The sequence below is a fragment of the Leptidea sinapis genome, chromosome 14 (genome assembly GCF_905404315.1).
Source record: "Leptidea sinapis chromosome 14, ilLepSina1.1, whole genome shotgun sequence".
Lineage (NCBI taxonomy): Eukaryota > Metazoa > Arthropoda > Insecta > Lepidoptera > Pieridae > Leptidea > Leptidea sinapis.
This window is the reverse complement of record NC_066278.1, coordinates 14554374-14698552: the sequence shown is the minus strand read 5'-3', so window position 1 is coordinate 14698552 and position 144179 is coordinate 14554374. Positions and strand designations below refer to the sequence as shown.

Sequence of the window (144179 nt, the reverse complement as noted above, 5' to 3'; positions counted from 1 at the left end):
TCACAGAATTGTTCTCTGCACCCTCGAGAACCTCGGGTACGATATCCATATTGCTGAAATTCATAATTTTGTGCGGCAGCCATCTTGGATTTCAAAAATGATACCAAAATCGTTCTCTGCACCCTCGAGAACCTCGGACACGATATCCATATTGCTGAAATCATAATTTTGTGCGGCGGCCATCTTGGATTTGAAAAATGATCACAAAATCGTTCTCAGCACACTCGAGAACCTCGGATACGATACCCATAATGTAGTATTCATACTTCAGTGCGGCAGCCATCTTGGATTTAAAAAATTATCACAAAATCGTTCTCTGCACCCTCGAGAACCTCGGATACGATACCCATAATGTAGTTATCATACTTTTGAGCGGCGGCCATCTTAGATTTGAAAAATGATCACAAAATCGTTCTCTGCACCCTCGAGAACCTCGGACACGATATTCGTATTGCTGAAAACATAATTGTGTGTGGCAGCTATCTTGAATTTCAAAAATAATCACAGAATTGTTCTCTGCACCCTCGAGAACCTCGGTCACGATATCCATATTGCTGAAATCATAATTTTGTGCGGCTGCCATCTTGGATTTCAAATATAATCACAAAATCGTTTTCTGCACCCTTGAGAACCTCGGACACGATATCCATTTTGCTGAAAACATAATTGTGTGCGGCAGCCCTCTTGGATTTCAAAAATGATTACAGAATTGTTCTCTGCACCCTCGAGAACCTCGGACATTATATCCATATTGCTGAAATCATAATTTTGCGCGACAGCCATCTTGGATTATGAAATGATCCCAAAATTGTTCTCTGCACCCTCGAAAACCTCGGATACGATACCCATAATGTTGTAATCATAATTTTGTGCGGTGGCCATCTTGGATTTCAAAAATGATCACAAAATCGTTCTCTGCTCCCTCGAGAACCTCGGATACGATACCCATAATGTTGTAATCATAATTGTGTGCGGTGGCCTTCTTCGTTTTCAAAAGTGATCCCAAAATCGTTCTCTGCACCATCGAGAACCTCGGACACGATATCCATATTGCTGAAAACATAATTGTGTGTGGCAGCCATCTTGGATTTAAAAAATGATCACAGAATTGTTCTCTGCACCCTCGAGAACCTCGGACATTATATCCATATTGCTGAAATCATAATTTTGTGCGGCGGCCATCTTGGATTTCAAATATGATCACAAAATCGTTCTCTGCACCCTTGAGAACCTCGGACACGATATCCATATTGCTGAAAACATAATTGTTTGCGGCAGCCCTCTTGGATTTCAAAAATGATCACAGAATTGTTCTCTGCACCCTCGAGAACCTCGGGTACGATATCCATATTGCTGAAATTCATAATTTTGTGCGGCAGCCATCTTGGATTTCAAAAATGATACCAAAATCGTTCTCTGCACCCTCGAGATTCTCGGACACGATATTCATATTGCTGATAACATAATTGTGTGTGGCAGCCATCTTGGATTTCAAAAATGATCACAGAATTGTTCTCTGCACCCTCGAGAGCCTCGGACACGATATCCATATTTTCGTCATCAAAATTTTGCGCGGCGGCCATCGTGGATTTCAAAAATGATACCAAAATCATTCTCTGCACCCTCGAGAACCTCGGACACGATATTCGTATTGCTGAAAACATAATTGTGTGTGGCAGCCATCTTAAATTTCAAAAATAATCACAGAATTGTTCTCTGCACCCTCGAGAACCTCGGTCACGATATCCATATTGCTGAAATCATAATTTTGTGCGGCTGCCATCTTGGATTTCAAATATAATCACAAAATCGTTTTCTGCACCCTTGAGAACCTCGGACACGATATCCATTTTGCTGAAAACATAATTGTGTGCGGCAGCCTTCTTGGATTTCAAAAATGATCACAGAATTGTTCTCTGCACCCTCGAGAACCTCGGACATTATATCCATATTGCTGAAATCATAATTTTGCGCGACAGCCATCTTGGATTTAGAAATGATCCCAAAATTGTTCTCTGCACCCTCGAAAACCTCGGATACGATACCCATAATGTTGTAATCATAATTTTGTGCGGTGGCCATCTTGGATTTCAAAAATGATCACAAATCGTTCTCTGCTCCCTCGAGAACCTTGGATACGATACTCATAATGTTGTAATCATAATTGTGTGCGGTGGCCATATTCGTTTTCAAAAGTGATCCCAAAATCGTTCTCTGCACCATCGAGAACCTCGGACACGATATCCATATTGCTGAAAACATAATTGTGTGTGGCAGCCATCTTGGATTTAAAAAAATGATCACAGAATTGTTCTCTGCACCCTCGAGAACCTCGGACATTATATTCATATTGCTGAAATCATAATTTTGTGCGGCGGCCATCTTGGATTTCAAAAATGATCACAGAATTGTTCTCTGCACCCTCGAGAACCTCGGACATTATATCCATATTGCTGAAATCATAATTTTGTGCGGCGGCCATCTTGGATTTCAAAAGTGATCCCAAAATCGTTCTCTGCACCCTCGAGAACCTCGGACACGATATTCATATTGCTGATAACATAATTGTGTGTGGCAGCCATCTTGGATTTCAAAAATGATCACAGAATTGTTCTCTGCACCCTCGAGAACCTCGGACACGATATCCATATTTTCGTCATCAAAATTTTGCGCGGCGGCCATCGTGGATTTCAAAAATGATCCCAAAATCGTTCCCTGCACCCTCGAGAACCTCGGACACGATATTCATATTGCTGATAACATAATTGTGTGTGGCAGCCATCTTGGATTTAAAAAATGATCACAGAATTGTTCTCTGCACCCTCGAGAACCTCGGACATTATATCCATATTGCTGAAATCATAATTTTGTGCGGCGGCCATCTTGGATTTCAAATATGATCACAAAATCGTTCTCTGCACCCTTGAGAACCTCGGACACGATATCCATATTGCTGAAAACATAATTGTTTGCGGCAGCCCTCTTGGATTTCAAAAATGATCACAGAATTGTTCTCTGCAACCTCGAGAACCTCGGGTACGATATCCATATTGCTGAAATTCATAATTTTGTGCGGCAGCCATCTTGGATTTCAAAAATGATACCAAAATCGTTCTCTGCACCCTCGAGAATCTCGGACACGATATCCATATTGCTGAAATCATAATTTTGTGCGGCGGCCATCTTGGATTTGAAAAATTATCACAAAATCGTTCTCAGCACACTCGAGAACCTCGGATACGATACCCATAATGTAGTAATCATACTTCAGTGCGGCGGCCATCTTGGATTTGAAAAATTATCACAAAATCGTTCTCTGCACCCTCGAGTACGTCGGATACGATACCCATAATGTAGTTATCATACTTTTGAGCGGCGGCCATCTTGGATTTGAAAAATGATCACAAAATCGTTCTCTGCACCCTCGAAAACCTCGGATACGATACCCATAATGTTGTTATCATAATTTTGTGCGGTGGCCATCTTCGTTTTCAAAAATGATACCAAAATCATTCTCTGCACCCTCGAGAACCTCGGACACGATATTCGTATTGCTGAAAACATAATTGTGTGTGGCAGCCATCTTGAATTTCAAAAATAATCACAGAATTGTTCTCTGCACCCTCGAGAACCTCGGTCACGATATCCATATTGCTGAAATCATAATTTTGTGCGGCTGCCATCTTGGATTTCAAATATAATCACAAAATCGTTTTCTGCACCCATGAGAACCTCGGACACGATATCCATTTTGCTGAAAACATAATTGTGTGCGGCAACCCAATTGGAATTCAAAAATGATCACAGAATTGTTCCCTGCACCCTCGAGAACCTCGGATACGATATCCATATTGCTAAAATCATAATTTTGTGCGGCAGCTATCTTGGATTTGAAAACTGATCACCAAATCGTTCTCTGCACCTTCGAGCACCTCGGACACGTTATCCATATTGCTGAAATCATAATTTTGCGCGGCGGCCATCTTGGATTTAAAAATGATCCCAAAATTGTTGTCTAAACCCTCGAAAACCTCGGATACGATACCCACAATGTTGTAATCATAATTTTGTGCGGTTGCAAACTTGGATTTCAAAAATGATCACAAAATCGTTCTCTGCACCCTCGAGAACCTCGGATACGATACCCATAATGTTGTAATCATAATTTTGTGCGGTGGCCATCTTCGTTTTCAAAAATGATCCCAAAATCGTTCTCTGCACCCTCGAGAACCTCGGACACGATATATATCCATCCTGGATTTAAGAATAAGAGAAACAGCTGCCCTCTATGAGGCGAAAAGGGGTTTACCCATGGAGGCAATTGGGGACAGGGAAGTAGAAATGAGAGTCGCCGCAACAAGTCACCCCCATCCAGCTGAACAATTAGGCATGGAGTTCCGCACCCTGTTAGACCAACAACAGGTAGACACAAATAGCGACAACACAGTACGAATCTTCACAAATGGATGCAAGATTGGTGGCAGGGTTGGAGCTGCCCTATCCATATGGAATAGGGAGATTGAAGTCAAAGCCTTCAAACTTAGCTTGCCATCGTACTGTACAGTATACCAAGCGGAGCTCCTAGCCATATGAGAGGCAACAAAAATATCATTGCAAATGAAGGAGGACGATATTGCAGTCTACAGTGACTCAATGGCGGCATTACAATCATTGGCGAATTTGGACTCTACACATGAACTAGCCGTCCAAGCCAGAAAGAACATGCTAACATTATCACAGAAAAATAAAACTATGGCTTTATTCTGGATAAAGGCGAATGCTGGTTTGGATGGTAATGAAAGAGCCGACCAACTGGCCAAAGAAGCAGCCCAGAAAATTAAAACACGGCCAAAATATGACAAGTGCCCCATCTCCTACATTAAAAGCTGCATTAGAACTCAGTCGCTGATGCAATGGAATTATAGGTACGAACACGAAAACACAGCACGCACTACAAAAATGTTCTTACCAGACATAAAAACAGCCTACAAAGTTGCACGTAAAATTCAACCAACTTTCATACTCACCCAAGTCTTGACAGGGCATGGTGGATTTTCTGCGTACCTTTTCCGCTTTGGATGCAAGGCGAGTCCATCGTGTATATGTCAGGCCACTAGTGATGAAACTCTTATGCACGTGCTCACTGAATGTCCAGTTCATGACATTGAAAGGTTCAATATAGAACAAGAAATATGTAGTAGAATAACAGAAGATAACATAAGTAATATAATGCTAAGCAAAGATATAACATATATATAAAAAAAATTGATATAAGTAATACTTACTATAGGACAGATTTTAAATGTTATATCTGTCAGGAAAATTGTAATAACTTAATTAATTGTAAGAACATAAATGTAGTAGTATAAGATCAAAAGAAGCATATAAAATACGTGTACAAAAATTATTAACCCTATAATATAAGGCAATAAAGTCAGTAGTTAGACGACAATCCCAGTCGGAAAATGCGTAAAAGATCGATGCATAAAAGTTAAATTAGTATGCAGCATGAAAGTACGAGAGACATAACTGCGGGAACTGGTATGAAAGAGAACTATGTACATTTGCAAAGACAGCGGCATTTGACGCCGGTGGTGTAAGAATAAAAAAAAAACTCAACCTAACCTAACCTAACCCAACCTTTTTTTTTTTATACATGTGGAAACCCCCACGGGCCGTCACCCCACCGGGGTTTTTCGGTAGGGTGGTGTGTCGGAATCGAACCGACTAAAACCACACGGCGTACCATACCACACCTTGATAGGAGGAGTCCGGGAACGGCGTTATTAACACATCCGGCACTCCTCCTGGCGCGTGCCCGCATAGGTGCGGGCACCATCTTCTATATAACTCTCAATTAGGCGGCGTCCAGGTACACGCGGACGTCGCCCCTTCGCGGCTGACCATTAAGGCGGGTGGATGGGTAAGCCCGTCTCGTCCACCCGCGGCCACACTCAGGGCGGCATGAGACGTATGTAAGCGCCCCTCCGCCGCCCGGTTCGCCGGCGACGGATACGGTCCGAGTGGACATCGTCCTCCCGAGCCCGCTCCGCCACCTCCTTCTGCGAGATGATATCCTCGCAGAAGGTCGCGACCGCGGTAAAATGCCTTTCGGTGCCGGCCATGGAGCGTATGACGGCCGGCAGCGAGAGATCCTCTCCAATGACTGCAGTGAGGGCCCGGCGTTGCATTGCCTAAGCTGGGCATGCTGCCAGCGTATGCTGAGCCGAGTCCTCACAGCAGTCGCAGTGGTGACAGGCGGGGCTCGGTTCCCTCCTAGCGACCGAATGCAGGTACTTTCCGAAGCAACTCACTGCCTCTTCGGTCACAGCCCTCAGGCGCATTACAGCGTCGATCGTCGAACGCCCGGCTCGGAAGCCAAATTGGGCGTCCGACAAATCGGGGCCAACCTCGCCCAGATGTCGGACGATGCGGGTAAATATCACCCTCTCAAACAATTTACCCGCCTCGTCCAGCAACACTATGGGCCTGTAGGTTGTGACCGAGTCAACTAGTTTGTCTTGTAAAATAATAATCAATTAGTTTGTTAATTATTTTACAAGATCTTATATATTTTATGTGTCGCATGACGTAATATGCCCAAAGTCTCCAAGGTTGAAGATACTAAATTAAATATTAACATCCCCGAAGTGGACGAGGCCTCCACCAATCTATCTAAATCACCAATACATTCGCCAAGAATCACTAGAGCCATTCTCGCAGCAACAGTCATGGCTGAATTAGACCTAAATACCCTATTTAAATTTATTAAACCTTACGACGGCAGCCGAGAATCAGTCAATTCATTTATAATTAATTCTAATAACGCATTTTTTTTTTTTTTTTTTTATGGAATAGGAGGACAAACGAGCGTACGGGTCACCTGGTGTTAAGTGATCACCGCCGCCCACACTCTCCTGCAACACCAGAGGAATCACAAGAGCGTTGCCGGCCTTTAAGGAAGGTGTACGCGCTTTTCTTGAAGGTACCCATGAGCTAGCTTCCGACTCATAAAGACCAGTTCTTTTTAAATATATTCTTAGCCAGTTGCATGGAAAGGCAGAAATTGCTTGCTCCATAAAGGAATTCACATCCTGGGGTCAACTCAGAGAATTTCTTAAAACCCAGTTTTGTGAACGCAAACATTATTCACATCTTCTTACGGACTTACAAGAAAGTAGGCAAAACCCACAGGAAAACGTTAGCCAGTATTCGCTTCGAGTGGAAACTTGCCTCTCACAATTATTAACCGAAATTTCCTTGTCTAACACTAAAGCTAAAGAGTTGTCCGTATGCTCAATAGGATTAAAGAAACGTACTATTGGAAAGGTATGCGTAGTGACATCGAAACATATGTCAAGCAATGTCAATCATGTTAGGAAAATAAAGCTTTAAGGAAAATAAATAGAGCCCCAATGCAGATCACAAGCACTTCAACTGCTCCATTCCAACGCATATCTCTCGATGTCGTAGGTCCACTGCCTGAGGCTGGCACTGCAAGGTTAAAGTATATCCTCACTGTCCAAGATGACCTCACGAAGTTCTCTTCTGCATATCCCATGCGGAGTACCACAGCCGAAGAAACAAGCGAATGCTTGTTACACTTCATATCTATATTTGGTATACCCAAGATGATTCTCACTGATCAGGGTACCAATTTCACGTCAGACCTATTCAAAAGGACATGTGAGTTCCTTAAAATAAAAAATTTATGGTCTTCACCTTACCACCCTCAGACTCAAGGTGCTCTTGAACGAAGTCACTCAACCTTAAAAGAATACCTAAAATCATACATAAATAACGAACAGACAAATTGGCCCCGATACGTTTATACAGCCATGCTCGCGTACAACACATCCGTACACTCCACGACGCATTATTCACCATCTGAGTTAATGTTTGACTGTAAGCTATTCATCCCTAACACAATTTATAATGACGCCCCAGGAGCTACATACCCAGACTATGTCCGCATGCTCCAAAATCGCCTCAAGCACTCACGTGATAAAGCGTTAGAGTTTATAAGGATTTCAAAAGAGTCATCTAAAACCTACTATGACTCTCACACTCGTCCGGTCCAATATAAAAGTGGTCAATACGTCTACTTGAAAAATCACCTTAGACTCAGACGGGCACTCTCCCCGGTGTGGAAGGGCCCTTACAAAATAGTTAAAGTAAACGGAAATAACACTCTCAGATTACTCATCAACCGGCGTCATGTTACACACCATGTAGATCAAGTGAAACCGGCAAATGTCGAACTTGACCCGTAGTGTAAGGATTACAGGAGCCCGCTGGGGCCGGCACTGGTGTGCGCAACATGCCTCTCTGGCTACTTGCTACTTTAGCAGGCAGTACGCCTTGGGGCACGTCGAACTCCTCTTCCTTGGAGCGACCGCGCTTGCGGTTCTCGGCTTCCCGAATTTCGGGCTCGAGCTCCACATTTCCGCCCACGGGGTTTGATGTTAAAGGGGCTTGAGACCGTCCTCTCGAAGGAACGTCCACCTTCGATCTGTTATGAACAATTGTCATACGAGGTAAATTGCCGAGTTAACATATTAGTTTTATATAAAAGCGATAGCCGCCACGCGGTGCGGGGAGTTGGCTACACTCGGTCTTGTGAGTAAGTTCTGTATAAAATTGTGTGTGGAAATTAAAGTAATTCGGGAGTCAAAAAGTGTTTTTTTAAAAAGGCCACCAGCGCGTCCGTCCTAACAAAATTGGTGTCAGAAGTGGGATTTCGGGAAGGCCTATAGTTAGGGAAGACCCGGAGTCAAGGATAAAGAGCTACGCCTGGATCCTGTAAGAGATAGCTATTAAGTCTTAGCCTTGTAGTTGCAAGCCAGCATCTCTTAAACACCTCCTAACAGTTGATCGACGATAAGCCTCCGCTATCAAGCGTGAGCCCGCATCACCTGCTTAGTTCCACCACATCAGACCTCCGACCAGTGACCAGAAGGCCACCTGCAGCCATCCTCCCCGTGACCGTCCCACGGAGAACATCAGGTCATTGGACGAGTATGAAGATTTTATTAATTCTGTGAGTTATTTCTAATCTTTACTAAGAGTCCTAAAGTGAATAAATCACTCAGTGAATTTCAAAGTGAATGGTGAATTTATATTTTATTTTTCAAGATTTAGAACTTTATTTACTATTTTATACAGCTTATATTTCAATTTTGTATTTTCAATTTTATTGTGCGCTTATAATTTTGTCTGTGTGTTCTGATGCTCTGTACGCTTTTGTTATTTTATTAATAACTAATGCCTAAAACTATTAAACCGGAACAGTCTGTAGAAGTCGATTCAAATAGCGACTCAGACAGTTCTCTTTCAGAAGCGACACCCCAAAAGCCAAAAACTAAAATGAGTGAAAAACTCACACTCTCATTTTTGACGAAGTTCATCAAACCATACAATGGGGATCGCGAATCACTTCCTGCATTTTTAACGAATTGTGAAAATGCAATTTCTTTAGCAAGTACAGAACAACAGAACGTTCTTTTTAAATATATCGTGTCACAACTTGAGGGGAAAGCTCAATTAGCTTGTTGTCTAAAGAAATTTGGAAGTTGGCCCGAAATTAAACAGTTTTTAAAATCAACTTTCGGAGAAAAGAAACACTCAACTCATTTATTACTTGATCTGCAGAACTGCAAACAACTTCCCAATGAAGATGTGACGCAATATTCATTGAGGATTGAATCCTGTCTCACACGGCTTCAATCTGATATACATTATAGTTGTGAGAGTGATAAAGAACTCATCGGTAGAATTGCTGCAATGGAAGACTTAGCTCTCAACACATTTTTATTAGGCATGAATTCAAACTTTTCACACATTGTGCGCTGTAGAAACCCCAAGACTCTCTCCGACGCGATAACTCACGCGATAGAAGAGGAGAAGTTATTTAACTTAAATAAATTTTCACAGAAATCTTCTAAATATTGTACTATATGTAATAAAAATGGTCATTCAACATCTGAATGCTATAAAAATAAGAATAGACATACAAAGTCTCATAAAGTTAATAATTATAATTCGCATCCTTCTAATTATAATCAAAGTTATAATAACTTTTCAAACAATAATTCTTACAACGGTAACAAAGTATGCGTTTATTGTAAGAAGCGCGGTCACTTGATCGGTGAGTGTCACACGCTCAAGCATGAGAATGCCCAGCGAAATTCGAAACTTTCCCATGCACCGAATCGGACCGCATTCGCACCGAAAGGTAATAATTCCCATGTGAATATTATTGATGTAGATGGATGTAATGATAATCAAGACCATTTAAACTAAAAAGGGCTTCGGTTCCGTGTCTATCGAAGCCTTGTCATATTAAAAATGACACGAAAAAAATTATGTTCCTAAAGTTTCTACTTTTCCCCGTGTTCCTAAGTTTTATAAATCACGGTTAACATTAAATAATGGCAAAAGTCATAATAAAAGGTTTAATTGTAATACTGAGCGTTCTGATTTTGAAGGACATTTGCCCTGTGGTCAATCCATAGTTGCACAGAGTAATGTTCCTCATAGAGTAAATAATAATCGGAAATTATTTTATAAAACTCAGTCTTCTAATAGGTTTAAACAAACTGAATCTTCTGATTCTCAAGGACATCTGCCCTGTGGTCAATTCACGGTTGCACAGAGTAGTGTACCAAAGAGAAATAAATGTAATCAGAATAAATTTAATAAGATTAAACCTTCTCCCTGTGTCTCTGAGCCGTTCTTATTAGCACAGGTTAATAAAAAGGGTAAACCTATTGGAAAGAAAAATTATTATAAAAATAATAATTCCAAGCAATTAATAAATACGGATCAGTTTGTGGTTAATAGAATCGATAAAATATCATTGCCACATGTTTATTTTAAAGTTAATAATAGCGAGAAACCTCTCAGCTTTTTAATCGACACTGGTGCTTCAATATCGATTATTAAATATTCGAGTTTATCAAATCAACCAGTGCTTAATTCACATACTGTGAAAATTCAAGGTCTCAATGATAGTAATTCATACTGTGAATCACTTGGCTCTATTTTATTAAACCTTGAATATAAGTTTTCAACAAAAAGTAAGATGCGTGTTAATTATACTTTTCACTCCATCAACGACACAACAAATTTAGAATTCGATGGAATTATAGGAAGTGATTGTATTAAACACTTCAATATTGATGTTCAATATTCTACGAACTCTCTTTTAGTGCAAGGTTATTCTATACCAATAAGTTTTACAAAAAGTTCTTATGTGATACCGGCACGTTCAGAAAGCGTGATCGAGTGTCAAATTGCAAATTTAAATGAAGTGCATCATTTAAAAGAAGCTTTGGTTTTAGACCAAACTATTAGAGAAGGAGTTTATCTTGCAAACTGCATAGTCCGAATAAAGGATAATAAAAGAGTGAATGTTACTATTTTGAATAGTACTGATTCTCAAATTGAGATTAATGATTTTATGGTGACTGTTACACCTTTTGAATTTTTGAATTTGAAAAAAGAGATACCCTCCTCTTTAAATGCACAGCCCGTTGAATTAATAAATCATATTAATAATTTTAAAAAGGATAGGATCAATCAGGTTCTTGAACAAATACGCTGTTCACATTTAAATCCTCAAGAGAAGAAAAAGTTATTAAATTGCATATCAAATTATACTGATATATTTCATCTTGAAGGCGAACCTTTATCGTGTACAGATGTAATTCAGCACTCTATCAATACCGGTGATTCGGCACCGATCCATGTAAAATCCTATCGCTTTCCCGAAGTTCACAAAGATGAGGTTGAAAAACAAGTAAAGAAAATGCTTGAACAAAAAATCATCCAACCATCTACTTCCCCGTGGAATGCCCCTGTCTGGGTAGTTCCCAAAAAAATAGATGCCTCTGGTAAGCAAAAATGGCGTATTGTTATTGATTACCGTCGGTTAAACGATGTGACTGTTTCCGAGGTATATCCTCTACCCCTAATAACCGACATATTAGACCAATTAGGTCATTCCAAGTACTTTTCAACTCTTGATTTGGCGTCTGGCTTCCATCAATTAAAATTAAATCCCAGTGACGTTGCCAAAACTGGCTTCAGTGTATCAACAAATGGTATATCTGGACACTTTGAATTTACCAGAATGCCATTTGGTTTAAAAAATGCTCCATCAACGTTTCAACGTTTGATGAATATTGTCCTCACTGGTCTTCAAGGTCTTCATTGCTATATATACCTTGATGATTGTATTATCTATTCCCACGACCTTGAATCACACATAAATAAGTTAGAACTTGTATTTTCTAAGCTTAGAGAAGCCAATTTAAAACTACAGCCGGATAAGTGTGAATTCCTTAGACGTGAAGTCGCTTATCTTGGTCATGTCATTACTGACAACGGTGTTTCGCCAAATCCTGAAAAAGTTAAAGCAATTTCAAATTTTCCAGTGCCCAAAAATCCACGAGATATTAAATCGTTTCTTGGTTTAACTGGTTATTATCGCCGTTTTATTGAAAATTATTCACATATTACAAAACCTCTTACATCTCTATTAAAAAAGGATGTTATTTTCAGTTGGTCTTTTGAACAAGAACAAGCGTTTAATATACTGAAACAAAAACTTATAAGTGCACCATTACTTCAATACCCTGATTTCTCTAAAACTTTTATAGTAACCACTGACGCATCAAACTACGCAGTTGGCGCAGTTTTATCACAAGGTGAAATTGGTATGGATAAACCAATCGCTTATGCGTCTCGCACTTTAAATAAAGCAGAAGGTAATTATTCAACCACAGAAAAAGAACTTCTAGCAATTCTATTTGGTGTGAATACATTCCGTCCGTATATTTATGGTTACAAATTTAAAATTGTCACTGACCATCGTCCTTTAGTGTGGTTATTTAATGCTAAAGATCCTGGTAGTTGATTATTAAGATGGCGGTTAAAGTTAGAAGAATACGACTACGAGATTATTTATAAGCCCGGTCGAATAAATTCAAACGCTGACGCTCTGTCTCGTAACCCGGTTAACGCTGTTGTTCATTCAAATTTAAAGCATTCTACTTATGAACAATACTTTAAAGATCAATTTACTAAATCTTTTTCAAGTGATACTAAAATTGAAGAACTAAATGAAAGTCTTCATTTAACTAAACATAAAATAATAATTCGTCCGATATCTTTAGATTTTGATTACTCTATGCCACATTGTGAGCAATTGTTATCTATGTTGAGTAGTCCCGCTGATTTCTTAGAATTAGAACGTGAATCCGAGACTGTACAGTCAGTCGATACAAGTGATAGAACCATTTACTTTTTATACACTAAGGTTCATCATTATGAGGAAACGAATTATAGAACTATATACAATTTATTATTAAAATTAAGAGATTTAATTATTAGCAAAAATGCTAACGAGAGTGATATAGCTATTTCTGATTTTTCAGACCCTTTTACAAAATTAAACTATACCAAAATTTACAATATTATTTCTTATATTTTTCACGGTACTAATATAAATGTACATATTTATAAAAATAAAATATATTATCCGACACCTGCGGAAGTCCCAAATATACTTAAAGAAAATCATGGAACTACAATAGCTGGACACCCAGGTATTAAACGGATGTACAGTAGGATAAAACAATCCTTCTATTGGAAGAGTATGCGTTCAGACATAGAACGATTTGTTAAAGAATGTAAAATGTGTCAAATTAATTAACCCTTACGAGCATCAAATAAAGCTCCCATGGTTATCACTTCATCAAGTACTAAGCCCTTTGAAAGATTGGCCCTAGATATTGTTGGAATTTTACCTGAAGCAGGTTTTCAGAAATTTAAATATATTTTGACACTTCAAGATGACCTTACAAAGTTTTCATGTGCATACCCTATGGTGACGAGCACTACTGATGAGGTTGCTAGAAGCCTTATACATTTTATATCTTTGTTCGGGTTTCCTAAAATGATCCTTACGGATCAAGGCACATGTTTTACTTCAGAGTTATTTAAGCAATTAACCAACATTCTTAAAATTAAAAATTTGTATTCTTCTCCTTATCATCCCCAAACTAACGGTGCCCTTGAACGTTCTCATGCAACATTAAAGGAATACTTAAAATCGTTTGTTAACGAAAATCAAAATGATTGGCATTGCTATCTAGCGACGGCAATATTATCTTATAATACAACACCGCACTCTACAACTCTTTATACACCATTTGAACTTTTATACGGTTATAAGCCGACTATACCTAGTAGTGTTTACGAAACAAACGACAATAATACTTATGATGAGTATATACGAGCTCTTCAATATCGTATGCGATTTAGTGGAGAAAGAGCACTTGAAAATATAAATAAAAGCAAAGAAACATCAAAACGTTATTATGACTCTTCTTCTTCCTCAAAGTCGTATAAAGTAGGTGACATGGTTTATTTAAAACAGCACCATAGATTAAGAAAAGCGCTCTCCCCAGTGTGGAAAGGGCCTTATAAAATAATAAAGGTTAACGGAAAAAATAATGTTACCCTTTTAATAAATCGCAAACACATTAAACATCATATTGATGAAATAAAACCAGTATAAATTATTGTTGTTTCAGATTATTCTTCAATTCATGTTCTACGGAACCAATTCATCCAATTTCAAATAGCCCAGGAATTTATTTTGACCCCACTTCAGAAGCTTACTTTTATGATGACTTCTGGAACGTCGTTACTCATATTGATATTTTAAGGTTACGACCATATTTATTGAAAATTGAAAGGTCTATAATCAATTTAAATGATTTTTGTGAAAAGGTTCAAAACCTAGCGGTCATTAGTATAGACTGTAAGGATTCCATTAATCCCCTAGAAATTTTAATAAATGCTAGTTTTCTTAAATATGACTCTTTATCACATCTTATTTCTGAGAACCCCGAAAATCGAACAAAAAGAGCCCTCGAGTTCGGTGGTGAAGTTTTAAAATTCTTTTTCGGTACTCTAGACGCCGACGATGCGAGAAAATACGACGAAGCTATTTCAATATGTCAAGAAAGTGAGAAAGAAATCTACACTTTAATGAAAAATAACATTCACATAATGAAATCAACTATAGGAAATTTTAATGAGTCTATTATAAAATTAAATAATAACGAGATAAAATTAAATAACCGCATCGAGAAATTAAATTTTATATTTCAAGATCAAAGTAAGATAAATTCTAAGATTATTAATATAGAAAAGATTAATTCAATTTTGAATATTATTGAAGGTTCCTTATTATCTGTAACGAATATTTTAGATGCAATTTTAAACTCTATTTTGTTTGCAAAAGCGAACATTTTGCATCCTTATGTTTTATCGCCTAGCAAGCTTTATGATGAACTTTCAAACAGTAAATTTTCTTTAAAAAGAAATGTTGAATTTCCATTAATTTTAACTTTACAAAATATACATACTCTTATTGATTTGTCTGAGTTAAATTCATATTTTTATAATAATAGGTTGATATTTGTACTTAAGATACCATTGATCAGTTTGACTAAGTTTGATATTTATAAAAGCCTTCCATTGCCTACACCTCATGAAATTGAGCATTACCAAACTTATGTTCTTATTCAACCTTCTAAGTCTTACATTGCTGTAACTGATGATAGATTGTATTATGCATTATTTGATGATTTAGGTAAGTGTAAAAATGTTAATTTTGAATACATGATTTGTCCTCAGCCTGCAATCTTGTCTACTATAAATAATCCATCTTGTGAATCTAAGCTATTAAGCGAGGTGACTTTGTCGCTACCTGATATTTGTGTTTCTAAGGTAATTTATGGCAATATTAACTTATGGCAAAAGTTAAATAATGGACAATATATTTATGTACAGTCTAAGCCTAATAAATTAACTATTAAATGTAATAATAATATTAAAGATTATACTTTACAAGGTACAGGAATCCTGAAACTTGAAGAGAATTGTATTGCATATTTTCAGACTTTAACTTTTTATTCTAGCATCAACTTAAAAACAATTTTACCAAGCCAGTTATCACTGGACTTTAACATTATTGAAGATGATTGTTGTAAGCCCAATATTTACAATGAAAGTTTAAAATTATTGTCTCCAATTAGCTTAACGAATATTGATTTAGAATCTTTAAAATTTGCCTCTCATAAGTTAGATCATTTGGAGAATGATATTAATAAAGCTGAAAACCAGCCTCACATAATAAAATATGGAAATTACTATTCCATATTTACATATATTATAATTACTTTTATTTTATTATATTTAGCATACAAATTATTTAAGAAATGGTTGAAATGTAACAATAACTCGTCTGCTTGTTGCATTCAAATATATAATCAATGCAATTATAAGAAAGTCCAAAGGACAATAACGTCAACTTCCACTGCGATTGAATTGACAGACATTTCAGATGAATGTGACAAGGATTCGATTAAAAGCCTTCCTGAAATAGAAATTAAAAAGCATAAAGTTCATTTTAGATCACATAGAAACTTAGATAGTTTCTAATTCAGTTGATTTTTATTTTCATTCTATTTTAAATTTATGATAACATTTTATTTCTATTTCTAGGCTTAACCAAACATACAACTATAAGTTTGTATTAGAAGTAACTTAGTTTATAAATTTATTTTTGAGGTTTGGGTAGATTTTAATAATTTGACTACTTTGATATAGATACTAATTATTTGTAATTTTATTTTTGATTTTTAAATAAGATAATTTACTTAAATTTAAGACTCCATGAGCTTTGGTCAAAGATTAAGTTTTCAGATATAGTAATTATTCAACATTGATTTTGTTTAATGAATTTTATTTTGTTTCATGGAGACTTCGATTATCTCTTAGATATATCTCCGTCTTTTAGGGGGGAGATGTTATGAACAATTGTCATACGAGGTAAATTGCCGAGTTAACATATTAGTTTTATATAAAAGCGATAGCCGCCACGCGGTGCGGGGAGTTGGCTACACTCGGTCTTGTGAGTAAGTTCTGTATAAAATTGTGTGTGGAAATTAAAGTAATTCGGGAGTCAAAAAGTGTTTTTTTAAAAAGGCCACCAGCGCGTCCATCCTAACAGATCGAAGGCGTTCTGCTTTTCTGTTACCCTCAGCAGTCGGACCAACTACTGGAGGCTCATCCAGTATATGAATGTCGTCGTCAGACGACGAACTTGCGCTCTTTTCGATCAAGTTCTTCCTCTCCACTAATTTATTTTTGTTTTGGTTTTTGTTTTTTATTTTGTCCATTTTTGTACCCACGAGTGGGGGAGAAATAGGGGTAAACCCGGGCAGAGATCCCCCAGTACCCGGGCAAGCGTATATTTGTGCCCAACCGAGGGGTCCGCAGGTACCTCGGCTGGGAGTGCGCTTGTGACTGAACTACCCATCAGCCATGCATCCCCTGGCCACGCACCAGAGCACGGGATTCGGGGTAATTTTTTAAAGAGGTTTTCTTCCTCATCGTCCGGGCGGCTAAGCCAAGACGACTTCCTGACGGTGGCAGGAAAACAAGGCTTTCCCACCTGCTCGGAGGCAATGTAAATGCACACCGAGCCCGTCCTCGTTGCTCAGCTATGAGCAACCCCCTCAAGTCAGGCCGCATCCCACAGAGTTCTTAAAGCAAGAACTACTTGGGAGCAGCCTCCCTAAGTCCAGTTGGCTTCCCCAAGGTGCTGGGTTGCACCCCAGGTACTAAGCCCTTCCGCCACGACAAGGCCTGGACCCCGTGGGAATGGACAGCCACGGGTGGAAGGGAACCTAACCTAACGTAACCTAACGTAACCTAACCTAACCCAACCTAACCCTTTTTTTTTTTTCTTTTTTTTATACGTGTGGAAGCCCCCACGGGCCGTCACCCCACCGGGGTTTTCGGTAGGGTGGTGAAAACCACACGGTGTACCATACCACGCCTTTGTAGGAGGAGTCCGGGAACGGCGTTATTAACACTTCCGGTACTCCCTCTGGCGCGTGCCCGCAAGAGCGCGGGCACCACCTTTTAAATAAACTCTCCATTAGGCGGCGTCCAGGTACACGCGGACGTCGCTCCTTCGCGGCTGACCACTAAGGCGAGTGGATGGGTAAACCCGTCCCGTCCACCCGCGGCCACACTCAGGGCGGCATGAGGCGCATGTATGTGCCCCTCCGCCACCCGGTTCGCCGGTGACGGATCCGGTCTTAAAGAAAGAACTAGTTGGGAGCAGCCTACCTAAGTCCAGTTAGCTTCCCCAAGGTGCTGGATTGCACCCCAGGTACTGAGCCCTTCCGCCACGACAAGGCCTGGACCCTGTGGGAATGGATGCCCACAGGTGGAAGGGAACCTAACCTAACCAGTCATATCGAAATTGCCAGTGGAAGTGTCACGATTTTGAGTCACTCCAAGTTCCAAGTTGTATATCGTTGGATGCGCGCTCGGAAGTGTTAGTGAATAGTGAAAGTGTGGCGAAAATCGGTCATAATTTGGACTTTTTATTTAGAAAAAACAAAAAACTGAAACTTTTCCGTTAAATTGTGCCAAAACAAGATCGGTGACGTATTGTTTTCGAACTGCAGTTTTGTGCACCTTGTCTGCCCACACTCTTGGAAAACACGTCCAGATTTTTCTGGGGAAGAACCGAAGAAGAGGAGGAAAAAATTTATTTTGCGACTGAACTAGACTACAAATCTACTCTTTTTGATTGTAATGCTGTGCACTACATCTGCCTCCTTCGTTTAAGACCACTCCCAGATTTTTCTGGTGAGGCTACGAAGTATGAGAAGGAAAAATTTAATTTGCGCCTACAGTATCGAATCCAAAATTATTAATAACGATCCTGTGCCCCTCGTTAATACCCATCTTTTGAGATCCCTCACAGAATTTTCGGTCAAGGCCTCGAAGTAGGAGAGGCAAAAAAACAACATCCAGGTGTGAGCCATCAGCCATTCGAAGAGTCCGACGGAATCCAAGGGTACCAGAAGATCGGCCGCGACGAGCTCTTTACGAAGACACCAATCAACAGTAATTTTAATTAACTTTTAACCATAAACAAGCCTTTTTTCGTTTTGTAAGTAAAAAATTTAAATTTGTTATTAATAAAGTAATCGTAAAATTAAATCTTAAAATAATTGCGGGGTACTGCTGAAAAGAGCTCTTTATACTCTTTTCAGGCATACCAAGCAAGCTGACGTACCTTAATATACTAAGGTACAAACATCATTACCAAGGTATATTTTGCGGCTTAGTACTGCAAAATATAGGTTGGTAAAATTTTGTGTTCCGAAATACGGCTAAGGTTGACACACTTTAGTTTAAATTTAATTAATTTTTAGACAATTGATTGCCACAAGCAAACATACAAAAAATTTTCAAATAGGCATAACACCCGTCTGTTTGACTCAGACCCTTCGAGTTTGGGTTCCAACGGATCCTTTCCTCGAGGGAAACAGTTTGGATCAGGCGGATTTCCCTCCAGACACTCCCCCCCAAAATATTTTTTTGACTGTGCTCCCAGACCCCCCGAGTTTGGGCTCAAACTGCCTGTCTCCTTGAGAGGAACAGTTTGGCTCCGACGGATTTCCCCCACGACCTCCCCCCCATTTTCGACCTCACCCCCTCCAGGGCTAACTTTGGCCCCTTTTCCTCCGAGCTCCTCCCCCCCTCTAAAACCACTAAACATATTTTTCAAATAAAGCAGCTAAAAAACTAATTTTAAAAATATACAACCCCGAAATATATTGAGGACCCCCAAAAAAGCTTCCCCAGTAGGAGAGAGAGACTCCCCAAAGATGCAAGATAAGGCTGAGCCTTCACAGGGAAATAATGTCAGACAAAGCACCGGTGATAGTGAACCAGCAATACAAACAGAGACCATGAGCACCTCTCAAATAAATAAAACGTCTACAATCGACATAACACCCGACAAAACGAGAAAGCAGCAAAACTTCTGAAAGAATAAAGGAAGCAATTGCATGTGTACAAAAAGGGAAAACTGTCTTAAACAACACGGGCAACTTAAAAAGGGAATATAAAACAGACCTTCTTCAAATTTTAGAGCGCCTCCTTAAGTTAGTGAAGGAAGTAGATTCGGTGAAGATAGCCAAAAAGATCGGGAGTGAAGACGAAAACAAGGAGGAAATGAAAATACATGGAGTGCCAGTTTCCACTCTTCGCCGCAACATCTGAGGCAGGACCTTTGAGGTCTGGCAGGAGCGCTACATCGCGGGTCAAACTGCAAGTGTTACAAAGGCATTCCTGCCAGACGTCAATGTGTCATACAAGCTAATACGTGAGGAGCCTTTCTCCGCCTTGATGGCCCAGATCATCACGGGCCTTGGCGGCTTCGCTGCGTATCTCCACCGGTTTGGCCTGCGGGATAGCCCAGTGTGCATATGCGACGGTCAATCGGACGAAAGCGCATTGCACCTGGTGCTCGATTGCCCGAGGTTGGACCTCCCCTGTCGCCTCTTCCACAACCTCCCCCTCCCGCATCCTGGGCGTGATCAGGTCCACTGCGGTGGGGAAGAGCCCCGTGACCACTTCCTCCATAAGTGCTGGCTCCAAGACCTCCGTGAGTGGAGCCCCCCACCCTTCAACTTGTTTCGAGCTCCAGGCCATCGAGAAGGTCCTCATAGGCCTTCTCTTTAGCCTGCCTGATCGCAGACTGGAGGGCGCTCTTTCGGTCATAATATACCGTTCGAAGGCCCTCCATTATTTCAGGCGTATCACCTCTCCGACGCCGACTCCGCAGATAGGCCCTACGGGCCCCTATGCTTTCGGTGCGCAGGACGGCTAGCTCCTGTGACCACTAGAAAACAGCCGTCCTGCGCGGGGCCCTCTTCCAACGTGGCATCGAAGAGTCCGAGAGGGACTTCATCGCCCTCTTAAAGTCAAAAGGCGACAGGGTCTCCACATCCTCCACCACCCGCCAGCCAGTGACCCTGCACGACGCCTCAGGGGAGGCGAGGGTAATGTCAAGATAATATTTTTACAGATGTTACTATTACTAGTAAACTCATAATTAATAATCTTCAGTCCGACCATAGTGGGCAACTTATAAAAGTAAATACAAGATTGGACAATGTCAGACCAAAAAAGGTGACGATTATACTAGTTACGGGTAGCCGTCTTGAGAGGTTTAGAAATAATTTGGTAAATACGATACCATTTTTACACTGTGGTGAAACTGCTAATTTTCACTATAACGTCTTCAATTCCTTCTGTGAGGAATTTGACAGGATTTTTACTCCAGTAACGGTAACAACAAACATAGTTTTAATGATTGGGCAACAATGGGTATTCACAAAAGTCGTAAACGCTTATATGACCTTTATTATGAGAAAGATTACAATAATAGTGAAGAATTTAAAATATATGTAAAAAAATACTCCAAGCTTTTTAAAATAGTTTGTCATGAAGCGAAAACACGTTTCATTGCAGATAAAATTAAAAACAGTAATAATAAAGTAAAAGCGACTTGGAGTGTAATTAACAATGAAACTGGTAGATCGAATTGCCGTAACACCTCTATCTGTTTAAATATTAATAATCGCGTTATAAATTCGGAAATAGAAATTGCAAATGAATTTGATAAATACTTCCCCGAAATCCCGATTGTCACGACCAAATACCTTAACTCTTCGCCAAAAGCAGCATATGATATGCTTAAATTACACGTACCAGTATCTTCTACTGACTTGAAATTTAAGTATGTTACAGGTAGCGATATAATAAAAATCTTCAAATTAATTAACCTAAAAAATACAAAAGACCTATGGGGCCATTCGACTAATATTGTTAAATACATACTTGACATTATAGCACCTGAATTAGCAATAATATTTAATGAATGCATAGATGAGGGTGTGTTCCCTGACCTCATGAAATACAGCAAAGTTATATCTTTGTTTAAATCGGGCAGTTCTTTTGACCCTGCTAATTTCAGACCTATTTCAGTGCTGCCTGTTTTTAGTAAAATTTTTGAAAAACTTTTGCTTCAACAGCTACAAATGCATTTTTGTAAATTAATGAACAAAAATCAGTTTGGTTTCACTAGGGGTTTATCAACAATTAATGCGGGTACTAGACTCATTGAGCACATCTTTGACGCCTGGGAAGAGTCACAGGATGCATTGGGCATTTTTTGTGATTTGTCAAAAGCATTTGACTGCGTCCACCATGAAACTTTACTCCTAAAACTAAAGCATTATGGAGTGAAAAATAGAGCCCTAAATCTGTTAAAATCATATTTAAGCGAAAGAGTTCAGATAGTCGATGTAAATGGCAAACGGTCTTCGCGTAAACCTGTGCGAATAGGTGTTCCACAGGGTTCTATTCTCGGTCCTTTCTTGTTTCTTATATATATTAACGATCTACCGTTTGTGGTAGATGATAGCCATGAGATTGTATTGTTTGCTGATGATACTTCACTTATTTTTAAAGTGAAGCGACGTGCGGATATTGATGACGAGGTAAGCAATGCACTCTCAAAGATAGTGCGTTGGTTTGAGACGAATAATCTGCACTTAAACAGTAAAAAAACAAAGTGTTTACGGTTCATTACACCAAACACAGCGGAGGTACAAACCAACGTACTTATAAATGACCAGAGATTGGAACTTGTGGACACTACGGTCTTCCTGGGTATCACGTTAGATAAAAAGCTTCAGTGGGGTCCACATATTACCCATCTAGCAGATAGACTCAGCTCTGCGGCATATGCAGTTAGAAAGATTAGAGAGTACACGAATGTTGCGACCGCTAGATTAGTGTACTTTAGTTATTTTCACAGCATCATGACGTACGGTATATTACTATGGGGTCATGCTGCTGACATTGATATAGTGTTTGCTCTGCAAAAGAGAGCTGTTCGTGCTATATATCAGCTTGGTTATAGACAGTCTCTCAAAGAAAAATTTAAAGAAATAAATATTATGACTGTTTATTGTCAGTACATTTATGAAAATTTAATATATGTTCACAAAAATCGTCACCTTTTTGCTCTTAATAGTGATTTTCATTATTATAACACTAGAAATAAGGGATTGCTTGTAACTAATTCTAGTAGGCTTCATAAGATACATAATAGCTTTAAGGGTAAATGTATACACTTCTACAATAAAGTCCCAGCCACTGTTCAGGCATTGTCTATAAATAAATTTAAATGTTTTATAAAAAAATGGCTCTGTCGTAAATCCTATTACTCCACTGCTGAATATCTAAATGATCGGACAGCCTGGGACTAGATTGTGATTATTTTATAGCAACTGTACAATATTGTATATTTTTATTGAAAAGAGCGCAAAAAAAAAGAATGCTGGGAGAGTTTCTTGCGCCGCTTCTTCTCTCTCAGAGCGCCATTTGTTTCCGAAGCGGTAGTAGTATCTAGTAGTATAAGAAATGACATCAAAAAGAATTCTAAAGGAATCAATTTTGAGAAAATAAATGCCTTTTATGCCTTTTATGCCTTTTTACCACTACGCTAGTGTCCTCTAATTCAGCACACTGTCAGCGTCACTGCTCGGCGCCACAGATAGAAACACGAGCTGCGCTCGCCGCGGGTCTCGCGGCAATGTGACACTTCGAATCGTCTTGAAACGGCGATCTCAACCACATATAACACTTAACTGATTAATTTACACACAGTGAAGTAAAAACATAATATTTACTTCAAATTACTTACTTACGGCCGTATATGTGGTCCAATTTTGAATTTAAATGCACTCACGTGTCTACCAGAGCCTGGTGCACCTCACAAACACTAAAAACAGGGGGGTTACCGTGACTCGTCTTTTGGTATAAAGCAAGTATATACACACAAGCTATAAACAAACCAGAAGCCGTCGTGAACGCGGAGCGAAGTGAAAACGATGTTGCCACTACGACCGCACAACGACTTCCAACCTAACCTAACCTTTTTTTTTATACGTGTGGAAACCCCCACGGGCCGTCACCCCACCGGGGTTTTCGGTAGGGTGGTGTGTCGGAATCGAACCGACTAAAACCACACGGTGTACCATACCACGCCTTGGTAGGAGGAGTCCTCCTGGCGCGTGCCCGCATCAGTGCCGGCACCATCTTCCATATAAACTCTCAATTAGGTGGCGTCCAGGTACACGCGGACGTCACTCCTTCGCGGCTGACCACTAAGGCGGGTGGATGGGTAAACCCGTCTCGTCCATCCGCGGCTACACTCAGGGCGGCATGAGGCGCATGTAAGCGCCCCTCCGCCGCCCGGTTCGCCGGCGACGGATACGGTCCGAGTGGACATCGTCCTCCCGAGCCCGCTCCGCCACCTCCTTCTGCGAGATGAAATCCTCGCAGAAGTTCGCGACCGCGGTAAAATGCCTTTCGCTGCCGGCCATGGAGCGTATGACGGCCGGCAGCGAGAGATCCTCTCCAATGACTGCAGTGAGGACCCGGCGCTGAATTACCCAGGCCGGGCATACTGCCAGCGTATGCTGAGCCGAGTCCTCACTGCAGTCGCAGTGGTGACAGGCGGGACTCAGTTCCTTCCTTGCGACTGAGTGCAGGTACTTCCCGAAGCAACAGAAAGCACCTGCGTCAGTCGGAAGGAAAGAGCCCCATGCTGTCGCCCTGCCTACTCGACAATGACCGGCTGGAGCGCCTCCACGGCAGCAATCCCAGCACGTGGAACCTCCAGCCGGGACGACCATCGAACTAGGATGGCTCGGCGGGCGGCTTTTCGCCACTCGCGTACCTCTTCGGGCGGGGGCCGACTGCCACTACCCGCTCGTAACTCAGCCGTCCACCGATAAACTTCGGCGAGCACTTCCGCTTCCAACTCCCACAGCAGGGCAGCTGACCCACACTGCGCCAAGGCCCCCCTGACCAGGGCGAACCTAACCTTACCTTTTTTTTTAACGAGGAGGAAATACATTTACGTACTACCCCTGTGCACTATGTGGCACAGGGAGTGTAGAACTCAACCACTTAGACCATCTTCTACGTAGCTAGAAGTTGGCTAAGTTTGGTAATACCCACTAAAACCTCCTCGAAAGTTCCCCTTTTTGAGAGGTTCTCCGGGATCTTTGCAGGGTATTTCACCGGAGAACCTCTGGGAAGAGGCCATCAGTGGCCCTCTACTGGCTGCTAGGGGCTGGGGTTGAGAGGTCTTCTTGGACCCCTCTCCCCCTCCTGCCCCGCCCTGCTGCCCTCTGAAGGGCAACTGATGCCCTCTCTCTGTTTCTTTCGGCTTCCTCCTTCTGTAGCATTACGTGCTCGCAGAAGGAGGAAGCCACCTTCCAGGACTCCTCGCTGTACAGCATGCTCTTGACCATGCCAGGCAGCGAGAGGTCCTGGCCGATCACTGTCCTCAGGTCTTGACGCCTCGTTTCCCACGCGGCGCAATTCCGGAGGGTGTGATCGGCCGTATCCTCCTCGGTGTCATCACTGTGATGCGATACCTCCTTCCTCACAACCCGGCACAGATGTCGTCCAAAGCAGCCATGGCCCGACAACACCTGTGCCAGGCGGAAGGAGATATCTCCTTTTCGTCTTTTCTTCCAGTCGCTTAGGACTGGAAGAATGGCGCCCATAGTGCGCGCGCCCACTTGGGAGGACTCAAGTTCCTCCCGCCACTGCCGCATAATGGCAGCGTCAGCCGCGCGCCTTATAGACGCCTCGCGCTCACTCCACATTTCGCTGCCCATTTCCACCTTAAGGCGATATAGGGCGGCACTCATGCGACCCTCCAAGGCCCAGGGCTGAGTGCCCGCAATAACGCAAGCCGCATCAAATGATACCGTCCGATAGCACCTGGCTATGCGGTTCGCTATCACTCGGTGCGGCCTGCGGAGAAGTGACCCATTGCCTTTTCTGTTTAAGGCATCTGCCCAGATGGGGGCCCCATACAGAGCCATGCTCTTCAGGACCCCGCTATACAGCCTCCTGACACTTTGAGACGGCCCCCCCGCGTTTGGTAATAAACGCACGAGAGCTCCAGCCGCCCCAACCAATCTCTCTCCGAGGTGCCTGAAGTGCGCCTCAAAGCCCCAACGGCCATCCAGCACAAGGCCTAGGTACCTCAGGGGGCCACCGGGACACGCACTCCGTTCACCTCGATGAAAGCGCCAGGAGGTGGGCCCCTCCTTGGGCCCTGGAACAGGATGGCGTCCGTTTTACTTAACGCCACTCTGAGCCCCAACAGCCTGATCCGCTCGACAACAAGGGAGGTCCCGACCGAGGCCAGTAATGCTGCCTCCCCAAAGGACCCCCCCTGGACTACCACCAGGGTGTCGTCTGCATAGCAGAAACTGCGCATCTTGGGTAGAAGCGCACCTCGCAACACCCAGTCATAGACCATGTTCCAGAGGAGCGGACCCAGCACCGACCCCTGCGGGACTCCGCACTCTACGGGACGCCGCCTCATCCTCCCGTCTCCCGCTATGAAGGCCACCTGGCCACCAGGTAGTGCTTCACTATTCGGCGCAGATATTGAGGCACCTCAAAATATTCGAGGGCCTCCCTGATCACGCCGAATGGGAGACTATTGAAGGCGTTGGCAATGTCTAGGGACACCGCCAATGCTCGCTCACCATCCGCCACCACGCACTCACAATGGCCCCTCAACTCTGTGAGGGCATCAAGTGTCGAGCGGCCCTTCCTGAATCCGTACTGGTGTTCGGATAAGTCAACGAAATCACAATCACAGCCCTGGACAGCAGGCTCGAGGCTGTCCGGGACGACCCGCCGTCGCTCCTGCAAGTTATGGCAGACAACGCCAAAATATTCCGTGCCCTCACCGATATAGGGCGAAAGTATAAAAACATTCGCGATGTCTAATTACGGCTAAAGCGGACGGGTTAAACCACATACGCTCCGTATAGCGTATTTTAACGCCCAAGGCCTTAAGCCACAACTAGACTTGGTGAAGGAGTTCGCTCACGAACATCAATTAGACCTATTCTTAGTGCAAGAGACATTTCTAAAACCACGTATACGCGATCCGCGTATCGCTAATTATAACTTAGCCAGGAATGATCGCACCACCCGTATGGGCGGTACCCTCATTTATTTTAAAAGGTCTCTACACTGCATACCTATAGATCCTCCGGTCCTCACTAACATCGAAGCCTCTGCCATCCGAGTCAGTATGGCGAATCACCAGCCGATCACTGTTATTTCAGCTTATCTTCCGCCTAACAAACAAGTATTATACACAGATATAGAAGCATTACTCGGCCACGGGGCCGCAGTCATAGTGGGCGGCGATCTTAACGCCAAACACTCCAGCTGGAACAGTAGAGCCACAAATAGAAACGGAATCTTATTAGATTCGCTGACAGACACGCTGAACTTTTCAGTAATAGCACCCGACGAACCAACACATTATCCGGATAACGTCTTGCACCGACCCGACATTCTAGACGTTGCGTTACTTAAGAACGTAACGCTCAATGTAAATTCAATCGAGGTTTTTCACGAATTAGAGTCAGACCACCGGCCCGTCGTCCTAAATCTAGGCCCACCGGTTAACTTTCAACCACCGACGAAAACAGTGATCGACTGGCAACGGCTGGAAAAGGATCTCGAGTCTATCAAGTCCGACGACCTTGACCTTATACCGGACGTCATAGACTCGGTCGAGACGGCTCACAGTGCTATCTCTCATGTGACGTCACATATACAGAATATGCAACCGCATAGCCTAAACCTGCCTCCAGAGGTCAGGAACCTACTCACACAGAAGCACAGAGCCACTAGACTTTACGATAGGTATCCGTCGGTCGAGAATAGGCGCCACCTCCGCTACCTACAGCGGGTGGTACGGGAACGTATCGCGGAACTCCGCGGCGAACGTTGGGACCGCTTGCTCGGCAACCTTAAGCCATCACATGTGGCTTTCTGGAAGCTGCCTCGCGCGTTCAAACAGGAGCCGCCCACTGTCATGCCTCCTTTGGACAGACTGGGACTGCAGCCGGCGCTCGATGACGATGACAAGGCTGAATGCCTCGCCGATAGTCTCGAGAGTCAGTGCTCTCCAAATGCAGCAGACCCGACACACGTTGACGAAGTTGATCGTGAAGTTGAACGTCGCTCCGCTCTGAGCCCTTCAGGCGGTGTAATAAAACCCACCTCTTACGAAGAGGTGAAGCTAATTATTAAGGAGCTTCACTCCAAAAAGGCCGCGGGGCCCGACACTATAAGCAATAGGGTTCTTAAAATCCTACCCTCGACTCTCATTACTTTATTGGTTACCATTTTTAATATTCTATTGTCTAATAGCGCGTTCCCCGAACAATGGAAGGATTCCATTGTTATCGATATCCCAAAACCCAATAAACCTAAAGCTAATCCGAGTAGCTATAGGCCTATTAGCTTAATTAACTCGATCGGGAAACTTTACGAAAGATTAATTCTCGCGCGTCTTAATCATTACATCGCGGAGCTCAACCTGATACCCGACATACAGTTCGGATTCAGAACCGCTCACTCGTGTCCCCAGCAGGCTCACCGACTCACCGAGTACATTCTCGTACGGCGTCAACTTCACGCTACCACGGCAGCCGTGGTTTTCGATGTCGCGAAGGCATTCGACAAGGTATGGCACAACGGCTTAGTATTCAAGCTGTATCAACTGGGAGTGCCAGACAGGCTCATGCGCATCATACGAGCCTACCTTACTGATCGCTCCTTCCGATATCGAGTAGAGGGCACCCTATCCTCACCCAGACCCATCAGGTCTGGCGTGCCACAGGGTACAGGATACGGTATGCAATAGAGCCCGATTTGTCCTCAGTCGCCTTTATCCAATTGTGTGTGGGCGAAGCAAACTTCCGCTCAAACACAAAGTGACGCTGTACAAAACCATCGTACGGCTCATACTGTCATACGCAAGCGTCGTTTTCGCGTACACCCGACCGAGCTACTTACGTCGATTGCAAGTAGTTCAAAATAAATTCACGCGCATGGCAACCGGAGCCCCGTGGTTCATCCGAAACATTGACCTTCACCGCGACCTAGAGCTTCCGACGATAGCTCAACACTTTAAAGAGATCTCGCGACGCTTCTTTGACAAGGCGCCTAACCATCCCAACATCTTGGTTAGGAAGGCATGCGGGTACACCCCCCTTCACCATAGTCTCAACCCAATAAGACGTCCCAGACACGTAACGGTAGACCCGGATGACGACATCACCATCGCGAACGCGACACCCACACAAACACCGACACAGACACGCACACACCGCCTTCGCAGGCGTAGGCGCGGTCAACCACCGCAAACCACTGGCACTCGTCGCTCTGACGATGGCCAGCGGCCCGCACCCTAAATACACCACACATTGTTTTGATACCCGACGAGACGTTAATCCTCGTCCTGTAATCGCTTCACAACACTCGCTCACACACGGACTGACTGACGGACTGACAATCACCACTTACACAATCACAAACACACTCCACATACAGACACAAACAAAAACATACATGCATACTAACATTTACACTACGTTCATACATACAAACACACATACATACAATCATAAACACATACATACACACTTACATACATTACACAAAACATCACCACACTCGCTGGCGAGTGTGTTTTTATCACCTTTTCATCTTTCATCTTCATTTCATCTTCATTTTCATTCTCTCTCCTTCCCACAAGCTCACAGCCGGTCTGAGGTTCGAGTCTCCTTAGGAGACGCCCCGCGACTGTTGTTGCGTAGTCTTTGCGGCCTCCACGGCCCACGTCCTACTTCGCTGTGAAAGCCAGGGCTGCTAACAGCACAGAGGATGGTTTAGTCGGTATGGGGTGTCCGCTTGCGCGGACACTCGAGTCCGACATATTACGCCCCGTTGCGGGGCGTAAATACGTAACCGTATTTCTTCCTCTCAAAAAAAAAAAAAAGCCGATCAAGGCGACCAATCACCCATCGAGGGAAGGCCAAGTGCACATCATGTGGCAATATCCCGGGATCAGGTGACAATTGGCCGGATGCGACAACCCCTAGTCGAATATATCGGTGATCTGACAGGGTCTCCACATCCTCCATCACCCGCCAGCCAGATACTCTGCGCGCTGTCTCAGGGGAGGCGAGATTGATGTCGACTATTGACTTCCCCTGAGGCCGCACACAAGTCGCGACTCCCCCAGAGTTAAGGACAGTGAGACCCAGCTCAACCGCCCATGCCAACAAGGTGCCACTGCGCACTCCAGTCATAGTGTCACCCCAGCTGCACGAGCGACAGTTGAGGTCCCCCATGACCATTGTTATACGTGACCTGGCTCTCCTTATAGCTGGTCCCAGGTCGGCCAGGAAGCCCTCAAACTCCCGCAGTGGTCTGTTGGGGGAGAAATAAACCCCCAACACTGTTAGAGGGCCCCAGTCGACTACGAAGAAGCCGTCACCCCGTCCTTGAACTATCAGGGGTGGACCCCTTGATCGCGCCACGACGGCTACCAGACCACGAAGGTCCACCGCCCAATTGCTGCTCGCGGGGAAACTGTACGGCTCCGCCGCTATTGCCAGATCTACACCCCACTCGGCCATGGACTGTAGAAACAGGTCCTGTGCCCCAGTCGAGTGATTTAAATTCCCCTGGAGGAGCTCGAACCGTGTCGCATTGTTCATTACGACGACATATGTTCAAGCTCCCCCTGGGGAGCCGCTGTGCCCACCTGTAGGGAGGGCACACTCGGTACTTTCTCGTCCACGGATGTAGTGGAGGTCAGATTATTTCTCCCTGATTAGTGGAGGGTTACAACTCCGCCCCCCCATACGGTTCCCCGCAGGTGCCCCCGCATCTGCACAAATATCGCAATATCGCGGTGCATCCCTGTGCGACGTGCCCTTTCTTTCCACAGCGGCAACAAAGGCCACTACGATTCTTGGCAGTGCACGCCAAGGCGCAATGTCCGGTACCATAACACCGGAAACATCGCAGAGGCCTTCCTTCTAATAGGATAACCCTCGCGACACTCCACCCGATGCAAAGGCGACCCTGCGTGATCGCCCTTGCTGTGGTAACGGGGCACGTTATGATGAGGCTACCCATCACAAGGAGCCCGGTTCGCACCTGTTCACTAGGGCACTCTCCTTTGGCAGCAATAGCCGCCACCACGTCTTCAACCGTCACACTGTCCTCTAGCCCACTGATTCTCACATCAGCGGACTTGACGGGACGGTTGACCGTGGCAATCCCTTCGAGGGCACCGCGAAGTTCCTCAGCAAGCCTGTCAGCTTGCTGATTTCGCTCAGGCCCCCCGATCTCAAGTACCCGCCCTCCAAGGGCCGTCTTTCTTGTGCGGACCTCCTGCACACCTATTTCTGTCAGGCTGACATGCTCTTAAGCGGCTGCGAGAGCTTGGGCATAGGTGGCGCCATCCGCCAACGCTTCCTTCCGTAGCGTGATTACCACCGCTGCAGTCGAAGGTGCTTTCAAGTTGACTTTCACCTGAGCCTGCCTGTTTAGCTCTTCCCGCCTCATAGGCCTCGCCAACTCGGTTGGCTTGGCAGGCTCCACCGCTTGCCTCCGGCGACCTCCACCTCTTGTCACCGGAGCTGCATTAGCCGGTGCCATCAGCGATGTGACTGCCGGAGCCTGCTGTTGTCTCTCTTTCCTCCCCTTCCGTGCCACTATATTGCACTCCTCAGTCTGTTCAGAGGGATTCACTGGGGGGGCCGAAGGAGGGCATGAGGAACTCACATCCACTGAGGTGTCAGCCACCACTTCTGGGGAGGGCCCCGCCCTGGGTAGTAGCCCAACCTTCTTCTTCGCGGCGGCCAAAGGCGGCCGGACCACTGGAGCCGGCAATAGCCGATCATTCAAGCCTGCCAGCTTGGCGTCCATCATGTTACTATTTTCAATAGGTCGCCACTGACGGCAGCGACAATTTCCCCAACCATCTCTTTATGGTGGGGAGGCTCCGCCGTCGGGACCTTCACTGAGGCCATACGCTCTGAGAATTCGCGTCGGACCGCCTTAAGGTCACGCTCCAGGTCGGTGAACCGAGCCCTTAATCGGTCGTTGTCATAAGCGAGCCGTCGAGCCTCCTCCCGAAGCTGACGGCTCTCTTTATCGGGGGTCCTGAAAGTCAAGACCTCCACGATGGCCTCCATATCTCTCGCGGCGACCTTGAGGTCACGAATATATCCACCTTTAAGGTGCCCCGATTTCAGGGCGACCTTATGGGCTCTTTTATTAGCCCGTTTTAGCATTTGAACAATTGGAGTCGTTCAGACTTTCTGTGTCCATTGTTGCAGATAACAATAATACTACAATTATAGAAGCAAGCAACAATTGAAACAGATATAAGTACACATATTAATTAAATGAACATCAAATAAATTATACATAAAAGGTACTCAAGCTACACACTAACATAACTTAAAGTTTCTAACACACAGTTCTTAATAACTACTTAAATCTATGTATTAAACCTACGCTAGTGTCCTCTAAGTCTTCGACCAGTCGGCGTCACTGCTCGGCGTCACAGAGAGAAGCGCGAGCCGCGCTCGCCGCGAGTCTCGCGGGGGCGCGACATTAGCGACACCGCGACGCTCTGCGGAGCGTCACCCGCAACTCGGAACAAAGGAAATAGCTATTTCCCTTTGTATGGGTCCGATATTAACAAACGACGGATTCGTCTTGAAACGGCGATCTCAACGATATATAACACTTAACTTATTAACTGACACACAGTGAAGTAAAAACATAAAATTTACTTCAAATTAAAAATTCTCACGGCCGTATATGTGGTCCGATTTTGAATTTGAAATCACTCACGTGTCTACCAGAGTCTGGTGCACCTCATAAACACTAAAAACAGGGGGGTTACCGCGACTCCCTGCGAGTAAACCACACCCAAACACTGTGTCACTATCACTTCAGATGTCGAGGTCGATAAATAATTTATCGAACGCTCGAAAGAAAACCTAATTACACCACCGTATTCACCGTAAAAGGCGCGTCTTTTCATATATAGCAAATATATACAAACAAGTTGTAAACACTCCAAAAGCCGTCGTGAACGCGGAGCGAAGTAAAAACGATGTTGCCACTACGACCGCACAACGACTTCAACCTAACCTAACCTAACCACTTTTGACTCAACTACCGTGTCATCAACATATAGCTCCGTTTTAAAAAATCATTTCAGTGGTAAATAGTGAATCGTTTTCAGTAAAATTTGGTACAGTGTTTCGTTAGCTTTTGAATCACCAGGATTAGTGTTTGTGAAAGTTTTGTGCAGTGCGCTCCATAGATACAGGGTCTGGACTTTGAGTCAACTGCCCCGAGTCGTCGCTACGTCGACGCAATACTAATTCCTGTAGCGCTGATCGAGACGTGAACAACAATCCAAATTTGAAAAAATTCGGACGTTGGATTACGAAGATACTTGAAGATAAGAGTGCCACTTATAACCTCGTAGGCTTTGTATGGGAGACGGAAGCACGTGGAGCCACGAGGTTTTCGAACAACTTAGACAAGTGACAATTGTCAGCTGTCACCCATCACACTTCGGTTCTTCGTACCAATGATACGATAACATTGGCAACTGTGGATCTGCCAAATCATAACCCCGGTCACACACCGCATCGCCAAACACACGTCATCGAAGCAGAAATCGCGGAACAACACCAGAGGTATAACCAAATCAATATCCCCTACTAATTCTTACCCACCTAACTTTCACCTCTTCGTACTAAGGAATGAGAATCCGAGAGGCAGCAGAACTGTACCGCTATAAAAGGGGCGAGGACATTGATGGTATGACAGACAGGAAGGCTGAACAGCGGGTTAGCTTTCTGGAAGCTCCCCAGCCAGCCCTCGCTCCTGAGGTGGAATTCTGTTGCCTCGAGGAGACACAGGCCGAGACCGACGTGGTAGATGTGCAGGATGACCCAGGAGAAGGAGAGGGTTTCCTGCAGGTCTTCACCGACGGCAGCAGGATACAGGGCAGGGTTGGAGCCGAAATTTCATACAGGCGGCGAGCAGCCGAAATGTGCGCAATTTCGAAGGCTATCGAGGATATCTTGAAGATGCCCGATATGAGGGTCGAGATCCTTAGTGTCTCCAGGTTGTCGCTGGAGCTGCTGAGGGATCGACCTTCGTTCCACCCGATAGCCTTCGAAATTAAAAACCTTATCCGGCGGGCTCGAAATATGAGTAAAACCATTCGGTTCGGCTGGGTTCGGGCACATGTAGGTATCGAGGGGAACGAGAGGGCTGACCACTTGGCGAAGGACGCGGCGCTCCATTCGAAGTTGAGGGCTGCATACGATGGAGTGCCAGTTTCCACTCTTCGCCGCAACATCCGAGGCAGGACCCTTGAGGTCTGGCAGGAGCGCTACATCGCGGGTCAATCTGCAAGTGTTACAAAGGCATTCCTGCCAGACGTCAATGTATCATACAAGCTAATACGTGAGGAGCCTTTCTCCGCCTTGATGGCCCAGATCATCACGGGCCTTGGCGGCTTCGCTGCGTATCTCCACCGGTTTGGCCTGCGGGATAGCCCAGTGTGCATATGCGACGGTCAATCGGACGAAAGCGCATTGCACCTGGTGCTCGATTGCCCGAGGTTTGGCCGGTGGAGGTTTGATTTGGAAATGCAAGGCGGAGTGGCCGTACTCGAGGCCAACCTTCCCTCTCTCATAACCCGACCCACTAGGCAGCTGTTCGAGTCGTTCTGTTTTAAAATCCTAGCGGATGTGCTGCCTAGAAATGGCAGCAATATAAACGTCAAACAGTTATAATTAATTTAGTTAGGAAATAATTAGTATTAGAATAAGCATGTATATTGTAAATATATATAAATACAAAAGCCATACTGTAGTGTTAGGTTAAATTTCTGTACTAAAATTATAAGTAGCATAAATTGTATAAAAGAGTACCCTTTGATTATGCATAGGGGCTGTTATACAACCTTAGCCTGTAAGTAAATGTACATAGAATCATAAAGTATTAATAATTGAAACTGTAAATATTGTAGATATAAGCACACCTGTATTAGACTCATAAGTAAGAATTAAGGATATGTAAATGTAGAATGTGTAAACCTGTTAGATGTAAGATTATGGGTCTAGTAATTAAGGAACTTTAAATAAATAAAATTGTTAGCATGTAAGCGACAAAAATTATAAGATAAATAAACTATCATCCCAACCGCAATCCCTACCGTTAAATGGTTGGGAGAATATAATCGTAGTAGCTCCTCGGCCCTGGAACGAAAGTTGCCAGGGAGGTAGGCCACTAGGAATAAAAAAAAACTAACCTACCCTTTTTTTTTTTTTCATACGTGTGGAAACCCCCACGGGCCGTCACCCCACCGGGGTTTTCGGTAGGGTTGTGTGTCGGAATCGAACCGACTAAAACCACACGGTGTACCATACCACGCCTTGGTAGGAGGAGTCCTCCTGGCGCGTGCCCGCATGAGTGCCGGCACCATCTTCCATATAAACTCTCAATTTGGCGGCGTCCAGGTACACGCGGACGTCGCCCCTTCGCGGCTGACCACTAAGGCGGGTGGATGGGTAAACCCGTCCCGTCCACCCGCGGCCACACTCAGGGCGGCATGAGGCGGATGTAAGCGCCCCTCCGCCGCCCGGTTCGCCGGCGACGGATACGGTCCGAGTGGACATCGTCCTCCCGAGCCCGCTCCGCCACCTCCTTCTGCGAGATGACAAGGTCGCGACCGCGATAAAATACCTTTCGCTGCCGGCCATGGAGCGTATGACGGCCGGCAGCGAGAGATCCTCTCCAATGACTGCAGGGAGGACCCGACGCTGAATTACCCAGGCCGGGCATACTGCTAGCGTATGCTGAGCCGAGTCCTCACCGCAGTCGCAGTGGTGACAGGCGGGACTCAGTTCCTTCCTTGCGACTGAGTGCAGGTACTTCCCGAAGCAACCGTGCCCAGAAAACACCTGCGTCAGTCGGAAGGAAAGAGCCCCGTGCTGTCGCCCTGCCCACTCGACAATGATCGGCTGGAGCGCCTCCACGGCAGCAATTCCAGCACGTGGAGCCTCCAGCCGGGACGACCATCGAACTAGGATGGCTCGGCGGGCGGCTTCTCGCCACTCGCTTACCTCTTTCGGGCGGGGGCCGACTGCCACTATTGCCAGCCGGCGGCGGCTATTGAAAGCAAGGGGGAAGGCCTGGCAGTTAGTCTGGATATAGCGAAGGCCTTTGATCGTGTATGGCACAAGGCGCTCCTCGCAAAACTTCCATCATTTGGGCTTCCCGAGAGCTTATGCAAGTGGACCTCCAGCTTCCTCACTGGGCGCAGCATACAGGTCGTTGTCGACGGTTATTGCTCGAATCCCAGGCCCGTGAACGCTAGAGTGCCCCAAGGCTGTGTGCTATCTCCCACGCTGTTTCTTCTGCACATCAATGATATTTTGGACACCGCCAACATGCATTGCTATGCAGACGACAGCACTGGTGATGCCGTATACACGGGCCATGCAGGTCTCTCTAGGGAAAACGTCGACCAGTGCCGAGAGAAACTTGTGTCTTCTATCGAGTCCTCTCTCGAGAAGGTCGCGGAATGGGGTAAGTTGAACCTTGTCCAATTTAATCCCCAGAAGACTCAAGTTTGCGCGTTTACCACTAAAAAAAACCCATTTGCTGTATCACCACTCTTTGAGAACACTTCCCTTAAAGCCTCGCCTAGTATCGGAATACTGGGTCTCGAAATCTCGAGCAATTGCCAATTCCGTGGCCATCTGGAGGGCAAAGCCAAACTGGCTTCAAAGAAACTGGGCGTCATAAATAGAGCACGGCAATACTTCAAGCCGGCCCACATTCTAGCGCTCTACAAAGCGCAGGTCCGGCCTCACATGGAGTATTGCTGTCATCTCTGGTCTGGCGCACCCCAGTATCAGCTCGATCCATTTGACCGCGTGCAACGCAGAGCAGCTCGAATTGTCGGGGACCCAGTACTCTGTGAACGGCTGGATCACTTGGCGTCGCGTAGAGACGTCGCTTCATTGTGTGTCTTCTACCTCATTTATCACGGGGAGTGTTCCGAAGAGCTGTTCAACCTGATTCCTGCCGCCGAATTTCACCTTCGCACGACACGCCACAAGTTACGATATCATCCCCACCATCTGGATGTGTGACGGTCCTCCGAACTACGAAGCTTTAGAATGAGCTTCCTTGTGCGGTGTTTCCGGGACGATACGACATGGGTACCTTCAAGAAAAGCACGTACACCTTCCGTACACGCCGGCAACGCTCTTGTACAGAGAGGCTTCGCAGCCAAGATTAGTAGATCGTACCGCACCACCTCCCTCAACTCATTGAGAATTATCGCGGGTTTACTCCCGCTCGATCTGCGCGTTCAACCTAACTACGTTCACCGTTACTACAAACACCGTTGAACCTAACTACGTTCTGACGCAATTCCTCACTGGTCATGGGGGCTTCTCAGAATATCTGTATAGGTTTAAATGCAAAAGCACTTCTACATGCCCATGCGGGCATCACGAAGACATCACATAATAATCGATTGTCCGATATATGATTATGAGAGGTACGAGCTAACGCAAAAACTAAAAGATAAACAATCAGAAATACATACCATAGCCGATATCATGGCTGACAAAAAAGCTAGGCCCATATTTCTTGAATTCTGTTTAAGAATAGCCAAAAAAGTAATTAACAAAAACAAGACACGATAATTCACTAACACCCTGACGGCCCGAATAATTAAAATATTGTTCCTTTGAGACTCAAAACATGTATTAGAAATAAGTTAGAATAAGTATAAAGTAGTCAATTCAAATTCAATTGTTATCCACTTATATAAAATTAGAGTAGTAAATATTGTAATTAGAATTAAAATTTCATGTTAGAACCTAGTTAAAATTATTGTATAAAATAAGACCCTTTAATAATGTTATAATGATAAGAATAAAATGTGTGTTAGAAATAAGTATGTATTGTGTTTCACAAAAGAGACTTAAATATTTTTATTATGATTAAAACCAAACGTGTATTAGAAGTAAGTTAGAAAAGTAAAATTGTGATGATCAATAAAAACCCCAAAAGTTGTTTCACTTTAGCTCGAATTCCACGGCCCGGGGATAACCTCGCCCGGGGGCTAGGCTATTAGAAAAAAAAAAAAAACTAACCTAACCTAACCTAACCCACTTTTGACCTAACTAACGAGTCGTCCACATACAGCTCCGCTTTGAAAATTCATTTGAGTGGTAAAAAGTGCGTATTTCTCCGTGAAATTTATTAGGATTGTGTTAAATTTAATAGGTGATGTCGTTATCCGGGTCTACCGTTACGTGTCTGGGACGTCTTATTGGGTTGAGACTATGGTGAAGGGGGGTGTACCCGCATGCCTTCCTAACCAAGATGTTGGGATGGTTAGGCGCCTTGTCGAAGAAGCGTCGCGAGATCTCTTTAAAGTGTTGAGCTATCGTCGGAAGCTCTAGGTCGCGGTGAAGGTCAACGTTTCGGATGAACCACGGGGCTCCGGTTGCCATGCGCGTGAATTTATTTTGAACTACTTGCAAACGACGTAAGTAGCTCGGTCGGGTGTGCGCGAAAACGACGCTTGCGTATGACAGTATGGGCCGTACGATGGTTTTGTACAGCGTCACTTTGTGTTTGAGCGGAAGTTTGCTTCGCCCACACACAAGTGGATAAAGGCGACTGAGGACAAATCGGGCTCTATTGCATACCGTATCAATATGTTTCTTGAAGTTCATATTGCTGTTGAACGTGACTCCTAAGTATTTGTAATCCTTCACCCACGGTATGGGTGTTTCATACAATTTAATGACGTCGGTCGGTCGTTTTTTAGCGCGGATGCTATTCGCGTTACCGAAGAGTACCGCTGCACTCTTGGTGGGGTTCACTTCAATCCGCCATTTTCTGAACCAGTTGCCTAGTTCATCGACGGCGGCTTGAAGCACTTTAATGTTCCTGCTCAAGGTTGAGCGGTTCAATAGAGCGGAGCCAAAGTAGAGTGCCGTATCGTCAGCGTACTGAGCGAGCTGGACACTCAGAAACTTGGGAATGTCGCTCGTGAAGAGCGAGAAAAGAGTGGGAGAGAGGACTGAACCCTGTGGCACGCCAGACCTGATGGGTCTGGGTGAGGATAGGGTGCCCTCTACTCGATATCGGAAGGAGCGATCAGTAAGGTAGGCTCGTATGATGCGCACGAGCCTGTCTGGCACTCCCAATTGATACAGCTTAAATACTAAGCCGTTGTGCCATACCTTGTCGAATGCCTTCGCGACATCGAAAAACACGGCTGCCGTGGTAGCGTGAAGTTGACGCCGTACGAGAATGTACTCGGTGAGTCGGTGAGCCTGCTGGGGACACGAGTGAGCGGTTCTGAATCCAAACTGTATGTCGGGTATCAGGTTGAGCTCCGCGATGTAATGATTAAGACGCGCGAGAATTAATCTTTCGTAGAGTTTCCCGATCCAGTTAATTAAGCTAATAGGCCTATAGCTACTCGGATTGCTTTAGGTTTATTGGGTTTTGGGATACCGATAACAACGGAATCTTTCCATTGTTCGGGGAACGCGCTATTAGACAATAGAATATTAAAAATGGTAACCAATAAAGTAATAAGAGTCGAGGGTAGGATTTTAAGAACCCTATTGTTTATAGAGTCGGGCCCCGGGGCCTTCTTGGAGTGAAGCTCCTTAATGATTAGCTTCACCTCTTCGTAAGAGGTGGGTTTTATTACATCGCCTGAAGGGCTCAGAGCGGAGCGACGTTCAACTTCACGATCAACTTCGTCAACGTGTGTCGGGTCGGCTGCTGCATTTGGAGAGCACTGACTATCGGCGAGGCATTCAGCCTTCTCATCGTCATCGAGCGCCGGCTGCAGTCCCGGTCTGTCCAAAGGAGGCATGACAGTGGGCGGCTCCTGTTTGAACGCGCGAGGCAGCTTCCAGAAAGCCACATGTGATGGCTTAAGGTTGCCGAGCAAGCGGTCCCAACGTTCGCCGCGGAGTTCCGCGATACGTTCCCGTACCACCCGCTGTAGGTAGCGCCTATTCTCGACCGACGGATACCTGTCGTAAAGTCTAGTGGCTCTGTGCTTCTGTGTGAGTAAGTTCCTGACCTCTGGGGGCAGGTTTAGGCGATGCGGTTGCATCGTCGGAACCTGCCTGGAGCAGGCCTTGATCCTATTCTGTATATGTGACGTCACATGAGAGATAGCACTGTGAGCCGTGTCGACCGAGTCGATGACGTCCGGTATAAGGTCAAGGTCATCGGACTTGATAGACTCGAGATCCTTTTCCAGCCGTTGCCAGTCGATCACTGTTTTCGTCGGTGGTTGAAAGTTAACCGGTGGGCCTAGATTTAGGACGACGGGCCGGTGGTCTGACTCTAAATCGTGAAAAACCTCGATTGAATTTACATTGAGCGTTACATTCTTAAGTCGACGCAACGTCTAGAATGTCGGGTCGGTGCGCGACGTTATCCGGATAATGTGTTGGTTCGTCGGGTGCTATTACTGAAAAGTTCAGCGTGTCTGTCAGCGAATCTAATAAGATTCCGTTTCTATTTGTGGCTCTACTGTTCCAGCTGGAGTGTTTGGCATTAAGATCGCCACCCACTATAACTGCAGCCCCGTGGCCGAGTAATGCTTCTATATCTGTGTATAATACTTTTTTGTTGGGCGGAAGATAAGCTGAAATAACAGTGATCGGCTGGTGATTCGCCATACTGACCCGGATGGCAGAGGCCTCGATGTTAGTGAGGACCGGAGGATCTATAGGTATACAGTGTAGAGACCTTTTAAAATAAATGAGGGTGCCGCCCATACGGGTGGTGTACATATGTACAGGACGCCCCAAAAAAGCTTACTAAGCTGACCGAGACTCCCCAAGGATGCCAGATAAGATTGGGCCCGGACAAGTTAGTAATGTGAGAAAAAGCATCGGTGAGTTGGAGTCAGCAAAACAAACGAAGACGAAGGGTACCTCCTAAATAAACAAAACTTTTACGGTGGACCTCAAAATTAAGATGGCACTAAAATTACCGAAAGAGTAAGGGAGACAATAATTGCATGTGTTGAGAAGGGCTAAAATGCCTTGACCAATTCAAACAATTTAAAAAGAGAATTTAAGACTGACCTTCTCCACGTTTTAGAGCACCTCCTTAAATTGGGAAAGGAAGCTGACTCGGGGAAGATTACCAAAAAGAGTGGAAGTATTGATGAGAATAAAGAGGAAAAAAATTTTACAAAAAATGGAACTAAAAATGGACAACCTACTGAAAAAGATTGACGAGCAATCAAAAATAATAAATGAAAACGGAGAAAAATTGGACCATCGCAAAGAATGCATGAAGAGGAAGACTTACGCAAGTGCAGTGGTTGCACCCAGTAGACGACTTCTGGAGCAGACAGCACTGCACTCGGTCGTAGTAACCTCAAATTATGAAAAATAAACTGGAGACGACGCAAAAGGGACACGCGGAGACAATTTCTATGTCAATATTCTATAGTTTGTATATTTCTAAAGTAGACACTTGCAACCACACAACAAAACCACGACTTACAATAATATGGTAGCACATAAACAAACAAAGTGTGCAATAGAGGTCGAATATCTCTAACAGATATAGAGCAAGATAGAAAAATAAAACTTGAAGAATAAATAATAATGAAATAACCTTCGGTTAATAAAAACCCTTTAATAGTTTGACGTTTTAAATTTTAACTGAAATACTGTTTCTAAACAAGCCTATGATATTTTTCACGTTATGTAAACATAGTTTTTTTTATTGAAGTAGAGGATAAACGAAGCTGAACAGATGGGAAGTCATGACCGCTTGAACCATCACTGGAATCACAGGAGCGGCCCTTTAGGAACCCGTACGCGCTTTTGTGAGTGTACCCCGTACCGTCGAAACACGGCGCAAAAAAAGAATAATTTCAAAAATTGATAATACTTAATATCGGTAAGTTTTGTCTTTAATAACTGCTAAATAGTAAATACATAATATTTACTTACTAATTATTGTTTTTGTAAGAACAACCCCACTAATGTCCTACTACACAGAGAGTTGCAAAGAGTTTACTTTCGAACAAAATTAGTTAACAAAAATAAAAATGAAACGTCAACACCCATATATTGTCATTTTATATTTATATTTAGGCACATAAAAATGAAATAACATATTTTGGCTCTCAAAATTAATGGCGTTATTTCCTTAAAGTATACAAATAACGTTTTTGTTCAATAATAATTACCTAATTACAAGGAGTAAGTACGATATAATAATATATTACATCTAATCTCTATTTTGTTAGGTATTAGTTTGTTATTATTTATTTTAAATTTTGTATCTTTTTCTGGTAGATATAATTTTTCAATCAACCAAATGGGGACAGCTGTAATACAGTTAAAATTTGTTTCTCTCGTCAAAAATAAATCGAAATGTTGTGTAGAAATAGTCCCAGATATATGCAGTATAAAAAATATTGATAAAATCAAATGGAAGAAGAACATTGATTCAATAGAATACGTAGTTCCTGTAACTTATAAGATTGTATTGAAAAAATCTAATTTCATGAAACTTGATGAAGAAGAAAAAGTCTACCATTCATGTGTTGGTTTGCTTGATTCCAAATCAATAGCTAACTTGAATAGTAGGCGTAGCTTAATGAGAACATTAAGTGAACAATTCTTTGAAAGGAAAATAAATAATATAGATGCTCGAGTCAAAATATCAAAACCTCTATTATTAGAATGCGGGGACAGAGATATTGAAACAGAACTGAAAACGAATGTAGTAGTTGCAGAAAGTAAACATTCTTATATTGACGGCATAGAATATGTAAAAGGTAAAACCACTAAAAAATCTCTTAATTTGTCAAAAAGCTTTTATAATATATAAATATATAATAAAAATATTATTGTTTTTTTTACAGAAATGGAAGATATTAATGTTTCTCGGAATAATAATGACTGTACAAAAATACCACTACATCTTACAAACTTAGAAGAAATAATTTTTTCTCAGTCAATCATTGACCGTAAAAATATTCCGATAGCTGATTTAGTTAATTCACGTAAAAACTTAAAGCACAATGTTTCAGTAGCTACTTTGACTAGCCAGGGTAAAAGGAATTTATCAAATACACTAAATATGCTAACGTATAGTCCAGTTTGTAAAATTACCAAAGATAAACTTACATCAGAAGAAGTTAATCCAAACATTAGTTATTTGCAACACATAGGAAAACTTCATGGATTAAGAGATAATAAGTTTAAGTATTTTAAATATCTTCCTATTAATTTTCCATTTAATGGCTATATTTTTGGTTTACTTGATGTTGTCACAGAAACTCACTCAAAATCAAATTTTCGGGATGATATTAGACTCAAACCTGACGTTCGTATAAGCCGATTTATCAATGAAATGGAAAAGCAAATATTGCCACTTAATTTGATATTGAATGATATAATAAATAAGTGTTATATGTTAGGAATATTTCGGAAGCTTAGCAGCTTAAAGCCAGATATACAGAGGAAAATAATTAACACTAGTGTTTTATATTGCAAAAAAGCTGGACAATCTAAGTCGAATCGTGTTGTTTTTTCTGTGGTGTCTGATGGATAGGAGTTGGAATTTGTTTTTACTGTATTTATATCCATGAAAGAAGCATATTGATCTATATTTTTCTTGTTTTTTATTGTATGTAGTCTGAAAAACAAGGTAAAAGTAGAAAATTATTTACAGCATAAGTATTTCTAGCTTGTCGAGTAGTAATCATTTAATGCAGAAGCTATATCGTTTGAAGTGATAGCCACTCCATGTGAAAATGCATCTAACAAAACAGAAACCAAAGTTAAAAGGGAAGGTAAATGTTAAGGTACGATGTCGCCACAAGGATGAAAATTTTCCTAGCGGTGCATTATTTATACACAACTAGCAAACCCGGCGAACTCCGTTTCGCCACCAGATGGCTTCGTTTTATGTAACATTTCGTTTGGTGATTAAAAGAAGAAGAAAAATTTTTTTTTGTTTTATATTTGAAAAGGAAAAATTTTATTTCATTTCACAACAGTAATGAATTCATTTCGATAAAAAAAAAGAAGAGTTATTTAGTTGAACTTCTCTAAGTAAATGAAAGTGAATCCAAAGTAAATACTGAATCGAAGCGTTATACGTGTCCGCAAATTATCCGTTTCATTGAAGTGCTCTTTGGTAAACCACATTTTTTGTTTTTTGGTCTGACATTAACACAAACAAAGCGGATGGTTTCCCAACTCGTGAACACACAATGCCCATGTGAAAAACAATGATTTTCTAAATTTATTCCGCAAACACTAAAAGATTGGCCTTGTGTCTTGTTAATTGTCATTGCGAACGCAAAGCGAACTGGAAATTGCAATCGTTTGAAGTCAAACGGAAGATCAGTCGGAATCATTGGTATTCGAGGAATACATACATTTTCACCTGCGTACTTTCCGTTAATAATGGTTGCCTCAATCAAATTCGGCATAAGTCTTTTTACCGAAAGTCGAGTACCGTTGCAAAGTCGCGGTGGATTCAAATTACGCAATATCATAATAACTGTACCAACTTTGAGTTGCAAACTTTGCTGTTCGGATCCTTTCTGCCCAGCGCCGCAACCCAAGGTCGAAACGCCTGTTTTTTGCAGTCAGATGCTGCTTTAACTGACGCATCGAACCAGCGCTGTGATCAGCCACCGATCGGTACTACAGAGCTTGGTATAAAAATATCCATGCCCTGTAGTATCAAATCGGCTACTGCAACGGCGCAGGCACTAGGATTATCCGAAGGGAAACAAACCTTGCCCCAAGGGTAGGATGCAAAAAAGGAACGCATCCTATCCCAATCTGCTGACTTGTAGTGCCAAACGCGGCGGGTCGCTGGTGGTCTGTGACGTTGGCGTCGGATAGGCAGTACACTCCTAACCAGGCAATGGTCGGACGTCCCGAGAGGGGCGTCGACAAAGACCTGGTAACCATCGGGATGTGTAGTCAGCAGAATATCTAATAAGGACGGCATATGGATGCCCTGCACTTTTCCCGGGGCGTAAAAGAATAGGGGAGTCCCAGGCCCATGGGTGTCGTAAGAGGCGACTAAGGGCTTTTTAGAAGTGGGATAGTCACGCTGCCGTCTTTTGACGTCAGCACAATCGGGCCAGACTCGTCCGGGTTAATTACCACACTCGCACAGAATACCGGCGTGAAGTAGCGGCCTAGTGCCGATATGTTTCGCATAGGTTAGTGTCGAGGACCGGTGGCCATTCCCCCCCCACCCCTCCACCCGAATATGACAGCGGTACTCAAAAAGATTTTACCCCAGGAGGGTACCGGCTCTACCAGAGTTGGAGAATCCCTCCCCGGGCACCCTCCTCCCTCTAGCTCGGGCTGCCCTTTGTATTCTGGGGAGGGCACAGAACCGCGCATGACCAAGGACAAACGAGGCAGTATCACCACAGCACCCGCTCCACACTCAACGTGGACTTTTGCAATATCAGGGGAATTCACTCCAATTTAAACGCCGTCCACCACCACCTTGAGACGGCGCAGCCGGCCTTGTGTTTCCTTACTGAGACGCAGATATCTCAACCTAGCGATACGTCATATTTAACGTACCCCGGGTACAAAATTGAGCACAATTTTTTGCCTCATGCCGGGGTATGTGTGTACGTTAGGGAGGATATCTGCTGTCGCCGTCTCGGCAATTTTGAGGGTAGGGACCTGTCCACTCTCTGGCTCCGCGTAGATTTAGAGGACCACGTCCGCATCTATGCGTGTGTCTACAAATCCCATAGTGGTAACGCAGAAACCGATCATCTCATGGGCTGCGTTCAAGCGGCAATTGACGACGTACTTGCACAGATCCCCTCCGCTGAAATCGTAGTCTTGGGTGATTTCAACGGGCACAATGCCGAATGGCTTGGATCACGAACCACAGACTACGCAGGGCGATCTGTGAATAATTTTGCATTGGCGTATGATCTGTCACAATTGGTTGAGTCGCCAACGCGGCTCCCGGATGTGGATAGCCACATGCCGTCCTTATTGGATCTTCTGCTGACTACACATCCCGATGGTTACCAGGTCTTTGTCGACGTCCCTCTCGGAACGTCTGACCATTGCCTGTCGCAGACCACCAGCGACCCGCCGCGTTTGGCACTACAAGTCAGCAGATTGGGATAGGATGCGTTCCTTTTTTGCATCCTACCCTTGAGGCAGGGTTTGTTTCCCTTCGGATGATCCTAGTGCCTGCGCCGTTGCAGTAGCCGATGTGATACTGCAGGGTATGGATATTTTTATACCAAACTCTGTAGTACCCATCGGTGGCAGATCACAGCCCTGGTTCGATGCGTCTGTTAAAGCAGCATCTGACTGCAAAAAACAGGCGTATTGAACTTGGGTTGCGGCGCTGGGCACAAAGGATCCGAACTGCACAGTTCTTAAGAGGAAATACAACCGTGCCTTCAGATTTTTTAAGCGGCAAATCGCCCGTGCAAAGTCAAAACACGTCGTCAAAATCGGCGAGCAGCTTTCCAGTTACCCGACAACAACACACAAGTTCTGGTCGTTGTCGAAAGCTGCTCTTGGTAACTTCAGCCAGCCGTCCATGCCGCCGTTGCACATGAGGAATGACACCCTGGCCCATACGGCAATAGAGAAAGCCGATCTCTTGTGCACTCTTTTCGCCTCCAACTCGACTCTTGACGACAACGGAAAAACACCGCCGATCAGCCACCACCATCCCGTGGTGTCAGAGCTCTATGCCTGAAGTACAGTTCAGACAGAAAACTGTTAGGCGAGCTCTGTTTTCGTTGGACGTCAGAAAGTCGAGCGGGCCGGATGGCATTTCTCCAATCGTGCTTAGAACGTGTGCCCCTGAGTTGACGCCGGTGCTAACGCGTTTATTCCGGCACTCTTATTCTAAAGGCGTAGTCCCTGACTCATGGAAGTCAGCCCTTGTCCATCCGATCCAAAAAAAAGGAGACAGTTCGGATCCGGCAAACTACAGGCCTATTGCTATTCCCTGCTCTCCAAAATCATGGAGAGCATAATTAGCCGTCAGCTCTTGGTATATCTAGAGGGTCACCAGTTGATCAACGACCGACAATACGGGTTTTGCCATGGTCGGTCGGCAGGTGATCTTCTGGTATACCTAACACAAAGATGGGCAGCGGCTATTGAAAGCAAGGGGGAAGGCCTGGCAGTTAGCCTGGATATAGCGAAGGCCTTTGATCGTGTATGGCACAAGGCGCTCCTCTCCAAACTTCCATCATTTGGGCTTCCCGAGAGCTTGTGCAAGTGGACCTCCAGCTTCCTCACTTGGCGCAGCATACAGGTCGTTGTCGACGGATATTGCTCGAACCCGAAGCCCGTAAATGCTGGAGTGCCCCAAGGCTGTGTGCTGTCTCCCACGCTGTTTCTTCTGCATATCAATGATATGTTGGACACCTCTAACATTCATTGCTATGCAGACGATAGCACTGGTGATGCCGTATACACTGGCCATGCAGGTCTCTGTCGGGAATTCGTCGACCCGTGCCGGGAGAAACTTGTGTCTTCTATCGAGTCCTCTCTTGAGAAGGTCGAGGAATGGGGTAAATTGAACCTTGTCCAATTTAACCCCCAGAAGACTCAAGTTTGCGCGTTTACCACTTAAAAAACCCCATTTGTCGTATCACCGCTCTTCAAGAACACTTCTCTTAAAGCCGCGCCTAGTATCGGAATACTGGGTCTCGAAATCTCGAGCGATTGCCAATTTCGTGGTCATCTGGAAGGCAAAGCCAAATTGGCTTCAAAGAAACTGGGCGTCATTAATAGAGCACGGCAATACTTCATGCCGGCCCACATACTAGCGCTCTACAAAGCGCAGGTCATCTCTGGGCTGGCGCACCCCAGTATCAGTTCGATCCATTTGATCGCGTGCAACGCAGAGCAGCTCAAATTGTCGGGGACCCAGTGCTCTGTGAACGGCTGGATCAGTTGGCGTTGCGTAGAGACGTCGCTTCATTGTGTGTCTTCTACCGCATTTATCACGAGGAGTGTTCCGAAGAGCTGTTTAACCTGATTCCTGCCGCCGAATTCCACCTTCGCACGACACGCCACAAGTTAGGATATCATCCTCACCATCTGGATGTGTGGCGGTCCTCCACAGTGCGGTTTTCAAGGAGCTTTCTTCCACGTACTACAAAGCTGTGGAATGAGCTTCCTTGTGCGGTGTTTCAGGGACGATACGACATGGGTACCTTCAAAAAAAGCGCGTACACCTTCCTTAAAGGCCGGCAACGCTCCTGTGATTCCTCCGGTGTTGCAAGAGATTGTGGGCGGCGGTGATCACTTAACAACAGGTGACCCGTACGCTCGTTTGTCCTCCTATTCCATAAAAAAAAAAAATGGATATCCACATCCGGGAGCCGCGTTGGCGACTCAACCAATTGGGATAGACCATACGCCAATGCAAAGTTATGCACAGATCGTCCTGCGTAGTCTGTGTTACGTGAGCCAAGCCATTCGGCATTGTGCCCGTTGAAATCACCCAACACTACGATTTCAGCGGAGGGGATCTTCGCAAGCACGTCGTCAATTGCCGCTGATGATCGATTTCTTCGTTACCACTATGGGACCTGTAGACACACGCACAGATGCGGACGCGGTCCTCTAAATCTACGCGCAGCCAGAGAGTAGACAGGTCCCTACCCTCAAATTGCCGAGACGGCGACAGCAGATATCCTCCCTAACGTACACACATACCCCGGCATGAAGAAAAAAATTGTGCTCAATTTTGTACCTGGGGTACGTTAAATATGACGTATCGCTAGGCCGAGATATCTGCGTCTTTGTAAGGAAAGACAAGGCCGGCTGTGCCGTGAATAGTGATCAAACCATAATGAATTTTGGTATGCTGATGAATACCGATAAGAATGTTATACGTTCTAAAACGGCACACAGACCCTATGGGATTATTAAATCAGGTAAAGCACTGGTTTAGATCTAATGTGGTAATTTTGTAGCAATGGACCAATGACGTTCTTAATACATAATATGACTGTATGCGCTGGATCTAGGTGAAAATTTTAATTAGGAAGCCGGTGTAAGGAAATAAGACAGGAGGACTTACCAGAGCAGCAGCGATTCTTCCACCACGTGCCGGGTCGCGAATTTCCCTCTTTATTTTGTAGACGTTTTCTTTGAGTGACCACTCTTCCTTCCCGAATTCGATAATGATGAAACAAGGGATCACAAGACACTTGATCACGAGATTACACGTAAGGAGACGATTAATGAGTTATCACGGCGCGCGTTGACAAGTTCAATACTTGATCAATACAAGTTCAATACTCCTTCAATACTAACTAAGTAATTACTCCTCGCGGAACGCATCGATCCGCTGCGCTCGCGCTACTCCGTAAGTGGGAGGGATAGGGTGCAGCTAGGAAAGAGAAGGAATTAGTGCAACTCTTTGTGCACCCACAATATTTAATTCATTAGTAAATTAATTAATTAATGCGGTGACTGTTTCACTATTTATAAAAACCCTTTAGGCATATTTGGCCTAAACATGCCCCCCAGTTTGATGGAACCCAGTTCTTTCAACCAACCTAATTAAGTTAAAAGGTAATTAAAGTTAATTGTACAATAATGTTACTTATAACTATTGACTTATTTAATATAATAATCTAATTTTTATTTTAAGCTACTATTATTTTATGTTAATACTAAGTGGACTGTATGTAATTATTGAGATGGAAGTGGATATAATTTGACTACCGGTCGGCGATATACACCGGACTTAGTACGTACATCGACTACCCTCACAACGCCGTCTTTACCGGGAAATATCTTTTCAATTATACCCAGAGGCCAAGCTAAAGGTGGACTATTATCTGAGTACAACAATACAATGGTACCTTCTTTAATTTGTGACGTATTGCTCAACCATTTATTACGACACTGCAATGTATTTAAGTACTCTAACTTCCATCGTCTCCAGAATGACTGCAATAGACTGTCAATCATACGCTTCCTGTCTATAATATTCACATCTCTAGGAATCGATTCAGTAGGAAACGACTTTAAGGGCGTTAAAGTAAGAAAATGAGCCGGGGTTAATGGCAACGGCTCAGAAGGGTCTGAACTAAGGACAGACAGAGGCCTGGTATTCAGCACCGCCTCGATCTGTGTTAAGAGGGTATTCATTTCTTCTACAGTAAGTAGCTGAAGACCAACTACCTTTTGCAAATGCATTTTTACACTCCGAATATTACCTTCCCATATACCACCAAAGTGTGGAGATGCAGGTGGATTAAGTTTCCACTCAATTGCATTGCCTGAAAGCTCTGATGTTAGCTTATTATTATATTCTTGTGATGACGTTAATTTGTATATTTCGTCCAAGTATGACTTGGCGCCAATAAAATTAGTACCGCAATCACTATAAATGAATTTAATGGGGCCACGTCGTGCTATAAAACGTTTAAAACAATTTAAAAATGATTCTGTACTTAAGTCGCTCGACAATTCTATATGCACCGCTTTAGTGACGAGGCACACAAAAAGGCAAATGTAGGCCTTCTGACTACGAACACCACGCTTACGATAAGGAATAACGCGTAAGGGACCCGCATAGTCGACTCCGGTGTGAAAGAATGCCTTAGCTTCCTGTACTCTGGCTGCAGGCAAATCTGCCATTGCAGGAAATTCATTTTTAGGTTTAAATTTAAACAATAATAAAACAAATATTACATAATTGTACTCGTCTACGAACAATATTTCGAGCAGACAATATCCAATATTTTTGACGTAATATTGACATTAATAATTGAGGTCCAGTATGCAAATATTTTTGGTGATAATGATCTATTATTAAATTTACAATATGATCACGTGGGGGAAGTAATATAGGATGTTGACTATCGTAGGGCAAATCGGCATTACTCAAACGTCCGCCAACGCGAAAAATACCATTATGCACAAACGCTTTAAATTTTTGAAAGGCAGGTGACAATGTTTTATTACACTGTATTTTACTGAATTCATCATGAAAGTAATAACGTTGCAATTCCTTTATAATTGTTAATTCCGCGTAATCTAAATGGGTAACTTGAAAGGTTTTGGGTAATTTCTTCAAAAACCGTAATATATAAACTACAATTCTAATTAATTTATTCCAAGACGAAACTCTTAATGCAAGAGAAAGTATAAGAGGAAGCTCAATCTTATCTACTGAAACTAAAACAGTAGGCTTTCTTTCAGGGACATCAATATCAGTAGTCTGATTATATTCGCTAATAGGCCACTGGGACATAGGCAGATCGGCAAAGCGCGGACCATGGTACCACAGTGGATGAGCAGCCAGTTGTGCTGGAGTAAGGCCACGCGACAAACAGTCGGCAGGATTTTCTTTACCTGATATAAAATAGAAGTTACTAGGCAACAACAGGGTTTGAATTTTAGCAACCCTATTCGCCACAAACGTATGCCAACGAGATGCTGGTGCATTGATCCAAGCTAAGGCTACCATGCTATCCGTGAATGCATAAATATTATTAATTTTTATACGCTGCGAATATGTCTCGATAACTGAACGCATTAATTTAGCTAAAATTAAATTACCGCAAAGTTCTAATCTAGCCAATGAAACGGTACGTATAGGAGCTACTCTAGATTTAGCACAAATTAAATTAGTTAAGAATTTATTTTCATTTGGAAAATAAATATGAAGATAAATGACTCCACCATAGGCTTTCTCGGAAGCGTCCGCGAAGCCTAAGACACTAACAACGCACTGTGGGTCGCATCCTACAAAACGCGGAATTTTAACGGTTTCCAGAACATGTAATTCCGACTCAATTTGGCGCCACAAAGAAACTATTTTTTGTGGTGGCTTTTCATCCCAATCAATGTGTTCACTCCACAATGATTGAATAATTAATTTTCCCAGTAGAGTGACTGGGGCCACCAATCCCATTAAGTCCCATATTCGGGCAATAGTGGATAAAATATTACGTTTCGTGCATTCACATTCACGAATGTTTACTGTGAACGCAAAAACATCTTCAGACGGTAGCCACCGTAGGCCTAATATTTTTATCGAATCGTCAGGGCTGAACTCGACATCAGACGAGACCCGAGCGGAGGATGGTATGCTTTCCATAACTTCAACCGAATTACTAGAAAATTTAACTAAATCGAACCCGCCAGCATGGAACAACTCAACTAATTGTTGAGATAACTCGATGCCTTCGCGAGGGGTTCCGCAAGAGGTGGCAAGGTCATCCATAAATATGTCACGCTCAGCAACGGGAGCCGCGGCCGGAAAAAGCGAGCCTTCGTCGGTTATCAATTGACGAACCGTTCGTATTGCGAGGTACGGGCTACAACATAAACCGAATGGTACCCTCGTTACTTGAAACAAGCGAAGCGGCTGATTATTGTTTTCTCGGTATAAAACCATTTGATACGGTCTATCTTCATTTTTCACTAAAATCCTTAAAAACATTTGTTTAATGTCAGCATTGATCGCTATTGGAAACAGTCTAAAATTCAATATAATTTTAAACAAATCATTTTGAAGATTTGGTCCAACATGCAACATATCATTGAGTGACAACCCTGATGATGTCTTCATACTTGCATCGAGTACCACACGTAATTTTGTAGTACTTTTATCAGGTCGCAAGACAACGTGATGTGGTATGACATAATGAGAATTAAACGAATTATTATTTGTGATGGGTGCTAAATAGCCCTTTTCTAAATATTCACTAAATACTCTATGATATTCTGAATGAATATCTACGTTCGATAATAATTTACGCTCGAAAGATAAATACCGACGCGTAGCTGCCTGTAACGAGTTCCCTAATTTACTCGGATCATCCTTGAACGGCAATGCAACAATGTAGCGACCGCAATGATCACGCGCGGTGGTCTCGGAATAAAAATTCTCACATTCTTGTTCTTCCGACGAAAGTATATTCGCTTTAGGTACGTCTTCCAATTCGAAAAAACGACCAACGGATTTTTCAAAAGAATTATTGTAATCTAATGTGCAATAAGTGTGAATATCAGTCTCGGGGTATAAAACCGGAGCCTGACCGTAAATAATAAACCCAAATAAGGTTTCGATAGCCACGGGTTCGTTCATACCACGGGCAATAATATTTGGTCGTATTATACGAGCGAAGAAATCGGACCCAACTAATAAGTCGATATCACTAGGTTCTGAATAAGAACAATCGGCTAATTGAATGCCTTTTAAATATTCTAGACGTTCGCAATCAATTGAAGCGGACGGTAACTCGCCGGTAATACGATGAGTCACTAAAGGCTTAATAGTAAAAGAAATGGAATCGTCCAAACGTGAACGTAAAGTAATATTAGTATATCCTTCAATAGGATTCGTTAAGTCACCTACTCCATAAACATATTTTGTGGGGGAGGGCAATAGTTGTAAATTTAATTTCGTACAACAATTAAGTGTAATTAAATCCCTTTGCGACGCGCTGTCCACTAAAATCCGAACGGTGTTTTTATTTCCCGCGCAATCAATAACGTTACATTGCGCGGTACCGAGTAGAATAGTATGACCAGGCGATAGTGCGCGCGGTACGTCGGCGCTCGGATTAATGGCACACAAAGAAATAGATTGTGGCGATGCGGCCGTCGCATGCGCAGCTTGCGATGAACTAACATTAGTGGCAAAGCTGGCATTTGTTATCCGTTCACTCAGTATTTTCGAGTGAGGTTCGCGATTTAATTCAGACGTAAAATGAAGAAGTGAATGATGACTCCGTGAACATTGCGTACACGTCGATTTAGAAGTACAGTGACGAACTGTGTGTTCTTTACTTAGACAATTGACACAGCCTTTATTTAATTTAATAAAATCAAAACGCTCCGTGGGCGATAATGCATTAAATTTCTTACAAAACCGCAACTGAAAATGTTCTGTATTACCACAGCAATAGCATTTGTTTTGATCTTTAATAACAAAAGTCTTACTAATTTTGGGACGAGAAGTTGAAACGGACGTACTATTCTTTACCGACTTGTTACTAGACTGCCTCGTACCTACAATATTATTAGCTCGTTGTAAAATATGTGACTGATTACGAATAAAGTGTATAAATTGCGAACATGATGGAAGTTTAACTGAAGTACCGTGATGCATTTCAAACGATTTCAAAATATTTAAGCCAACCTTTTTTGAACCTAAATGAATAAAAATAAAATCTTCCAAACTATCTAAATTTAATTGTTTTAACGAACTAATTAGAGATGAATATTTATCTATGAAGTTATCTAGACTATTAGAACAATCTTCGTTAACGGAAGGTAAGTTTAACAGCTTATCGAAGTACGATGCAGCCAGTACGCGTTTGTCGTTATATTTATTAATTAATGTCTGCCAGAGAACAGAATAGTTTTCAGCCGTTGGCATAAAACCCTGACAAATAGTTAATGCCTTTCCCGTTAATTTACCCATTAAATATTGAATTTTACCACTATCATTTAGTTCTATATTTTCGTGAATACTTGACTTGAATGTTTCATAAAATATAGGCCAATTTTCTAATTCGCCATTAAAAGACATTAATTCAAGCCTCGGTAATTTTGGGCTTGACTTGTGAAACGCCATTTTGGTTTCACAGGTATTGTGCGTATTGGGACGCGATGACAACTGCGAGTATTTGAATCTAACAGACGCATATAGGTCTTCAAAAGCGAGCATGGCTGCATAATTTGGCTCACCAGCGTTTACTTCTGAAGCTAACAACTCATTACGTTCGTCTAATGTACGTACAAAGTCCGATCGAATAATGTCGATCGTACTAGCCTTAGACAAAAATGTGTCTATTTTATCGGCAGTATCCAACTTCGCAATACTATCGTACATATCCTGCATACGTGTAAAGTAGGCCTTTACTTTAATTTCTAACCTACGTAAATTACGGTCAAATATTTGTTCTTGTGATTTAGAAGTGGCCATCGTTGATTAGATATCTACTGATTGATGTAATGTTAAGTAACAGTGAAACAGCCAACGTATTAAGTATTAACAATTTAATATGGCGGCCGACTAACAGAATTAACAAATTTAATTAAGTTAGATATCCCTGGCCGAAGTGACCAAAAAATATGTATGCGCTGGATCTAGGTGAAAATTTTAATTAGGAAGCCGGTGTAAGGAAATAGGACAGGAGGACTTACCAGAGCAGCAGCGATTCTTCCACCACGTGCCGGGTCGCGAATTTCCCTCTTTATTTTGTAGACGTTTTCTTTGAGTGGCCACTCTTCCTTCCCGAATTCGATAATGATGAAACAAGGGATCACAAGACACTTGATCACGAGATTACACGTAAGGAGACGATTAATGAGTTATCACGGCGCGCGTTGACAAGTTCAATACTTGATCAATACAAGTTCAATACTCCTTCAATACTAACTAAGTAATTACTCCTCGCGGAACGCATCGATCCGCTGCGCTCGCGCTACTCCGTAAGTGGGAGGGATAGGGTGCAGCTAGGAAAGAGAAGGAATTAGTGCAACTCTTTGTGCACCCACAATATTTAATTCATTAGTAAATTAATTAATTAATGCGGTGACTGTTTCACTATTTATAAAAACCCTTTAGGCATATTTGGCCTAAACAATGACAATATCATTCGTAGTCTGTAGCGGAACGGCAAAAGTGTGCCTAAAGACAATGTAAGCACACTTTTCTCCTTAGTTGTGTGTCAATCACCAAGTCTAATTTGTGCTTTAAAAAAGTGCCAAAATAATACGTTCACGACGCTAAAATAGATGATGTGACTTAAAAATAATAATAAATAAAATAAAATCTGTTTATTTCAGACTGTTGGCCCAAAAGTGGTAGTATTTCTTAACCGTCTTTAGAAACCTCCGTGACGTTTCTGACACCAAACTGACAATACAGATTTATAAAGCACTATGTCAATCCCAACTGATCTGTTTCATATCTGCGTGGGGTGGAGCGGCCTCCTCACACCTTATTGAGGTAGAAAGAGCACAAAGAGCGTAAAAACGTAAGCGTAAAGGTGATGCTCGGTAAACCTTGTAGATTCCCTACTGAGGAACTATACAAAATCTCCGAACTTCTTATGGTAAGTCAGCGTATATATACAGAATCGTTACTCGTTACCATCGGATACACCGAATTCCACCACTGAACAGTACTCCCCGACGTCGACCTGTAATACACATTCCCCGAACAAAAAGTTCATTTGCACAACGCCAATTTAACTATTTGGGACGATATTTTTTCGAAAATATTAATACGAAAATTAAAATTATGCATTGTTATATAATTAAAAGGGTAATTTTAAGCAAAATTGTATTACTTTTTTGCAACAAATAAAGATCAATTATTATTATTATCATAGAAACTATGTTAGTACATAATATTTTACATTGCATAATTAAATTTTAATTTAATTAATATAATAAAATTTATTATATTAATTAAATTTAATTCAATTGAATTAATATAAAAAAAAATCAATTTAATTTTGATTTAATTTAATTTAATTACATTTCTTTAATTTAGTTTAATTTAAATACTTGCCACGACACACTGAGGCACTAGCTATGTGTACATCTGTGTGTATCCAATGCCTCAGTATTGGGCAGTCAGGCTTATCAACAACAACACTCAACATGGTGTTGGTGCTCCTCCGCATCCTGCGCATGAGCGATGCGACTCGTTTCCGCATGACTGCGTAAAAGTCGTCTGTATCGCACATACAGACGAATTTTACGCAAACATCGCTGATGCCCTACAATGACGGGGGAGTCCCAACATCATCCTGAATGCGTTATTGTATTGGATTCGGAGAGCATTGTACGTCTTCTGCGTATATTTAACCCACAGGCTGCACGTGTATAGTGTTTGACAAAACGCTTTAAAAAGTGTGACTTTAACGTTTAATGTACATCGTGCGAACCTGCGAGCCAACATATTACATCTGATCGCAATGACTCTGCTTTCCCTCTCTATGTCTAGGTCGTCCTTCAAATCCTCGGTAACAAAATGCGACACTCTTTTTAGTTCCACTCCTTCCAGTGTCACTACCGGAACATGAGTTGGTTTTTGTTAGCTCGTCCGAAACACAAGGAGTTTCACTCTTCTTCACATTGTATAACAGACCGCAGCTTTTTTTGCATAAGACTCAGAAACTGCCAGAAGCCTTGGAAGTGCACTAATTGATGGACTCAACATCACCATGTCGTCTGCGTAACTAACGCTGTTTATACAATGACCGTCAATCGAGCAGCCGACCATGGTACCGCCGAGCTCCACGATGAGCTGATTGATATAAATATTGAAGAGCGCCAGAAAGGTGAAACCGCCTTGACGCGCACCGCAGTTCAATCCATACTCATCAGAAAGTGCATTTTTCCATTTGACCTGGTTAGTTTGATGTTCATACCAATATTTAAAAATATTAATTACTTCCTGTGCTACGCCAGCCTCACTTAATTTAGACCATATGATGTCGTATCTAACCAGGTCAAATGCCTTCGACAGGTCAAGGAAAGCCGCGTACACGAGGGTACTTCTGTCTGTGTAGTAACTGACGGTATGCTTGAGCACCAGGATCACACTTTCCGTAGATAGACCCGGGCGAATCCCAAATTGTGCATCATGAAAAATGAGTTATTTAAAGATGACGCTCCAACAAATCGTCCAGTACCTTTGCAATAATAGTAGCCAATGAGATGGGTCGGTAGTTCCGTTTGTCCGTTATGCCCCCGGTTTTGTTTTTTAGTTATAGGTACGACGACCGTTTTCATTAACTCGCAAGGCAGATAAGAGTGCCTGATACATATAGTGAAAAGCAAAGCCAAGAGCCTAGGGAGATGCGGTATAAGATGCTCTATACTTAGGCCATCGTGTTCGGGTGACTTCCCTCTCTTTATACCCATCAGTATCTCACTGATCTGGTCAGCAGTTATTACGGACATTGATGCTCCCACCGCTCACACTCGGTACAGGCTATGACGATGAGGGTATCTGCAGAGGGTCTCTAGACATGCTCGCTATCTCCGTTGGCTCTTTAACGCCAACGACGCTTACTGGTTTCCCCATTTTTGGACTTAACTTTTTCACTTCTTTCCAGAAACCACGAAAGTCTTTATTTTTACGGCGCGAAGCTATAATGTCCATATTTATTGCCTCTTGATTATTCTGACAATATTTCAGCTTTTTCTTAATTTTTTTTTCTAGAATCACACAAATCCTCGTATATATGATCTTGCCTCGGTTTTCCGAACCAAACCCAATTTATAAATTTTTGCCTAGCGTCACAGTGAGCATTGCGTACGTGTTTATTCCACCCTAATATGCATCGCCTACCAGTACCCTTCCTCGGCTAACAATAATTAAGTTCATGACTGTAAGAGGCCGCCTCTGTTAAACAATGAACAATGCTCTGGTATAGATTATCTATAATGGTCCTATGTTCTAAACTATAATTATAACACATATTATCACAGCATTGACTAAATTCTTGAGGAAAGTCTATTATTTTAAGCTTTTCATTACAGTATTTATTAAAGGTTTCAATTTGACTTAATCACCGTTCGCCCCATATAACCCTGTTCATAGGAGCGCACGGCGTTTCGGTCTTTGGCTTGACCTCCAAAATGTTACACTGGATCTCCAACGGAAAATGACAGCCATGCGCTTCGCTGATAAAAGTGTATGTGTCTGAACTCTCACCAAACTTCTGCATGTCTGCACACAACCAATTTAGATCAGAGCAGAAATTCATCATTTCTTTTCCAAAAGATTCACCCGGGTGTGAATTAAAATCGCCCAAAACAAATACTGTTTCGACATTACTATTTTCAACAATGACTGCTATTTCACTTAAACAATTAACGTGCTCTAATCACGGACTAGTAAAAAAATAAGGACTCCGTGTCACCTTACACAACAGTGTAGCAGCAAAACAAGCCGATTAACGTGTAAACACATAGCCCCACGCACACACACTGCACACTGTCTGTGACAGATCAGTTTGCTTCTCAATAAAATATTTTAAAAATGCCGACGCGCGTTGTGAATACGTGTAAAAACAATACTACGGAATATAAAAAGTGTCAAGGAATTACATTTCACGGATAGAATAGTAAGTAGGGTAATTTCCATTACTTGGCGTTGTGGAGAGACGTGGCGTCTTAGAAGACACAAAATGACTGACAGATGGCAGACCTCTAAAGAACATAAGTAGTTGTTTGTTCTCTATAAATCTTATTTGATACCACGTCAGTGGCAAAAAAAAACAATTTAAGAATGAATTTTGTGTAGGTAGTCTTAAAAATAAGAAAGGTTAGTACGTCATTTTTATATCAGTTAAAACAAAGATACTGCAAACAAGACACGGGCACAGGAATCAAACGCAATCCTTACTTTTAAGGTGTTACTGTTTATCTAATTTATTTATTTACTCATAATATGGCGATATTTATTTTTATTTAAGAAAACAATCTGACTATCAGATATAAAAAAACCGGAGTTACAAGTAATGTGGCTGTATAATACTATGACTAATAACGGGATAATATTTGTGTTATCTGGTATCCCCCGTAACTGCACACACACTAGCGTAAGGTTGCTTCACTTCTTAATATCATGGCGCGGAGTCCTTCTTTTTTTACCAGTAGGTATACACAGGCACACCAGTAGGTATACACAGGCACACCAGTAGGTATAGACAGGCACACCAGTAGGTATACACAGGCACACCAGTAGGTATACACAGGCACATCAGTAGGTATACACAGGCACACCAGTAGGTAAACACAGGCACACCAGTAGGTAAACACAGGCACACCAGTAGGTATACACAGGCACACCAGTAGGTATACACAGGCACACCAGTAGGTATACACAGGTACACCAGTAGGTATAGACAGGCACACCAGTAGGTATACACAGGCACACCAGTAGGTATACACAGGCACATCAGTAGGTATACACAGGCACACCAGTAGGTAAACACAGGCACACCAGTAGGTAAACACAGGCACACCAGTAGGTATACACAGGCACACCAGTAGGTATACATAGGCACACCAGTAGGTATACACAGGCCCGCCGCACTCAGGACACCAGCTACAGCGCCATTCAGACCAAACCACAATAATGCTTACACATTTCTGCTCCACGGTAGAAAAAGGTGCCGTTGTGGTAAACATAATCTAATCTACAAATACAAATTTGGAATTATATTCATTTCAATGTCAGTTGAAGAAAACTACAAATAATCCGACATTGAAGTGCTTAGGTAATAAATTATTAAAAATGTGAACTCATTTCATTTCCAACATAATAAAAAAATCTTGATGCAGTGTGTAGGGTGCCTTTAGTGAATGCCGACAGAATTTGCGTGATTGTGATTGGATAATGTCTTTCTCAGATTTTCCAATCACAGAGCAGTAAATATGGTGATTCAAAGTACAATTCAAAGAGTATTAACGCAGATAGGCCGATCTTTTCAACCTAACATATTTGAATAAATACAAAATGTAAAAACACCGTTACAATTACACGAGTTTACACCTTTAAAAGTGTTCTTTTATTTAAATGTGTAACACACGCATAAATCCAAGAAAATACTAACATAACATAGTTTCATAACAAGATTAGAATTAACTATCTTTATTTTTTCTTCGTCTTCATGGCAAAATAAGACATACTTTGCTTCACAGCTGCAATGAATAGTAAGCATTTTACTATTATCTGATATTTTGTCACATCTACGTTTTTCATCTGTTTTAGGTCAAAGATAGTTCAGAAAAACAGCTGATAAGGGTTGCGGGATGCATAGTTTTTGAGAAAACTTAGCACTTTAAATATTGTATTCAAATATAATGCTAATTAATTTCTGACTTCACATAGTCATTAGAGATGACCTAAGGAATGTCTGGATCAAAGCATAGTACACCCATTAAGTTTCACCGCGTATACAATGTGGATTGCATACCTATGAAATAAATAAAAAAGTAATACTAGTCCACAGAATTATCGCAAAATTAATTATTTAATTAAAAACTTTAAATTGAAAAAGTGAAATTGTCAAACAAAATAAATATTTTAATAAATGTACTAAGAATAAACAGTACTGTACAGACAACGTTCATTGACTTCTGGATCGTCGGCTTCACCTTTGATGTGTTTGGTTATTTACGACGAAATAAAAATTCACTATGTTCATTCTTACGAACACTTTTCATTTCGGTATAACTGAACTGAACTTAAATTCAATATCGTACATATTGTTTTATCTTCAAAAAATACTCACTCGTATACGCAAACGTATATCACGTAAATCACCAAGTCTAGTTGTGGCTTAAGGCCTTGGGCGTTAAAATACGCTATACGGAGCGTATGTGGTTTAACCCGTCCGCTTGCGTAATTAGGCATCGTGAATGTTTTTACACTTTCGCCCTATATCGGTGAGGGCACGGAATATTTTGGCGTTGTCTGCCATAACTTGCAGGAGCGACGGCGGGTCGTCCCGGACAGCCTCGAGCCTGCTGTCCAGGGCTGTGATTGTGATTTCGTTGACTTATCCGAACACCAGTACGGATTCAGGAAGGGCCGCGCGACACTTGATGCCCTCACAGAGTTGAGGGGCCATGTTGAGCGCGTGGTGGCGGATGGTGAGCGAGCATTGGCGGTGTCCCTAGACATTGCCAACGCCTTCAATCGTCTCCCATTCGGCGTGATCAGGGAGGCCCTTGAATATTTTGAGGTTCCTGAAGGACAGGCGGGCGGGATGATCGGGTGATCACTTTTCTCGGCTTGACCAAGGCCACGGAACTAACATCGGAGATGTTGCCTAATTCCATTTCGGATTCCCCGTCGGAGCCCGAAACGTCAGACGACGAGTTATAGTTTTTGGATTTCGCTTTGATAGCGGCATCCACTGTCTCGTTGATTGTTACTTTCATTAGCGGAGCGAATAACCTATCTAGTAGGGCGCTTAGAAGGCCCTCGTCGGCAACCATTGGTGAAGCCATGGTTGTCATATTTATTACCTAGGTTGAGCGGGCAACAACCCCCACTGCCCGAGTCAGGCAGAGGGGGAAATAATAATTAAGTGGACAACAATAGTTAAGTTGTACACTTGCACATTAATAAATAATATTAATAATAATAAAATATGCAAAAATTAAAAGAAATTAATAATAATAACTAAGCCTAAGACTTAGCTTTGCTGGATGTAGACTGGCTGGGCCGGAACCCCGATGCACGCTGTGCAGGCCCCCGCGGAGAAGACACACACGGCACGAACTGCAACTCACAAACACACACGATTAGCGTGCAGAATCGCGAAACACAGCACAGGTGCTAACTAACACGATCGTAAAACCGGGTAATTAGCACTGATAGTAACTAAGCTACGTTCCGCGAAGGAACGTAACAGGTGCGAGACTCAAAGAGTCCCGAACAATAGCGCGCGATAACAATAGCAGCGCAGGTGGCCAGGTAGCGCGGCTTTAAGAGAAGTGTTCTCGAAGAGCGGTGATACGACAAATGGGGTTTTTTTTGTGGTAAACGCGCAAACTTGAGTCTTCTGGGAGTTAAATTGGACAAGGTTCAACTTACCCCATTCCGCGACCTTCTCGAGAGAGGACTCGATAGAAGACACAAGTTTCTCCCGGCACTGGTCGACGTTTTCCCTAAAAAGACCTGCATGGCCCGTGTATACGGCATCACCAGTGCTGTCGTCTGCATAGCAGTGCTTGTTGGCGGTGTCCAACATATCATTTATATGCAAAAGAAACACCGTGGGAGAAAGCACACAGCCTTGGGGCACTCCAGCGTTCACGGGCTTGGATTCGAGCAATAACCGTCGACAACGACCTGTATGCTGCGCCCAGTGAGGAAGCTGGAGGTCCACTTGCATAAGCTCTCGGGAAGCCCAAATGATGGAAGTTTACGTTTAAGTGTAATGATTTTTTATTTACGTTTTTCAATGACGTAATCATAGCTTCAGAGTCGGTAGAACAACATAGAGCTGAGGTCCGCAATGTAGAAGTTTTATGTGATAATAATTAAATAAGAGTTTTGTAAATTTATGATTTGTGTCTAATAAAACCGGATGTATTTTATGATAGGTAGCGTCAGAGTTTTGGATCCGTCCTCCTACACGAAGGATGCCCTTTTCATCAAGGAATGGACTGAGCGACAACTTGCGAGATTTTGCCGATAAATTTTTATTAGACTTTAATAAATGGATTTCATTTATGAAACGTTCCCTTTGGTGTAGTTTTATTAAGATATTTAGTGCAGAGTCTAATTCATCAGTGGATAGTGTGCTTATACGTTTATTATTTTTATTCCGCAAATTAAAAATAAAGCGACTAACGTATGCCATAGCTCTGTGTAGTGTTGTAAAGGAGAATGGGACTTTTGGGCCTGATGGTTAACAAGTTGAAATATACTTTTAAAAAAAAGAGTATATTCTTCTGATGTAAAATACAAAAAACTAGCTCATTTTGCAATCTACAAACGGAAAAAACATTAAAATAAAGAAAATCGATTAAAATGACGTAATCTAATGAATATTTTATTTATTTATTTATTTTTATTTATTTCTTATTAACAAATAGCATATTATAGGTAACACAATTATTGTACATACATAAACTCATTTGAGTTTTACCGTGTACAATAAGGTCGTCGGAAGACATATAATATTATTTAAATTTAAAGTTTAATACCTTATTAACTACTTAAATTAAATTACTTATTTTTGAAACAACTTAAAACTATATACAAATATTCATTATACAGAAGAAAAACAAAACAAAGGCATAAACATTAAGGTGCTAAGAAATTTTATGAACAACATTACAAACTAAATAACTTACAAATACCCTCAATATTAACACTACAAGTATTGTTGCTTTATCTACAGAGTGATTATTTTATTTATAAACAATAGAACACTGCAAGAAGGACGAGGAGAGTGAAATTTTTTTTTTTATTTCTTTATTAATTAAAACATTAGTTGAGTTTTGACAGAAAGTATTGATTTAATTTATATTTCAGGTTTTTTACTGTCAGGTCCTGCTTTACAACTTTGGGCAGTTCATTTCTCAGGTTAGGAACCAAATACTTGAGCCTGTTCTTACCATAGATATTTGAAAATCTTGGTAAGAGTAATTTAGAGTCTGCCATACATACACGAGTACATAATATATTGCTGTCGTCTTTCTTTTTAAATACTTTGAGGCTCTCATTATAGTACTCTTCCTTTAGTAGTGTCAATTTTATTTTATCGTGACAAGGTAGGATTTTGCAATATTCAAATAGTTTATGGTAATTATTGGAGATTTTTTTTTAATATTAGGCGGTACAATTGTTTTTAAGATCCTCAATTGCAACGTATAAATTTTGTCAAGGTGACTTTTATAGGTCCTTCCATAGCTTGACAACCCATAACCTATAATTGATTCAGCCAAAGATTTATACAGTAGTATTCGAATCTGATACGGAACCCTATCCTTTATCACAGCGAACTTTGCAAGTAAGGCTCTTAATTTGTCACACACTATATCAATGTGGTCTTTCCAATTCAGCCTATTGTCAATGACAAGGCTCAGATAATTTTGTTTCCTTACAACCTCAATGGCTTCGCATTTGCAACTGGTATGTGTAATTGTGTTAAGCATGTTAGTGTGTAAGCAATCGTGGCTGTGTGCTATTAATCGCGGCTCGTATTTTATTCTATTGTGACTTGTACTTATGTACATTAATTTTGTCTTTTTGGCGTTTAATACTAATCCCACATCGTGTGACCATTTAATTATTTTATCTAAGTCTATTTGAAGATTGGTGATAGCATCTTTAGGATTATCGCCGTAAGCTAGTACACATGTGTCGTCAGTGAGTTGGAATAATTCACAGTTTTCTATTAAGTTTGGTATGCAATTCACGTAAGTAAGAAAATGTAATGGTCCGATTACCGAGCCCTGAGCTGTGCCCTCAGACACAGATATTGGGTCACTGTACGTATCATTAACTTTTACAACGTATTTTCTGTTTTCTAAATAGCTATTACACCATTGAAGCATATTACCCCGTATACCACAGTTTTGTAGGCAATTTAATAATGTTTGATGCCTCAAAGTGTCGAAAGCGCTGCTGTAGTCCAGAAATACAACCATTACATGTTTTTTGTTATCTAGTTGTTCGTAAATTTTCTCCGTGAATGAACTAAGCAATTGTGTTGTATTTTTTTGTGGTTGAAAGCCATACTGTGTACTATTCAGGATGTGATTTTTTTTAAAAAACAAATTTATTTTATTACAGATATATTTTTCTACAATTTTATCTATTTTCGGGAGTATCGTAATAGGTCTATAGTTGTCATATACTTGTTGGCTGCCCTTTTTGTGGATAGGTCTTACACTCATATTTATTAAATTCGCTATCACTTTACTTATTTTTGTACATATATTTTTTATGTCTAATGGTCTTATACCATCTATACCAGGAGATTTATTTACATTTATGGACTTAATGTTTTTTTTTTATGTCACTTGAAGTTGCTCTTCTAAAACGCATAGTGACATTTGCTGAATTCGTGTAAGTAGACCTGTTTAACAATGCATTTGAACATTTTGGAATTAAAAGCTTTACCTTTTTTGTAAAATGTTTTGCAAAATTATTTGCTAGATCAACTTTTTCGATGTTTTGTTTGCCAAAAGCATTTTTTATTACGCTGTCTAATGATTTTTTTATTCTTCCAGTGATTTGGTTAAGTATTTCCCATAATTTTCTAGGATTCTTATAATTGCTTTTTTTTCTGATTGTAGAAATTTAATTTTAGTTTTTTGTATCATTTTATTTGCTTGATTTCTATCTTTGTTGTAGTTTCTTTTTAGTTGAAGGTTATTACTGTATTTTACCCATTTATTAAATAAATCATCTCTATAGGAACAAAATCTTATAATACTAGGATTAATCCAGTGGTTTTGATGGCGTATATGCTTGGTTTTCAACTTAATTTGTAATGTCGCTTCAGTATAAATATCTTTAAATTTATTCATGATATTATTATTTATATCAGTTGGACAGTCAGTAGCCTCACACACACTATTCCAGTCCACTTGATTAAGGCGTTCATATATTAATTTATTATTTTAACACAATTTATATTTTGGAGCATCCTGTAAGCACACAGATGAACCAACCCAGGCAACCATAATTGCACGGTGATCCGCTAGTTTTGTTCCTATCGCGGCGGTGTACAGTTCTTGTGTACGCGATTTAGCATATATGTGGTCAATACAAGATTTACTTAAATAGCCGTTCGATATTTCGATCCTAGTGTGTTCGGAAGTTCCACGTATAAGGCCTAAGTTATACAGGCTATTACTGTATTCATGTTTTACGGAATTATCCTTTTTCAAATCAATATTTATATCTCCTATTAAGTACAAATCATTTTCGTTTGTCAATGAGATAAGTTTGTCATACAATTCACGTATAAATAAATGTTTACTGGTGTGAGGTGGTCTATATACGGCACATATATTGCATATGTGTTGTGTAGTTATGGAACAAATAATGCTCTCAAAATGGTGAGTAACGATATTGTGGATGTTGCACTTATGTTTATTATTTACATAAATAATTATTCCCCCACCTTTTCGTGATTTCCGTAAGACTGAGAACATCTGAAATCCTTCAATATTGAATAGACAACTTATATTATCAGAGATGTTTACTTTAGTCAATATACACACATCGATACATTTTTTTGAAGTTATTATACATTGCTCAAAGGCAGCAAAGTTTTTAATAATTGACCTTATATTTATATGCATGCATTGTTATGCATGCACTTGCATGTTAACTAACAAGTTAATATTCGTGCTTGGTATTTGATCAATAAAGTGGTTTATATTTATGCAGTTTGTTAATTCGTTTATATCATCTAGTACTATATTATGACACATCATCAATCAATTTATTTAATATAGGATATATATAACAGTTAAATAAGTACCTGCGTATTGTTTATGATGCTTTCGAGAATTTATCAACTATTGATCGTAAGTCGTTAATGTTCCTTATAGCGTAAACTTTGGCCTTCTCATCCTTGCGAGCACGGACTAACCCTTTCTTAAACCATACATTTTTTTATTTTTTATTTATTTATTATATTACATATACCGATATAAAAGTAGGTCAAATTAGAATCTAAAAAAACTTAATATTTTAACTGCAGCTCTTTTATTAATTCTTGCTTAGCTTGCCAGAATAATTGTTTGTTTAGTCCAGACATAGCTTCTCGTATGTATACTATATTATTATTGCCTTTTTGTGCGGTGTGAGTATCTGACACAGTAATCCTATTTAGTTTTGACGCCATTATCCATTTTTCTTGAGGATCTTCATCTCTGAGCTCAACTAATAACTTTGAAGGTCGATCACCTTTTCCACGGATTATTTTTGTGAACTTGATGCCTTCTGTGAGTTGTTTTATTTTATTTGCTATATGTTTTACCACTTGATTTGCTTCGTCGTAGGTATCTGTACTCACGTTAGAAATCTCAATGTATTTGCAGAGTTTTTGTTGTTCGATTTCTTGTATGTGTTGTTCCAAGGCACCTACACGTATTTCAAGATTGGTATTCTTGTTTGTGAGTTCTATATTTTTCCGCTCTAAAGATTTTATTGTTTTTTTAAACATTTCAATGCATTCAACTACTTCGTCAAGCTTAGCACTATGAAACTGTAATGAGTCATTTAGCTCGATTAAAATAACATTAAGATCCATTTGTTTTATTTCAATAATATTAGTAAGGTGCATAGTTTATGTTCAAATTATTATTATGAATAAAATATATTATTTTCTCAGGAAAAAATAGAACTGAGCATTTATTTTATTATCAATAGATCGATCAATAAAACGATTTAGATAAAAAATCGATACTAGTGAAATCCTTGTTCCTCAACACTAACTTCACTTTGACAATGACAGTCTGACAGATCATTTCGTTTCTTGTTGTATTCGTTAAGTTACCGACTTGTTAACTACCTACCCAATTCAATTCCAAGGAAAGTAATTGTCTCTAGCAGTCTGTTTTACATTTGATGTATGAGCTAATGAGTATATATTATTCTTATCTGAGCAAATAAAATCTTTTAATTTAGGTATACTATATTATATTATCTCATTACGAATTGTCTTATATTATAATACAAAAAATGTCGTTGCAGTTTTAGATAGGTATACGTAGATATGTAGGTATTTTTTATCTAAAACAAAAAACAAGGTTGGTACCCATCTAATATAAGTATGTGACCTATCTTAGCCTTAGCACCTAGGCATTTAATAAACCTAGAATAGATGAGCAGTCAACATATAGTTTAAGACATAACCTCATTTTTATATCTTCGATTACTCAGCTCTTGACAAATCTTGCTAAATTTTCAATTATGGATTATTTAAATGTTATCTTTTAAATGGTGCTACTTTCATTTTGTTATCACCTGGGCCCAGGAATGTATGAAAGCGTTTCAATCTCCTTTTGAATATTTATAAAACATTATTATTGAAGGTTCAATGCATGTTGTGGAATGTAATGTAGTTGTATGTAGGTTTTTAGAGCATGATTTCCTCTCAGGTAAATCGTGAATATTTTTTTGTTTATATTTTGAGGTCAGTTACATGGGTCCTTAGTTAAAAATGACGGTCCTTCCTACCACTGCGTAGCTGCTTGTAATGCCTTAGGGTTTGTTCCCCGAGACGCTAGATCTGCGGGATTTTTGTCCCCTGGAACATGCCTCCAACATCCAGAAGCAGTCAGCTCTTTTATCTCACCGATACGATTGGATACGAATGGTTTTAAATCACAAGCATTACATGACAGCCACGACAAAACCACCGTTGAATCAGTCCAGTGAAAGGAAGAAACAATTTTACAATGAAGAGCTTTCATTACCTTGGCACTTAGGCGAGCTGAAAGTAGTGCTCCACATAGCTCAAGACGTGGTATTGTTATGGGTTTTAAGGGAGTGACCTTCGTTTTCGTTCGAGCGACCGCAGAGTAATTTGACCTGAATATCACCTGAGCTGTTAATGGATCGGAGATAAATAGCAGCGGCATATGCTACCTGCAAAGAATCTGAGAATAAGTGTAATTCAATTAGGATGGGTGACTTATCAAAGCAAACCTAGGAATTTCAATTTTTGATAATGTATATAAATTATTAATAAAGTTTTGCCATTCTGACTTAAGATTTGAATCAACAGGATCATCCCACTCTAGCTTAGACAACCACAACCTTTGTAGTATTATTTTTGGCATTATAGTACATGGGCTAAGCAAACCCAAAGGGTCAAAAAACTTAGCAGAGTTAGACAAAATTGTTCAGTTTGTGATTATTTCATTAAATACAATATTTTCAACTGGAAATTGAAGAACATCGTTTGCGGGATTCCACCTTAATCCCAAAATATTAGACGCAGACGAAAAATTTTGGACTTCTGGTAATGAGATGTTTGACTCGTACTGGAATATAGATGGATTATTTATACGCCATTTCCTTAACGAAAGACATGCTGAATGTAAAATTTCATTGACAGAATGAGCTATATGGCGTAAATCGTCAGTATTATCAGCGCCTGATAAAAAATCGTCGACGAAGAAGCTTTCCCTAATCAAGTTTGACATTCTGTCATCCTTACAGTATAATGCAAGCTGTAAAACACATCTAGTACTCAAAAACGGTGCTGATGCCGTGCCGTAAGTAACCGTATTTAACCGAAATACCTTAATCGGTTGCGATGGATCATGGCGCCATAATATTATTTTAAGCCTTCGTTGTTCGGGCTTAACCAAAATCCCGCGATACATTTTCTCAACGTCTGCTGAAACTACATATTTGTGCTGTCTGTACCTCAATAAAATTAAAAACAAGTCGTCCTGCACTACCGGTCTTAGACGGAATTTCCACTAATTCCCAGAACTTAGCCAATTGCTTACTCATTTCCTATGTGAAGTGTTATGTCGCTTGTGACATACCTTGCAACCAGTCAGCCTGCACTGATAGGGCTGATGACCGCCGCGAAGGCAGTTACTACATAGTTTGAAAGAAGAAACCTTTGCTATTCGGTCTTCTATAGGTAACGATTTAAACTTAGAACACTCATATAGTTTATGTTCTTGTTTGCAGATTAAACACCGTTTAATTGGTGAAACATCATGTGAGGACGCAACGAATCACTTATTATAAATTTTTGGAACACTATGGCGTTTTTCAGTGGTTTTAAAAGATCTACTAGTGTTCATAGTTTCTAAAATTGTAGCGCGCTGGCGAAGAAAGGAATAAAACTCTTCCAATGTAGGCTGAGTCTTTATTGCTCCTAAATTCTTCCCATTTCCTTGAGGTCACGGTGTCTAATTTTGACGATGCCATGTAGATAATAAGAGTGTCCCACTTGTCGGTGGGTTCACCCAGAGAATTCAAAGCACTTAAATTTTTTGTTAACGTATCAATAATATACCGTATTCCTGTGTCTGTGTCCCTTTGTTGTGATTCTATAGAAAATAGGCATTTTAAATGTTCATTTACTAGCAATCGTTTATTATCATATCGTTCACACAATAAATTCCAAGCAATTGAATAATTGTTTGCTGAGGAGGTCACAGAATTAAGTACACAAGAAGCTGCCTCTCTGCCCTCTAAGAACGACTTAAGGTAGTGAAACTTGCTAACATCATCAATGGTATCGTTGTTAAGAATTAAAAATAAATATGTGTCTCTAAACGAGATCCACTTGCTGTGTTCGCCATTAAAGGGTGAAATTATTAATGGTGGCAACTTAAAGTTGTTTTTATTGCTTGATTTGCACAATGAATCGGTGTTTAATGAATTCTGAAAATATTCCAATATTGATTCAGCATGAGCAATTAATTTAAAATAATTATTTTCAGTTGACTCGCGTTCCTGCATTTGTTTATCAAGATCTTCGTCTAGTCATTCTATTTGGGACTGAATCTCTTCGAAACTACAAGACCAATCACGCATCTTATTTAACCTGATGCTTAGCTCATTTATAATTAAATTGCTTGTATTCTTGCAGTCCATGTGTGTAATGTGTAAACAAAAAATATTAAGTATCGTTTATCATGTAAAAGTTTTTTTTAAGAAGGGAGTTATTGTGGGGAGATCTGTCGACGTGTGCAAATGACGAGTCGCGAGTCAGTTGTCTTCGGGCCCCGTTGCGCATTAGATGAGTATTTATTTATAAATAAGAGACGTGTAATTACTCGTTTGATTTAATCATGGGGGGATGACTCAATAGTGTCAAGGAAGCCAAATTGGCTTCAAAGGAGTTGGGGTTCATTAATAGATAACGGTAATAATTCAAGCTGACCTAGATTCTGGCGCTCTCCAAAAGCGCAGGAACACCACTTACTGTCTGTATTGCTGTCATCTCTGGTCCGACGCACCCCAGTATCAGCCCGAACCTATTGACCGCGAGTAGTAGGGATTCGCCGGTTCTGGCTCACAGTAGTAGGGATTCACTGGTTCTGGCTCCTCGATTCTGTCTCACTTGTTCGTGATGCCTACTAAAAAAAAAAAGAAGTTTGGTGTCAAACTGGGGGTTTTGATGTATTTCCGAGCGATTGCGCTGATCCGTTTTTCGATATCTCTTATAGTTTCAAAGTTAGCTTTTTAAGTTAAACAGATCCATACTCATTACTAATCTGTGGTAATTAACCTAATGATTGGTGAGCGACTCAGTGTCGATCCTTTGAAAGTGATAGATGTAATTAGTAAATTACCTCTCACATTCGTTACTACGATTAAAACGGCAGTTTTGTGCTGTGTTTATTATTAAGTTAACAGATGATATAAATAATGTATATAATAAAACATCGTTGCAGATTGTGTCATTTTAAAAATATTTGATGAAATCATTCAAACTCTTCTTATTAAACTTAAAGTATAGATGCATTAAACAGTACTCGCAACACATGCTGCGGTAAATAAATTCTTTACTCTTGTAGTATTGTGGATATACATTCTGCAATTGCTTTGTAAAAACCTCAGCTGGAATCCCTGAGCTGGACGATCATATGAATTGAAGTATTGTCCAATACCCTGCTCACCAATGTGTGTTGCAACCCAGTGAGAGCCTGGCTTATTTTCACTATCTACATCGCTGACAATATAACAGGGCGTTACAACGTATATCGACAATCGATTTGCTGCGTAAACATTATTTTGAATACTGAGATCAATTTTCTTCAAATAATTCTGTGTCTCGATTCTATCATATTACCCTAGAATAATGTATTTAAAAGTTATTGGATTACAACTTACAATAAAACAAAACATCATTTTAAGTACTTACATATTTAATTTCAAAATTATAAGGCAATATAGTAGTAAGTTTAACTAAAACTAATACACACCCTTAAAAACGATCAAACATAAACATAACTGCGGTAATCTACTGAAATATTATGATTTTTATCAATTTTATTGTATAAGAGCTTATTCAAAACGAACTTTGATTTATGAAATATGTAACTTGAGTTAAGTGATAAAGCTCTTTGTCATTTTCTTAATGTAACAAATTTTGAGATAAATACAATACACTTTAGTTTCTGTGATTACTTCCTTTCGCGAATATATCAACAATTCGCCCATCAGATTTCCTCATCGGGTCATTAATTATTTTTAGTATTAGTTTAAGATTTTTCTTCCGCCAAACAAATTATAGAGATCAGGTTGTTATATCTTGAAACTAATTGACATTGTTGAGATTGTATAAAGGTTGCATTTCATCAAAGCATCAGGTGATTTAGATACAATTTGTGTCACTGACATCATTCAAAAATATTATAAAATTATTTACGAAAACTGATTTTCCATACCCACACCCAATGCACCCTCTACTACAAAAAGGTTTCATATAATATAATGATACGATTTATTGTTAAACTACCATTTATTGATTATATTTAAATAGAACAATTTATAAGTAAAACAATATATAGTACCTACATCATAACTTACTCCACAAGTTATATATCTAAATAAAAGATGTATCTACTCTCATTCTTTTCAAAAAAAATATTCAAACTTAAGACTTAGATATACCGTTCGGTATGACAAACTAGATTTATTTATTCGTTGAGTGAAAATATTATGCTTTATTGACTTAAATCTATGCATTGAACAATATTCATTCTTATTTTCTAATTCTTATTTTTCTTTATTTTTTTGCTACTCAAAAGTCAATCTTTTGTTTGTCAATTTTTTTCTGCAGTCAGAGGTTTTGAAACGCAAATGTAAATCAGGTTTTATATCTGTGTAAAATTTTTATATGTTAAACTATCAGTATCAGTGTACAATAATTTTACTTTATTTCGAAACTTATTTAACTAGTGAAAGTCATCGCATTAGCGTTTTACAAATTTTCAATATATAAAATCCAAACTAAACAGGTTTACTGAAGAACAATTTAGTTTTTCGTAATTGAACTGCAACCAAATTTTCATTTTAAAATAGATAAACTATGGAATTCTATCTTGGCAATTAAATCTTGTACAATTTTATATTTACTCTTTTTTCAATATTGTCCATTGTTCTTTATACCTCCTTTCCTTATAATAATATTTTTTTACGTCTTAGAAAAAAAGAATTTATCCATATGAATTTATAACACCACACGATTGCTTAAAACTTTCAGCACTCCATGATTGTGATAGATTTTACAATACATTTACCGACACACATATTTCCGATGAAGATTATAAGTTAGATAATTCAGATTTATATTTTAAAATCAATGTTTCACCTTAAACAAAATATGTATTTGAACATTTCCGAGCTCTATGTTTACAGACATAATATGGTCTAGATCCAGCACATTATTATACAGCCCCCGGGGTTAAGTTGGGGTGCTATGTTAAAATGCACAAAAATTAAATTAGAATTACTTTAGGGCTTTGCACAAATAGCTTTTATTGGATCGGGTATTTGAGACTGTATATCTCAATGTAGGAATCGTTATGAAAAAGCGAATTTAAACAAATGAGTATAGGTTACAATATTATAAAACGAAACCACTGAAATATTTGCATGTCTCTCAAGACGAAACATGTGCCTACTCTTAAATTTGTAACAACTTTACTTGTCAATATTTCTGGCGAATAAAGAACTTTGACTTTGACTATGCGAGAACAGGACAAAGAAAAACGAAAGTCGTTTATAACTTTTACTTATTTTGATGCTAATAACCTTTACTGATGGGCTATATCTCCATTCCTTCCTGCAGAAGGTTTTGAATGGGTAGATGTCCCTACAAATTTTGATGTTCCGGATGATTTTGAATTTGGTTTTATTTTGGAAGTAGACCAAGAATTTTCAATTGAACTGCATGATTTACATTCTGACCTATCCTTATGCCCCGAGAATATAAAATGTAAGTATTGATGATACAAAAAGCATAAAATTTGTACCAAACCTTCGTAATAAAAATACATATGTCATTTACTTCAGAAATTTAAAGCAATGTCTCACACACACACACACAGAAAAAACAAAATATTCATAGAATTTTAAAATTCAAACAAAGCTCATGGTTAAAATATTACATAGATTTAAATACAAACATGCATAAACAAGTTACCTACATCTGATTTCGAAAAGATTTTTATAAATTAATGAATAACTCAATGTAGGTATAAAGAACAATGGACAATATTGAAAAAAGAGTAAATATAAAATTGTACAAGATTTAATTGCCAAGATAGAATTCCATAGTTTATCTATTTTAAAATGAAAATTTGGTTGCAGTTCAATTACGAAAAACTAAATTGTTCTTCAATAAACCTATTTAGTTGTACTGTTGTTACTGTATATTGTTTTACTTATAAATTGTTCTATTTAAATATAATCAATAAATGGTAGTTTAACAATAAATCGTATCATTATATTATATGAAACCTTTTTGTAGTAGAGGGTGCATTGGGTGTGGGTGTGGAAAATCAGTTTTCGTAAATAATTATATAATATTTTTGAATGATGTCAGTGACACAAATTGTATCTAAATCACCTGATGCTTTGATGAAATGCAACCTTTATACAATCTCAACAATGTCAATTAGTTTCAAGATATAACAACCTCATCTCTATAATTTGTTGGGCGGAAGAAAAATCTTAAACTAATACTAAAAATAATTAATGACCCGATGAGGAAATCTGATGGTCGAATTGTTGATGTATTCGCGAAAGGAAGTAATCACAGAAACTAAAGTGTATTGTATTTATCTCAAAATTTGTTACATTAAGAAAATGACAAAGAGCTTTATCACTTAACTCAAGTTACATATTTCATAAATCAAAGTTCGTTTTGAATAAGCTCTTATACAATAAAATTGATAAAAATCATAATATTTCAGTAGATTACCGCAGTTATGTTTATGTTTGATCGTTTGTAAGGGTGTGTATTAGTTTTAGTTAAACTTACTACTATATTGCCTTATAATTTTGAAATTAAATATGTAAGTACTTAAAATGATGTTTTGTTTTATTGTAAGTTGTAATCCAATAACTTTTAAATACATTATTCTAGGGTAATATGATAGAATCGAGATACAGAGTTATTTGAAGAAAATTGATCTCAGTATTCAAAATAATGTTTACGCAGCAAATCGATTGTCGATATACGTTGTAACGCCCTGTTATATTGTCAGCGATGTAGATAGTGAAAATAAGCCAGGCTCTCACTGGGTTGCAACACACATTGGTGAGCAGGGTATTGGACAATACTTCAATTCATATGATCGTCCAGCTCAGGGATTCCAGCTGAGGTTTTTACAAAGCAATTGCAGAATGTATATCCACAATACTACAAGAGTAAAGAATTTATTTACCGCAGCATGTGTTGCGAGTACTGTTTAAGTTTAATAAGCGAGTACTGTTTAAGTTTAAGTTTAATAAGAAGAGTTTGAATGATTTCATCAAATATTTTTAAAATGACACAATCTGCAACGATGTTTTATTATATACTTTATTTATATCATCTGTTAACTAAATAATAAACACAGCACAAAACTGTCGTTTTAATCGTAGTAACGAATGTGAGAGGTAATTTACTAATTACATCTATCACTTTCAAAGAATCGACATTGCGTCGCTCACCAATCGTTAATTACCACTGATTAGTATTGAGTATGGATCTGTTTAACTTAAAAAGCTAACTTTGAAACTATAAGAGATATCGAAAAATGGAAACGCAATCGCTCGGAAATACATCAAAACCCCCAGTTTGACACCAAACTTCTTTTTTTTTTAACCAAAGTTCTTAAAAGAACTTTTTTCCATGACATGGATATCTTTAAAATCAGCCCGTACACCTTTCTAAAAGCCCGACAACGCTCCTGTGATTCTTTTGGCGTTGTAAGAGAATGTAGGCGGCGGTGATTAACATCAGGTGTCCCGTTCGCTCATTTGTCCATTTAAAAAAATCCTGAATAGCAACGGGTAACTTGGTTCGGTTTCTAAAAATTAGATTGCTTTGTTTTACTTACTTAACATGTAAGACATATTATGTCTTTTATTTTAACGTTTTTTATTAAAAAACATACAGTTGCAATTTATATAAGAAAATTAATTATATTTAAATTAATAACAGGTAATTGCGGCCAATTTTTTATATCGCTAATACATTGTATACTATGAAGTGGGATCTTGTACAATACGGTCAAATGACTGTTGATGTTCTGTAACCTGACCTGATTGTAATGACCCATCATAAACAAATAAAACATTGTACAGACCCGTACAACGTAAGAAAGCCGTAATGTATCGGGACAACTTTCTCTTAATCGCGAAAATAGTAGTCACCATGCAGGAGTAAATGTTTATTATCTTTAGTATCTTATTACTTATATACGTAATAATACTTTATCTTCAAACAAGTAGTAAAGATACCTTTTTTACAAGGGCTAGCTATAATTAACTTTACTCATAAAACGTTTTGGTGATTACGATAATATTATATTGAGTCCAGTCTATTATAATCAGATACATTTCGGAACTTTTGCTTATGTAGGTACACTCGCAAACATGATGCAAATATAATATAGCGAAGCAAATTAAAGCAGTTGGGAGCTATTTATACACTATATGAGGCCGAAATAAACTTTTGCCATTAGGTTATAACGACCTATCTAGTTATATTAATGAAACGTATTCCTGTAAGGAGGTGATAAGGATGACTATTTGAAAATGAAATGAAAAATGAAATTAAAATGAATTTATTTCGGAACAAAAACTGACACATTCACACAAAAAAGTTAAAGAGAAAAAAATATTTGCTTAATTTAGATTAAAAGCAAATATTTTTAGTACTTAACTTACTTAACTCAATACAAAAGAAACAAAAGCAAAACTTGATGTGGCAGTGGTCTTCCAAAACTGGAGTCCACTCAGTTATAGTTGTATCCATACACTATGAGCACCCCAATCCCCATATGAATCATACAAAAGTGAACAATTTTGAGTATCATGTTTTTAAGATTTTTTCGAAATAAGTAAACAATGCAATATCAATAATCAAAAATGCGAGACGAAAAACTATACTATTTCAATATTTTTTCGAGATTATTTGCACTAAAACTTGGCTTGCAGATTATAATTTTATTATTATTTTTTATTTTTTAAATTATGATATTTATGGCGTATTAAAAACTGCTTACTAGATCTCGTTCAAACCAATTTGCGGTGGAAGTTTGCATGGTGAAATGTACATCATATATTTTTTTTTGTTTCACACACACACATATATATATAACTAAAAAATTTAATTTAATACACCTCTTATGCAAGCCTTTACTTTATTTTAATTTACCTTTAATATTAATAAAAAACTATTATTTGTTTGTTACCTATTGATAGGTTTTAAGTCGGTTTTAAACCCTAAACAAAATAAAACTTAATATTATAAACAGCTTACTTACTGTAATTATTAAGGTTGTCTGGCCACGTGAGCCTGTCCGCTTGGGTTGTTTTGTTCTAGACGGAGCTATGCCGCTCAGTCAGGCGTAGCGAGTGTAGGTACCTACTATTACATTTGGCTTGCCATCGACTTCAAAGCTAATTCTCTCGTCAACAATGTAACTGAGGTGGGGAGCGTCTCGACTAGGGTAGCGTACCTAATACTCAGAATTAATGAACGGTATTCGTTGAAGGTCATACAGGCTTACGCTCCGACTTCGACATACTCAGACGTGGTGGAAGCCATGCATGATGACATCTCAACAGACATTCACACTCATAAGATCCGCTTCAACGCTGTCATGGAAGACTTCAACTCAAACTGAGTGATTTAAGACGTCAAATGACCCTTCAGTCCACGGACAAGACAAGGACAAAAACAACAAGGTGCCGGTTGACTATGGAATTACAGCTGAGCTTCTGAGAGCTGGTGGTACTCCTGTACTTAAGACCCTCCAGAAGCTATTCAATTCCTTTATCCTCGAGGGCAACACGCCACTTGTATGGCACAGAAGAATAGTGGTGCTGTTCTTCAAAAGGACGACAAAATTATTTTCAAGAACTATAGGCCCCTATAACTTCTGAGCCATGTAATTAAGCTGTTTTCTAGGGTTATCACGAATCGTCTCGTACGCAGCCTTGACGACTTCCAGCCTCCCGAACAAGCCAGATTCCGAAAAGGCTTTAGCAATACAGACCACACACATACGCTGCGGCAGGTTATACAGAAGACAGAGGAGTATAACCAGCCACTATGATTGGCGTTCGTGGAATATGACAAAACCTATTATTCGTTCGAGACAGCACCCTTCAGTCTCTCCAGAGGCCAGATGCCACATTGATTACCGATATATCGAAGCGTTGAAGTGTTTGTATGGAAACGCCACCATGTCAGTCCGTCTCCAGTCTATCCGACTGCGGCGGGGAATCAGACAAGGTGATGTCATATCGCCCAAGCTGTTCACCGCTGCATTGGAAGATCTCTTTAAGCTTCTGGACTGGAACGGACTGGGCATATCGTAATCATGGCAGAGACCATCGAAAACTTAAGCCATATGCTCGATGGCCTACAATACAGCTTCCCAAAATGATGAACATGGACAAGATGAAGTTTATGTCAAATATCCATGTCGCACCTACTTCCATAACAATTGGGAACTGTACTCCCGAAATTGTCGACGAATACCTCTACCTCGGACAAACAATCCATTTAGGCAGATAGCGATTTCGCGAAAAGGTCACTCGTCGAATCCAACTCAGATGGGTAGCGTTTGGGAAGCTCCGTAAAATCTTCTCGTCCCAAATACCACAGTGTCTGAAGACGAAGGTTAAGGTTTTCAACCAGTGTGTGTTGCCAGTGATGACTTACGGTACGCAAACGTGATCCGCTAACTGTGGGCCTGATGAGAAAGCTCATGGTCGCTCAGAGTGCAATGGAGAGGGCTATGCTCGGAGTTTCCCTGCGAGATCTGCAAGAAGATCACCAGCTGAGCGACCCTGATGGAAACCGTGCTGGCAGTCGCTGATCAGCTGGTGCCCCTCTAGGTATCCCAAGAGCTGGCGGTTGATGATCGACTCCATTACTTTGGAGAAAATGGAGGTAATGGCAATGGGGCGGTAGTTGGACGGATCTGAGCGTACACCTTTCTTAGGGATCGGGTGCACTAAAGCCGCTTTCCATAATTTCGGGACTACGCCTGATGAGTAGGAGAGCCGGAAAAGACGGGTAAGGACCGGCGCCAGTTCCGGAGCACATGTCCGCAGAACTATCGGGGGAATGCCATCGGGCCCGCTCGATTTGTGAATGTCCAAGGTGAGAAGCGCCTTAAGCACGGCACCATGCCGGATTTTAACCTCCGGCATATATGAATCGCACCGCGGAATATGCGGTGGTGGTGCACCTTGGTCATCCAGAGTCAAGTTGGACGCGAAGAGGGAGCCCAGGAGATCAGCTTTCTCTTTCGCGTCATGGGCCAGCGAGTCATCATCCCTGTGCAGTGACGGAATGGCTGGCTGGCAGAAGTTTCCTTGGACAGCCTTGGCGAGCGACAAGAACGCACGAGTTCCCGAGGGAAGGCGTGCAAGTCTCTCGCCAATTCTGCCAATGTGCTTCGACTTCGCGTCAGCAATAACTCTTTTGAAGGACCTGGAGGCATGATTGAAGTGTTTTTTAAGTTCGCTGGAATTCACATCCTTAGATACGACCGCATTGACCCAAGCCTGATAGCACTCCTGCTTTCGGCGAGAGGCCATTTTGCAGGAGCGGTCAAACCATGGTTGGGACCTGCCACCGATAGGCACAAAGGAGGATGGAATGAAGAGTTCCATACCTTGCAGTACCACATCAGCAACAGCGTCAGCAGCGGTATCTGGATCTCCCAGCGAAAAATAGATCTGCCTCCACGGGTAGGATGCAAAAAAGCACCGCATCTCGTCCCACTCTGCTGACCTGTAGCGCCACACGCGGCGACAGCCTAAGAAGCGGGGCCGTGTTAGGCGCGTGTTCGGCACGGTGCTTCGGATCAGGCAGTGGTCCGACGATCTCAGAGGAGGGTCAACGGAAACTAGGTAGCCGTCCGGATGTAATGTCAACGGAAGGTCCAACAGGGATCCTCCCTGACGTAAACGCACACGCCAGCCCGTGGTATAAAGGAGTGTTCCAAATTATACCCCGGGTAGAAAAGGTAAGATGAATCAGCCAGGGAGGATAACTGTGTCTCGGTTAAAAAGAGCAGGGCCGGCTTCGCCGTCTCCAGGTGAAAGTGGAGGGCATTTAAATTTGATCGAAGCCCCCTGATGTTGCAAAAGTCCACAGCGAGTGTGGAGGAGGGTGGTTTTAGCCTCCTGCTCTGTTTGCCCCGAGTCAACGCAGATTTGCCCCCTCCAGAATACGCGGGGCAGCCTGGGCAACCACTGTTAGGTACAGGCCCTAATTGTGGACGCCCAGGGACGGATTCTCCAGGGCTGCATAGCCTGGTACCGTCCTGGAGTAGTCTCTTTTTAGTCTGTGCTGCCATTTGTATTTGGGAGGGGGGTTTAGGCCTCCGGATAACCCACTCACCGGACGAAACACAGCGGCATAGCCGCTATTTCACGCCGGTTTCGAGTGGGGGAGTGGTATTTCTCCGGGCGTGCCGGCCCAATTCGGTTGTGTCCGTGAGGACCCAACATGGCACTACCACTCCTAAAAAGGATGTTAAGTGATTATAAAACGGTTTGTTCGGATGCGCGTTAAAGTCTAAAATTATGATCATGATTATTTTATAGCGATAGAAATGTACAACTGTACGATATTGTATATTTTTATTGAAAAGAGCGCAAAAAAAAGAATGCTGAGAGAGTTTCTTGGGCCGCTTCTTCTCTCTCAGAGCGCCATTTGTTTCCAAAGCGGTAGTAGTATCTAGTATATTAGAAATGACATCAAAAAGAATTCTAAAGGTATCAACTTTGAGAAAATAAATGCCTTTTTATGCCTTTTAGTCCTCGAGTATATAAACCGACTCAATGTTTTTGTTATTAATGATAGCACTCTCCGAGTTAAGGCAATCCGTAAATTCCGGCAGGTTTATCACTGTATCCCTTGGCATATAAACACTAAACACTAGCACTGACCTTTGATGCAACACGATTTTTATATCACATAGCCATGGGTTATCACACTGCACTACGGACACATTTTGAAAAACAATTTTTCTCCAAAGCAACGACACGCCACCGTAGGGCTGGCCACGTAGCGATCCCGTCACCATATCCACCGCGGTTGTACCGGTACAACAAAACTCCCCATTAATATTATTGAGGGACGGTATATCGTGAGGAAGAATCCAAGTTTCTTGCAACGGCAAAATGTCCGAGTACTCTTAGAATTTTGGATGAGCGCTTTAGCCCCTTAAAATTATATAATATAATTACCTTTAAATATAGTAACAAATAAGTTTAGTAGTAATAACAGTTCATAATGAGTAATAATTAAGATATTTTGTCATTTAGCCTAATTAAAGTTCATGCTCGAAGTGCATTACCCATATAGCGTATGAAAAGTCGCATGTTTATTCTGAATTATGACTTACCTAACTACCGAAGTATTTCTAGCGTATGAAAAGTCGCATGTTTATTCTGAAATATGACTTACCTAACTACCGAAGTATTTCTAGCGTATGAAAAGTCGCATGTTTATTCTGAATTATGACTTACCTAACTACCGAAGTATTTCTAGCGTATGAAAAGTCGCATGTTTATTCTGAAATATGACTTACCTAACTACCGAAGTATTCCTATCGTATGAAAAGTCGCATGTTTATTCTTAATTATGACTTACCTAACTACCGAAGTATTCCTAGCGTATGAAAAGTCGCATGTTTATTCTGAATTATGACTTACCTAACTACCGAAGTATTTGAAGCGTATGAAAAGTCGCATGTTTATTCTGAATTATGACTTACCTAACTACCGAAGTATTTCTAGCGTATGAAAAGTCGCATGTTTATTCTGAATTATGACTTACCTAACTACCGAAGTATTTCTGTGTCGCATGTGTTCCCTTTAATTATTGTATATAGTTCTTCCGTGGTGATATAAGCGAGACGTCAATTTCATGTGACCCCAGACATTTTGAAATCAAACGGTGTTAATAGAGGGCCACGGAATGGGTCCTCCTCGCCCTATCCAACGGTTGGAAAATGTCTATCGAGCCATCGCCAAATATAGATACCAAAATGTGCTAAACACCCGTATTGTTCGTATAATGTTATACCTTATAGCCAAAGGTGTCATCAGGGATGATAAACTTTTTATTAGTATTAGTATAAGCATTAATAATATATTAATAGTATGATAAAGTAATTGTATATTTTAATTAAATTTACTTTCTAATTCATTTTCAAATATTTTTATTTAAAATAGGATAGATAGAGTTCAGTTTCTTACAAAAGTCAATGTTTTATGTGAGGCTCAATACGTATTCAAAAAAGGAAAATGTACTACAAGTGTTACATTTTGTTAAGTGAATCATATTTTAAATAAATTGACAATAAAAAAAGTATTTTGACATGACCAAAGCATTTGACTATGTTGCCCATGATAGATTGTAAAATAAATGATATCAATATGGTTTAAGGGGAATTACTTTGAACTGGCTACAAACTTATGTTAAAAAAACAAAAACAATGTTTTCATATAACAAATTCTGGACAAAATTGTAATAATAGTTTATGGATCCAAGTGGACTTATTCAAATTCAGGTGTACCCCAGGGCAGCATTCTAGGGCCCTTGCTGTTTCTTCTATATATAAATGATTTACCAAATTCTACATCACAAAAATGCATACTTTTTGCGGGTGACATTTCTCTTCTAATACCTAACCTTAACCCATTAATAAACAATGATAAAATTGTAAAAGATGAACTCTTAGCAGTTATAAATTGGATAGAAAGAAACAAACTAAGTATAAATATTGAAAAAATCATAATGATTCAATTTAGTAACAAGAACACGAATCATAACATGTTTAATGATGCCGAAGAATACATGTACGCTGATGATGTGGCTGCTGTGATAACTGCGCCGGGACTAGATGCTCTCGAACAAAAGCTCAACTCGGTAATAAATCAATTGGCTGAATGGTTGGGTATGGTAGGTATGGTATCTTGCTATGGGGTAACTCCACAAACAAACAAAATATTACTGGCTCAATAGAGATGTATAAGAGCGGTGGCTGGTATAGGGCCCTTCAATAGATGCAGACCTCTCTATCTATTTATAAATTTAAACATACTGACTGTCACCCAAACTTACGTACTAGACTACGGCTAGCTTATTTGTTAAGGAAATTTCAAATCTATTCACTCGGCTGGGCGACTGTTCTTTATTTCCATCGCGTGATCCTACGAGACTTCGAGTACCCCACATTAGAAGCACTTTGTACCAAAAAAACTGTCATGCTATCTATGTAGAAATATTTAATAAATTACCAAAAGAAATAAGTGAGGAGACAGTGTTAAATAGATTTAAATTTTAATTATTACACTATTAAAAATTTATTAACACTATTAAAAAAATATTGTTTTTTCTCAATAAATGAATATTAACAAACGAAGTGGTAACTGGCACCAATACTATTTTTACCAATAATATTATATTTTGTCATGATTAAAGAAAATAAGCAACCATTATGCGGTCACTAGCTACTTTGAGTGGGAATCACCTACACCTAGCCGTCAGTTATGACTTCATTTATGCCATTAATAGTATTGATTGGAATAAGTTATGTGAAAATCAGCTAGACACAAATGACTTTGCGAAAGCTATAATTAATTTAATCATACAAAAAATTTACATATTATGCTTCCAGCTTAAAAAAATTCAAACGAAAAAGTATAAAAATTGGATAGATGATAAAATATTCAACTTTAAACTATTGCTTCATGACCTTATTGATATTCGAGACAAATTCCCAAATGACATCTATATAAAGAGTAAAGTTGACGAATATTCCGATTATTATAATAAATTATTGCGTAACAAGAGGACCTCATTCTATACGCAGATTATTGAGAGTAGCTTCAACATTATTAAAACGATGTGGGGCATCGCGAATACAGAAATGTGTAAAAGCAACAAGTCCATCATAGATTTTACCGACTTTATAAAAAAACCTGATGGTACTTATTTTGCATCAAAAAAAGAATTGGTTAATTGCTTAAACAAACAATTCGTGACGGCGGCGGATCAATGCGGTGCTCCGATTGCAAACTCACAAATGTATATTTTATGTTAAGCATACTACACCATCTGCTGACCGTTCGATAAAATTACCCTAGTTCACACCTAGCGAGGTGTACAATATTATTATGAAAAAATCGCTAATAAACCCAGAAAAGACATTTACGAAATATCGGTAGAGTTGCTGCGATCAATTGCTGACCCACTATGCACTCCGTTAGCGGTATTGTTTAATAGGTGCATAAGAGACGGAATATATCCGGAATACTTCAAAAAAGTAAGAGTCGTTCCTCTTTATAAGGGTAAAGGCAAAAAGACGGATTCCAACTGCTATAGGCCTATTTCACATCTCGAATAACAAATTATCTTAGCAGCATCGCAGCTATCTCAGATCGGCAATATGCGTATCGCGCGGGTCATTCAACCACCATGTTGATTCGTAAAGTAGTTGAATGGATTTTAAATGCCCGCGAGAAAGGGCTAGAGGTCGCACTGCTTTTCTGTGACCTGTCTAAGGCATTTGACGTAGCCGATCATTGCGTACTAGCTACTAAGCTTCAGCACTACGGTATTGATCACCGAACGTTAAAACTTATGTTAGATTTCATGAGCAATAGATTTCAATACGTTACGGGTAGCGGGTTTTTTTTTTTTTGTTTTTTTTTTTGAGAAGAGAAAATACGATTACGTATTTACGCCCCGGAACGGGGCGTAATATGTCGGACTCGAGTGTCCGCGTAAGCGGACACCCCATACCGGCTAAATCCTCCTCCGTGCTGTTAGCAGCCCTGGCTTTCACAGCGAAGTAGGACGTGGGCCGTGGAGGCCGCAAAGACTACGCAACAACAGTCGCAGGGCGTCTCCTAAGGAGACTCGAACCTCAGACCGGCTGTGTGCTTATGGGAAGGAGAGAGAATGAAAATGAAGATGAAAGATGAAAAGGTGATAAGAACACACTCGCCGGCGAGTGTGGTGATGTTTTGTGTAATGTATGTAAGTGTGTATGTATGTGTTTATGATTGTATGTATGTGTGTTTGTATGTATGTTTGTGTTTGTGTCTGTTTGTGGAGTGTGTTTGTGATTGTGTAAGTGGTGTATGTCAGTCCGTCAGTCAGTCCGTGTGTGAGCGAGTGTAGTGAAGCGATTACAGGACGAGGACTAACGTCTCGTCGGGTATCAAAACAATGTGTGGTGTATCTAGGATGCGGGCCGCTGGCCATCGTCAGACCGACGAGTGCCAGTGGTTTGCGGTGGTTGACCGCGCCTACGCCTGCGAAGGCGGTGTGTGCGTGTCTGTGTCGGTGTTTGTGTGGGTGTCGCGTTCGCGATGGTGATGTCGTTATCCGGGTCTACCGTTACGTGTCTGGGACGTCTTATTGGGTTGAGACTATGCTGAAGGGGGGTGTACCCGCATGCCTTCCTAACCAAGATGTTGGGATGGTTAGGCGCCTTGTCAAAGAAGCGTCGCGAGATCTCTTTAAAGTGTTGAGCTATCGTCGGAAGCTCTAGGTCGCGGTGAAGGTCAACGTTTCGGATGAACCACGGGGCTCCGGTTGCCATGCGCGTGAATTTATTTTGAACTACTTGCAAACGACGTAAGTAGCTCGGTCGGGTGTGCGCGAAAACGACGCTTGCGTATGACAGTATGGGCCGTACGATGGTTTTGTACAGCGTCACTTTGTGTTTGAGCGGAAGTTTGCTTCGCCCACACACAAGTGGATAAAGGCGACTGAGGACAAATCGGGCTCTATTGCATACCGTATCAATATGTTTCTTGAAGTTCATATTGCTGTTGAACGTGACTCCTAAGTATTTGGAATCCTTCACCCACGGTATGGGTGTTTCATACAATTTAATGACGTCGGTCGGTCGTTTTTTAGCGCGGATGCTATTCGCGTTACCGAAGAGTACTGCTGCACTCTTGGTGGGGTTCACTTCAATCCGCCATTTTCTGAACCAGTTGCCTAGTTCATCGACGGCGGCTTGAAGCACTTTAATGTTCCTGCTCAAGGTTGAGCGGTTCAATAGAGCGGAGCCAAAGTAGAGTGCCGTATCGTTAGCGTACTGAGCGAGCTGGACACTCGGAAACTTGGGAATGTCGCTCGTGAAGAGCGAGAAAAGAGTGGGAGAGAGGACTGAACCCTGTGGCACGCCAGACCTGATGGGTCTGGGTGAGGATAGGGTGCCCTCTACTCGATATCGGAAGGAGCGATCAGTAAGGTAGGCTCGTATGATGCGCACGAGCCTGTCTGGCACTCCCAGTTGATACAGCTTGAATACTAAGCCGTTGTGCCATACCTTGTCGAATGCCTCCACGACATCGAAAAACACGGCTGCCGTGGTAGCGTGAAGTTGACGCCGTACGAGAATGTACTCGGTGAGTCGGTGAGCCTGCTGGGGACACGAGTGAGCGGTTCTGAATCCGAACTGTATGTCGGGTATCGGGTTGAGCTCCGCGATGTAATGATTAAGACACGCGAGGATTAATCTTTCGTAAAATTTCCCGATCGAGTTAATTAAGCTAATAGGCCTATAGCTACTCGGATTAGCTTTAGGTTTATTGGTTTTTGGGATACCGATAACAATGGAATCCTTCCATTGTTCGGGGAATGCGCTATTAGACAATAGAATATTAAAAATGGTAACTAATAAAGTAATAAGAGTCGAGGGTAGGATTTTAAGAACCCTATTGTTTATAGTGTCGGGCCCCGGGGCCTTCTTGGAGTGAAGCTCCTTAATGATTAGCTTCACCTCTTCGTAAGAGGTGGGTTTTATTACATCGCCTGAAGGGCTCAGAGCAGAGCGACGTTCAACTTCACGATCAACTTCGTCAACGTGTGTCGGGTCGGCTGCTGCATTTGGAGAGCACTGACTCTCGAGACTATCGGCGAGGCATTCAGCCTTCTCATCGTCATCTAGCGCCGGCTGCAGTCCCGGTCTGTCCAAAGGAGGCATGCCAGTGGGCGGCTCCTGTTTGAACGCGCGAGGCCGCTTCCAGAAAGCCACATGTGATGGCTTAAGGTTGCCGAGCAAGCGGTCCCAACGTTCGCCGCGGAGTTCCGCGATACGTTCCCGTACCACCCGCTGTAGGTAGCGGAGGTGGCGCCTATTCTCGACCGACGGATACCTATCGTTAAGTCTAGTGGCTCTGTGCTTCTCTGTGAGTAAGTTCCTGACCTCTGGAGGCAGGTTTAGGCGATGCGGTTGCATCGTCGGAACCTGCCTGGAGCAGGCCTTGATCCTATTCTGTATATGTGACGTCACATGAGAGATAGCACTGTGAGCCGTGTCGACCGAGTCGATGACGTCCGGTATAAGGTCAAGGTCGTCGGACTTGATAGACTCGAGATCCTTTTCCAGCCGTTGCCAGTCGATCACTGTTTTCGTCGGTGGTTGAAAGTTAACCGGTGGGCCTAGATTTAGGACGACGGGCCGGTGGTCTGACTGTAATTCGTGAAAAACCTCGATTAAATTTACATTGAGCGTTACGTTTTTAAGTAACGCAACGTCTAGAATATCGGGTCGGTGCGCGACGTTATCCGGATAACGTGTTGGTTCGTCAGGTGCTATTACTGAAAAGTTCAGCATGTCTGTCAGCGAATCTAATAAGATTACGTTTCTATTTGTGGCTCTACTATTCCAGCTGGAGTGTTTGGCGTTAAGATCGCCGCCCACTATGACTGCGGCCCCGTGGCCGAGTAATGCTTCTATATCTGTGTATAATACTTGTTTGTTAGGCGGAAGATAAGCTGAAATAACAGTGGTGGTGGTGATTCGCCATACTGACTCGGATGGCAGAGGCCTCGATGTTAGTGAGGACCGGAGGATCTATAGGTATGCAGTGTAGAGACCTTTTAAAATAAATGAGGGTACCGCCCATACGGGTGGTGCGATCATTCCTGACTAAGTTATAATTAACGATACGCGGATCGCGTATTAGAAATGTCTCTTGCACTAAGAATAGGTCTAATTGATGTTCGTGAGCGAACTCCTTCACCAAGTCTAGTTGTGGCTTAAGGCCTTGGGCGTTAAAATACGCTATACGGAGCGTATGTGATTTAACCCGTCCGCTTACGTAATAAGGCATCGCGAATGTTTTTATACTTTCCCCCTATATCGGAGAGGGCTCGGAATATTTTGGCGTTGTCTGCCATAACTTGCAGGAGTGACGGCGGGTCGTCCCGGACAGCATCGAGCCTGCTGGCCAGGGCTGTGATTTCGTCTATGTCGAACAGCTCTGACAGCTCAAACATGAAGGCAAAGGCGCTGCCGCCTTGGTTACCTGTTGGCGCGGACGCGGGCGCCAGTGGCCTCGGTCGCGGGACCGACGCCGCCGGGCGGGACGCTAGCGGTGGCCGGAGGGGCGCGGGGGCCGCGAGAGTGGCATCTGTGGCAGCTTTGGCAGCCGGAGGAGACCTCGCCCAGGCGTTTACCTTAGGAGGCGGCGCAGGTTTGAAGGTCGGAGTGAACTCCACCTTCTCTGCTCTGCCTTGTGGCTGGCGGCGCCCTTGGTGACGCTTGTGTTTGGGTGACTTGGGAAACCCGCGATAGCTCGCGGGGTGCCCCTTCTCCCCGCACAAGACGCAGGCCGGGGGCTCCGCGCATTGCGCTGGTTGAGGGCATTCCGGCGTGCCGTGTTTGCCGAGGCACTTCACACACCTCGGGGTGTGTTCACAGTTGCGTGCCGAGTGCCCGTATAACTGGCATCTGTGACACTGACCGGGCCCCCCGCGGTTGCGAGGAGCTTCGGCCCGGATGCCCTGAAGGGAGCAGACCGATTTTATGTTGAAAATTTCCTTTCCCTCTTGCGTGAGGTCGAGGACGACGAGAACCATGTTAAATGGTTGTTTGTTGTTGGTGCCGCGCATACGGTGCACCTCGTGTGCAGGGTAACCCTGCTCTTTGAGGTCCGACAGAATGTCGGCCTCGTCTATCTCTCTGGGGACGTTCCTAATAACGACCCTCAGACGCTTCTCCTCAGGCAGGGCGTACGTGTGGAAACCCACACTCAGCTCTCTAAGAAGAGATGTCAAGGCGCGGTGGTCCGCTACCTCTTTGGTCTCTAATTTGATAAGAGATTGGTACGCCCTCGCCTGGAAGGAGAGCGTCTTTGGGATCCTATTTTTGATCACCAACCAGCGGCCTCCTATAAAAATAGGGGGCGGACGCTTGGTCGGAGGCGGTACGCGGGCTTTTGCGGGCGCGGGTGCGAGAGTGGAGATAGTCGTGGCGGCGGCTTTCTTGGCGGGCGTGCCATCGACAGAAGGCGATTCGCGACCGTGCTTCTTTTTACGGCTCACGGTGGTGAAGCCATCCGTGTCCGACGCGACACTCTCCGCTCTCGACGGTAGAGCGGTTTCCGGCTGGGCCGGTGAAGCACTGGAAGCCTGAGGGGCTTCCTTGCGGTCAGGAGTGACCACGGGGACCTTGAGGGTCGCCTGCGCGTCAAAGTAAGCCTGAAGGACCGGCGGGCGGGCTGATCGGGTGATCACTTTTCTCGGTTTGACCGAGGCCACGGAACTATCATCGGAGATGTTGCCTAATTCCATTTCGGATTCCCCATCGGAACCCGAAACGTCAGACGACGAGTTATAGTTTTTGGATTTCGCTTTAATAGCGGCATCCACTGTCTTATTTATTGTCTCAGTCATTAGCGGAGCGATCTTCTCCGTAAGGAACCTATCAAGTAGAGCGCTGAAAAAGCCCTCGTTGGCAACAATTGGTGAAGCCATGGTTGTAATATGTAGCTAAGTTGAGCGGGTGACAACCCCCGCTGCCCGAGTCAGGCAGAGGGGGAATATAATAATTAAGTGGACAACTATAGTTAAGTTGTACACTTGTACATTAATAAAATACTATTAATAATAATGAAATATACAAAAATTAAAAGAAATTAATAATAGTAATTAAGCCTAAGACTTAGCTTTACTGGATGTAGACTGGCTGGGCTGGAACCCCGATGCACGCTGTGCAGGCCCCCGTGGAGAAGACACACACGGCACGAACTGCAACTCACAAACACACACGATTAGCGTGCAGAATCGCGAAACACAGCACAGGTGCTAACTAACACGATCATAAAACTGGGTAATTAGCACTGATAATAACTAAGCTACGTTCCGCGAACGTAACAGGTGCGAGACTCAAAGAGTCCCGAACAATAGCGCGCGATAACAATAGCTAGCCCAAGTGGCCTGAGCAGATAGTGCGATAACGCAGGTAATAGAAATATTCGAAGGAGGACAGATAACGCGGCACGTGTGCTCGCGTTGCCTGCCTGAATCGAACTCGGGTAGCGGGAGTGAATTAAAGTCAGACGGTCTCTATACGACTGTAGGAGTACCTCAGGGTTCCTCATTGTCTTATCTCGCCTTCTCTATTCTGCTGAACGACTTACCGAGAATCGTAGAGCACGCCGAAGAATACATGAACGCTGATGATGTGGCTGCTGTGATAACTGCGCCGGGACTAGATGCTCTCGAACAAAAGCTCAACTCGGTAATAAATCAATTTGCTGAATGGTTGCGCGGAAACGGCCTGGTGTTAAATCTAACAAAGATTTCTATGTTTCGATCTCTCCGTTCGGACTCGGCGGCGGCTGGATGTAAATATCAATGATGTTCGTTTACAACAGGTTAAAGTAGCGTCCTTCTTCGGTTTTCAATTAGATCAAACTTCGTCGTGGAATCATCAAATTACTATTACAAATACAAATGCAAATGCAATTGCAAATGCAAATGCAAATGCAAATGCAAATGCAAATGCAAATGCAAATGCAAATGCAAATGCAAATGCAAATGCAAATGCAAATGCAAATGCAAATGCAAATGCAAATGCAAATGCAAATGCAAATGCAAATGCAAATGCAAATGCAAATGCAAATGCAAATGCAAATGCAAATGCAAATGCAAATGCAAATGCAAATGCAAATGCAAATGCAAATGCAAATGCAAATGCAAATGCAAATGCAAATGCAAATGCAAATGCAAATGCAAATGCAAATGCAAATGAAAATGCAAATGCAAATGCAAATGCAAATGCAAATGCAAATGCAAATGCAAATGCAAATGCAAATGCAAGTGCAAGTGCAAGTGCAAGTGCAAGTGCAAGTGCAAGTGCAAGTGCAAGTGCAAGTGCAAGTGCAAGTGCAAGTGCAAGTGCAAGTGCAAGTGCAAGTGCAAGTGCAAGTGCAAGTGCAAGTGCAAGTGCAAGTGCAAGTGCAAGTGCAAGTGCAAGTGCAAGTGCAAGTGCAAGTGCAAGTGCAAGTGCAAGTGCAAGTGCAAGTGCAAGTGCAAGTGCAAGTGCAAGTGCAAGTGCAAGTGCAAGTGCAAGTGCAAATGCAAATACAAATGCAAATGCAACAAAATACAATCAGTGTTGGGGTCTCCTTTTAAGCAAAGAGTTGCCTGTAGTAGGAGGCCCCGCTCTTCCATAGCAAAACCATAATAATAAGGTGTAATAATAAACAAGTTAATTAAGTAAGGTAAAGTAATCTACTAAGAATAATAACATACAAAAAATTTATTTATTTGTAATCTAAACTTAATGTGCTGTGTGTGTGGGTGTGTGTATGTATGTGAACGAGTGTGTGATTGTATGTATTGGTGAGTGTGTGTGTGTGGGTGTGTGTGTTAGTTTGAAAGAAAACTTTAAAGAAAAAATATCTGGTAGATTAGTCCGTAGCTGTTTCGCCTTAAGAAGACTATCCTCGACATTGTCAATGAAAGCGCTACGTACCTGTTACTTTGCAACCTTTCAGTCACAGGTACAATATGGAATTGAATTCTGGGGACGCGCCGCGGACTTTGAACGAGTTTGTCGCCTACAAAGGCGAGCCGTTCGCATACTAGCTGGTATACCGTCGAACCAACGCGTAAGACCTTTCTTCGTTTCAATAAATATATTAACAAAACCAAGCCTCGTGATACTACAGGTAGGCTTATACGCCCGAGCTCACTTACACCGGTATAAAAAAGAGGCGACACCAGCCAGTACCAGCTGCGACACGCGAATTGCCTAAATGCATTCCCACATAGCCTGGAAAACGCTTCCCGCACAATACACGCTATGAGCCCTCGGGTTTATAATAAACTTCCGGACTATATCACAAGCGTGTCAAATTTTAACACTTTTAAACATAAACTCAAAAGGTTTGAGACATTGAGCGCTCGTTCTACTCATACAATGAATTTATAAATTAATTGAATTATTATGTTAAGTATGTATGACGTCTAATAGTATTTACGAATAAAAACTTGGACTTGAACTTGAACTTGTTGTGATTATTTTTACTACATTATATCTTAGCATTTCATTTATTATTGTAAATGTGTATTGTAGGGTCTTTTAGTAGGCTTTACGTTGATTAAATTAAATGTAGCAGTAGTTATTGATTATGTTAGGTTTATAATATTGTGAAGTGAAACCACAAAAATATTTGCATGTCTGTCAAGACGAAATATGTTTGTAAACTGCTCTTAAATTTTTAACAACTTTACTTGTGAATGTTTCCGGCAAATAAAGAACTTTGAATTTGACGTTGATATAAAGTCACTTATTGAAAGCAAAAAAACTACCAAGCATTCGGAAATTTACGCTTCAAACCTGAGAAGAACGGGTGCAACAAACTCAGCGGCCTTTTTTTTATATAAAAATATGGTTACAAAGTAAAATCGTACAATAAAATGTATTGTTTAATAGCCTGTGGGTGGTCGATCTAATCAGAATCAGTGGTATCATTAAGAAAGGCATTTATGTTATGGTAACCTTTACCACACAAACGTTTCATAACAATTCTTTTGATTTTCATAATACATATGTTTTGAACATTATCTGGGATCCTGTTGTAAAAGCATATACAACGCCCTACAAAAGATTTTCTAACTGGACTTAGCCGATTAGTAGGCGTTATAAGTTTATGCCCCATTATAATTTGGAATCCAGAGTTATTCCAAGAAATATAGCAGATCCACCGGTCTTATCACCTCTCCGCTTAACAAAACACTCGCACTTACATTTTTGTCATTTGGTACGGTAGATTCTATAAGTATTACTATAACATACAAACATAACAGCTGAAACTTTTGTGACTGACTGTGCTTATTTCATCTGGATCATAATAATAATTATGTTATCGCAATTCGTACAACCAATGGCAACGAATTCAGATTAGCAACGATTGCTTGCAGTAGTATACTGAATGTATTTTACGTATAAACACGCGTTTTTATATATTTTATGAAGATTCATGCAGCAGTGGATGAAATGAGTGAAAATAATTTAAGAACAGTATCTGGCGATGTTGATGATGAGCGGGAGGCTGATGTGGACTATGCTCTGAGTGTCGCAGGTGAAGTAATATAAGATAGTTTGGTAATATAATGTTGACAACAGTGACAAAAGTATCTGTTGTTGATGATTATCAACACGATGGTAATCAATCATTGAACGTATTTATCCTAAATTCCAATGTTGGAATTAAATAACTAATACTGGAAGTAGTAAGTTTTTTTACATTTGTCTGCATTAGTGTTTCGAATCATTGTCCTATTTGAATTCTTTTGTTTTACCATCGGATAGAGAGAAAATAATTAAATAATTTATTAACTATTCTTAAAAGTTTTCACTCTTCTTGTGAGGACCATCAATCGGCATTGTTTATAGCATCTTACTACCTTATGGACTTCAGAGGGCCATAAATAAGATATTGCATAAATCATAAAGAAATAATTGAATTTAAAATAATTTAGATTACAATATAATATTATATACGAATACATAAGAGATTTCCACGTATATAGTCACTCATCACGATATCTCTGGAACCATTAGGCGTAGAGACTTGAAATTTGGTAGGAATATTCCTTTCGCCGAGTAGAGGTCAGCTATGAATTTTTCGGATTTTACGAAATTCCACCCGCAAGAGATTTTTTTTAATATGAACAGAACAACGTCTGTCGGGTCAGCTAGTATTATATACGATTTAAAGAACTATATTTGAGCAAATAGTGACAAATAAACAAGAATATCAATGCAACTGAATGTATTCACCAAGCTGGTTGCCTCCTTCATTATATCCACCAAAAAAAACTCCATCTACAAGCTATGCTATCAGCTATTAGATTGATCCCCTTGCATCATTATACATTTCACATAATTAAAAATCATTTCATAACCGACCGGAACATTTTATCAAAATGAAAAATTCTAATTAACGCCTGTTTCATTTAATTCGAAGCGCGGATAAAATTATATTATTAGTTCAAATAATATAATAATTCAAAATGTGTTACAATTTCATGAAGTTAATCATACACTTTTATTTGTAACTTAATATTGTATTATTTATATTGTATACATGTAACTATATATTTTATGTAGGGTCGTTGTAAGTATTACGTAAAATTGAATGTTTTTTCTATTATATTTTATTTTGTCTGATTGTTTGGTAACCTATCTTTAATTTTAGAACAACTCTATAGTCGGCTCACAGTATATATTATTATCGAACGCGTATTGGTGTTGCCTTCGCCTGAAGATTTAATGATCTACTATTTCACGTCTTATATGCAAATTATCTAAATATATTAATTTCACATTTTGATGTCATAATATATATTTAAGAAGTTCTTTGATTATAATTACAGCTTCATTTGATTTTAGGCACTGGCAGCTACAACATTAAGTACGTTCTTAACCTCTCACTTTTCCTGATAGCAACGATAATAGAACCAGTAGGATTATCATTTGTACTGCCCGCTGCTAAATGTGACCTCAATATGTCGGACACACAGAGAGGTTTTATCGCATCCATACCATACATAGGTAAAGTACTTAAAGTTTCAATTAATAGCAGACAAGGACAGATTATGTGTTAAGTTTAAATGAAACATTCTCAGTACTATTTTAAATATTTTCTAAGGTTGCCAATATTCATTAAAAAATTCAGATTTATGCAAATTTCCGATCGGCCAACCTAATTTAACAAACTGAAGCCATACCACTTATTTCAGTATATTTTTGTGACTTTTTTGGAACTTTCTGTTTCTGTGTCTACCATGTATAACTTCTTCGTTGTCTTACCACCACGAAATGGGGCACTGTGCCACATATGCTGCTTAGGTAAAGGCAATGTCAAATATTGTTTGGCTGGCGAATTTATATGTTCAATGTGGCACGGATACGCTGATGCAAAACAGGCTTCAATAGCTTTGAAACGACATATTCCGCATAGTAACAGGTTGTCTCAAACCAAAACCGTAAGCTCGACCTAATTCTGATCTACAATGACCTACTTAGCAGTCACTTAACCGACTCAGGATTCAAGTGGAACGTTGCAGACAAAACTTGAATAAATGGCTGCACATTGTATCTACAAACATTGGGATTGTGGAGTACTGACGCACCTACACCAATTTCCATTGTACCCTACCTTCACACTGGAAGACTTAAAGGGCAACGTTGCTGTATTTGCATTAGCTAGCTCACAGAAATTAATCTCGATTTAATTCTGTAGGCTAAGGATTGCGCAGGCAGGGTACCAACAGAAAGGTCGAATATAGCATGATACGAAAATAAGATAAAGATGAATTCGACGCTATCCACACTTATTTTCATCAGGTTTTAATAGACTAATTAACATTGTTGCAGGATTAGTTGTGACGTCGTTTGCTTGGGGTTATTTAGTGGACACACGTGGAAGGAAAAATATTGTGATATTGAGTTCATTTCTTTCCGGAATATTTGCCATCGCGTCTGCATTCATGCCCACATTTTTTACATTTGCTCTGACGAAATTTCTGGTGTCATTATGGTTAGTTATACATATGTATAAAATATTATCTAATATAGATATTCTGCAAATATGTATCTAAAACTTAGCTTTATTTTCAATACAATTTTGCGAAATTATTTCCCTAAGTAATTCGCCAAGGCTAAGTTTCTAGATAACAGTTGGAGTATATGATTCATTGATTGATGATTTTTCAAATGCTGAAGTATTTGTAATATAAAGCCAATTCTGGAGTGAATCAGGGTATCATCGATAATGGGAGGAAATATATTCAAACGACACACAATGTAGAACTGCCTCTACTGCGCAGACAAGTTGTACAATTGTTTTGTCATATCTGTATCTTGCATCCCATCTATCTCAAGGACACTCCCTAAAGGCGTCTGAAATACTGAACAACTGTCTCATAGGCCGGTAATTTTCGTTTGATGTTTAACAATTTTATATTATATTATTACCGATGCGGTGGATTATTGATAATGCAGCACCATATTTTGCTATCGATGAATATAAAACGATTACAAATTATGGTTAAATGCATGAATCTTATCGTGAAAAAGTATATCGTATTTATATGAACGTCTACATATAAACTTTGATAATTTATGAAGATAGTTTAAGAACCATATTTTTAAGTAGATAAGATACTACTACGGCATTTACCAAACCAGATGAACTTTTTTGTTTTCAGTATAGCCGGTCCTGCAGCCATACCCTTTACATATATCGGAGAAATCATACCCAAAAAATATAGAGATACCGCTCTATCAGTAACAAATGGGCTGCAAATGACAGGCGCAGTGTTGGTGCCGTGTAAGTGATCTGAGAACGTCCAATATGAAACCGAGAGAATAACTTTAAAAATCAATAAGATAACAAATTCAATATTATGCATTCAATAACCTATTTTATAACTTTTTACAAAAAAAAGTGTCAAATGTATTTACAACAGTTTTCGCTTTCGCGTGGTTTAGGATTTCGCGGCCAAAGGGCAACCAACCGTTTGTTCGTCCCTCCGACTGTGTGTCTGTCAGCGGATTGTATCTATCTCATAAACCGCAATAGCTGTATAACTTAAAATTAGACAGAGATAATATATTAATTTATCAAGCCGATAATATAGTCTAAATATGTTAAAAAAATCTTGTTCTATCGTTTTTCGCGAATTTCAGGGATACACGCAATACTGCTTTCACCTCTGGGCGGTACCAGTACCAGCTTCTTCCATTTGAGCGCACACTTTACGAATAGCAGCTTGAATAATCAACGATCAAGTCATCTCCGATCGGCTTGATTCTTTGGCGTTGCGTAGAGATGTGGGTTCTCTCTGCATCTTCTACCGCCATTACCACGGCGAGTGCTCAGAGGAGTTATTCGGGTTCATAACAGCGGCCGAATTCCACCACAATTCCAATCTTTCCTCGCACAGTCACTTTGTGGAATCAATTACCGGCTGCAATTTGTTGAATTTCATTACGGAATTTGAGTTAAATATTGGCTTACAGTTACCTACCAAATACCTTGAATTTATAAAAGTTTATTGAATGAAAAATTTATGAAGAAGGGAATTCTAGAAAATCTTGAAGGGAAATGTGAATATCGTGTCTCTTCTCTACCCCTTATTCTCGGTACGCAAAATAAAGAAGTAATCAATATCTAAATAACAGAATTGAAGATGCCTCAAAAAAGGATCTGGGACGCACTAAGACAGTTATTACAGCTGAAAATTTAATATAAAAGATAAATCCCCACATAAAAGATTTTAAAGCATAATTTTTTGGATTAAAATAAAAAGGTTTTCGTCATCTTGGCAAATGCAAGTTGAAAAAGTTAAGATCACAATTTTCACATCGACACATGACTAGTTGAAATGGCCAATCCATTTCAAATAATATATAAGTCACCGTAGACCGACATAGCTTACTACTACCAGTTGCCCGTGCAAGTAGATTCGGGAGGGTAAATGCCTCATATTTGTCCTTATTGATTAAACTAGCTGACCCAGCAAACTTTGTTTTGCCATATAATTTATTTTTAGAGTTCAATGGTTTTTTCTCCGACGTATTTTCCAAATACAACTACTATGAAAATGTATTTTCATTTTTTGGAATATATAGCATATAAAATATTTGACACTGAATTTTCAAAATCGGTTCAGTAGATCCAGAGGTAAAGGCCAGCAATGCTCTTGTCATTCCTCTGGTGTGGCAAGAGAGCATTCTCTGGTCGGCAGTGATCACTTAGCACCAGGTGGCCCGTACGCTTTTTAGTCCTCCTTTTCCATACAAAAGTTATCCTGTAAAAATTGTGATAATGATTTTAAATGAAAGAAAGTATTTTCTTTTTTCGTCAATTTTTCAATGATTATATATTATTCTGCGAGACTTTACTAATTAGTTATCCCACGGTAACTCTTTAATATTCTAGGATGAAAAGTATTCAAAGTAATGACCGGCAACAAAATATATCAACATGCCAAATTTGATTAAATAATGTGCATAAATTGTTGTGTATTACACTATATAAGTAAGTAGAGGTTTTTAACTGTCCCACGGGAACTCTTTAATTTTCCGGGGTGAAAAGTATTGTAAGTAAAGTGTTGACCGCCAATATAAGGTATAAACATGCCAAATTGCATAAAATAATGTGCATGAGTGGTTGTGTACTACGCTATATAAGTAAATAGAGGTTTTTAACTTTGAACTTTGATGAAACGTATCTAAGATGTTGACCGGCAATATAAGGTATCAACTTGCCAAATTGTATTAAATTTTGTGCTTAACAGTCACACGGGAACTCTTTAATTTCCCGCGATGAAAAGTATCTAAGATGTTGACCGGGGATGTAAGGTATCATAATGCAAAATTTCAATTAATTCGGTCGAATAGTTTCAGTGATTAGCCCGTACAAACAGACAAACAGACAGAGAAATAAGAAATTCCAAATAAATCGGGAGGTGTTCTATTTCTCTTCTTACATCTGACTCGCTTTTAATAATTTTTTTCTTTGTATAGAAATTAGATCAATTTTAGACAAATTTATTATAAGTATAGATTGAATGACAATGAGCTTTACGGCATGTACTTACTACTTTACGGTAGCTGTCAACTTACTTGCTTTAATTATCAGAGTAACGAACTACGAGAGAGCGTTGAGGTAAAAGTAATTATTATCTCATCTCCTTTTAATTAGAATTAAAAAAGAATAAAAATTATCAATTAAGAACAGATAATATTCCATAGCTCATTGCGCGAGTTGAAATTGCAAATCCTATACAGTTTCTTAAAAGAAAATATTTCAGCTGTCATGAGTGTTTATAATGATGAGCACTAAAATAAACGTAAATGTTAAGTGTAAGAAATGTGACTACGAGAGCTGTATGTGGATTGGATGAAATGAAATGAGTTCCAGTAGATCCGATCTAAACCGGCTAAGTCGGGTATAAGATTTTGAGAGGGTGTCCTGATTTTGGACCTAGTATGGGGCAAAACCGTAAAAAGTTAATTGTTAAAAAAAACAATTTTAGTATTACTTGTAATACTTAATACAATTTTGGCTCAACTATGTGATATGTTAAGTTAGACGACAAAAGAAGTCCATTTAAAACATTAGAATTTATTTACTTATAATATCCCAATTTTACCCCACTTTTTCTTGTTATTGGTTTCCATATTCCGAATAATAAAAATTCCGTAACAGTTTTTACAATTTTACTCTTACTTATATTATTTTATTACATATTATTTAGTTATTTTATTCTGATTGCAGTACTGGCGTGGCTAGTTTTGTCTTTTGATTTTCGCATAGACTTTGGGTCATATTTCTTCACTCCATGGCGTCTTCTAACAATAGTTAATGCCCTGCCATTTATTATAAGTTCAGTTTTGATGTACTTTGGTCCAGAGAGTCCGAAGTATTTGCTCTCGAAAGGCAACCACGATGAATCACTCCAAGTATTGAGAACTATTTATGCGGCAAATAAGGGCAAATCTCCAGATGATTTTCCGGTATGTATTATTTACAGGTTTACAATAAGGTTTATAAATGTATTTAATTATATAACTATTGTTTAATTCCCTTGCTTTGCAACATGACTTGAATTTTAATTTGAAAATTATTGAATGCCGGAATGACGGAAGTGACGTCCCGCTGATGAAGATCTCTGGTATTTGTTTAGAGTAGGACGTACAAACGGGTTGCATAAAACGTTGAACATTTGTACGTAGATTACATTACTGTAGTTACGAATTTAAACAAACCAACTTAAAAATTGATTGACATCTATATTATAAAGAGCGTATTTGGGAACTGATAGAGTATAGAAAATTTCTTTCTTTGAAAATCAATTGTGTTGGATTAAAAAGCAATTTCTTTGGACAGTGATTTAGTCGGCGTTAAATTCGTATTAGAATTACAGGATATAATACATCATATTATCCTTTGATGTACCCCTGCCCTGACAAGAAGTTTCCATTACTTCGTTATGATTGACTGAGCGATTAATTTTCCCATTTTTAACAAAATATTATGTAGGTACTATTTTGGTTAGTGTGACACAAGGTAGTTCATGTGTTTATGACCCTTGAGCGTAGGTAATGCGGGATATATATAATGAGAGGAACAAACAAGTATTAAGTGATCACCACCACCCACATTCTCTTGAAAAACCAAACGCGCTTTTTTTAAGTACCCATGTCGTTTCGTACCGGAAACACAGCACAAAGCTCATTCTGCAGCTTTGGGGTAAGTGGAAGAAAGTTCCTTGAAAACCGCACTGTGGGGGCCACCCCACTACCAGATGGGGGGGGTCTGTTACAGAATAAAAAAAACAAAATTTAAACATTTTCAGATAAAACGGTTAAAGATGGAAAATAGTGAAAAGGAGAAGCCATCTTTTGTTAAATCTCTTATGATGCAGTCGCTCCCACTCTTGAAACCACCATACTTAAAATGGATGATATTAAATGGTATTCTTCTCTTTGGTGTTTTTGCGACGTAAGTATTACTTGTGTTTGAATTAATAACAAATCATATTATTAGAAACCAAATAGGCACATTTGTACGTTTACGTGTGTACGTGGTCTAGACTGACTTTAATAAGCTGGTGAATGCGTGACGAGAACGTTATGAGGCTGAACACAGGCAACTTATTACACACCACTAATATTGTCTGCGATAAGCTACATCCCGTAGTGGGCAAACTGTCCCAACACGCAGATCAGTTCGGTTAGGCGAGTGAGTACGATCGAATCCTGATTGGACGAGATTTTAAAAACAGATACAACAAAGATTTAAAATAAATTCATGTGTTATAAAGTTGGCAGAAATTATACGGATCGTCGTCCCAAGGGGAATTGAATTACTTTTTACGTGTACAATTATTTGAAAATACAATAAAATATATTTTATTTAAGGGATGGCATTATGCATACTGTTTGATGATTTTACCAACTTTTTATTTTAGAACTAAAATACTTATTAGTAAGATACTAACAAATTTGGTTAAAATTTTTTTTCGGTAGTGTTCTTTCTTATTTTTACTCTTTCTTTTCTTCCTATATAAACAAATGTGTGTATGCCTTTGTAGTGCCTTTCTTATTTGACGTTATTTTTAATTTAGATTCCCAAAAAACAGGAGTCGTAAAGATTATGAATAATAATATCTGTTCAATCATAGACAGGTAAATGATTACTAATGATACCTTACAATAAAGGTATCTCAAATGTGATCCAGTATTTATTTGGCTCGATGGCAATACGATTTTGTTCAATGACATATTTAATTCCTTTAAAAAAGCACAGCATTAGTTTTTCAAGTTTGTAAACACTCGTATGCAAGAAGACACTGCTTTATTTACTCATCTCGCCAAAAACTAAATTTAATTACGATATTTCGCGGAATAAAAATTATATGCTTGTAATAAAGTGCGTCATATAAATATTTCAAACATAAAATTATATTCAGTGTTGTAACAATAGGATTTTAGATTGGATTAAGTCATGTAAATAGGTACATATTTTTGTTTGTAATTTTTGTGTGCATTCTTTTTGTGATTTTTGATAAATGTTCTAGTGACAATTAATTTAGTATTTCCATTTCATTTATTATTTAAATATACGCATTTTTTTTAAATGAAACCGCAAATAAATGAATATGAAAAACCATCGCCGGCCATATTCTCCTGTAGCACCAGAGGAATCATAGAAGAGTTGCCGGCCAAGGAAGGTATACACTAATATGATTGATCACCTCATACAAATGCAAAAAAAAGATCCGAAAGATCATTTTTAAATGTGGGCTTGTAATTGGCATTTACAATTATGTTTACTTGACTTATTTGTAAATATTGCTGTAAGCTCCCCAAATAAAATAAAATATGTACGTCTTCAGTAGTGTGTGTCGTGAATTACGGAATGAAAGACCAAAACGAATTAGGGTCCAAGTGGACAGATTGATATACTATTAGAGTCAAGTGTCAACGTGTCAAGAATTTCTTTCCGCCTCCGCAGTCCCGCCGAGAACACGATTCATGCAATTGGATCGAAATATCGGCATCATCTATATATATAAACGTAAAAGTCCTGACTGACTGATTCCCTCACTTAAATCAACGCCCAGCCCAAACCGTTGAACTTAGAAGGCTGATTTTTTCACAGCAAATAGTTTACAGAACGCAAGTATTCATTAAGAAGGGATTTTTGAAAATTCTACCCTTAAAAGGGTGAAAAGGGGGTTGAAAGTTTATATGGGGATGGAGTTAAATTTTTAGTAAGAGACTTGAAACTTTGCGTATGGACTCCTTATTACAATACAAAAAAAATTCAGCATTTTGAAAAAAATCACCCCTAAAGGGGTTAAAAAGGGGTGCAAAGTTTGTATGGGGATGGAGTAAAATTATAAGTAAGAGGCTTGAAACTTTGCGTGTGGACTCCATATTACAATACAAGTAAATGACTATCAGCGTTTTGAAAAAAATTCAACCCTAAAGGGGTTAAAAAGGGGTGCAAAGTATGTATGAACAGATTTAGATGAAATTTGGTATAGAGATAGTTTGAGACCCGGGGAAAGACATAGGATAGTTTTTATCCCGGAAATCATCCCCTATGGGGATGAAATGGGGGGTATGGAGGTTTGTAAGGCGCTACAATATAAAACGAGACCCACGCGGACCGAGTCGCAGGCAGAAGCTTAATAGGGGTGCAAAGTGTGTATGAGAAACTCTTTATTTGAGCTATAAAAATAGGGGGTTAAATAGATTTTTTGACATTTGGTTACATGTATGGAGTGCCCACATGATTATTTTTTAGGGTTCCGTACCCAAAGGACAAAAACGGGACAGTATTACTAAGACTCCGCTGTCCGTCCGTCTGTCTATCAGACTGTCCGTCACCAGGCTCATGAACCGTGATAGTTAGAAAGTTGAATTTTCACAGATCCTTTTGCCGCTATAACAATAAATACTAAAAACAGAATAAAATAAATATTTAAGGTTCCATAAAACAAACGTGATTTTTTGCCGTTTTTCTCGGTAGGGTCTATACGATACATCCAAATAACACCGAGTGCTACCACCTACGCTTATTACTACATGAGGTTAGAGGGCTGACATCCTTCGAATATTTAAAAACTGTTCACAGTAATGATAGGTTTTTGTCAACTTACTTATCCCTTAAGCCTTTGGGAAAAATATAGGGACAGTTTTTCGGACGAAATTAAACGGCAACCTGAAAAAGAATTGCAAAATGTTGCGGAGTTATTCATGAATGAGGTGTTTAACAGATGCTTGATATTGATCGAAGATGTAGTTTTAGCACAAGCTGGAAAACATTTGGATCAATTCGGTTTACCTAAACCAAAAAGATCCGCAGTTAACCTGGATGACCGCGAATATCTACGAGAGACAAATTATGATCCTTGCGCCCTGGGAGAGGTAGTATCGCATCACGAGGAATTATTGACAGACGAACAGGCAAATGTTTATCAACAAATTCTAGCCAGTATTGAAAGAGAGATTTCGGACATTTTTTTCTTAGATGCTCCTGGTGGCACTGGAAAGACTTTTCTTTTAAATTTAATATTAGCAAAAGCAAGAAATAACCGGGGTATCGCTTTGGCTGTCGCGTCATCAGGAATCGTTGCCACACTACTGGAGGGAGGCAAAACTGCTCACACGGCTTTCAGGCTGCCTCTTGAATTACTTTCTTTACTTACAGACTTATTAAGTATTAATCATACAGAAAATTCATTGTGCAATATCCCAAAACAAAGCAACGCAGTACAAGTGTTGCGCGATTGCAAAATTATAGTTTAGGACGAAAGCATTATGTCGCACAAGGGGGCCTTTGAAGCGTTAAATAGAACCGTAAAAGACAAGAACAACTTCACGATGGGAGGGGTCACAGTTTGATTAGCTGGAGACTTTCGTCAGACTGCCCGTAGTGCCGAGGGGAACTCGTGCTGACGAAGTCAAAGCATGCATTAAGGCGTCAAATATTTGGCCCTTAATTAAAAAACTAAACATTACACAAATCATGCGAGTGCATCTTAAGGGTGACGTGTGCGCCGGGGAATTCTCCGATTTTTGCTTAAAATAGGGAATGGAGAATATCCGATAACTGAGGGCAAAATCGTAATTCCACCAGAACTTGCGTCAGTTGTGCACACCGTTCAAGACCTAATAGCCCAAATTTACCCAGATGTCCAAAACCTGCCCAATATACCCACGGAGTGGTTGTGTGAACGTGCTATTCTGAGTCCTCAGAACCACCCAGCTTTTGTCAACAATGCCACTTTATTGAAGGCGTTCGAAGGCGCAGTTCGAAGAAGGAAGAAGGTTGAAGCGAACTTCAATACAACTCTGTGGACTCTGTAGTAAATACGGATGATGCTGTTCAGCATCCTGTGGAATTCTTGAATGCACTCAACTCGCCTGGACTACCACCTCATAAACTTGTCCTTAAAGTGGGTGCTCCAGTAATGTTACTGCGTAATCTGAACCCTCCTAAGTTGTACAACGGGGCCAGGTTGCGTATAAAAGCGTTACATAACAATGTGGTTGAGGCCACTGTCATTACTGGTTGCGCTAGAGGTGAATCCATGTATATACCACGCATACCTCTAATATCATCTGACTACCCGTTTGAATTTAAAAGGTTGCAGTCTTAAGGTCTGTTTTGCATGTTTTGACCATTAATAAGTCACAGGTTCAGTCGTTAAAAACGGCAGGGATTGATCTAAGAGGGGACTGCTTCTGCTTAATGTAGTGTATAAGGAAGTACTATAGCTAATGCAACAACAATAACAATATTGTTGTTTAAACAACAATAATATCATGCATTTACAATTATGCATTGTAATTTGTAATATCACTTTGTTGGTAAACTTCAGCACATATTTACCACCATAGCGAAAATAGCGAATAAACCTTATTCATTAACCTGTCCGCTAGAGTCTGTCAAGCGAGTCGTATCATCGTTGTAAAGGGCTACGATATAAACGAGTTCCACGCGGACGGAGACGCGGGCAAAAGCTAAAATATATATCGTGAGTACACGTCATAATAATTACAACGCATACATCGGCCACATATCTGACAAACATTGACAATATGTTAAGTGCGCGAACCAGTTACTCTTAGTTATCGTAATCATGTCATGCCGATAACCAATCACGTACATTACGTTGGGCGCATGGCAAAGTAACAGTGATAAAGCTAATCCTGATATCAATACCAATAATACTCTTTATTATATGCAGTGATAATTAACTGTATTGTGATTTAGCATTGTGAATTTTTGGCGTTAATAATCAACGGTAGATAGTATGACAAGACAGCTTCCATGTTTTTTTTCGTTCACTGGTCACACGAAAAAGTATACTTTAAAGTAAGGGGAAAAAGTATACTTTATATTGCAGTTAATTTACTTTAACTGCAAGCTTACATAAAATTGAGGCTATAATCAATATCCACTGAAAAATTCACGTAGAGTCACGAAAGACAAGACAGTTACATTCCCCAATTATCACAATAATATAATTATCATTGTTAGGTACTAGGGTCTTTACTTTTAATAAAGATGTGAAATTTAAAATACACGGAATAAATTAGTTGGTTCTTATTATTAAAATTATTTAGTACAATGTATGATGATATGTATAATGTGTATGATGTTTCTATTTGTAATTTTCTATGTGCACAACAAAAACATTATTTGTCTATATTATTTATATATATATATCTGTCAACGTGACTTGGTACATTATTTTATCATTGAGTTGACATGCAATTAAATGAAGACAAAATCTACAGGTAAAAAAAATAAAATAATTAAATACGACAAAATAAATATTCTTGGATAAAATGTCATAAATAGTTTACCTACTTTTTGAAATACATGCGTAGGTAAAGTGCATAACTAAGTCTATTAACCAATCCTTTGAGGCCCCATTGTATTTTAATATCAAGAGTAATCTCAAGAAATATAGAATTCCACCATTTTTACTTCTCTCCGTTGGAGAAAACACTTGCATTCTTGACTTTCAGTGCGATATATTTTGGTTTTCTTGCAATTCGACAATAGGTTGGTGGCACTAAGCCGGTATACATTGTCCGATAGAGCATTGTTTACTTCGTCACCCGTAACTTGGATTTTTGTTAGTTTGAATATGAATGAACTGTCATCCGCAGACATAACTTACTCATTTATTTCTATCTGATTAGGTAAATCATTTATTTAGATAAGGAAGAGGAACGTTTCAAGAATAGACCACTGTCGTATCCTTATATATTTATTTTATAAGCCACTTCAACAGAATAGGTACATATAAATACAAATTACAAATTTAAACTTAACATTATTTACAATACTAATATGCACAGTTATAAAAGAAATGCACAGCATTGACTCTAAGGACATGGCTTATTTCACTTGCTAAAAAAGCCAAGTGTCTGGTGAGTGATCTTTGAATGTTTTCAATATGTTGCGAATGTGTATTATAATAGGGACACCATATTACACAAGCATATTTTTTTTTTTAGAATATTTATTTAAAATACAATATAGTTATAGCTTACAATATATATAACTTTAGGAAGCTTATCTGTGTGTGAAGCCGCTTAGAATTTAATTACATAATATTTACAAGGAAAAGAACAATTACTTTCAATTAATACAGTTATTACAAGATGTTAAATTACAATTTTAAACAAAGTAGTATAGAAATCAATAAATTGCAAAACAAAAAATAATTATCAACTAAATGTTAGTAATTACAAATTAGTTGTCTACTTAGCTTACCGCAGATACAATTATATTAATGAAGGATTTTGTAAAAAGTACTTTTTTAACGATGACGAATTGTAAAGAGGAATGACGGAGTTGTTTGCTCGGAGGTGCCATATATATTTATAGATTTAAGTAATTTAAATGACATGTTTGTTCCTGTAAATTGTCTTAGATGAGGCAGTCTTTGAATTTCTCGAAGGAATTTTGATTCATTTATTTCTGACAATATACGGAATTTCACTTTATCAAAGACATTTATAACCTTGCAATGTTTAAATAGTGCAAGGTCCGTATTTCCTTTGTGTTTATAAAAAGAATTTGGAACGATAGTTTTAAGAATTCTTTTTTGTAATTTGTATATATCCTCCAAATATGTCTTGTACGTCCTTCCGTAACTGCGTAGTCCGTAGTTTATAACGGAATCCGCCAGAGCCATATATAAATAATCTAAGGGCACTATAAGGTAACTTATATTTTAAATATGCAAGTTTACAAAGCACCGATCTCAATTTAGCACAAACATGGTTTTTATGAGGTCCCCAATTGAATCTATTATCAATCACAAGCCCAAGGTACGAGTATTCTTGTACATTTTCTATTTTAATACAATCACACGTCTGTATTGGATTGTGGAAACAACGGTGGTGGTGGGCGATAATAGCGGGTTCATTTTATGTTTTATGATGAGACGAATGTACATACATAAGTTTGGTTTTGTCAATATTTATAACCAATCCGATATCATGAGCCCACATACACATATTATTGAAATCTAATTGCATATCATGTTCTGCTAATTTAAGGTTTTTGTTTGCAACAACCAAACAAGTGTCATCTGCAAATTGGTACACTGAGGATTTGTGATTACACCACACATATCATTTACATATAGTAAGTATTCTAAAGGACCTAAGATTGAGCCTTGAGCACAGCCGCTTAGTGTAGGTATCATAGTGCTTTTAGTGTTTAATACTTTCACTGATGTACAACGATTATTATGATAGCTTTTGATTAAGTTAAGAAATGGTCCCTGTATCCCATTTTGCGAGAGCTTTTCAAAAAGTAGATCGTAATTTAGAACATCAAAAGCCTTGCTGAAATCAATAAACATCACTAATATATTTAGTTTATTGTTTAGGTGACCATTTATTTCATTAGAGAATTTTTCTAAAAGTTGCGAAATACTCTTGTTTTTTTGAAAACCAAATTGATTTTCGTTTATTATATTGGTTTTGGTTAGAAAAGCATTTATTTTATCACAAATATATCGCTCTATTATTTTATTTATGCTCGATAAAATTGTTATTGGACGATAATTATTGTAATCATTCCTTTCGCCTTTTTTATATATTGGTCGTACTATTCCTATCTTTAACAGGTCTGGATAAATGCCCGTTTTAATGAAGCAGTTTATGAGGTGTGTTAATATTGGGACCATCTTTTCTGAAATATATTTTAGGTCGTAGGCTCGTATGCCATTATAGCCTGGACTTTTATCAATATTAAGTTTTTTTTTAATTTGACTTACTTCTTCCTTTGTTGCTTTTCCAATCCAGATAGCGCGGTCAGCAATGTTATTATATACATTAGGGTTTAGCAGTTTTCCGAAGTGACATTTTTTGGTGATTTTCTTAACATTTCTATCAAATTCTTGTATAAAATTATTTGCTAATTGTAATGGTTCTAGACTAAAGGATCTTATTAAAATTTCATCTATACTTTTTGTGATTTTACCTGTCAAATTGTTTATTATTTTCCACACCATACGGGGGTTATTAAAATTATTCGAAACTGTTTTCATGGTGTACGTATATTTGAGCCTTTGCGCATATTTATTTCTTTTATTCCTATATTTATTATATATAAGCCTATTTTTTGCATTATTCATGTCTTGACGCCATATGTAAAAAAGTTTGTCACGTTTTTACACATTTCCGTCAGACGGCTATTACTCCACTCACATGATTTTCGCTTAGTGATATTAGTTGGACTTTCAATTCTGCATTGGCTGTAAGCATAATTAAATTTGTTATATATATGTCTCATAATATCATTGGGGTCGTTGTAGGATAAAGAATATTCCAAATCCAGCATCAAAAGTTCAGCTCGTAGCTTAGTTTTATCATAAGTGAACTTATTTCGAACTGTGTATGAACTTGAGTTATTCATGTTATTAAGTGCAAATGCACCGAGGTGCATTTGCACTGGTTACTCGTAACGCGCAACCGATTATAGAATGATCCGCAGGTGCAATGTTTACTACTGCTGTGTATATATCACACTTAGAATTATCACGAATTAGGACGTGGTCGATACATGACTTTGTTATATTATTGCATAATTTTTCTATACGCGTACAATTATTGCTGATGCCACATGAAAAACCTAGATCAGACAAAGTGTTTAAATATTGTTTAATCATGGGGTGCAATTTTTGGATATCTATGTTCATATCACCCATTATAATGAATGATTGATTACACCCATATTTACATAATAATGATGACAATTCGTAAATAAACCTTCTTTTGTCTGTGTTTGGTGGTCGATAAACAGCGCATATATTTTATTTGTTTTTATTTGGTTAATAAATTTCTCCTATTATATGTTCGAATTCATTTAAAATGAAATTGTTTGTACGTGTAAAATTCAGACTGTTATGAATATACATTAATATTCCTCCTCCTTTTTTGTTTGACCTAAGCTGTACTTGAAGTGTATAATTTGTTAGTTGAAGTAACATGCTTATATCCTGTTTTATATTCGCTTCAGTTATCATTATTATGTGTATTGTGTGCAAGGAATTTGATACTATATTTTCTAGCAATGCAAAGTTTTTGATAATCGAACGAATGTTTACATGAAATAATAGCAAAGATTTATTATCAAACGGTAGTTGATTACAGAAATCGTTCCAGTGAGTGCAACTTATTTCTAAAATGTTGTCACTATCCATATTAAATCCGAAAGTGTTAGATAGTTATTAGAATGATAAAAAACAAAAGTACTTAGATTTATAGACTTACAGTTTTTTAGGTTTCAACTTCATAATGTCATCCACTGATCGAATCGATATAATTTTTGCACTTTCATTTTTTCGCACTAATATAGCACCATTTTTACACCATATGTATCTAAAAAGATCCTTTAAGTCCTCTTTCGTTTTCCACAATAAGAAGCGAGTTGCAGGGGCCAGTGATTCACGCAGGTACAGTTTGTTTCCCTGCCTTCCAATGTTTGCTGCTGTGAGTGATACAGATTTGGAAGCTAAAATCCACTGATCCCGCATTCCATCGCGAAGGGTCACAGAGATTATGGGGTCTGGTTTTAATTTTTGATTTATAAGTTTAGGGTTTTTCTTCCAATGTGCCCTTAAGATGTCATTGGGATTAAGTTTTAAAGCTGTTGCAATTTCAGACGTGACACCGATCACATCACTATCTTCATTCTTTAACCCACATATTTCTAATTGATTTTTTAATAGGCTTTGTTCTATTTGGTTACATTTACTCTCCAACACCTCATACTTCAAGTTAATGTTTTTTAAATTATTTTTTAAGTCTATATTCTGGTTTTCTAAGGTTTTCATATTTTTTTCGTAGTTGTTTAATTTAATTTCAAAATCATCAATTTTTTCGGCGTTTATTATATTTATTAAATTTTAATGATCGCTGCAGCTCCTCACTTATGATATTTTTTACTTCGTGCCGTATTTCGCTTAGAATTTGCTTGATTGATTCGTGTTGGTTATTATCCTTGATCTTCGTGGATTCCGTGTCTGTATTTTCATCGCCGTCTTCATTATCAGGTACGATGACCGACAATCGTTTTGGCTTCATACCCACACAGTTTCTACATTTCCAGTCGACGGCATCCGTGGATGACAAGGTTGTTAGTTGTTCCACAGAAATTGCAGCACAGTTTGCGTGTAACCACTTATTGCATTTACAACATTGTAGACCTGGCGTTTTTTTTTTGATATAATTTTATTGCATTTTGTACACTTAACCATAATTATTTTTCAACTGAGGGTAGATCTCGATTACAGAGCGCGCAGTAATGTGTGTTCAAGTTGGTATCTAGCGAGCGACTGAGTAACTTCGGACTATTCTAAGTAACTTCGGACTAAAGCATTGAATGATTAATTTTTGGTGGATAAGAGCTTAAACTCTTTTGAATTTATTTTAATGAAAACAAGCATTTGTGCAGATTTAGTCACAATATGATCAACGTGATCACCGTGAGATGTAAAGCGAATCTGTTGTTTAAACATGAAATGAGAAGATCAATCGCAGTTCCTTTTTTATGTCGCTTTCCTTACTTTTTAAATAGTTTTTAGTTATCATATTTACAAGTCTAAATGACTATAGTATATAGGCAGAACGAATGTTTCTTGTGATCATTTTTGTCTCTTATGGGAATGTTCCTTGTAAATCTAGGGTGTACTATTTTAGGTAGCCGATACGGTGTGAAACGATTCTAATTTCTGTTGCATTTTTTGGTAATAGGTCATCTTTTTTCTAATCCCCTCCCCCTTAGCCCTCTCAAAATAAAAAAATTAAAACCGAGTTTAAACATGCATATACGTAAATCCAAGGATACTAAATAGTATAAATGAACTTTTCTCTATGACATTTTGAAGTTGTTGGTCTCTTTATAATATTGGTGAATAGAAATATTTGTTAAAAATTAAGTTCTTTAAATTTTTTGACGTTAAGAGTTCCATAAGCCAGGTCTAGAGATTTCATAATTCTATGATAATCTTTCCCCTTTTAGTTACTGTCGATGTCATCTGCAATAGAAATGAATAACGAAGGAAACTCTTTTCATCTTAATTATTTTAGGTCAAATATAAAGCATTTTACTAGAAAATAAATAAGAATACCAACTAACCAATTCAATGTCATCATTTCCGCGTTGGATGGCTAGGCTGCTCCATAGACCGAGATAGCTGCCAGCGCTTGGGTTTCCAGTAGCCTTTTTGAGACGAAAAGATAGTATTTTGAACATTCTCCGTGTCTCAGGGCCCCACGGGCCAAGTGTCTCGACACCAAACGGCACAAAGATGTAATACTCACTGAGACCGACATATTTGCGACGCTTGCCGTCTTCGGCAGTCGAAGCAGCAGCCCCAGCACCACCTGACGTAACTTGGACATGAGAAGGAGCCAGAGTGTCGACGCATGTCGCGTTCCACACCAGCGCCCTTCCCCGTGCCCAAGCCACCAGCGTCATTCCATCGCGATGGATACCATTTGGCTCTAAAACAGCTGGTATATTAAGAGCGGCAAATGCCCTGCAAATGACTTCATAAAGCTGGCGTGCCGACTGATACGGCCTGCCGATTTTAGGCAGGATAACCCGTGACGCCCAAGAGCATCTACCTGAACGCCACATCTACATTGATGTGGTTCATTCAGTTTTATACCTAGCCGGAGTGAAACGCATATTGACAATGTCATATTGTCAAGTAACGTTCCAATCGGCGCAGAAGGCAAGACTTGTAACCAAAAGCCCGACTCATTTTGTGTCTCGGCCAAAAGACGAGCACGCTCTGTTCTGTCAGTAGATGAGATCAAAAGATGGTTCAATGATCATAAAATTATCCATGAACTCTGAATGGTTGACATGGAAAAACAAATTCTGTGATACATTCACAAACAAGGGATGGAACCGAGTCACATACGCATTATTGTTCCATATGTTGTTGCACAGCGCGTGGAAGATTTGTACACTATACTCGTCTGACGCCTTAATTGTCTCTATAGGGATAGAATCTCTTCCTATTGCCTTGCCATTTTTGAGATGTTTAATAGCTGCTCTTACTTCATCTTCCAGTATGTCAGGCTTCCAGTTCATCGGTATTAGCTCAGTTGAAGGAAAAGATTGCGACTGTAGATCATTAAACAGAGACTGATAGTAGGCCCTCCAGGTCTCGGAAATAACGTCCAGTTCTGTTACTGTTTCTCCCCGGGCGTTTTCTATAGCCCACGTTCTGGATGAGAGGGTTTTCGTGATGGAAATGATCTTGTAATACAGGTCTCTGGATTCGTGCTTATCAGCATGAGCTTCTGCTTCGGTACATATTTTTTGATGAAGAGTGTTCTTATCTCTCCTGCATGCCACCTGACTACGTGCTGACTTTGCGTTAAGGTCTCTCACGTTGGCTCCTGAAGCCTTCAACAACCTTCTTTCCTCAACGAGGGCTAAAGTACTGTCACTCACTGTGCTGTCGTTTACGTATCCCGGCAGGTGTATTTCATTACTTGACAGCTTTGGATATGAGAGCTTTCGCCTGATCCCAAAGTTCGTCTGAGCTCTCTGTATGGGGATTCAACTCCGGCCATTGACTCCAGTTTTGCTCTTATACAGCTGAAAATTATGAAACATTTTCTACTGTTAATCGCATTTGATTGGATGGTTTTTGAGCTGCTTTTAGTTTCAGCTTTATTTTGGAGATCAAAAGATGGTGGTCAGATCCACAGTCAGCTCCAGGAAGCGTGTGGGTATTCCTGAATGTGATTTTCCATCCTGACCTGACTAAGATATAATCTATTTGATTGCGATAATTCCCGTCTGGTGAAGTCCAAGTATACAGTCTCCTAGGGTGGTTTTTAAAGAAACTATTCGCTATAATCAGGTCGCTTTCTGCCGCGAATTGCATCAGGCGTTCTCCTCTCTCAATGCACTGACCCAGTCCATAATCTCCGGCACAAACGCTTAGTTGATGGGTATTCATACCTAAGACTTTTTAAGAATATTTGTTATATACTGGATGTCCTAGAATAGGTGGGACAAACAAGGGCAAACGAAAATAACATATTTTGTCTATGAGCTTTCAGATAAGCAAAAAGAGTATATATATGTATCTGTTAATTATTCCTAAAGTTAATAATAATTAAATTTTACTTCAATCGCGCGTAAATATTGCACGCACACACATTTTTTTTAAATATTACATTGTATAAAAAAGGATAGCTTAGGTAGGTAATCGGGTATCCACAATACATCCACTCCCACTGCATGGAAACATAAATCCATGATTCCATGTCAGGTGAAGCTGAGCCTTTTCCTTTTGCCTATTGTGTGATCGCGTTGCCTAATTATTCCGTTTATATTTGTAATGTCATGTATGGCAATAAAGAATTTATTATTATTAAAATCCAGGCTATGTATGGACTTCAGAGACTTAAACAAAATAGTAGTGCCTCAGGCTCAACCCTGTTTTTCTTTCAACCCCCAAAAAAGACGGGATTTGTAACACAATATGGCCACTTTCAGTGGACATGCCTAGCATTTGGGCTGGAGACATCACCAGCAATTTTTCAGAGAATATTAACTAACATATTGAGAAAATATAAACGTACAGATTTCACTGTTAATGTCATTGATGATTTTAGTAATTTTTTATTTTTCATTGATGATTTATTATTAATCATTTAATCATTTCATATTAATCATTTAACAAAGTTGTTAGAGGCGATCAAAACAGAAGGTATCAGGTTATAATATGCATCAGACTTGTACACCAAAATAATTGACAGCAATTACCTGGGTCATATAATACAGAATAATTCTGTAAACCCACTAAAAGATAACCTGATTTCTATAAAGGATTTTCCAGTTCCACGAACCCAAAAGAATGTAAGATAATTTTTGGGAAAAATAAACTTTTACTATGTGTATATACAAAAAAGGGCAATAATACACGAACCATTGCATAATTTACTCAGGAAAAATCAAAAATTTGTTCGGTCAGACAAAAATGCCAAAAAGCATTTGACATGATAAAAAAGTTTGCTATGCTCTCAATCAGTTCTAGAAATATTTGATCAACATTTGCCAATAAACATCTATTCTGACGCTTCTATAGGAGGTATTGGAGCGATTGTAAAGCAAACACAGCTTGATGGAAGTGAAAAACCAATTGCATAGTTTTCCAAAAAACTAAATGAATCCCAGAAGAAAACTTACGGTAATATACTTAGAATATGTTTAACTGTTTAACCTAATTCCTGCCGGCGAATTCCACCTTCGCACGACACGCCACAAGTTAGGATATCATCCCCACCATCTGGATGTGTGGCGGTCCTCCACAGTGCGGTTTACAAGGAGCTTTCTTTCACGTACTACAAAGCTGTGGAATGAACTTCCTTGTGCGGTGTTTCCGGGACGATACGACATTGGTACCTTAAAAAAAGCGCGTACACCTTCCTTAAAGGCCGGCAACGCTCCTGTGATTCCTCTGGTGTTGCAAGAGATTGTGGGCGGCGGTGATCACTTAACAACGTACGCTCGTTTGTCCTCCTATTCCATAAAAAAAAAGATTATCTAGGCTATCAAGGAAGCACTGAGATACTGGCAGTACTGGCTAATAGGTAAATCATTTACAGTTTATTCAGATTACAAGCCACTAGAAAATATGAATCTGAAATCTAGAACTGATGAAAAACTGGGTGATTTAATGTATTATGTTTCTCAATATGATTTTAAAATAAAGTAAAACAATATTTGGAAGCAGACTGCCTAAGCAGGAATCCAGTATTAGAGTCTGAAGAAAATACAGATGAACAATTAAAAGTTGTTAACTTTGTTAAACTCAAAGAAACATAAACGCTCAATCAAACATTAGTAAACAAAATCAGATGTAAAATAAATGAAAAAGGGAAATATATATAACAACACTACACATTCAGTCACTGGCTTTTCACCAAGATATCTTTTATATGGAACAGATGTCAATAGTTTACCAAATGAATTAAAGCAAGAGATATCCAATAGTGATTGGATAGGAGACAGAAAAAAACACTAGAAAAAACAATAAAGTCACACAACTACAACAAAACACTTTTCGATACTGTGAGAGACATGGTTTATGTGGAAAGTCAAAATAAGTTAAACAAGAAGAAATTAGATGAACTAAAAATTGAACTTTATGAAATAATACAAAAATTATCACACTCAATATACAAAATTAATACAGAGAACAGAAAATCTGAATCAAACCATTTTCATATTACAAAACTTATACCAGTCCCTACATTGGATGTTTAAGGTGCTGCCAGATTTGACACAAAATTAGAAATTTTCTTCTCCGGGAGTGAGATGCAAAGAAACTACATTTCTATTTTCTTAGTTACCTAGAATGTGCATTTTACCATGCTCCCTAAAGGACTGTCAAAGCATTTTTTAAAGTGTTGTCAATATCAGCAACTTATGTCTAATCTGTGTTTTAAAGTTTTATCACACTTAACAAGAATGGAGGTTAGAAGTAAAGTAGAATATCTGGAAAGATGCGAAATGAATGTTGAAACAATCAAAATTAATTAATAAGGAGTTGGCTTATTTAAAGAATAAACTTTAATGTCGTTTCTTCTATTATATCGGAGCAACACATTACCTTATATTTATATACAGGATGTAAAAAAAATCTTGTATTATATCTTAAGGCGTATGTTGGTATTAAGTAGTGAGTACATGTAAATATCGATTTAAAGGAAATAATTAAAATTAAAAAAAGTGAAAAAAAAAGGTAATAACGTGAGTACCCAATTATAAAAGTTTGGACACCTCTGCCTGCTTATATATTTCTTATTTCCCCGACCACACACCCATTTCATTCATCAAAAATTTTTGGTTTGTTTGGTTAGTGGTGTCTCCGCATTCTACTTCATATCCGTGTCAATTATCGTACAGGATTTTTTGAACACAGTGTGTATTTAAAAAAAAATATTTTTTTATAGAAAAACTTATTTTAATTACTTATCAATAAATTACAATTACAATTAATTGTACAAAATTTTAACAATACTTAAATATTATCCTATACTAATGCCTCTCAACCAATATTGCTCACTGCAAAAAGAACGGATGCCGACGTGCGTCTATCAATACGCCTCAGCGGTCACCACAGAACACTTTTACTCTTGTCACATGCATGGAAAAGAACGAGAAGCGAGATGACAGGTCGCGTGTAATTTTACTTTTACTTAAAAATTTTTTACTTAAAAAAGTTACAGGACATAAAATAATTTACGGTCTGGCAGCGATGTTCTAACATTTAAATTTACAAGGTACAAACCTTAGAAATAGTTGTTTGATTTCACCCTAGACATCTAACTTTATTTACTGCTTAAGAAACAGAATTAAAATCAACAAAGACAACTTCAGATCATCTGCATGTTATAAAAACTTACATAATTTAAAGCAATCAGAGATATTATCATTTATTATCAAAATTAAAAACAATAGAACACTTGTAGAGCCTTGGAGTACACCTGACGTTAGCTGTAAAAAGCTGTTTTTTTGTTAGTTTTATTTATTTAGAGCATTGGGACAAGACACAAGACCATCAACTCAAACCAAAATACAATAAAAGGAGAATATTTGAAAGAAAGAAAGAAAAAGCATTTATTTTAACACACACACAAATAACAAAAAGAAGTTTCAAATATACAAATATAAAAACGTGTGGTGTTTAAAAAGGAGCCACTCAGCATGTGTTTCACCACAAGTGTGCTGCAACGCTGATCTTGTGTGACCCCCACGTGACACATGAACCTCAAGGGCGACACCTCGCCTGAATAACAGTATTACTATAATAATTAAACTTACAACAGTTAACTACTTAACTAAACTTAAAAACAATTAACTACTAAACTAAACTTAAAAACAAGAACAAACACAAACACAAAAAGAGTAATTATAATTAATAATTCCTAACAAAGACAAATAATAAAATAAAACAAAACAAAAAGCTCCTAGTCTCTTTGAACGCAACGCAATGCTGGAATACTGACTTCGATATTCATGTAATAGATATTTTTTCATTTTTCATTTGAGAGAATAAACAGATAAGGAGGCTGTGAAAGGTGGCGGTGTATTGTTCCAGCACTTAGTTACGTTATAAAAAAACCTTTGAAGGCAGCAGTGTGATGCCGACTAAACGACAGAACACCGTATAGCGTCGCTCTGGTGTGGTACAAGATATTCGTGTTGATTAACCATTGCAATTTGTTATATAAATATGCGGGAGCCTTAGATGTGACCACATTAAAAAGTAGAGCTGTGAAATGCAGGCGTCTTCTATTATCCATATTTAAAATCTAAATCATGTTTCATTATGCTTGATTACGAGAAAAACCCCCGTTAGGTTTATGGGTAAAGAAATTCTTGATGTAGGTTAAACCTCCATTTGAGGGTAAAACTATAAAGAATTATTCATGAAGCAGAAGGATGAGGAAACTAATATGGAAAAAAAGATAAACTTACCCATATTTCCAGACTTAATGGCCTAAATGTTTGGGTGCCTGATCTACTGAATAGAGTATTTACCAGTGGATATGAAGGCAAAACTGCATGTGCAATAATCTCCCAAAGACAGAATGAGAAGGTAAATAAAAGTAACGTTATAAATAATAATAAAACAATAGTACCTTGCTCCATATGGCTCGGAGGTGTTCGTAGTGAAAGAAAATGAAAAGAATTTATTTATTTATTGCTCCAGGGTGAACACCAATACAATTCCTTAATAACTAACACAGATATAACTATTTAAGTGATACCCTAATTATAGGTGCAATTAACAATCGAACACAAACAGAGCATTACTTGAATTATGAAGCAATCATGTTTAAAACAAAATTTTTACTTTATGGCTTGTATGCTTAAATTTCATATCGGTTCCTTGAAATATACTTGTAACAATTATAAGAATTATACTTAGTTGCGTATGATTTAAATAACAATACATTCTGTATCGAAAATTAATTAGTACCGTCTCTAGCGTCATCGATGTTTGAAACTAATTGAGTTATTTGTTTTCAACTTGTATTTATGGATACTAATTTCAGGTGAACGAAGACACAGAATGTGATGACTCCATAGGCACGTTGACGTTTGTCATAAGAACAATAGGGAGCGCGGCATGTGCTGTCATCGGCTTGGTAGCAGGGAGTTCTGTTAAGTTGATTGGGAAAAAGTTTCTCTTAATTCTCGTGTACATGATAATCGGCATTTGTATTGTGATGATCAACTTTGTAACGCAACAGATTGTGTTTGCAACACTTTTGTCATCGATAGCTCTTACTGCACTAGCTATTGGACCCATCAATGCCTTTTCTGTTCAAATATTTCCAACTCATTTAAGGTAAGGCACATGATATATTACCTCAAATTACAGGATAACGGGTGCAGAACGATGAGATTGGGGTGTATTATCATGGCTTACGTGATATTTTAGAGATCCACGCACGAATATTAACCAAAATGAATCCTATTACTAAAATGCTACTAAGATGTCTTTCCGTCTATCAACGGGCCGTAGCTATTTAATAAATTGCAATAAGTAGTTAGGGCTCATTAAAATTTAAGAGACTCAAAAAAAAATGACAAAATGTGTCCGCGTACTATCGCTATAAAACATAAATATTAAGAACCATAATAGAGCCAATCCCCCACCGTTCATCCTTCCATCATAACATGTCTTTACAGAGATTTCACCCCATAGAATCCCTACTCGAGCACACGGGCCGTCGATCGCTATCCATCCGTCCTCTATTCTGGAGTGGACACACTGCTGCATCTCTGACGTCCTGCTCATCACTGACGTCAACAAGGCAATAAAACCACGGCATTTTGCTCCACATGTTGGGTCCTCACGGACTCAACCGAATTGGGCCGGCACGCCCGGAGAAATACCACTCCCCCACTCGAAACCGGCGTGAAATAGCGGCTATGCCACTGTGTTCCGTCCGGTGAGTGGGGTATCCGGAGGCCTACACCCCCCCTCCCAAATACAAATGGCAGCACGGACTAAAAATAGACTACTCCAGGACGGTACCAGGCTATGCAGCCCTGGAGAATCCATCCCTGGGCGTCCACAATTAGGGCCTGTACCTAATAGTGGTTGCCCAGGCTTTCCGCGTATTCTGGAGGGGGCAAATCTGCGATGACTCGGGGCAAACAGAGCAGGAGGCTAAAACCACCCTCCTCCACACTCGCTGTGGACTTTTGCAACATCAGGGGGCTTCGCTCAAATTTAAATGCCGTCCACTTTCATCTGGAGACGGCGAAGCCGGCCCTGCTCTTTTTAACCGAGACACAGATATCCTCCTTAGCTGATTCATTTTACCTCTCATACCCGGGGTATAATTTGGAACACTCCTTTATACCACGGGCTGGCGTGTGCGTTTACGTCAGGGAGGATGTCTGTTCTCGACGCCTGAGCTTTCCTACCTAAGCTAACCTATCCATCATCTGGTTGCGTGTAGACTGCGATGACCATCCGCGAATCTACGCATGCCTGTATAGGTCCCATAGCGGTAACGCAGAGACTGACCGGCTCCTCGTACACATCCAAATGGCTACAGATTCCGTGTTGGAGCAGATCCCCAGAGCAGAGATCGTGTTTCTTTTCGATTTTAACGCCTACAACGCCGAATGGCTAGGCTCACGTACCACCGATCATGCAGATCTGTTCACGACTTCGCCTTAGAATATGGTCTGACGCAGCTGGTTATTGCGCCAACGTGAATCCCAGATGTGCAAGATCATACACCTTCACTGTTGGACCTTCCGTTGACCTCACATCCGGACGGCTATCTAGTTTCCGTTGACCCTCCTCTGGGATCGTCGGACCACTGCCTGATCCGGAGCACCGTGCCGTTCACGCGCCTAACACGGCCCCGATCCTTAGGCTGTCGCCGCGTGTGGCACTATAGGTCAGCAGAGTGGGACGAGCTGCGGTGCTTTTTTGCATCCTACCCGTGGAGGCAGATCTGTTTTTCGCTGGAAGATCCAGATGCCGCTGCTGACGCTGTTGCTGATGTGGTACTGCAAGGTATGGAACTCTTCATTCCATCCTCCTCTGTGCCTATCGGTGGCAGGTCCCAACCATGGTTTGACCGCTCCTGCAAAATGGCTTCTCGCCGAAAGAAGCAGTGCTATCAGGCTTGGGTCAATGCGGTGGTATCTACGGATGTAAATTCCAGCGAACTTAAAAAACACTTCAATCATGCCTCCAGGTCCTTCAAAAGAGTTATTGCTGACGCGAAGTCGAAGCACATTGGCAGAATTGGCGAGAGACTTGCACGCCTTCCCTCGGGAACTTGTGCGTTCTGGTCGCTCGCCAAGGCTGTCCAAGGAAACTTCTGCCAGCCAGCCATTCCGCCACTGCACAGGGATGATGACTCGCTGGCCCATGACGCGAAAGAGAAAGCTGATCTCCTGGGCTCCCTCTTCGCGTCCAACTCGACTCTGGATGACCAAGGTGCACCACTACCGCATATTCCGCGGTGCGTGTCATACATGCCGGAGGTAAAAATCCGGCATGGCGCCGTGGTTAAGGCGCTTCTCACCTTGGACATTCACAAATCGGGCGGGCCCGATGGCATTCCCCCGATAGTGCTGCGGACATGTGCTCCGGAACTGGCGCCGGTCCTAACCCGTCTTTTCCGGCTCTCCTACTCATCAGGCGTAGTCCCGAAATTATGGAAGGCGGCTTTAGTGCACCCTATCCCTAAGAAAGGTGTACGCTCAGACTCAGTGGTCCAACTACCACCCCATTGCCATTACCTCCATTTTCTCCAAAGTAATGAAGTCGATCATCAACCGCCAGCTCTTGGGATACCTAGAGGGGCACCAGCTGATCAGCGACTGCCAGTACGGTTTCGGCCAGTCATGGGCTTCCCGAGAAGTTGTGCAAATGGGTCACTAGCTTTTTGGCTGATCGGAGCATCAAGGTTGTTATCAACGGTGCATGCTCCGACTTAAAACCCATAAACGCTGGTTTCCCGCAAGGCTGCTTGCTATCCCCTACGCTGTTTCTTCTGCATATCAATGATATGCTGCAAATCAGCAATATTCATTGCTATGCGGACGACAGCACAGGGTATGCTTCCTACTCCGGCCGTGCCAACATGTCCCAGGATAGCGTCGACGAGAACCGGAACAAACTTGTGTCTGAAATCGAGACTATGCTTTGCAAAGTCTCGGAATGGGGCCGACAAAATTTAGTCCAATTCAACCCCAAGAAGACACAAGTTTGTGCGTTCACCACTAAAAAGTCTCCCTTTGTCGTATCCCCTCGATTCGAGAATACTCCTCTAACTGTCACAGCCTGTATTGGCATACTTGGCGTCGATATATCGAGCGACGTTCAGTTCCGTGGTCACTTGGAAGAGAAGGCCAAACTGGCCTCAAAAAAGCTTGGTGTACTTAGTAAGGCGAGACAGTACTTCACTAAAAGCCACCGCCTGCAACTTTATAAGGCGCAAATTCAGCCTCACATGGAGTACTGTTCTCACCTCTGGGTGGGTGCTCTCCAGTCCCAGCTTCTTCCATTTGACCGCATACAACGAAGAGCGGCTCGAATCATCGACGATCAAGTCATCTCCAATCGGCTTGGTTCTCTAGCATTGCGTAAATATGTGGGTTCTCTTTGCATCTTCTACCGCGTTTATCACGGGGAGTGCTCAGAGGAGCTGTTCGGGTTGATTCCAGCGGCCGAATTCCACCACCGGACATTACGTGCAAAGTACCATCCGCATCACGTAGACGTCTGGCATTCCACAACCGCGCGTTTTCTTCGAAATGTCTTGCCTCGCATAGCCACTTTGTGGAATCAACTACCGGCAGCGGTCTTCCCGAACAGATACGACTTAGGGACCTTCAAGAAAAAAGCATACTCCCACCTTAAAGGCCGGCAACGCATTTCTTGACACACCTGTTGTTGCGGATGTCCATGGGCGCTTGCCTCACTTCAACCCATCCCGTGAGCCTCTTGCCCCCTCTCATATAAAAAAAAATTGGATTTTTGCAAAATTAAAGGAATCCACTTCAACTTCGCCACTGCCGTCGACAGCCACTTTTCCTTCCTAGGGTCTTCACTAGGCACACCATACATGTTGGTGTCAATGGATATTGCTCGAACCTGAAGTCCGTGAAAGCTGGAGTTTTCCAAGGCTGTATATTATCTCTTACACTATTTATTCTGCATATCAATAATATATTCAATGCATGTTACATGCATTGTTATGCAGATGACAGTACGGGCCATACAGGTCTTACTCGGGAAATCGTCGACCAGAGCCGGAAGAAACATGAATCTTCTATCAAGTCTTCTCTTGAAGGTGACGAAATAAATTTAAATAAACCTTGTTCAATTTACGCCCACAAGACCCAAGTTTGCGCGTTAACCACAAATAAAACCCCACTTGTCATATCTCCGCCTTTCAACAACACTCCCGCTCTATGAACGGCTAGATCACTTGGCGTTGCGTAGAGCCGTCGCTTTATTCCGTGTCTTCTACCGACTTTGTCACGAGGAGTGTTCTGAAGTGAAAAGTGAGGTCACCCGAATGTCTGTATCCTCCTCTTCTTTAAAAAAATTAACAAAAGTATTTTAAATGTTTCCCATGACCAGTTTTTATATATATTTAACTGAGTACTATTTTATTACAGAGGTATGGCGATAAGCTTAACAATGATGAGTGGTCGATTTGGGTCTATCGTTGGTGCCAACGTTATCGGAAGTTTGATAAATGCCGCTTGTGAAGTGACATTTTACAGTTATGGAGGCGTGCTTATAGGTTGGTCAAGAAAGTACTTAACATTACATTTACATAATATGCTTAACCCTTAATAGCCTGATTTACGAAAGTGTTTTATTTTAAATATTACTGTGTTTGCTTGAAGGTCTAGATGAAGGGAAAAATAGTTAAAAAAATCACAATATTTATTTTACATATTTATTTAGAAAAAAAACAGGTATCAATTTTGATACTTCAGGCATTAAGGCCATAAAGAAATCAGATATACCTAGGCATGAAATAATGCGAAACACTGGTTGTTTTTATTATCGCATAACGACACTTTACACTTTTTACAGAACCAAGAGGTAAGTTTCCTACAATTATTAAATTTACACTTATTTCTAGAATCCATACAAATTTTTTCATGACCAATACAATCGCAACGCACGTCAGTAGAGGGTAGTACTTGTACACCTGTCCGGGGTCTTTTAGAAAAAATGTATGATCAATCAAATATTTTTACTTTAGTATCTTGTAGACTGTTGGTACTGGGTCTTCCCCTTTTATTTTTTGAGTGACTTTGATATCTACATAAAGTATCGGCAAGCTCAGTTCTAAAATCTGCTAACTTCAGAATATTCTTCTGAAGTTTTCCTTTCACTGTGTTTACCTTTTTGTATAGTACCCAAGCATTGATGACAGTCATGTCTAACAAGTGGTAGAAGAGCCTCGTTGGCCACTTTCTCGACTTTATGCGGATGCGATATCGACCAATGAAGCTATCCATCAAATCAACGCCGCCCATGTGTGCATTATATTCTTTTATGACCCGAGGACATGATACTTGAACATTGGCCTTTAGTTTTTTTTCGTAGCGGGTTATAGTATCCGCTGGTTCAGCGCCAACATACGTGGATAGTAATAGTACTTGTTTGTTGTCTTTCCAACTTGTGGCCGACAATTCTTGGCCTTCGTGAGAGACCACATTTTCGTGATATGTTCCTCTGGGTACGTTAGACTTCATAATTTCCCGTTTTTCCAGCCACTTGCATGACTTTCCAAGCCTGTTTCTCTGTACTGTTCCAAGACAATAAATATCTTCGTTAGTCAAGTAATGTAGCAGAGGAATATTCGTATAAAAATTGTCAAAATAAGTTATATGATTGACGTGCCTTGGTACTGGTCGTACAATCAAATAACTCTATTCGATACAGCTCCGAGGTCTGGTTCGCCAGGTATATGGTCTATGTCCTTAGCTCCTGAGTAAATCTCAAAACTGTAGGCATACCCAGACAGGGAGCATAAAACGTATAATTTGAATCCCCACTTATGGGGCTTGATGGGTAAGTATTGTTTCATAAAATGTTTTATTTTAGTGGAACACATTTGCTCGTCTAGTGATAGACGATGCTCAAATGGTGCAGTAATAAATTTCTTGTTCAAATAGTCTATCACTGGTCTTACTTTATGCAGTCGGTCGTGCTTGGGTTGATCAATGGGCAAATGTTTAGAGTCGTCATTCATGTGAAAAAATTGTCTAATTTTATCAAATAATGTTGCGAATCATTGTTTGTGCTATGGGTTCAAACTTTGTAATGTTTGACCAGTATGACCTAACACTAGGATAATGATATGCACTTGTAAAAATAAGAATTCCAATAAATTTACGTAATTCTAAGACAGTTATAGGTTCTGTAAAGTTGGGATTCTTTTGGAAGGCATATTTATTTGACTCGTCCACTAGAAATTTCAATATTTCTTCACCGAAAAAATAAGAAAAAAACTGAAAAGGAGTGTCCAAGTTCATAATTTCTTGTGAATACTCAGTGTTTCCAGTAAACTGGAAAGCGTTTTGGACTAGGTCCATATTCTTTACTCTCCACACTAAGTTTCTAGAGTTGAAGGGTGCAGTTTGCAGGTTGTTCTGGCTGCTGGTTGTAGAAGTTGGGATTCGTTCAACAGTCTCTAAATTATGTTGCATGTCGGTACCTACGTTTGCTGAAGGCGGATTTGCATCCAAGTCTGGGTCAGTGGAAAAATTTCCTACATCCTCTTTATCTTCTAGCTCCATCAGACGATCTCTTTGGCTCGAAAAATAGTCTATGTCATCTTCATTGTCGGTGGAATCGTCTTCCGAAATTTCACCATTTTCTAACCGCTTCAATATGCTCACAATCTCTTCTGTTCGCATTTTTGATAAATTTCTATAATAAAATAAAAATAAAAGTAATCCCAACACCCAGCCATGCAGAAAAATAATGAAACGGAAGTTCAAAGTTTTTATACCTAAAGAATTAGTAGGTAGGTTTTATGTAGGGCTGAATGCCTGAAGTATCAAAATTGATACTCACAAAATTACCACTAGTTTCTTCGAGTAAAACATACACTCGCAAAAAATAATTATATCTTAGCGAAAATAATATATTCACTTACCTCAAAAGTAGTTATATTCTACAGAAAAAGAAAATATATCAAATATGTATTCAACAAAACTTTTAGTAAAATGTGTTTACTTGTTCACTTTGCCGCGCAAGTAATATGTCATAGATAAAATAAAACAATAATGACATTTGTTTTTTTTTTTAAATTTCGTTGGTAAGAATATTATACAACAGTAAAATACGTCCAGCCAACCTATAAAAAAAAACTAATAGTAATGTGAACATTCAGTTTTAAAGATTGGTATCAAAATTGAAACTCTAGGCTATTAAGGGTTAAGTTACTATAAACATATACCCATGATATTAAAGATAATGTTGCGTAGCAACCCTTCGAAGTATATGACGAGAGTTGTCAAACTTCAAGACATTGTTAATTTCAACAGCTCCGTCAGCATTACTCATAGCTCAGCGGAAAAGTGTTTACTTTAGACGCTGTAGACCCAGGTTCGATACACCTACCAGTGTATGGATTTTTTTGGGTTATGTGAAGTTAAAGGAAATTTCTAGTTAGTTCAGGATCAAATCGAACAGAAAAAATGGGATGGAAAATGTGTAAGCAGGATAAAAATAGTTAAAAGAATTTTCTAGTACAATTTAAATTTAAAGATGGAATGGGAGAATAATTTTGAAAATAGAATGGATCCGGGGGTATATAAGCCGTACTAAGCGTGGCCTACGGCAGTACTAGTTCTGACTCGAAAGTGTAAAGAAGAAGAAGAAGAAAAGAAGAAGTAGTGAAAAGTGGAAGTGTTCCAAGAGGAAGAAGATAGAAGAGACTTAGTGTTCGGTGCAGTGTGACGCGTTGAAGGTACCGCCGCCCACAAAGGAACAGCGGCAGACCGGCGAAGTGCAAGTTCAGAAAAAGTGAACGCAAATAAAGATTCGTTCCTATAAGCGGAGTATTATTTCCAATCCCTGACCCACTCCCGTGTCAATTGGTGTCAGAAGTGAGATTGGAAAGATGCCATTAGTGCCCAGGAACGAGAAGGGAGTGACCACGCGAGCGGGTGCAGCTGCAGCGGCAGAGGACGAGTCACAACAAGCATCCGGCTCTGGACTCAGTGCGACCGTGTCAGCACCGCAGGCTCCTGCCGTAGACATCAGCGCACTCATGCAGCAGATGGCCGCCATGATGCAAGAGCAAGCACGCCGACAGGAAGAGCAGCTGCGGAGCTTGCAAGAGGAACAAGCGCGCCGACAGGAGGAGCAAGCGCGCCGACAGGAAGAGCAAGCGCGCCGACAGGAGGAGCAGCTGCGGGGCTTGCAAGAGGAACAAGCGCACCGACAGGAGGAGCAAGTGCGCCGACAGGAAGAGCAAGCGCGCCGACAGGAGGAGCAAGCGCGCCGACAGGAAGAGCAGCTGCGGGGCTTGCAAGAGGAACAAGCGCTCCGACAGAAGGAGCAAGTGCGTCGACAGGAGGAGCAGCTGCGAGCCTTGCAGGAAGAGCAAGCACGTCGACAGGAGGAGCAGCTGCGAGGTCTGCATGAAGGCCTCTGAAAGGAAATTTTATCAGTGGTGCAGAAAAACTCCGCCCGGATTGACGCTGTAGAAAAGGAGATCGCCAGGATTGACACTGTAGAAAAGGAGATCGCCCGGATTGACACTGTGGAAAGGAAGATGGGGGAGATGGAAGCAACTATTCATCAGCTCAATAGGAAGGTCGTGTGTGGGGGTCCTTCAGCTAACCCAGGAGTCACCTGCGGAATCACATCGACCAGAAGTTTGAAAGTACCTCCCTACGCCGGCAAGTCTTCCTGGGCCGCCTTCAAGCTACAATTAGAGACGGTCAGAAGCGCAAGTGGTTGGAGTGACCTAGAAGCATACTCTGCCCTCACACTAGCGCTCCGTGATGAAGCACTTTCCGTATTGGAAGCACTCGGCGTTGGGAAGGAGGAAGTAACCTATACGGACCTTCTTAACGCGTTGGAGGCACGTTATGCCGATAAACACCTTGAGCCTGTGTATCGGGCGCAGCTTAAGGACCGCAGTCAAAGGGCCAACGAAACTCTGCAGCAGTGGTCCCTCGAAGCTGAGAAGCAGTAATTCACCTGACGTTGAAAGAAAGATCATTTCTTTGGACTCAACTTCAAGTTGGCACCCTGCAGTTTTGTGAAGACTTTTTCAAGCTTCTTAAGATGATCTTCAAAACTTCGTCCCATAATGATTATGTCATCCAAGTAGACAAGGCAGGTTTCTCCCAACATACCTGCCAGCACATGCTCCATCAACCTTTCGAAAGTAGCTGGGGCGTTGCATAATCCAAAGGGCATTGTTTTGAACTGCCATAACCCTTTTCCGGTTGAAAAAGCCGTCTTCTCCTTGTCTTTAGGGTCCAGATCGACTTGCCAGTAGCATCTTTTCAAATCAAGAGTAGAGAACCACGTCATGCCACAAAGTGAATCTAATGTGTCGTCGATTCTTGGCAATGGATAACTGTTTTTCTTAGTTACATCGTTCAAACGCCGATAGTCCACACAAAATCTAGTTGATCCATCCTTATTCTTCACCAGAACCACTGGAGAACACCATGGACTCGATGACGCTTCTATCACACCATTTTCTTTCATATCCCGAATCATGTCTTCCACTTCTTGTTCGCGTGCAAACGGAATACGTCGTGGTCTTTGCCGTATCGGAACAGTGTCTCCTGTGTCGATCTTGTGTTTAACCAAACCAGTTCTTCCGATGTCCCCGTCGTTCTTCGAGAACATCCCGGCGTAGCGTAGCAGGAAATTTCTCGCTTTTATTAACTGTAGCTTGGTAAGATTGTCCTTACAGCCATCCAGAAGTTTCTGTATGTTCACATCCTGGCTTGCAGCTACGGTCTTCCTCCCTTCTTTACACTTTCTTAACCAAGCTATCTCCTCACAAGCTCCGATCACTGTTCCCTTCCTAATGATTTGCTTGTCCTCATGAGGATTAAACACGGGAACCATCGCAATTTGGGAGTTTCCCACAACAGTCCTGGCTGGGATCCATTTCGTGTCCGATGTCTCTCTTTCTATTAAAGCGCATTTACAAGGTCTTCCTCTGTCATCTCTTGGCAGGACTACCGGGACTAGGGTCTGCGATCTCGGATTTAAAGTAGTGTCTCGTAAGCACAACACTTTCCCAAAAGTTCCGCCTTTTATTGGAATTTCTTCACCTCCATGCTTCAATACACCATGTTTCATGTTAATCGTACACTGATGATTTCGAAGAAAATCCAACCCAATGATGCAGTCATCTGTGATATCTGCGATTACCACTTTTTGCCAGTACAACGTATTACCGATTTTCACGGCCACGATCTTCTCTCCCTGGACTGGTATGCGCTGGCCGGTAGCTGTTGTGAGTGTTAAGTTTGCATTTTCTCGCATATGTCGTCTTCCGATGCTCTCTAGTCTTCTTTGGCTAACGACTGTACGTGAGGCTCCCGTATCCAAAGTGAAACGGCAAGATTTTCCATTTATCATTCCCTTTATAACTAAAGTGTTTCCGTCACATGTCTGCTTAACGAAGATCCTTGGGGCTTTGCTTCTACCAGCCAACGCCCACCCCACTGCCCTGGCCTTTTCTAGTTTTCCTGCTGCTCCAGCGGTGATGTTGAGACCGCCGCATCCTTCCTACCTTGCGTTATGCTCTCACGCCTGGGGCAAGTGCTCCTAATGTGTCCTCGCTCCCCACACCCATAGCATACTGGGCTATATGCTTGCCTTCGGCTGGAATCTGCTGGTACAATTTTGCGGAGTCTCAACCCCCGAGAATCGTGGCGAACTGCTTCCACTTCCAACGCATGTGCCACCGCTTCCTTCAAGCTAGTGCATAAAGCATATCAGTCGTCGCTAACTGCAATAGAAGAAATGTTGCTCCAAGTGTTCATCGATGGAATACGGGACGCCGAAGTAAGAGCAGCCGTACGACTGAGTAATCATACTAGCTTGAAGGAAGCGGTGGCACATGCGTTGGAAGTGGAAGCAGTTCGCCACGATTCTCGGGGGTTGAGACTCCGCAAAATTGTACCAGCAGATTCCAGCCGAAGGCAAGCATATAGCCCAGTATGCTATGGGTGTGGGGAGCGAGGACACATTAGGAGCACTTGCCCCAGGCGTGAGAGCATAACGCAAGGTAGGAAGGATGCGGCGGTCTCAACATCACCGCTGGAGCAGCAGGAAAACTAGAAAAGGCCAGGGCAGTGGGGTGGGCGTTGGCTGGTAGAAGCAAAGCCCCAAGGATCTTCGTTAAGCAGACATGTGACGGAAACACTTTAGTTATAAAGGGAATGATAAATGGAAAATCTTGCCGTTTCACTTTGGATACGGGAGCCTCACGTACAGTCGTTAGCCAAAGAAGACTAGAGAGCATCGGAAGACGACATATGCGAGAAAATGCAAACTTAACACTCACAACAGCTACCGGCCAGCGCATACCAGTCCAGGGAGAGAAGATCGTGGCCGTGAAAATCGGTAATACGTTGTACTGGCAAAAAGTGGTAATCGCAGATATCACAGATGACTGCATCATTGGGTTGGATTTTCTTCGAAATCATCAGTGTACGATTAACATGAAACATGGTGTATTGAAGCATGGAGGTGAAGAAATTCCAATAAAAGGCGGAACTTTTGGGAAAGTGTTGTGCTTACGAGACACTACTTTAAATCCGAGATCGCAGACCCTAGTCCCGGTAGTCCTGCCAAGAGATGACAGAGGAAGACCTTGTAAATGCGCTTTAATAGAAAGAGAGACATCGGACACGAAATGGATCCCAGCCAGGACTGTTGTGGGAAACTCCCAAATTGCGATGGTTCCCGTGTTTAATCCTCATGAGGACAAGCAAATCATTAGGAAGGGAACAGTGATCGGAGCTTGTGAGGAGATAGCTTGGTTAAGAAAGTGTAAAGAAGGGAGGAAGACCGTAGCTGCAAGCCAGGATGTGAACATACAGAAACTTCTGGATGGCTGTAAGGACAATCTTACCAAGCTACAGTTAATAAAAGCGAGAAATTTCCTGCTACGCTACGCCGGGATGTTCTCGAAGAACGACGGGGACATCGGAAGAACTGGTTTGGTTAAACACAAGATCGACACAGGAGACACTGTTCCGATACGGCAAAGACCACGACGTATTCCGTTTGCACGCGAACAAGAAGTGGAAGACATGATTCGGGATATGAAAGAAAATGGTGTGATAGAACCGTCATCGAGTCCATGGTGTTCTCCAGTGGTTCTGGTGAAGAATAAGGATGGATCAACTAGATTTTGTGTGGACTATCGGCGTTTGAACGATGTAACTAAGAAAAACAGTTATCCATTGCCAAGAATCGACGACACATTAGATTCACTTTGTGGCATGACGTGGTTCTCTACTCTTGATTTGAAAAGAGGCTACTGGCAAGTCGATCTGGACCCTAAAGACAAGGAGAAGACGGCTTTTTCAACCGGAAAAGGGTTATGGCAGTTCAAAACAATGCCCTTTGGATTATGCAACGCCCCAGCTACTTTCGAAAGGTTGATGGAGCATGTGCTGGCAGGTATGTTGGGAGAAACCTGCCTTGTCTACTTGGATGACATAATCATTATGGGACGAAGTTTTGAAGATCATCTTAAGAAGCTTGAAAAAGTCTTCACAAAACTGCAGGGTGCCAACTTGAAGTTGAGTCCAAAGAAATGTTCTTTCTTTCAACGTCAGGTGAATTACTTGGGGCACGTTATCTCGAAGCAAGGCGTTGCGACGGATCCTGCCAAGATAAGTACTGTCAAAGACTGGCCGATGCCGACAGAAAATACACATGTGAGAGCATTTCTAGGACTATGCTCTTATTATCGACGCTTTGTGAAAGGGTTTTCCGATGTTGCTAAGCCCTTACATCGACTGACGGAGGAGAAAAGAGCCTTTTCCTGGCATGAAGAATGCGAACAAGCTTTCTTAGAGTTGAAGAAAAGACTATGTGAATCACCTATCCTCGGATATCCTGACACAGAGGGAAGATTCATAGTGGATGCTGATGCTAGCAACACTGGAATTGGTGGAGTACTATCTCAGAAGAGAGGAGATCAAGAAGTTGTAATCGCATACTTTAGCAAATCTTTATCAAAGCCGGAGAGAAACTACTGTGTAACTTGTAGGGAGTTACTGGCCGTGGTGAAGACATAACAACATTTCAAAAAGTACTTGTTTGGTCGCAAATTCCTCGTATGGACTGATCATGCCGCCTTGAAGTGGTTACTAGATTTCAAGAATCCGGAAGGACTAGTGGCCAGATGGATTGAGCAACTTCAAGAGTATGACTTTGAAATCGAGCATCGAGGAGGAAAAAGTCATGGAAATGCAGATGCGTTATCTAGAAGACCTTGTCCGATGGAATGCAAACATTGCATTCGTCAGGAGGAGAAAGAAAATTTCATGATCCGGCTGATCAGAACAGATTCGATCGACGAGAACTGGAGCAACGATGCAATGAGGAGAGCTCAGGAAAATGATAAGGATCTTCAACCACTTTTACATTGGCTAGCAAGTGGATCACTTAAACCAAAATGGTCTGAAGTGGCTAGACACAGTACGGCTACCAATAGTCTCTGGGCACAATGGAACAGTTTGGTGATGCATGACGGGTTGCTCTGCCGTAAATGGGAAACCCCGCAAGGAAAGGATTGCCATCTGCAACTGGTCGTTCCCAGGGAGAAGGTGAACGAGATCCTGAGAGCTTATCACGATGGTTCTTCAGGTGGACATTTGGGAATAAGAAGAACTCTCACAAAAATTAAAGAACGATTTTAGTGGTTGCATTGCCGTGATGATGTGGAAGACTGGTGCCGAAAATGCAAGAGTTGTGCTGCTGTCAAAGGACCTCAGACCAGAAGCAGAGGAGCTATGAAGTTGTACAACGTTGGGGCTCCATGGGAAAGAGTAGCTCTGGATATGGCCGGACCGTTCCCAGTCACCAAATCTGGAAACCGTTACATAATGGTGGTGATGGATTATTTCACGAAGTGGCCGGAAGCATTTGCTCTACCGAATCAAGAAGCAATTACCGTTTTTCTGCAGATTCGGTGTGCCTTTGGAGTTGCACAGTGACCAAGGGCGGAACTTCGAATCACAAGTATTTCAAGAAGTTTGCAAGATCTTGGGAATCCATAAGACCAGAACTACGCCATATCATCCACAGTCGGACGGGATGGTGGAGAGGTTTAATCAAACATTGGAGCGACATCTGGCAAAAGTAGTGGACAGTCATCAGGATAACTGGGATGAGTACATTCCACTGTTTCTTATGTCGTATAGAAGCGCAATACACGAGACGACAACGGTGACTTCTGCGTACGCCAATTTTGGAAGGGAATTGAAATTGCCAGCTGATTTACTCTCAGGCTGTCCACCGGATACTCCGAAAAGTATAACAGAATATGTGGATGAGTTACGGAAAAAGATGGTTGACATCTACGAGGAAATAAGAACAACTGGGCTTAAGGCAAGTGAACGGATGAAGACCCGCTACGATCGAAGAGCTAATATTCCTGGTTTTGAAGAGGGAACCCTGATTTGGTTACACAATCCTGTAAGGCGAAAGGGGAAGTCTCCAAAGCTCCAACCAAGTTGGGAGGGACCATACAAAGTAATCACAAGGATAAATGATGTGACTCTCAGGATCCAGCGTACCCCTCGAAGTCCCCCGAAAATCGTACATGTCGATCGGGTGGATAAGTACTACGGAAGCAACGATGATCGGGACGATCATCGTTGCAGGGGGGGTGCAGTGTTGCGTAGCAACCCTTCGAAGTATATGACGAGAGTTTTCAAACTTCAAGACATTGTTAATTTCAACAGCTCCGTCAGCATTACTCGTAGCTCAGCGGAAAAGTGTTTACTTTAGACGCTGTAGACCCGGGTTTTGTGAAGTTAAAGGAAATTTCTAGTTAGTTCAGGATCAAATCGAACAGAAAAAAAGGGATGGAAAATGTGTAAGCAGGATAAAAATAGTTAAAAGAATTTTCTAGTACAATTTAAATTTAAAGATGGAATGGGAGAATCATTTTGAAAATAGAACGGATCCGGGGATATATAAGCCGTACTAAGCGTGGCCTACGGCAGTTCTAGTTCTGACTCGAAAGTGTAAAGAAGAAGAAGAAGAAAAGAAGAAGAAGAAGAAAAGAAGAAGTAGTGAAAAGTGGAAGTGTTCCAAGAGGAAGAAGATAGAAGAGACTTAGTGTTCGGTGCAGTGTGACGCATTGAAGGTACCGCCGCCCACAAGAGGAACAGCGGCAGACCGGCGAAGTGCAAGTTCAGAAAAAGTGAACGCAAATAAAGACTCGTTCCTATAAGCGGAGTATTATTTCCAATCCCTGACCCACTCCCGTGTCAATAATATCGATTTTAAGCCACTAAATACTATTTATTCTAAATAAACGTTCGTTCGTGATTTGGACATTCAGCTTTGTAAGCTACGCGATGGCAAGTATTTTCATCGGTTGCCTACACTTAGAAATGATTTATCGTAAACACTTCTGGGATAAAATTACACCATTTACTTAATACCAAAAATGTTAGTGATTAAATAAATAAATGTAATTTTTATCGATGTCGCTAATATAAACCGCGTGTAGCTTGTTGGTGTAAGATCGTCAGTGCCTTCTCTTATTTGCTTTAACCATCGTTAAAAGAACCTCTGCAAAAGTTCACTATTTCGATAGAGGTGGACATTCCGACGGTGAAACTTGGCGGCACTCAAGTATCAGCTGTTTCAGAATATTGAATTAAAAATATTAATAGATCATCCGTGATAAAGTGATACATAATATACATTCCTTATGTACGAATTATCATCAGATCCATTCTAAAACGTGTGTGTTTTCTTTTTTAGTTTGCGGACTTCTTTCATTTATACTTCCAAGAGCAAAGACAAATAAATAAATGCAAATGAGGGAAAGGTTATTGTTGACTGACTAGCTGTCTGATAGGAACAAAACTTAATTGTAAGAAATAAAAATTTGTATATTTCGTATTGGTCACTAGTTTCATTTTAAAAACCCTTATAAGTAAGACCTTTTTTGCTCTTTAATTCTTGATAATGAGATGAGACGTCTCAAGTGAAGGTTTACGAGGCACTGGATAACCGACAGTATATTCCACAAACATCTTGTGTCTAAAATCGTCGACAAATGGGCGCTGAATTCCTTCTGGGAAGAGCACAGTTACATATTTTGCTGAGGCAAAAACATAACACATTGAAAATTGACATTTGAACAACAATTAATGAAAATGCCAACAACTACATTCTAGAGATGGCGCATCCTGATTTGAAATTTGTAATAAACAATGCAGATATTACGACCACACACAAATTACTGGGCAAATGAGTCTTAACATCTGTCAGCTTGATGTATTTACAAGCGCTACTAACGTCATGAACTGTCATAAGACATTTGACATTTTTAAGTTGACGATATATGATTGATTAGATCCCAATTAACTATAACATTAATGTAACTACTTTCTGTGTTAGTATTGTTTTATATAATTATAACTATAATTTTAGAAATAAGTATAATATATAAATTGTACTCAATTCTTTGGTTAACTTGATTCGTGTAAGTTAATTGGCACTACAGTAGTGCCAACTAACTTACAGTTGGTAGCATCATCACTGTGACAGTCGTGCCCCATATAAGCGAGAGCGCTCAGTTCGAGAGAACATTAATTATTGTGAATTGTAAGGGGTAACGCTGCCCAAATTGTATTGAGTCATTTATTATAATAATTATTATTAGTGGAAATAGTAAAATACAGATTTTCTATTTTAAGAGCGTTTAAATTACCAACCCCTTCTACACATATTATGTCTTAAGGTGACGAGCGCAGTTGTAGCGCCGCTCAGTATTTTTGGGTCTTTCAAGAATCTTGAGCGGAACTGCATTGTAATGGGCAGAGCGTATCTATTATCTTCAGCTGAATGTCCTGCTCGTCTCGTCCCTTATTTCCATAAATAAACAGCGTATTTATCCTACCTTGCCATCAGAGTTGAGAATAATTTCCTCATGTCGAAGTTACGATGATAGTTAAGAAGATAGATGATATTATGATAACATCGTAACGGCAGTTTTACCTCACTGTCAACTCAGAGTTAATATTTTTACAAATAATAAAATAATAATATTTGTAATAGCTAGGTAGTAAACTTATTTTAATCATCTTCAGTCTGTCTATAGTGGGCAACTTATAGTGTGTAAATTGCTTGTGATGTTTTCTTTTAGTAAATGCTGTACTACTACTTCTATATACAGCTTTTGGTAAGTACTAATATATACTGTACTATATCATACTTAAATTTAGTCAAAATGCTTATTTTAACTGTCACTTACCCTTTATATCGATATTGACACGATTTAGAAATCCAAAAAAGGTTTCATTGGTTATATAGTTAGCCAAAAATGGTTATCCACTAAAGTCAGAGAAATAAACAAATTAAAATGTATCTAGAATATTACTCCAAGCATTTTAAAGTTTGACAAGAAGCAAAACACGTTTCATTGCAGATATTGCAAAATAAAAAGAGTAATAGTAAAGTAAAAAGAACATGCAATATAATTAAAAATGAAAGTGGTAAGTGAAGATGCTGTAACGCTTTTATCTGCTTACCTAAAACATAAAAATCGCGTTATAAACTTCGTCAGAGAAATTACAAACGAATTTGATAAAATATCTCTGAAATCGCATGTTATTATCATTTTAAGTACCTGTGTTAAAAATAGCGGCATGATGAAAATCGTTAAATCAATTAACCTAATAATTACCATGGGAATGGTGAGGCATTTGACTTATAATGCTAAGATCATGCAGCATAACACTACAACGCCATAGTCAATGATTAATGAAGGCATGGATAAGAGTGCAGTTTCTGACAGCATAAAATATAGAAAAATTATATATTTGTATAAATCGGGCAGTTCGTTTGTACCTGTAAATTTTACCCAGTTTCAGATTTGCTTGCTCTAAGTAAATTTATTGTTATAGCCACTAGAAATTCAGTATTTTGTATAATTAAGTAGTGGTGGGAGAGTCACGCTACCGTCTTATGACGTCAAGACAATCGGGCCAAACTCGTCTGGGGTAATTACCACACTCGCACAGAATCCCGGCGTGAAGTACCTAATGTTTCGCATTGGTTAGTGTCGAGGACCGGAGCCCCCCCTCCCTCCATCCGAATATGACAACGGAACTAAAAGATATTTTACCCCAGGCGGCTTTACCAGAGTCGGAGAATCCCTCCCCGAGCATTCTCGCTCGGCTGCCCGTCGTATTCTGGGGAGGGCACAGAACCACTCATACCCGAGGACAAACGAGGCAGTAGCACCCCGGCACCCTGCTCCACGCTCAACATGGACTTTTGCAATATCCCCTCCGCTGAAATCGTAGTCTTGGGTGATTCCAACGAGCGCAATGCCGAATGGCTTTGATCACGTACCACAGACTACGCAGGGCGATCTGTGCATAATTTTTCACTGGCGTATGGTCTGTCCTATTTGTTTGAGTCCGCCAACGCGGCTCCCGGATGTGGATAGCCACATGCCGTCCTTATTAGATTTTTTGCTGACTGCACATCCCGATAGTTACCAGATCTCGAGGCCTCTCTCGGAACGTCCCACCATTGCCTGGTCAGGAGTGTAGTGCCTATCCGACGTCAACGTCACAAACCACCAGCGACCCACCGCGTTTGGCACTACAAGTCAGCAGATTGGGATAGGATGCGTTCCTTTTTTGCATCCTTTCCTTGGGGCAAGGGCTGTTGCAGTAGCCGATGTGATTCTACAGGGCATGGATATTTTTTATACCAAGCTCTGTAGTACCGATCGGTAGCAGATCACAGCCCTGGTTCGATGCATCAGTTAAAGCAGCATCTAACTGCAAAAAATAGGCGTATTGAACTTGGATTGCAGCTCAAAGGATCCGTACTGCAAAGTTGTAAAGAGGAAATAATATAACCATGCCTCCAGATTTTTTAAGCGGCAAATCGGCCCGTGCAAAATCGAAGCACGTCATCAAAATCGGCGAGCAGCTTTCCAGTTACCCGACCGAAACACGTAAGTTCTGGTATACAGGTCGTTATCGATGGTTATTGCTCGAATCCCAAGCCCGTGAACGCTGGAGTGCCCCAAGGCTGTATGCTATCTCCCACACTGTTCCTTCTGCATATTGACACGAGAGTGGGTCAGGGATTGGAAATAATACTCCGCTTATAGGAACGAGTCTTTATTTGAGCTCACTTAATCGGAACTTGCACTTCGCCGGTCTGTCACTGTTCCTCTTGTGAGCGGCGGTACATTCAAGGCGTCACACCGCGCCGAACACTAAGTCTCTTCTAGCTTCTTCTTCTTGGAACACCTTCACTTTTCACTACTTCTTCTTTTCTTCTTCTTCTTTACACTTTCGAGTCAAAACTAGAACTGCCATAGGCCACGCTTAGTACGGCTTATATGCCCCCGGATCTGTTCCATTTTCAAAACGATTCTCCCATACCTTCTTTAAATTTAAATTGTACTAGAAAATTCTTTTAACTATTTTTATCCTGCTTACACATTTTCCATCCTTTTTTCTGTTCGATTTGATCCTGAACTTACTAGAAATTTCCATTAACTTTACAAAACCCAAAAGATTCCATACACTGGTTGGTGTATCAAACATGGGTCTACAGCGTCTAAAGTAAACACTTTTACGCCAAAGCTACGAGTATTGCTGACGGAGCTGTTGAATTTATCAATGTCTTGAAGTTCTCGTCACGTACGTTGCTGCACGATATGACGTTTGACAACTCTCGTCATATACGCAGAAGCGTTGCTACGCGACACTGCCCCCTCCCAAGACATGATCGTCCCGATAATCGTTGCTTCCGTAGTACTTAGCCACCCGATCGAACGATGTAACGGTTTCCGGATTAAGTGATATATGATCGGTCCAGCCATATCCAGAGCTACTCTTTCCCACGGAGCCCATTTCCGGCACAGAAGCCCGTCATGCATCACCAAACTGTTCCATTGTGCCCAGAGACTTTTAGTAGCCGTACTCTGTCTAGCCACTTCAGACCATTTTGGTTTAAGTGATCCACTTGCAAGCCAATGTAAAAGTGGTTGAAGATCCTTATCATTTTCCTGAGCTCTCCGCATTGCATCGTTGCTTCAGTTCTCGTCGATCGAATCTGTTCTGATCAGCCGGATTATAAAATTCTCTTTCTCCTCCTGACGAATGCAATGTTTGCATTCCATCGGACAAGGTCTTCTAGATAACGCATCTGCATTTCCATGACTTTTTCCTCCTCGATGCTCGATTTCAAAGTCATACTCTTGAAGTTGCTCAATCCATCTGGCCACTTGTCCTTCCGGATTCTTGAATTCTAGTAACCACTTCAAGGCGGCATGATCAGTCCTTACGAAGAATTTGCGACCCAACAAGTACTTTTTGAAATGTTGTAATGTCTCTACCACGGCCAGTAACTCCCTACGAGTTACACGGTAGTTTCTCTCCGGCTTCGATAAAGATTTGCTAAAGTATGCAATTACAACTTCTTGATCTCCTCTCTTCTGAGATAGTACTCCACCAATTCCGGTGTTGCTAGCATCAGCATCCACTATGAATCTTCCCTCTGTGTTAGGATATCCGAAGATAGGTGATTCACATAGTCTTTTCTTTAACTCTAAGAAAGCTTGTTCGCATTCTTCATGCCAGGAAAAGGCTCTTTTCTCCTCCGTCAGTCGATGTAAGGGCTTAGCAACATTGGAAAACCCTTCCACAGAGCCTCGATAATAAGAGCATAGTCCTCTCACATGTGTCTTTTCTGTCGGCGTCGGCCAGTCCTTGACAGCAATTATCTTGGCAGGATCTATCACAACGCCTTGCTCCGAGATAACGTGCCCCAAGTAATTCACCTGACGTTGAAAGAATGAACATTTCTTTGGACTCAACATCAAGTTGGCACCCTGCAGTTTTGCGAAGACTTTTTCGAGCTTCTTAAGATGATCTTCAAAACTTCGTCCCATAATGATTGCTCCATCAACCTTTCGAAAGTAGCTGGGGCGTTGCATAATCCGAAGGGCATTGTTTCGAGCTGCCATAACCCTTTTCCGGTTGAAAAAGCCGTCTTCTCCTTGTCTTTAGGGTCCAGATCGACTTGCCAGTAGCCACTTTTCAAATCAAGAGTAGAGAACCACGTCATGCCACAAAGTGAATCTTATGTGTCATCGATTCTTGGCAATGGATAACTGTCTTTCTTAGTTGCATCGTTCAAACGCCGATAGTCCACACAAAATCTAGTTGATCCATCCTTCTTCTTCACCAGAACCACTGGAGAACACCATAGACTCGATGACGGTTCTATCACACCATTTTCTTTCATATCCCAAATCATGTCTTCCACTTCTTGTTCGCGTGCAAACGGAATACGTCGTGGTCTTTGCCGTATCGGAACTGTGTCTCCTGTGTCGATCTTGTGTTTAACCAAACCAGTTCTTCCGATGTCCCCGTCGTTCTTCGAAAACATCCCGGAGTAGCGTAGCAGGAAATTTCTCACTTTTATTATCTGTAGCTTGGTAAGATTGTCCTTACAGCCATCCAGACGTTTCTGTATGTCCACATCCTGGCTTGCAGCTACGGTCTTCCTCCCTTCTTCACACTTTCTTAACCAAGCTATCTCCTCACAAGCTCCGATCACTGTTCCCTTCCTAATGATTTGCTTGTCCTCGTGAGGATTAAACACGGGAACCATCGCAATTTGGGAGTTTCCCACAACAGTCCTGGCTGGGATCCATTTCGTGTCCGATGTCTCTCTTTCTATTAAAGCGCATTTACAAGGTCTTCCTCTGTCATCCCTTGGCAGGACTACCGGGACTAGGGTCTGTGATCTCGGATTTAAAGTAGTGTCTCTTAAGCACAACACTTTCCCAAAAGTTCCGCCTTTTATTGGAATTTCTTCACCTCCATGCTTCAATACACCATGTTTCATGTTAATCGTACACTGATGATTTCGAAGAAAATCCAACCCAATGATGCAGACATCTGTGATATCCGCGATTACCACTTTTTGCCAGTACAACGTATCCCCGATTTTCATGGCCACATCTTCTCTCCCTGGACTGGTATGCGCTGGCCGGTAGCTGTTCTGAGTGTTAAGTTTACATTTTCTCGCATATTTCGTCTTCCGATGCTCTCTAGTCTTCTTTGGCTAACGACTTTACGTGAGGCTCCCGTATCCAAAGTGAAACGGCAAGATTTTCCATCTATCATTCCTTCTATAACTAAAGTGTTTCCGTCACATGTCTGCTTAACGAAGATCCTTGTGACTTTGCTTCTAGCGGTCAGCGCCCACCCCACTGCCCTGGCCTTTTCTAGTTTTCCTGCTTCTCCAGCGGTGACGTTGAGACCGCCGTATCGTTTCTACCTTTCGTTATGCTCTCACGCCTGGGGCAAGTGCTCCTAATGTATCCTCGCTCCCCACACCCATAGCATACTGGGTTATATGCTTGCCTTCAGCTGGAATCTGCTGGTACAATTTTGTGAAGTCTCAACGCCCGAGAATCGTGGCGAACCGCTTCCACTTCCAACGCATGTGCCACCGCTTCCTTCAAGCTAGTATGATGACTCAATCGTACGGCTGCTCTTACTTCCGCTTCCCGTATTCCATCGATGAACACTTGGAGCAACATTTCTTCTATTGCAGCTGGCGACGACTGATATGCTTTACGCACTAGCTTCTCAGCTTCCACGGACGGATAATTAAAAAACACGTTACTAATTATTTTTATAACGCTGTGGCTGTAAGACTTCGTCTGTTACTTACAGCGGCCGAGCCGAGACCATGTTTCCTCTGGTGTTAAAGAGAGTATGGATGGTAATCACATACCATCAGGTGATACGTATGCATTTTGAATCACTCACTCTTGGTATAGCTCTATGTACTACCATGATGATGATCAGCTCCGAAGATACAAGTGGCTCGTGGTCCCGACACATTCCTTAAATATTTTTTTTTGTCTTAAAGATGAGTGTAGTTCTGGCAAATCTCAAAGTCATACATCGTATATACGGAAAGCATAAAACGAAAAAAAATCAGCAATTCTACTTATGAGTTTTTGTTAATATGTAGGTAAGCCTGAGCTTTATTTCGTCTGCTGGTGTCGATCGAGAAATTACAGGCAATGTTTGCCTAAAATCTCCTGCGAGCAATATCAATGCATTCCCAAATGGTTGAACGTTTCCACACAAATCTCGTAACGATCGATCAAGAGCTTCAAGGGATTTTTTATGTGCCATCGTGCATTCATCCCAAACAAGTAGTTTACATTTTTGTAATACTCTTCCCATGCCGGATGCTTTAGAAATATTTCACGTAGGAGTCTCGATAATTTGCATGTTTAATGGCAACTTTAGAGCTAAATGCGCAGTTCTTCCACCTGATAATAATGTCGCAGTAATTCCCGATGAAGCAAGAGCTAAGGCTATGTCATTGTTTGATCGAACCGTTGCTAGAATCACTCTAATGAGGAATGTTTTTTTTTTAAATCCCCCCAACTCCGTTATTTATCATTTGCATTATGCGATCATAAATGCCTTAAGATCATCAGTGTTGTAACTCTGCTCACGGCGTTAATCTACATCAAATGCAGCAGTCGCAGTTCGGGTTGATGCTGGCATTCCTAATTGAATGAGAACTATATTTGCAATAGCTAGGCACTTGTCTTCAATACTTCGTTGTAAATGCCTTCTATAAATTCTAAAGGTCATATTGGCATTTTCAAGGCGTCCTCTATGCAAAATATCCTCAGCCATAAGCGATCGATATCTTTCCCATAACTCTGTGGGAGATGAAGGAAAGCAAGTGGTCAATATAATTGCGAATAATGCGCGAATTTGGTTTGGATGTGCAGTGTTGCACGCCTCGTTAATGCATATATTCCACTGTTGGTCATTTTCTAATAAATTCAGAGCTTGACATCATAATCGATTAAAAGTGGCATCTTCATAGTACGTTTAAAAAGATTGATTATTTTTTGGAATATTATATCTCGTTAACCAATTCAAATCGAATTGAAAAATTCATCATGTGGTGACTCTATGGTTTTATTCAGTGTTATTTTTAGGATCCTAAGTACCGCAAAATACATTTAGTTATACTTTAATACCTACACGAAATTCAAAACAGTAAAGGACATTTGAATTTCATTTCAATCCCATGCTGTTGTCTTGTGTTTTATATATGTCCAGTTGAGATACTAATTATATTTCCTCCGTATTAATCCGCTTAAACTATTACAGTGAGTGTTTTTTATTATGAATTAACTACATAGTACGAAGTGTTGTACCTACTTCCTTTATTATGCGATTAGCTACCTATTGAAAGGTACCCGTGGGGT

At 40.5% G+C, this 144179-nt stretch overlaps 2 protein-coding genes across 2 annotated transcripts; both read left to right on the top strand.

Moving 5' to 3' along the window:
- Positions 1-42079: 42079 nt before the first annotated feature.
- Positions 42080-43963, top strand: LOC126968014 (uncharacterized). Its single transcript, XM_050812795.1, has 3 exons — positions 42080-42206; positions 42303-42787; positions 42875-43963. The coding sequence occupies exons 2-3, from the start codon at positions 42325-42327 to the stop codon at positions 43564-43566; spliced, it is 1155 nt and encodes a 384-aa protein (XP_050668752.1). The 5' UTR covers positions 42080-42206; positions 42303-42324; the 3' UTR covers positions 43567-43963.
- Positions 43964-93954: 49991 nt separating this feature from the next.
- LOC126967990 (synaptic vesicle glycoprotein 2C-like) lies at positions 93955-135784 on the top strand. The gene is made up of 10 exons (XM_050812749.1): positions 93955-94104; positions 95418-95579; positions 96405-96567; positions 97238-97359; positions 100315-100553; positions 101396-101541; positions 119116-119224; positions 119685-119980; positions 124294-124421; positions 135644-135784. Exons 1-10 carry the CDS (start codon positions 93993-93995, stop codon positions 135691-135693), a joined length of 1527 nt encoding a protein of 508 aa, XP_050668706.1. The 5' UTR covers positions 93955-93992; the 3' UTR covers positions 135694-135784.
- The last annotated feature ends 8395 nt before the right edge of the window (positions 135785-144179 follow it).

Bases quoted from the DNA above. Each gene is read 5' to 3' on its own strand.
- LOC126967990 (XM_050812749.1), top strand. From the start codon at position 93,993: ATGAAGATTCATGCAGCAGTGGATGAAATGAGTGAAAATAATTTAAGA. The intron at 100,554-101,395 runs GTATGTATTATT...AAACATTTTCAG, and splicing joins AATCTCCAGATGATTTTCCG to ATAAAACGGTTAAAGATGGA. The intron at 124,422-135,643 runs GTTGGTCAAGAA...TTTCTTTTTTAG, and splicing joins TTATGGAGGCGTGCTTATAG to TTTGCGGACTTCTTTCATTT.
- LOC126968014 (XM_050812795.1), top strand. From the start codon at position 42,325: ATGGGGACAGCTGTAATACAGTTAAAATTTGTTTCTCTCGTCAAAAAT. The intron at 42,788-42,874 runs GTAAAACCACTA...TTTTTTTTACAG, and splicing joins CGGCATAGAATATGTAAAAG to AAATGGAAGATATTAATGTT.